This window comes from Podarcis muralis, chromosome 2 (assembly GCF_964188315.1).
Source record: "Podarcis muralis chromosome 2, rPodMur119.hap1.1, whole genome shotgun sequence".
In the NCBI taxonomy this organism is placed as follows: Eukaryota; Metazoa; Chordata; class Lepidosauria; order Squamata; family Lacertidae; genus Podarcis; species Podarcis muralis.
The window spans coordinates 111,106,074-111,246,243 of NC_135656.1; the positions used below are offsets into that span (position 1 = coordinate 111,106,074).

The window sequence follows — 140,170 nt, forward strand, 5'->3', positions numbered from 1 at the left end:
TTTCATGCAACTGCTCTATAGCTCTGTAAGGGGGGAAACATCATTTGTTGGTATTTTCTTCATCAGCTTTTGTGGGGAGCACTGGTTCCATTATGTTTTTACCACAATGCCACCTGCTTTTATATGGGCTCATATTCTATATACCCTTCTCTGAGTGCATAAGCTCCACAAAGCCTTTTGTAGGAAAAATTATTGGAGAGAAAAAACACGGGATAGGGTTCAGCTGGCTCCACCAAGTTCCCTATGCTGTCCTTGAAATCTTGCCCCTCCAACCTGTTTTATAGGATTTGATGCCACCCACATTAGATTTTGCTTCTTCCTGTCACATTCAGTTGTGTCTCGTTGATCTGGAAGATCTTCTTGCGACAGAATGGGGCATTGCTGAGAGAGTGAAGACATATCCTTTGCCAGCATTAAAAAGGTCGCTGGTCTTTGTTCATAATTTAGAGACACACAGTCAGTCTCTAGCTGCAGCTTCCACAATTGCACTGGGGGCCGGAGTGACTGACAGTTGTATCTTTGCTGAACCAAGGAAATGGCCCCGGAAATATTTTTTACCCTGTTTGGGAAGGTTTAGGGGTGGAGAGGAACACCCTGCATCAAAAATGGAATGATTCCTTTATTCTCCAATGATAAACATTCACTGTTTTATTCATGTTCAGATGTTCATGGTGTTTCCTTTCACTATGATGTCTTCATTAATACAAAACTGCAAAAACAAACACACACAAAACACACAAAACAGAAGCATTGCTGAATATCGGATTTCTCCTTCTATGGAAACAACTGCAGACTTTTTCATATATAGAACTCTGAAAACTCCACTGAGTATTAATGAAGGACAGGAAGAATGAAACTGAAACCTTCTTTCCGTGAACCTCGTTCCCCCAAACAACAGGAGGCCACGATCCAGATTTCCCCCAGGACAGACAACTTGCATGGGGGCAGGGGGAGAGAGAAAGAAGAAGAAGAAGAAGAAGAAGAAGGAGTTTGGATTTGATATCCCGCCTTTCACTCCCTTTAAGGAGTCTCAAAGCGGCTAACATTCTCCTTTCCCTTCCTCCCCCACAACAAACACTCTGTGAGGTGAGTGGGGCTGAGAGACTTCACAGAAGTATGACTGGCCCAAGGTCACCCAGCAGCTGCATGTGGAGGAGCGGGGAATCGAACCCAGTTCCCCAGATTACAAGACTACCGCTCTTAACCACTACACCACACTGGAAGAAATTGGTGGCTTCAGGGTAGCTTTTTAAAATGTTTTGCCACACATACCATAACATTATTTGGCACGGGACGCTCTCAGGCCTAAATCAGACGTGGCAGCAGTGACACAGCATGTCAGAATCCGTCCTCTACAAACTCCCCGTAAAATGGGAGGAGGGCATTTAGAATGCTGAACCCTTTCCCCTACCTACGGGACCGCCTCTCCTGGTATGCCCCGCGGAGGACCTTAAGGTCCACAAATGACAACACTTTGGAGGTCCCAGATCGCAAGGTGGTTAGATTGGTCTCAACTAGGGCCAGGGCCTTTTCAGTACTGGCCCCGACTTGGTGGAACGCTCTTTCACAAGAGACCAGGGCCCTGCGGGACTTGACATCTTTCCGCAGGGCCCGCAAGACAGAGCTGTTCCGCCTGGACTTTGGTTTGGACTCAGTCTGACCCTAAAGTTTCCCTCCCCTTATGGTTTTGATCTATGGGCTACCATTAAAATGAGGCTGCATTTTAAATTGTATTTTAACCCGTATTTTAATAAATTGGTGTTTTGTATGTGTGTGTGTTTCCCCCCATTATGTTTTTATTGTAATTTTACTGGTGTTAGCCGCCCTGAGCCTGGCTCTGGCCAAGGAGGGCGGGGTATAAATAAAATTATTATTATTATTATTATTATTATTATTATTATTATTATTATTACGCATACAACCTTCCCTACCAAAGGCACTTTTGCCAGATGTTTCCCCCCAATGTAAGAAACCTACACTGGAGGGTAAACAGCTGGGAGTTTTTTTCGGGGGCCCTTTCACCTGTCTCCCAATACTTTTGTCCTGTACAAATAAGCATGAATTCAACTTGTTGGGACAATATATTATTTAGTTCAAATTTCTTCTTTCGCCTCTTACTATATAATTCATCAGTTGGCTTGTTAATTATCAATGTCCATGAGTCATTTATTTCCTATTTCAGTTTCCCCTCCTTATGTGACGAGTAGGCTATAATTCAACCTCTAATAAAAGCTTTATATGCTTCCCGTTTATATATCCTAGCAGTCAACGTGTCAGTATATATATCAAAGAATTGTTCATTCTCGGTCTTCATTTGTTTTACAAACTGGTCACCATTAAGTACAGTGGTGCCTCGCAAGACGAAATTAATTTGTTCCGCGAGTTTTGTCGTCTTGCACTTTTTTCCGTCTTGCGAAGCACGGTGTCGGGAAAGCTTTGGAAAAGCTTCAAAAATCACCAAAGTCTTTAAAAACCTCAAAAAAGGCTACCACACCGCGTTCTATGAGTTGCTCCTCGAAGTCAAGTCGCAACTGTATTAACGGTGTTAAGAAAAAGGAAACAAACTTGCAAGACGTTTCCGTCTTGCGAAGCAAGCCCATAGGGAAAATCGTCTTGCAAAGCAGCTCAAAAAACAAAAGACCCTTTCGTCTAGCAGGTTTTTTGTCTTGCGAGGCATTCGTCTTGCGAGGTACCACTGTACAGTGATACCTTGGCTTAAGGCGGGGATCCGTTCAGAAGCCAAAAATGACGCACGCCAAAGCGTGCGCAAAGCACCAAACCTGGAAGTAACCTGTTCTGGTACTTCCGGGTTTGGTGCCGATGTTTGGCGGAACAGACTCCCACCAGAGTGGACGCCGGACGAAGTACGACTGTAATGAGACGTTAAAATACCAGTTTCTTGGTATGTTAGCTGTATTATAATACTTCCAATCCAAGCTAATTGCACTGTCATCAGATACACAACATCAATCAATCAATAATCTTTATTACAGTCACAGACCAGCATAAGAAAAACATATGAATAAAATACAGCGGTACCTTGGCTTACAGCAGGGATCCGTTCCGGAGCCCCCGCCGTAACCCAAAAATGACGCAGGCCAAAGTGTTGTGTCTGTGCATGCACGTGCGTGATTTAGTGCTTCTGCACATGCGCGAGCAGCAAACCCGGAAGTAACCCGTTCTGGTACTTCTGGGTTTGCTGCCGACGTTCCGCGGAACGGACTCAAGCTAGGGCTGACGCAGACCAAGGTATGACTGTAGAAGTTAGGATTTACACAGGTAATTGTTAAAGCAAATAAAAATAAGAAAACAAGCATAGGATAAACATGTGAATAGAATACAAGGTTAAACACAGATAATGGATGGATAAGAACTGATAATGAAAACTGTTAAGAACTAGAAGACAGCTAAAACAGCTATAAGGTGGAGCTTAAGGGAATACAGGTCTTGCAGCATACATCAGTATCACAATCTTGAATTTGATGGACGCTGATATTAAGAAAAAATCCAACCTAAAACAGGGTCAACCAAATTCAACTCTTGCATGTACTTTTTGAGAGTTTCTCTAACTAATGAAACTTTTTTCCCTGGAGGCTTGCTTCTATCCAGGTTAGGATCAATTATTTCATTGAAATCACCTCCTATTATAAGTTTATTGTAAGTACTTTGACTTAGATGACCAAAACATTGATAAAATATATCTGGAGAATCTACATCTGGCCCATATATATTAATCAACATTATTACCATTTCGGCAATTTTCACACACAAAATTAAATACCATCCATTTTCATCACTAATAAGTTGTGATATATCCACTCTCAATCCTTTTCGTATCAAGATAGCAAGGCCTCTAGCACTGGAAATAGAATTTGCAGTATATACCTTTCCTACCCAATTCTTCATTAACACTTTTTTGTCTTGATTTAACAAATGTGTCTCTTATAAATAACCAATATAAGTATTTAAAGATTTTAAGTATTGCAGAATTACTCACTGTTTTTTGGACTCTCTCAGCCCTTTTACATTTAAACTAACTTCCTATTATATTATTAACTTCCTTTTGGCCCCTCTTATCTTGGTTGTAAATCCACTATTCATTGTTACAAGGTTTCTTGTATATGCATGTACAGTGGTACCTCGGGTTACATACGCTTCAGGTTACATATGCTTCAGGTTACACACTCCGCTAACCCAGAAATAGTGCTTCAGGTTAAGAAATTTGCTTCAGGATAAGAACAGAAATCGTGCTCCAGCGGCGCAGCAGCAGCAGGAGGCCCCGTTAGCTAAAGTGGTGCTTCAGGTTAAGAACAGTTTCAGGTTAAGAATGGACCTCCGGAACGAATTAAGTACTTAACCTGAGGTACCACTGTATATAAAACCTGCCATTCATATACCTCAAATACTTCTTTCTTATCAGCTTGATTCTGACTTGTTAATATTTTTATTCAAAAGGCAGTGGTGACTTTTGCTGCTTCACTAGTCGATAAACAGGTGGTATAAAACATTCTTTTGTTGTTGGTTTTCACTGCTGACTGTTTACACTCCATTCTATTGGCCGAACGCCTAGAATGGCAAAACAATGTCTTCAACAGTGTATCCTCTTATTAATCAGTTAATGGAATCATCCAAAGCTTCACTTCCAGGGTGTCAACCGATTTTAGTGAGGAATGCCTTTGCAAAGTCTGGATGGTTGAGATTGTGAGTTTGACCAGAATACTGAATACAAGACTTTGCCAAGAACTGAATGTGGAATTCCATATTCTTTGCCCTACAAAGGCCTTTGCTTTAACAAATTTTGAGTGCGCTTGAATCACATCCTTGGAGAAGTCCAGAAAGAGAAATATCTTCACCAGGGCTTCTATGGATTTTTGGCGGAATTTGTCTTTCTTATCTTGAGGTCAGGGGAACGAAACATCTAAGGGAAAACAGTGATATGAGGAAGAAGTCAATACTCATACGTCCAAGGTAATGCTTTAGATTCAGAGTGCTTGGAAGTGTGTTCACACCAGAATCTAAAATTTAGCCATCTTATATGATCGTTTGCCCTCTTCTGTGTTGGTGTAATGTGAACAATGGGTGAAATTGCACAGTGCTTGGGCTCGTGCCTTGAGGAGCACATTTCCCACGTCTGGATGTTCTGAGATAAGGGTGCCGGGTGCCCTGCGTTGCCATAGCAACACCAGAACGGTCTAGTGTGCGACTTGTGGAGTCATTCACCCTCCCATTGGTCCAGGAAATGTGCCTACATGTAGAGACAGGAATAGTAGCCTCTAGGGCATTGCTGTCTTGTCTGTGCCCTGTCCCATTTGCTGTCAGGGTCTGACTCTGTAGGACTCAGGGAAAGAGGCCGTCGGTTTTATACAGAAGCATTAGCTAGCATGGTGATCAGTGTCAATGGATCTGCTTATACATGTCTTTACTTCAAAGACCAGAAGAACTGTGTCTTGTGTCTGGAGACATTAATCACTTGGTTACTTTGAACTGTGTGTGAGGAGTTTCCCCCTTAACAAACTCTGGAAGATGTTGTTCAATTGGGAGCAGGAAATCTCTGATGACTCCGCTTCTGTGCTCATAACACACACCAGTTGAGGTGTGGTGAACTCCCAGCTGACTTCAGCATGCCACAGGATTCCAGCATTATCATTACATTTTATGAAAACATTGAGGGGGGCGGGGTTCAGAGAAATCAGTGCCAAGTAATGAAGATTACTCAGAATTCTAAATAGAAAAAAGAACCCTCAAATGTTCAGCTTCAACTACTCTTGCTTGCTTCCCAGTCCTCCAGCTCTGAAATAGTTAGAAGACAAAGCCAGAGTTTTGAAGTAGAGTTTAGGGATGTGACAGGCTGTAAAAGGCAGTAAGTTGGATAGAGAATCAGAGTAAGATGGTTGATTCCTGCTTTGAATCCAAGACTGTGGCTATGGGAGAAACAAGACTCTCTTGGGATGTCCATGCTGTGAACCCCTCCATCGTAGACTCAGATTGTATATATGTGTAAATAAACCGTATATCCCAAAGACACCACAGTACTCTGCTGTATCTCATTTCCCAAAAGGAAATACGAAACCTGGGAAAACCGCTTGGGAGCCCTGGAATTTTGTGCTGCTTGGAGATTGAGTTGGGGTACAGTCCTGTCTTCCTTTTTTTGAGGTCCAGAGAGCACAGCACCTAAGGGGGGAGTCAAATGAGGAAAAAGTCAATACTCATACTTGGCTCCAAGGGCAATGCTTTAGATTTAGAATGTTTGCAAGTGTGTTCATGCCAAAATCTAAAATTTAGCCATAGTACTCCATCTTTTTTGAGAGTCTTTTCTTTTCTTTTCTTTTCTTGAGAGTCCCATGGACTGCAAGAAGATCAAACCTCTCCATTCTGAAGGAAATCAGCCCTGAGTGCTCACTGGAAGGACAGATCCTGAAGCTGAGGCTCCAATACTTTGGCCACCTCATGAGAAGAGAAGACTCCCTGGAAAAGACCCTGATGTTGGGAAAGATGGAGGGCACAAGGAGAAGGGGACGACAGAAGACAAGATGGTTGGACAGTGTTCTCGAAGCTACCAGCATGAGTTTGACCAAACGGCGGGAGGCAGTGGAAGACAGGAGTGCCTGGCGTGCTCTGATCCATGGGGTCACGAAGAGTGGGACACGACTAAACGACTAAACAACAACAACAACAACTCCATCTTTTGCCCTCTTCTAGCATTGGTATAAAGTGTTATGAAAACATGTTTTGGGGGGAACACTCAGAGAAGAGTTGCAATCAATGCCAAAGACTGAAAGGTCACTCAGAATTTTAAACTCACCCTCACATAGAACCCTCAAATGTCAAGATATCAGATATCTAACAGGAAATTCTACATGTGAAAATTTAAATTTCCATACACTGCTCTTTCCTTCTGGCATTCTATTCCCTGCCCCCAATCACATTAGAATCTCATGTAGGATCTTCATGTGATTTAGAGCTCCCTTCTGCCATCAGCGCCAATAATGGGGTACACTAGAGGGGGCAAAGCTTGTGCACATATCTCTGCTCTCCCTCGTGTGGTTCTAAGTGTGTAGGAGAAGTGAACAGCACAAGAGAGACACAGTCTTCCCTCCACATTTGGCTTTGATGAGTCTGAACCAACTTCAGAGCAAGCAACAGCCCACTTCAGAACTTCCTTTCAATGCAGAGCCAGTAGCTCCAGCTATTCTTGCTTCCTTCCCTGTCCTCTCATTCACCAGATTGCAGTAGGAAGTAGTATTCATCGGTTTGTCCTACTGCAGACAGGAGAAGGGAGCCAAGCGAAAGGAGGGCAGCTGCATCATTGTATAGTAGCCAGGAGAGTTAGTTCCATGTACACAGTTAGGGGGCTCTGTGCCAGACAGCTCTTGGGAGGGCCCCTTCCCCAGCTCTGATATAGTTGGAAGACAAAATCAGAGTTTTGAAGTAAAGTTTAGGGATGTGACAGGCTGTAAAAGGCAGCGAGCCGAAAAGAGGATCAGCACAATGCTTGATTCCTGTTTTGAATGCAAGACTGTGGCTATAGGAGAAACAAGACTCTCTTGGGGTGTCTCTGAACCCCTCCATCGTCGGCTCACATTGTATATATGTGTAAGTAAACCATATATCCTAAAGACACCACAGTCTCTGCTGTCTCTCATTTCCCAAAAGGAAATACGAACCCTGGAGATGCAGTTTGGGACCCCAGCAATCTTGTGCTACTGGGAGATTGAAGTGGGGAACAGTGCAAAACCCTCCCATATCTCATCTGCAAAAATTGTTTAAAAATCTGCCAAACCTGGAAATGTACCTTTCTTTCCTTGAAGTCCAGAGAATACAGCATCTGAGGGAAAAAGTGAAATGAGGAAAAAGTCAATACTCGTACTTGGCTCCAAGGGCAATGCTTTAGATTTAAAATGTTTGCAAGAGTGTTCGTGTTTAAATCTAAAATTTAGCCACAGTACTCCATCTTCCTCCCTCTTCCAGCATTAGCATTAAGTGTTATGAAAGCATGTTCAGGGTGGGGGGCACAGAGAAGAGTTGCCTCCCCCAGCTCTGAGAGAGTTAGAAGACAAAACCAGAGTTTTGGAGTAGAGTTTAGGGATGTGACAGGCTGTAAAAGGCAGCAAAACAGAAACAGAACCAGAGCACGATGGTGGGTTCCTGTTTTGAATGCAAGGCTGTGGCTATGGGAGAAACAAGACTCTCTTGGGGTGCCTGTGAACCCCTCCATCGTAGGCTCAGATTGCCTTTATGTGTAAATAAACCATATATCCTAAAGACACCACAGTCTCTGCTGTCTCTCATTTTCCAAAAGGAAATACGAACCCAGGGGAGGCAGCTTGGGAATCCAGAAACCTTGTGCTGCTTGGGGTACAGCTGTGTCTTTCTTTTCCTGAGGCCCAGAGAGCACAACCTCTAAGGGGGGAAAGCGAAATGAGGAAAAAGTCAATACTCAAACATGGCTCCAAGGGCAATGCTTTAGATTTAGAGAGCTTGGAAGTGTGTTCATGCCAAAATCTAAAATTTAACTATAGTACTTTCAAGGGACGCGGGTGGCACTGTGGGTTAAACCACAGAGCCTAGGACTTGCTGATCAGAAAGTTGGCGGAGTCTCAAAGTGGCTAACATTCTCCTTTCCCTTCCTCCCCCACAACCAACACTCTGTGAGGTGAGAGGCTGAGAGACTTCAGAGAGGTGTGACTGGCCCAAGGTCACCCAGCAGCTGCATGTGGAGGAGCGGGGAAGCGAACCCACCGCTCTTAACCACTACACCACACTGGCTCAGAGCACAAGGGCTGATTCCTGCTTTGAATGCAAGGCTGGGGCTATGGGAGAAACAAGACTCTCTTGGGGTGTCCGTGTTGTGAACCCATCCATCGTAGGCTCAGATTCTATATATGTGGGAATAAACCATATATCCTAAAGACACCACTGTCTCTGCTGTCTCTCATTTCCTGAAAGGAAATATGAACCCAGGGGACCCCAGCAATCTTGTGCTACTGGGAGATTGAAGTGCAAAACCCTCCCATATCCCATCTGCAACAATTGTTTAAAAATCTGCCAAACCTGGAAATGTACCTTTTTCGTCTTGAGGTCCAGAGAGCACAACGTCTGAGGAAAAAAAGTGAAGTGAAATAAACCATATATCCTAAAGACACCACAGTCTCTGCTGTGCCTCATTTGCCAATAGAAAACTTGAACCCTGGGGAAGCAGCCTGGGACCCTGGAATATTCATCATTTGGAAATGGGAATGGCATGCAACAATATCTATCATCTATCATCATCTATCTCACATATAAAACATCATACAATGATCTCTGTTACCTTTATATTTCTTGGTCTCCTTCTCCAAAAAAGGATGCATTTTAGAGAATTTATCTATTTGCTGTTTTAATCCAGGAGGGAAAGCTATTGCATCTATGGTTTTATTTTCATTTTCATTACACCTAGGAAGAAGAAAGTGAGGTTTATTGTGATCCATCAGGTCATTCTCAAGTCATTCTTAATTCAGTCGTCAGAATGAAGGAGAAAAGTGGGAACAGCAGGAAGATACCAAGGGCTCGTCCATGATAGGTTTATCTTTCATTCCCCCTGGTTTCCCCACGAAAGTCCCTGCTGTTTACCACTGAATCGGAACAAAGGTCAATCGGGTTTTCTGTGGGTTAACAGCGAAATAGAACCAAACATTTATCGGGATTTCTGCGGATTTATGTTTCTTCCATTTCAGTGGTAAGCAGCAGGTTTTCCCAGGAAAAGCGGTGGGACAAAATAAAAGCCTCTTTCTAGAAATCACAGGAAAAGCTGAAGTATGGATGAGCCCTGTGACAGCAGCGAATGGTATTGTCTGCCCTGTGCCCATTACAAAGATCTATGACAAACTGGGAAGTGAAGTATAATGCGGGGGGGTGGGGGTGGGAGAGTGTAAATCTACATAAACATTTTTCATATAAAATTTACATATAAAAATCAATCCATAATCTATCTTACCTCTCTTTTATTTTTTTTAAAAAATAAACTTTACCGTTAAGATGCAGAAATACTTTAAACAATCTGCCTGAAATTTTGACACACATTGCATACCGTACCATGTTTAAAAGTACAGCTAGGTCAGAAGTGCCTGATTAACTTGTGACAAAGTTGTGTTTCTACCTGGTCAGAACAGGGTATAATTCGGCCCAATTTAGTTGAGGATCCGGGTGAATCTGGAGCACAACCTTACTGAATATTTTCTCCAGCAAATTATGTTTGCACATAATGCACACAGTAACTAATAAGAGCCTCTCTTTACCCTGGCCTTTGTCATCTAGGAGATGTACTTTAGGACCCGCCCAGTTGTCTTGGATTGTAATTTGTTTTAACTATTTTTAATATTGTATTTTAATCCATAAATTGCCCTGGAACCTGACAGTGGAGGGCAAGTAAGAAATCTAATAATCCACCACCAACAACATCTCTGCTATGATATGAAGTATACAGTAGATGAAGAAATATCATCACTCCTTCCTAAAATATGCATTTTATATGCATAACACACACACCCCAAAATTCTATTCATTTTTGTATGCTGTTCTGGTATCCCCCAATACGCTTTTTGTACATTTCCCCGCACGAGATACGCAGTTTGGATAAAAAACGCATCACAACATTTGTATAAGTGTGCAATCAGATTGGTAATTGTTTTCTGATCTGCTTATTGGTCTGTAAACTGTGAATTAGATTGGTTCACATAGACCAAATCAATAATTTATCCCTTACCTCAGAGGAAGGAAATCAATACCAACCCACTATTCATAACAAAGCCACATACCTTTCCAGGATGCTTCTCATATTCTAGATGGAAGAGACAGAATGAGAGAAGTTCAGTCTTTTTTTTTAAAAAAAAAAATCATTTTTATTGATTTTCCAGTAAAAAACATCCAGTTAATATATCCAATCATAAAACTCCAATTAAAATAAAAAAACTAAAATAAAAAAGACCAAATTATAGTCCAAATTATAATTATTAATTTCTCAGGGGTCCCCACGGTCTGAGGAAATTCAGTCCTTTGCACCACACATCAGTTCACAGAGGGGACATACTGTATTTTTCTATGTATAACACAATGTTTTCTGCAGAGACAACACGCTAGTCCAGGGACCACGGGCCCCACTGGGCAAGGGAGGCATGAGAAGCTGCTCTCAGCCCTTGCCATGTTAGAGCCTTAAGGGGGAGCAGGCTGGAGTGGGGCCCCACCCATCCTCCACAGGCTTTCTCTTCCACATGCTTCCTTGCCTCCTTTAAATGCTACAGATTTCCATCTGCTTGTAAGTTACAAGGTCACGTGTAGTTTGGGCAACCTTAGTTTAAAATATTGATTTCTTTCGCCCTGAAGTACTTCGTACTCTGCCCAGTGCAACACAGGGTCCAGATTCAATTCTACTTGGTCAAAAATTAAGCTCCACCAGCACAAATGTTCCATATTATGACTCTAACTTTGTTTCTGTTTGACAGAAGTGGATGAAATTTGCAAGCCTGTTTGTCCCTCCAGAGTAGCTTAAACCTTGCAAATTAGAGGCAAATAAATGCAGGGGGCGTCCCATTGGGCAGCTTTGGCTCTCTTTATCTCTTTTTAAGGAAACCTCTATAACCTTTAATAAAAAATGGATGAAATTAGTGCCCATGGTTGCTCCTTTAGAGGGAATGAGTGATAACTGCAACAGTTCTCCCCACAAAGGTAGACTTTACAGTTCTGGAGTAGGGAAAAAAGGAATCACTTAACTTCGCTTAGTGTTTTATGGACAGTCTGAAAATAGGAAAACATGAGAGACAAGTGTAACTGGAGTAAAATAAGGAAGGAAGGAAGGGAGGGAGGGAGGGAGGGAGGGAGGGAGGGAGGGAGGGAGGAAGGAAGGAAGGGGACAAATAGGTCTGGGGGTTTGTGTTATGAGTCTTTAAAGTTGCTTTTGGGAAAGTGAAAAATAAAAGGGATTCCATTTTTTCCCTAGGATTGAGCTGTGCACACACAGACAGGTATTTTTGATTTGACAATTAGGCTGACTTTAGGTACCTGTTCGCAGGTAGAAGGGATACTATGACAGGGACTTGACACTGGCAGATGTAAGGAGACACCAACAAGATGCAACTTGAAGGGACATGAAATGGACTCATTGTTCTTGTCAAGCTTTCTTTGACCAACCCAGTTCCTTCCAGCAGTTTATTATTACTTTTCCCTTTGCTTTATATATCAACCAAATACTGAAGTGCACACACCTACTGTAAATACTTCTAAAGACCAATGAACAGAGTGTGTGGTGGTACAGCCCTTCCCCAGAGGACAACCTGGACGGTTTCATTCCACCATTGCTCACCTGCAAGAATTCAGTCACTGGCTGCTTCTGTTTCTCCTCCAGCTGCCTGATTAGGTTGTCAAGGGAGGCAATCTCCTCACAGAGTCTGGCAATATATTGATTCCTACAGTTTTTAATCCCATCGTCCAGTTGCTTCAATTGAGCCAGCACGAGGCGCTCTTGTTCTTCCAGAAACTGGTGCAATTGCTGGAAATCAGCCATGATTTTCTGCCTCTCCGTGGCCGTCTGCTTCTGCAAGGAGAGAGTCGTGGCCAGAAAAAGATGTTTAGATGTCCCCTTAATTCTATGTGCACAAGCTGACTGGCAGGGCAGCTGATGTTTACAGTCACAATGGTACAGAAGTTCAGTCACAGCTGAGGGCGGCAGGCAGGCTGGCTTAGCAGGAAATGGCCTCTTTGCTTGGCTCAGTCCTCAGTATTTTCCTGCTGCTCACCTACTGATCTATTAGCTGCTGCTGTTCTCTATTCCCTGGCATCTTCAGCCTGCCTTGGCCACCTCAGTCTGCCTAATAGTAGGGCCTGGAGGAAGTGACAAGAAGAAGGAGGACTAGTTTTGTGGCTCACTTCATTCTTTAAAATACCAGGCGCACAGCCTGGGAGTCATTTTGTGTCCAGGGCAGCTGTCTACCAGCTCCATCTGGTACGCAGGCTGAGACCCTACCTGCCCGCGAACTGTCTTGCCAGAGTGGTGTATGCTCTGGCTATCTCTTGCTTGGCCTACTGCAATGCGCTCTACGTGGGGCTACCTTTGAAGGTGACCTGGAAACTGCAACTAATCCAGAATGCGGCAGATAGACTGGTGGCTGGGAGTGGCCACCAAGACCATATAACACCAGTCCTGAAAGACCTATATTGGCTCCCAGTACATTTCTGAGCACAATTCAAAGTGTTGGTGCTGACCTTTAAAGCCCTAAATGGCCACAGCCTAGTACACCTGAAGGACCGTCTCCACCCCCATCGTTCAGCCTGGACACTGAGGTCCTCCTCCGAGGGCCTTCTGGCGGTTCCCTCACTGCGAGAAGTGAGGTTACAGGGAACCAGGCAGAAGGCCTTCTCGGTAGCGGCGCCCGCCCCGTGGAACACCCTCCCATCAGATGTCAAGGAAATAAACAACTATCTGACTTTTAGAAGACATCTGAAGGCAGCTCTGTTTAGGGAGGTTTTTAATGTTTGATGTTTTATCACTTTTTTATTATCATTAATTCTGTTGGGAGCCGCCAAGAGTGGCTGGGGAAATATTATTATTATTGTTATTGTTGTTGTTGTTGTTGTTGTTGTTGTTGTTGTTGTTGTTGTTGTTGTTATTATTATTATTATTATTATTATGCTGGCATGGCTGGCATTTTTGGACTCGAGGACTACATTCGCCCCTAGACAGCCCTACCAATTTTAGCCTGTCCTGCTGAATGTTGCCTAACCTTGCAGGCAGCTGCTCTTCAAGCTCTGAAGCGGAGACCTTTCCCAACTCTACCACCCAATATCCATTTAATTGATAATGCCAGTGATCAAACCTGGGACACTGTGCAAGCGAAGAATTAAGGCCTCACTCTGTCAAGTATAACCATCCTGGAGAGGCAAGAAGATTTGCACCTACCAGCATATTCTGGCTTTCGTTCTCCCCCTTCAGTTTAGAAGACAGAATTTCTCCTTTCTGTTTGTTCAGGAACTCCAAATGACGCATAATTTTACCCTGGGGTGGCCAAAAAGGCATTTGGGTTAGTTTGGGCAGCAAAGATATACTCATAAAATTGTAGCAGCCTCATAAAATTTTCTGCACCAAACCATGATCTTTTCCAAAGTTAAATTGGGGTATGAACCAAAGCTTGTGGCTGGTGCACAGTCCTATTCACAGCTCGCTCTTTTTCTTTTTTCTTTTAAGAAAAACAGCTTGCAGTATTCACCATGAAGTTGTTACTGTAAATGCCACACTTTTAACATTTGGGGTGGAAAGGTGCTGGTACTGCGTATCACTGAGTACTTATGCAAAGTTTATTGCAAATGGCATACTTTTCATTTCATCACATGGATGAGAAATCTAAACAGGTGTTGAATCACTCTGCCTTTCATAGCTAAAGGCCAGATGGGGAAAAAATCCAGGAAGCTGAAATATATGTCAGAAACATTGTAAAGTACATTACATATTATTGGTAATAAAGGTTGCCTGTCAACTTTTAAGTTCAAAAAATATGAACAGGAACATAACACCAGGTATACATGTTGTGTCCAAATATATTTATACCTGATTTAGACCAACTGATATTAACTGAGATTTTACAATGTATTCATCTCAATTGAAAAAAAACAAAACTTCCGTGCACTAATGTGAAGGGTGAAACTGAGATCTGGACATAGGCTAGGTCTGGTTCAAAGGCAGTGGTTTTGATCTGCAAAATGCCACACAGGTGAGAGTCACTTAGTCTTGTCCTCATGCTGTTCTTGTTAAAGTTCATAGCAGAGAATGTCTTCTCACACAAATATGTTGAGCCAAACAAGCTCAGCATTTTCTGCATGGATAGGACTGCACCTGATACTTCCCTGATGGCACAACGAAACCAGATGTTGTCTGTGTTAGAATATCTAAAGGTACCATGTGCTGGTACCTATTGCACCAAACAGCTAAGGTAAAGGTAAAGGACCCCTGACCACTAGGTCCAGTCGTGTCCGACTCTGGGGTTGCGGTGCTCATCTCGCTTTATTGGCTGAGGGAGCCGGCGTACAGATTCTGGGTCATGTGGCCAGCATGACTAAGCCGCTTTTGGCGAACCAGAGCAGCGCACACAAACGCCGTTTACCTTCCCGCCAGAGGGGTACCTATTTATCTACTTACACTTTGACGTGCTTTCGAACTGCTGGGTTGGCAGGAGCTGGAACCGAGCAACGGGAGTTCACCCCGTCGCGGGGATTCGAACCGCTGACCTTCTGATCAGCAAGTCCTAGGCTCTGTGGTTTAACCCACAACGCCACCTGCGTCCCCTACCAAACAGCTACAGCTCCCAAAATGCATATGAGAAAATAGCTAATGAACTCACATGTTTGCAAGCAATGCAACTGTAGTCTTTCAGAAATCCATGGGACTTCATGTCCAGGAAGATGGGGTTATGAAACAAAGACCCACCTATCTTTCCCAGTGTTATCCACCCACCCATCTTTCCATTTTAGTCCCACCTGTCTGCAAGGAACTCAAGGCAATCTACATGGTTCATCTCCCCTCACTTTAACTCTCACAACAGCCCTGTGAGGTGGGTTAGGCTGGGGGAAAGTGTCTTCCGGCCACAGCAGTGAGTTTTAAGTAAGAGTGGCAATTTGAAGCTGGTTCTCTCCCAGCCCTCGAACCACTACATCACAATGGCTTTCAAATTTCTGAAAGGAAGGAAGATATGAGTGTACCAGAGCATAGACAACAGTAGCTAGGCTACTCCTGTCCAGATAGGGGTGTAGCTGGGCATCAGCCAAAGCTGAAGGGAGGCACTATGTGCCACTGAGGCCACCTGAGCCTTGAGCGACAGCAAAGGATCCAGGCCAGGAGGACCTCCAAGCTACGAACCTGCATCTCCAGCTCCTGACAACCTTCCCACTGGGCAGACTGCCCTCCTAGATCACCGGGGGGGGGGCTCTTGAGCACAAACTGGTGGGCATAACATCTGTTTCCCAACATATATTCTGGGACTAAAGAAAGAGGGAGACTGCTGGGACCTGGGGACATCAAATGCTTCCACTAGGCTGGCTTATACAGAGTCAGACCTCTGGTTTGTTTTCTATACAGACTGCTTTCCAGGATTTGGGACAAAGGCTGTCTCCAGCCCTACAGAAAAACGCTAAGGAATGAAGCTGGTGCCCTCTGCTGAGCTAGGGCCCTCAGACCAGCCTTCAAGTTTTCAAGTTCTCTTGGAACTTCTTGCGAATGTTCCTGCTACTGAATGCTCAGTAGAAGATAGTGAGTCCTGCAGCTCCTAACTCGCTTCCGGCCTCTCCCCAGGCTGAAACATTCACCAGCTCCAGTTCACATCCTCCTCAAGTCTTTTTTTTTGCCTGGCTAGAATGTGTCCCTGAACTCCACTAATCCTTCCCACTTACTTAGATGGCAGACAGAGACGGCAATGAGAGCATTTGTAGGAAGTAGTCTACTGCAAAAAGGTGAAATTTGCAAGTGTTGCTCTGTCCACTTTTGCCTCGGGACCCAATAAGCAGCAGCGTTTGGGGCACAAACACCCACCCACATGCCCCGCCCTCAGGCTGAAATATTTCCCCCATACCTAGGATAAGTGAGCATCCCTTGGAAGTCTGGTCCCCAATCCTACATCTCCCTACCTGATACTCCTCAAAGGCCTCCTCCTTTGGGATCACCTTGTGGTCCCTGTGCTCCTTGGATTTGTCGCACACCACACAGATGGGGTCTTGGTCGTCTTTGCAGAAGAGCTTCAGGGGCTCCTGGTGTCTCTCACAAACCTTTCCCAGTGCTTCTGCCCCTTTTGCCATCTGAAGGCTGAATTTCTTGGCTATTTCCACAATGCTCGCCAGTTGCCGGTTGGGCCTGACATTCCTTTGCTGACGAGGTTCCCTGCACTGGGGGCAAGAAGCATCTTGGTCTGAGTTTCCCCAAGCCTGGGTGATGCAGCTTTGGCAGAAATTGTGGCCGCATTCTATGGTCACTGGATCTGTGAAATACTCCAGGCAGATGCAGCATGTTGTTTCCTCACAGAGGTTCTGGACTGGACTCTCGTCTGCCATTTCGTCTGCCTGAAACGGGAATAAAAACCTTAGTTTTGTTTTTTGCAGTTTCAAACCACAGGGCGGGCCTTTCCCTCCCTCTGGGTGACTCATAGTTTTTTTGAAAAGAAACAGCATAAGCCGGGGGAAACTGTGCAGCTTCACATCCGTACCGTGAATTCAAAGCGCATGGTGTCTGCCAAAGAATTATGGCAATGGCCGTTTACCCCAAAAAGCTACACTTCCCAGCACCCTTAACTACAGTCCCCAGGAAAATTTGAGGGAGAGCCATGTGGCCATCATGAGGCTAATAAAAGGTCAAATACTGACAGGAGCAGGAAGAAAAAGGAAGTACAGTGGAACCTTGACTTACAAACGCCTTAGGTTATAAACGCTTCAGGTTACAAACTCCACTAACCTGGAAGAATTACTTTGAGTTGAGAACGGAAAATGTGTGCTGTCGGTGCAGTGGCAGCAAGAGGCCCCATTAGAGAAAGCATCCCTCTAGTAAAGAACAGTTTCAGGTTAAGAACGGACCTCCGGAACGAATTAAGTTCATAACTAGAAGTACCACTGCAAAGCCTAAGAAAAACAATTGTTAACTTGAGAAGCAATCAGTGAGGGAAGAATTGGTTTCCTGTCTCCCACCCCCAGTTCTCAAACAGTATCTTATTGCAAACACTGTTGCTCCAGTCCCAAATGTTAACAGGATTTGGGGACAACTAACTTTGACTTTTGAATTCGCCATCCCCTCTTATGCAGCTTAGTTTCCTTCCTCACCCACCCACCCACCTTCCTCCAAACCCCACCCACCCACAACATCACCTAAGTGAAAAGTCACCTGGGACTGTTTCATGCAACTGTTCTATAGCTCTCGGGTGGGGGGGGGAATAATTCATTGGTATTTTCTTCATCAGCTTTTGTGGGGAGCACTGTTTCCATTATGTTTGTACCAGAATGCCCCCTGCTTTTATATGGGTTCAAATTCTATATACCCTTCTCTGAGTGCATAACTCCACAAACCCTTTTGTAGGGAAAACAATTGGAGAGAAAAACATGGGATAGGGTTCAGCTGGCCTATGAAATTTCAAGTTGTCCTTGAAATCTTGCCCCTCCAATCTGTTTTATAGGTATTTGGTGCCACCCACGTTCTTAGGAACTGCCCTGAGACCCCCGGGTATAGGGTGGTATAATAATAATAATAATAATAATAATAATAATAATAATAATAATAGCTTCTTCCAATCACATTCAGTTGTGTCTCGCTGATCTGGGAGATCCTCTTGTGACAGAATGGGGCATTGTTGAAAATGTGAAGGGATATCTTGTGCCAGCATTGAAAAGATTGTTGATATTTGTTCATAATTTAGAGAGACACAGACACCCTCTAGCTGAAGCTTCCGCAATTGCACTGGGGGCCGGAGTGACTGACGGTTGTATCTTTCCTTTTTTACTTTACAAGGTTGTTCTTCACCAGATCTTCAGCTAATTACAGTATTTGTAAGAATGGATTCCAAATATCATTGAATTTGTCCATGGCAAGTCTGCAGTTACTTGTATATGAAAAGTCATTCATATGTTGCGAGTTTGTATGAGTCTTCAATCCAATCGTAGAAGGGAGCTGCATTTTTATATTTGTATCTTTGCTGAACCAAGGAAATGGCCCCGGAAGTTATTGTCGCCCTGTTTGGGAAGGTTTGGGGGGGGGGGGAGGAAGTAGAGAGGAACCCCCTGCAGCCAGGTCAACTCCCCAATAAGGCTGCATTGCTCCAGTATATTTGCATCACAAATGGAATGATTCCTTTATTCTCCAATGATAAACATTTACTGTTTTATTCATGTTCGGATGTTAAAGACATAATAGTGAAAGGAAACGCCATTATTAATACAAAACTGCAAAAAGAGAGAAACACAAAATACGCCAAACAGAAGCATTGCTGAATATCGGATTTCTCCTTCTATGGAAACAATTGCAGACTTTTTCATATATAGAACTCTGGAAACTCCACTGAGTATTAATGAAGGACAGGAACAATGAAACTGAAACCTTTTTTCTGTGAACCTCAAATTTGTAAGTGGCCTCGTCTCTGTTCCTGCCGAGAATGAATAAGGTCGCACCACTTCTTGTACCTCACTATTCCAAACTAAAATGAAAAGGTTCGCTTTTTTCCCAATGAAAGGGCAATTTCCCAGTCTTTTCCATCCTTCATACTTACTTTATTGGGAACTTTAGTCTTGTATGCCATGTCCCAAATTGAATCAGGGCTTCATTTGGGTGTGTTTTTTATCGTTGAGCCCTTACCAACAACAGACTTGCACAAACTACACATCAGGGTAGCAGAGCCATAGTGTAGTTGAAATCCCATCAGCCCCAGAGAGAGCAAGAAGGGGAACAATGTTGTTCCCCAAAACAATAGGAGGCCACGATCCAGATTTGCCCCAAGACAGACAACTTGCAGGGGGGGGCAAGGGGAGAGAGAAAGAAGAAATTGGTGGGTGCACTGTAGGTTTTTTAATGTTTTGCCACACATACCATAATATTATTTGGCACGGGACACTCTCAGGCCAAAAATCATACGTGACGGCATTGGCACAGCATATCAGAATCCATCCATTATAAACTCCCCGTAAAGTGGGGGGGGGGGGAGGCACTTAGAGTGCTGAACCCTTTCCCCATCACACATACAACCTTCCCTGCCAAAGGCACTTTTGCCAGACGTTTCCCCCCAATGTAAGAAACCTACACTGGGGGGTAAACAGCTGGGAGGCTTTTTTGGGTGGGAGGGAGAGGGAAGTCTGATGAGGGTGGGAGAGAAGAGGGTTCAGTGCCTTCCTTCCTTCCTTCCTTCCTTCCTTCCTTCCTTCCTCCCTCCCTCCCTCCCTTCCTTCCACCTACCCCTCCCTTGCTCAAAAGGATTTGACCCAACCAAGTCAATTTTGCTATTCTCAGATGGATCTTGATTGCCCCCAAAAGACAACCTCATTTCATTGCCCCACACTGAGCCAGGAGCAGACCCCCTCCCCAGAGAACGCAGCATTGGTGAAAGTGAAGATGACGCTGTGAGAGTCGGCGTCAGAAAAGATCACCCATCTTTTTTTATAGTTGACACACACACAGATCCTCTTGGACTGGAACTTCTCCAACTTACAGGCTGTATTGCTAGACGCGGGCAATGCCCCCAGGGATATTCCAGGAGCCGTGGTTGGGTAATAATCACCAGCGGAAGTCCGGACGATAGCCCAGATCCCAAGACCAGCGTTCAAATTGACAATATTGCATCCCCTTAAAGTCTCGTTGGCTACCCCCACGGCCCAGAACTTTTCACCCCCCAAGTTGGCTATCCAGGAATGGGTCCCAGAGGTGATTCTCTCAACTCCCATAACATAGGAACAACAAATCAATTCATTGGGAGCTCTGTAAGAACCCCAGGGCAAGGTGGAATATGATGATAGTACTAATTTGGGCATGTCTTCACCTGCAAAAGAAAGGAAAGGATTAGGGAGGGAGGTCCCCAAAGGAGTTAGCACCTACTCAGCGGTCAGCAAACCTTTTCAGCAGGGGGCCGGTCCACTGTCCCTCAGACCTTGTGGGGGGCTGGACTATATTTTGGGGAGGAAATGAATGAATTCCTATGCCCCACAAATAACCCAGAGATGCATTTGAAATCAAAGGACACATTCTACTCATGTAAAAATACGCTGATTCACGGACCATCCGTGGGCCAGATTTAGAAGGCGATTGGGCTGGATCTGGCCCCTGGGCCTTAGTTTACCTACCCATGACCTACATCCAAGTTTTATGCAACTCTGAGCTGGGATGCGGCTTGAGAAGCCAATGTACTCCTGGGAAAGTATTCCCCCCATAAAAATAAATTCAGAAGCCGAGGGAGAACCACTTGCGTAGGGCATTTGGTTTCACAGAGTTATAGAGGTGGGAGTGACCCCAACGGACATCTAGTCCAACCCCCTGCAATGCAGGTTTGCATGCAAACAGCATGGATAGCTCAGCTGGTTAGAGCGTGGTGCTGATAATGCCAAGGTTGCAGGTTTGATCCCTGTATGGGGCAGCTGCATCTTCCTGCATTGCAGGGGTTGGAATTGAATCCTCAAAGTCCCTTCCAACTCTATGATTCTACTATCTCTGGGACGCGGGTGGTGCTGTGGGTTAAACCACAGAGCCTAGGACTTGCCGATCAGAAGGTCGGCGGTTCGAATCCCCACGACAGTGTGAGCTCCCGTTGCTCAGTCCCTGCTCCTGCCAACCTAGCAGTTTGAAAGCACGTCAAAGTGCAAGTAGATAAATAGGTTCCACTCCGGCAGGAAGGTAAATGGCGTTTCCGTGCGCTGCTCTGGTTCGCTAGAAGCGGCTTAGTCATGCTGGCCACATGACCCGGAAGCTGTACGCCAGCTCCCTCGGCCAATAAAGAGAGATGAGCGCCACAACCCCAGAGTCGGCCATGACTGGACCTAATGGTCAGGGGTCCCTTTAACTTTACTATCTCTAGGTAGGGCAAGGAAATCCCTGGAGAGCTGTTTCCAGTCACTAAGCTAGATGGGTGAAATGACTTGAGCTTGTATAAAGGCAGCTCTTGACTTCCTGTCATTAGGCGTCACAGATTATCTGCTCGAGACATCAGTCTGTGCACATGCACGGATGGAAAGGTGAGGGAAGCATGAAAGACACGCAGAGACAGATTTTTGTTTCCTGACACCAAAACACAGCTGAAAGTTTTCTCTTCAGTGCAAAAACCCTCCCATATGGGCCTCGGTCCAGTATACCTGAAGGAGCGTCTCCATCCCCATTGTTCTGCCCGGACACTGAGATCCAGTGCCGAGGGCCTTCTGGCAGTTCCCTCCCTGCAAGAAGCCAAGTTACAGGGAACCAGGCAGAGGGCCTTCTCGGTAGTGGCACCCGCCCTGTGGAACGCCCTCCCACCAGATGTCAAAGAGAAAAACAACTACCAGATTTTTAGAAGACATCTGAAGGCAGCCCTGTTTAGGGAAGCTTTTAATGTTTAATAGGTTATTGTATTTTAATATTCCGTTGGAAGCCGCCTAGAGTGGCTGGAGAAACCCAGCAGGGTGGGCGGGGTATAAATAAATTATTATTATTATTATTATTATTATTATTATTATTATTATTATTATTATTATTATTATTATTATTATCTCAGCTGCAAAAATTGTTTAAAGATCTGCCAAACCTGGTAATGTATGTTTCTTTTCTTGCGGCCCAGAGAGCACAATATCTAAGGAAGAAAAGTGTTATGAGAAACGAGTTACTGCTAATACTTGACTCCGGTACTTGACAGTGCCTGAAACTGTGATCGTGAAAAAAAGCAAGCTAACATTTAGCCAACGTATCCAACCTTTGGCTCTCTTGCATCATTACCGTTAAGTGTTATGAAGAAAAGCAAGGTAGATCTGAAACCATTGCCAAATACAGATGGTTTGCTCAGATTTTTAAAGGAAGAAAAGGTCCTGTATGCAGATCCCTCAAATGCTGAGATTTCGAGTATCTAATGGGAAATTCTAAATGTGAAAATCTTAAATTCCATGCACCAATTTTTCCATCAAGCAGTCAATTCCCACCTGCAGTTAGACTCAAAACAGGATCAGATGAGCTATACAGTGGTACCTCGGGTTACATATGCTTCAGGTTACATACGCTTCAGGTTACAGACTCCGCTAACCCAGAAATAGTACCTCGGGTTAAGAACTTTGCTTCAGGATGAGAACAGAAATCGTGCAGTGGCAGCAGGAGGCCCCATTAGCTAAAGTGGTACCTCAGGTTAAGAACAGTTTCAGGTTAAGAACAGACCTCTGGAACGAATTAAGTACTTAACCTGAGGTACCACTGTATTTTCAAACCCACTTTCCAAAAGTTAACGCAATGACCCTTCGTTACCTTTGAACTCCTTCATGGCGGTCTCCAGAAAAGGATGCATTTTAGAGAATTTCTCAATTCGCTTTTTAAATCCGGGAGGAAAAGCTACTGGATCCTCAGCTTTATTTTCATGACACCTAGGAAGAAGATAACAACTTTTATTTGCAATTCATCTCTTGGTTCTCAAGTCTCGTATCAGCAATTGGGATGAATAAGAAAAGCAGGAACAGCACAAATGCAGAGAGGGAGAGAAAGAGAAAGGAGGCAGGCAGCAGAATTATCTGCCCAATTACAAACACCTATTATACACTGAAAAATTTTCTATCATGAAATATAAGAAGAATAAAGGAGAAGAATAAAGAGTTAGCTTACATATTCTTTCCATATAAAATTTGCAGATGAGATAAAATTATGTATGTATATTTTGGTCAATAACCAGTAGAGAAGATAAGAAAACAGAGCAGATACAACACAATAATACGTTAAGTATACTATTAAATGTTGAGTTAAAAACAATGTAAAATGTTTAAAAAATGAGAAGTATAAAATAATTACATTAAAATGTAATTTTAGATTTTAACTCTTTTTTTCCTCAACCTTATTGTCAATATAAAACAATATTTTCAAACAATCTGCCTAAATTTTAGATGTAGCCATTGGTTAGCATACCCTGTTATAGCTAGGTCAGAAATGCCTAAAACTTAAGGGAAATTGATTTTTTGAATGCTGAATATTTTCCCCAAGCACAGAATGTACATTGCATCTAATAACAGTGTCATTTTGACACCTGGGATATGTATATTAGGGTTAATATCATATTTTGAGATTGTTGTAGCCTGCCCAAAAAGTGAAGGGGAAGTAAGAAATATAATAAATCACCATCACAATCTGCTATGAAATCAAGTTTACAGTAGGTGGAGGAACACCATCACTTATTCCCCTAACCTCCTTCTGCAGGGCCTGTAAGACAGAGCTATTCCGCCTGGCTTTCAATTTGAATTTAGCCTGATCTTTTATTCTCCTTCCTCCCCCCCCCCTCCCCTTTTTATGAAGATTACCCGCTCTGGGATCCCACAGCTAATTCTCCCCTCCTTGCTGGCCCAAATAGGACTAATTTAGCCAGCTAGTCCTGGTGATCATCTAATGTTTATTGGATGGATCTTCCCCTAAATTGATTTTAGAACTTTGAATTTATTGTTATCCATGCTTTTATACTGTATTTTATTTTGTTTCTTGTTGTATCACAATTAAGTGTTTTAAATTTGTTGTTAGCCTCCCTGAGCCCGGTTTTCTGAACTGGGAAGGGCGGGGCATAAATAAAAATTTATTATTAAAATAAACATTTTATGTGCATCCTCCCTTCCCCAATACAATAGTTTCCTATCAAAGGTACATCACAAAATTTCAGGAAATCTGCAATCCAATGGAGAACTGTATTCTGATTGGCATATTTGTCTGTGATCCATGAATTAGATTGGCACATGGTTTTAAGTGAGACAGGAGATTTGTGTCAGCCCACTGTGCATAACAAAGCCACATACCTTTGCAGGATGCTACTGATATCCTAGAAGGGAAGAGAGAGAATAATATTAATTCAGCCTCTTGCACCAGTCTCCTCCTACATATCAGACAGATGGAAACTTCCTATCTCATGATCCCATACTTCCCTGAACCCATATCTTCTATTATCTCCTCACTAAGCTGCAGATTCTACTGCTTATTTAAGACGGAGGGGGTGGAAGATAGAGATAGGGTTGCCATATTGCAAGAATCCAGACATTAATTGAGCTTTTGGGGGGCAATCACCCTCTGACCCCGAGCCGCCAGCACACACGCACCCCACACACATACAATTTAAAAAACTACAGAAACCCAGACATTTGCTTTCAAATTTGAAAATCCCCCTGGTTGGGCATGTAGACCCCCCCAAAAGAGGACATCTCTGTGATTTCCCAGGTGCATGGCAACTGAAAGAGACTGAAAGAGGAGCTCTCTGCCCCAGAACCTCCCCCAGTTATGCTTTTTCCTGAAATGCAGGCAGATGGCACACCTGGGATCTTCTGCCAACTGCAAGTGATCCCAGGCTATGCTCTGCTGCTGGCTCCCACCACTGGTGCCACCAGCCTGAGAGCAGATGTCAGCTTGCTACCGCTCATGATGTATATTGCTCTACACACAACAGCGAGGGCATGTTTGAATTGGGTAGAGGGAGAACTCAACTGGCCAGTGTTGCTGTTGCCATTGCCAATGCTAGCACAAAAACTCCCTGGATCCATTGTGATTTGGCAGGCTTCATCCATACTGCAGGAGCAGCTTTGCCTGCAAATTCCATCCACTTCTATCAAACCTGAATCATGCAGTTTGATGAAGCTCCAAATCACAGTTTTGAATAAAATGTGTGGCCAGTGCACATCCCTACTATGAATACTTCTATAAAGCAACAGACAGAGTGGTTGGGAGTACAACCTTTACCTGCAGAACAAACTGGACTATTTAATTGTGCCAAGTCTTACCTGCAAGAATTCAGTCACTGGCTGTTTCTGCTTCTCCTCCAGCTCCTTAATAAGGTCGTCAATAGAAGACATTTCCTCAGAGAGTTTTGCAATATGTTGGTCCCCACAGGATTTAACCCCATCGTCCAGTTCCTTCAATTGAGCCAGCAGGAGGCGCTCTTGTTCTTCCAGAAACTGGTGCGATTGCTTGAAATCGGCCACGATTTTCTGCCTCTCCGATTCCGTCCGCTTCTGTAATGAGAAAGTCAGGGCCAGTCAAATATATTTAGGTGCTTCCCTGATTTCACTTTCACTGACTGGAGCAGCAGTTCACTTCAGCACTGGCAAGGGGACAGCGCTTCTTCCACAACTGAAGAGAGCAGGCAGACTACCTTAGGGGAATCAAGGCAGACTGCATGGCTCTGTTGCACACCCATAATAATATTAGATGCGACTTCTTTCTTTCTGATAGTGCAGCCTGGCTAAAGTGGGAAGAAGGAGGAGGGGTGGCTTTGCTGCGTTCAGTTCTTTTTAAAGGATTAACGAGAGAGCTGGCCTATTTTTTTTCACTCAGAGGCAGCATTCATCCTTGGCTTAGCTTCCAAAGTTTGCATGCCAGCAGTGGGTGTGGTCAAATGTGAATGTGGCCACCCTACTCTCTCAAAGGCACATAGCCTCCTGCCAGCTGATTCCTGTCAACCAGCTAAGGTTTTTGCCTTTTCTACACGCATCCAGTCATCAACCCAATGGCTAGGGAAGCAGCATTTATATCACCATCAGGTTGCTGGGCTATAGGGACATGAGTGCCGTTGTAGTCTAAACCACTGAGCCTCTTGGGCTTGCTGATCAGGTGGTCAGCGGTTTGAATCCCCGTGATGGGGTGAGCTCCCATTGCTTGGTCCCAGCTCCTGCCAACCTAGGAGTTCGAAAGCACGCCAGTGCAAGTAGATAAATAGGTACCACTCTGACAGGAAGGTAAACGGTATTTCCGTGTGTCGGTCTGGTTTCCGTCACAGTGTTTGGTTGAGCCAGAAGTGGTTTATTCCTGGTGGCCACATGACCCAGAAAGCTGTCTGCAGATAGACGCTCGCTCCCTTGGCCTGAAAGCGAGAGAGCTATGGCAACCCCATAGCTGCCTTTGACTGGACTTAACCATCCAGGGGTCCTTTACCTTTACCTTACCTGCTGGGCTATGCTTTTCCTATTTTTATTTTTTCTCTTCTCGCTGCCCAAGCAACTTGGATGGGCAGAAAAAATTGTTGTGGGTTGGGTAGATCAGGCATTCAAACGTGGGACTAAACCCAGGACAACGTGTAAGTGAGGCACAGGCTCCACCTCCATGTGGGATATTTAAGATACAGTCAAATCCAACAATTCATGTTTTGCTAGCTAGGCACACGATGGGAGCTGTAGCTCAGAGTTTTCCTGTAAGTTTGCTAGAGAGGACTCTGTGAGAGACACTCCCACTGCCTGCCTGGGTACACTTTTTCTTCATCACCATGCCAGCAACATGAGAGTATCTGCTACATCTGAGTTCCATGTTCAGGCTCCATTTTTAAGCTAGACTTAAGTACATCTTTGTAACTGAATTACCATTTTAAGCCTGCCTGACAAACCTGCTGTATCTGTTACTCTTCAGCAAGTATTCCGAGTGTGTAAATGTTATTTGTACTTGTTATGAGACGTTGTTGTTATTTTAAGGTTTTAAAAGGGGGGAAACAGCAGGAAAATCCAGCCTGTCTTAAAGCATTCTGGATTACTTAAACTAAAAGGAGCTTATCTAAGCTTCCCTTCTAAGCTGCAAAATGATGCACTCTACTGAAACCACAAATGTGAGGAAGGAAGGGTAATATCTAATAAATATATCCAGGGCTTTTTTTTTAATCCAGAACTCACCAGAACTCAGTTCCGGGACCTCTCAGGTGGGCACCATTGCCATTACAAGGGAGGCGTCTGTGGTGAGTTCTGGCACCTCTTTTTTTCCAGAAAAATAGCTCTGGATAAATAGCATCTATTCACATCCCAGCGCTCAGAACTAAGGCCTCATCCTGGAAGTATAAACATACTGGAGCCTCTACAGTCAAGTACCTACCAGCAGCTTCTGGCTTTCAGCCTCCCCACTCAGTTTAGAAGCCAGAATTTCCTTTTTCTGTTTGTTCAGGAATTCCAAATGACCCTGGATTTTACCCTGAAAAAAGGAGGCATTTGAGTTCATTGTTGGGACAGAGATCTTTTTTTTAAAAAAGTATATGCAGTGTCAGTTCAAGGTTCAAGTATACAAAGACAGAAGAGAGCTGGGGACATTGGTGGGGAACCTCAGGCCCAGTGGCTCAAGACCTCTCTGTCTGATCCTCAGGACTCTAGGCCTCAGGCCGCCCCGACCCCTACCCCGCTGTTCATGCTATGCTTCTAAATTACCATATTTTTCACTCTATAAGATGCACTTTTCCCCTCCTAAAAAGTAATGGGAAATGTGTGTGCGTCTTATGGAGCGAATGCAGGCGGGAGGCTCTGCTCTGCGCTCCCTTTAAAGAGCTGCACACATGCTCTGCTCACTCTTTAAAGGGAGCACAGCTCTTGGGGGAGCCTTCCTCCTGCTGCCCGGGAGAGGCTCACATGGCTATCCCAGAAGCCAGAACAGCAAGAGGGATTGCTGCTTTCACTGCGCAGTGATCCCTCTTGCTGTTCTGGCTTCTGGGATTCAGAATATTTATCTTCTTGTTTCCCTCCTCCAAAAACTAGGTGCATCTTATGGTCTGGTGAGTCTTATAGAGCGAAAAATGCGGTATTTTGCTTATTTACTTATTTCATGAAATTTATACACCACCTGATTCATACCCTCCATCATTTCTCCGATAAAAATAGGGACATCCTATTCCATACCCTCCAACATTTCCCCAGTGAAAACAGAGACGTCCCCTCCAACATTTCTGTGATGAAAATAGGAACGTCCCAATTGCAGAAAACAAAACAAACCCTTTAAGCAGTTTATATTTTTTAAAAATATAAATAAATAAATCTGCTGTGGTAGCTCTCTCGGCCCTTGGGGTGGGGAAAGGAGAAGGCTGTGAAGGTTGCACATTGCAACTCTCCTTCAAACTTTGTACAGGTGTTTGGTGCTGAAGGAACCCTCTCCGTCACCCGGGGCAGTAGGCTGAGGGGTGGGGTGAACCGCGCGGCAGCCCGATCAGATGCCTGTACGGACCCCATGCGAGCAGCGCCCATACTGACTGTGCGCATGCTCTTCGTCGCTCCACAGCTGGGGGGAGGCAGCAGTCCATCTTGTCACCCCCCCTCCGGGTGGCACCCTGGGTGACCCGCCCCCTCCACCCCCCTTGGTACGCCACTGCAGGTGTCCACAATATTGAGCACATAGCATGAGCCCGTGATTGGAGGCAGCACGATTCTACTAACAGTGGCTGGAAACTGAAGGAGGGCAGATTGCGGTTCCACTCAGGTTCCTGCTCCAGGGCTTCCCATAAGCTTCTATCTGGTGGACCAGTGTAAGAAAAGGATGCAGAATTAATGGTCCCTTGGCTCCATTCGGCAGGACTCTCCTTATGTCCTTACAGCATTTGCTTGGGGTGCTCAACAAGGGTCAAGACGCTTAGGGGAAGCAGATAGATGGGTCCCCCGTTCCTCATGCCCTCCCACCTTCCATCTCCTACCTGATACGCTTCAAAGGCCTCCTCCTTCGGGATCACCTTGTGGTCCCTGTGCTCCTTGGATTTGTCGCACACCACACAGATGGGGGCTTGGTCGTCTTCGCAGAAGAGTTTCAGGGGCTCCTGGTGTCTCTCACAAACCCTTCCCAGCGCTTCCGCCCCTCTGGCCATCTGAAGGCTGAATTTCTTGGCTATTTCCACAATGCACGCCAGTTGCCAGTTGGGCCTGACATTCCTTTGCTGACAAGGTTCCCTGCACTGGGGGCAAGAAGCATCTCTGCCAGGTTCGCCCCAGGCTCGGGTGATGCATGCTTGGCAGAAATTGTGGCCGCAGTCTATGATCACTGGGTCTTTGAAGTACTCCAGGCAGATGGGGCATGTCGTTTCCTCGCAGAGGTTCTGGACTGGGTTGCCTTCTGCCATTGTGTCTCCCTGAAATGGTAACGAAGGCTTCAGTTTCCCTTTTCTCATCTCACTGGACGGGCAGTTCTCTCCCATTGAAAGAAATGTGTAGATAAACCTTTAATGTGTAGGCAGAAATTTACTTAATTTAATACTAAAAATGGGTTAGTGCTGCAAGTTGAAATGGACTGTTCTCTGAAATTCCAAATGTGATAGCAAAATGATAACAATAATAGCAGCATACGGAACCCTAAGGTAAAGGTAAAGGTAAAGGGACCCCTGACTATTAGGTCCAGTCGTGGCCGACTCTGGGGTTGTGGCGCTCATCTCGCTTTATTGGCCGAGGGAGCCGGCATACAGCTTCCGGGTCATGTGGCCAGCATGACTAAGCCGCTTCTGGCAAACCAGAGCAGTGCATGGAAACGCCGTTTACCTTCCCGCTGGAGCGGTACCTATTTATCTACTTGCACTTTGACGTGCTTTCGAACTGCTAGGTGGGCAGGAGCAGGGACCGAGCAACGGGAGCTCACCCTGTTGCAGGGATTCGAACCGCCGACCTTCTGATCAGCAAGTCCTAGGCTCTGTGGTTTAACCCACAGCGCCACCCGCGTCCCTTTTAGGGAACCCTAGACAACATTAAAATATAAGCCATGTTGGCCCCTAAGAAAAATCTCAAAAGCCCTAATAGGAGGGGTGCTTTTATCAGGCTACAAGTTTTGGAAACTCTTCATCAGGCAAGATGGTAAACAAAGTGGGAAGAGTTAATTCCCAGTGAGAAAATTAGAAATAAGTATTGAAAATAGCTTCCGAATTCGGTCCATATTCGGTTGGTTCAGTGAGCCTAGGGAGAGCAAGCAAAGAGCCAGAACCATATCAAAATGAAAGTCAACTTAAAATTTACCCGTGATTAGGCAAATGGAGAAAAATCGCAAGCATTCATTTGAAACAGTGAAAACATGATGCAGAACAAACAGCACTTCATATATAAAAGACAAGTACAGTACAATGGATTAAGCAACTGCAATGGGGCTACGACAAAACTTTGAATAGCAGAAACGTGTAACTATTTACATCAGTGGTTTAAGGCACCTAATAAAGCATGGATGTAAAATAAAATATAAGGAAGCAATTCGCCTTCCACCCGCCCCCTCCTCTAGTTCAGCTGACTTAAGAAGGAACAGTAAGTAGGTTTATATTACCCCTAGGATTGGAAGAGTTTAAGAAAAACAAAAAAAACTTCAGGGAGTAATGCCTAAATAAAATTACTGTAAATTGGGAATGTATTGATCAAAAGATCCACCAGACTTGTTGTGGTCCCCACTGATTCCTAATGGAAGATTGCCCAGGCAAAAATCACCCGTGAGGATCAGGGTGGAGGGAATCCGTCCCAATAAATAATTGTATCAGAAGTATAAATGCGTCGAGATGTATAGTTTTTAATTTTTTGATATTTGATTTTTTTCAGAAGCTATCAATGGATGTATTAGTTAATTATGTATGCATTTGTATGTTTGAAAATAAATAAAATAAAATAATAATGAATTGTATCAGAAGTAGAATGAAAAAGGAAATCTCCCCCAAAAAACACACCCCAAAAACCCACCAAACCAGCATACATTTGACATTCATGAGAGATGCCATATGTCGGGGGCAACAGTGTAGCTTAAAGGTTGGTTAAGAAGGAAACAAGAATAGGGATATAGAACAGATATGCAAGATGAAGTGCTTTGAATGAACCGAGTTGCCACCTTGCTCCTAAAACACTGGCTTTTTTTGGTAAATTTACTCACCTTCCTTCTACAAACACCATCACACACATAGACACACACCCTGCCCTTCTTTTTCTGCTCTTCCTTCTCAAATATCTGCCCCACCTACCTGAACTCTTCTTGTTCCTGTTTTCTTTTCTGGCAGCTTAGCTTTTTCCCAAAAGAACCCCCTGGAAAGTGACCCAGGGCTGCTCTGCACCAACTAATCTGTAGGTCTTTGAAATGCTACGTGCAAAGGCAAGAGTAGCCTGACCTCAACTGGGGCTTGCTTCTGAAGTGAAATGGCTGGGCTCAGACTAGAAAGCTCATCCCAGGTGCTGAGCTTGGTGATTGGGAGCAAGATCAGGTTCAGCTGTGCCTTCTGATAAGCGAGGGGGGAAAGGAGGACTGGACTTTGACTCCTCAGCAACCACAAACATCTGCAGGGGAAGATGGGGGCAGAAGCTGCCTGCTCTCCACCCCTTTGTTCATTCCCATATGGGGAGGAGGCTGATCACAGAGCGGCTGTGAGCTCCCTCTATTTCAGGAGAACAACCATATCGCTGAGTTAAAGGAGCTTCCCCACCCACAAACCCCACTGTGTATGTTGTTGCAGGGGTGCCAGCCTGAATAAAATATTGGGGGCCCAGTAAGCCCCACCCCACATAGTCAATCACATGATAGGAGTATTGTTGGCCCAGAAATGGAAACAGGAAGAATTACCGACGAAAAAAGAATGGCAGATGAAACTATGACTATGCAGAATTGGACAAGATGACAGGAAGGATTCGAAACCTGCGGGACCAGAGATTCTCGGAAGACTGGAATAAATATGTGAACTATTTAATAATTATAATTATAATAATTTATTATTTATACCCTGCCCATCTGGCTGGGTCCCCCCAACCACTCTGGGCGGCTTCCAACAAATTTTTGAAAACAAATATTTGAAAAGCAATTGTAACCAACGAATTATGCTAGTAGGACTACAAGAAGTTTTGTAAGGAGGAAAATATGAACTATTGCAAGGATGGTTACGAAGAGAGTTGTTAGTTAAGATAATTAAAAGTAATAGTGAAATTAAGAAATGTAAACTAAGTGAAAAAGATTAGAAAATTTTCAGATGTGATTGATGTAAGTCTAAAAATTGTGTAAGATATGAAATTATGTTAAATGATTGTTGAAAGTTATATATATATATATATTCACATGTTATGACACACACACACTATTTCAATGGCAATGTCCATCAAAGGGGGGGGCTGGCCCTCTCAAATATTTTATAGAGGGGTGCGAAGGTACCTCGGCCTCTAGAAGTTGGCTCCTACGTGTTGTTGTAAATATATAATTGAGGGTCAGGGCCCCCTCATGGGTTGCTAAGCAGCCTGAAAAGTCAGGGGACTACCACAACCAAGAAAAAGAAGAGCATGGCAGCTTTAAGCTGTCATCCTATTTATTCCGTTGCAGCTGGGTTCTCCGCAGGTGAGCAGCATAGAACCTGTTACAAAAGTAACTTGGAGCTTTTTATACCTTAGGTTTTGGGTGGTATAAAGTGACACAGGTTTGTCAAATTGCACGTAAAATGGGGCAGGTTTTGGTTAGATTGGAGAGGGGTGCAAAAAGTGAGCACGAGTGCAAAGCAGAGGTGCAGTGCGCAACACCGTTTACACTGGTAAGGTTACACCGGTGTGACAATCTGAAGAGGTTTGGGGAGGCAAAGCTGGTAGCCGGGTTTGGGAGAAGGTTTGGGAGCAGCGGGCAGGCTGTTCGCTGAGAGAGGGGAGGAAGATGACGGAGAGGAGGGGGACCAAGAAGCTGGGTGAAGGGAGAGGAGGTCGGTTGCCGTGAGTGGAGAATCATGGTAGAGGGCAAAGGAGAGGCAGCAGCGAAGGGGAGAAAGTGCAGGCGTCACCTGAGGAGTTTGGGCAAAAGGGATGGAGAGGAGGAGGCTGGAAAAGGGGACTGTGCTGCTTGGGGAGGGGAGAAAAAAGTGGGGAGAAGGAAAGCCTCCCAAGGTGTGATTCAGAATATATTTTTTCTTGTTTTCCTGCTCTAAAAACTAGGTGTGTCTTATGGTCAGGTGCATGTTATGGAGCGAAAAATACGGTATATTGATCTCCTGTCACCTAGATTATATCAGTTATATGATGAGATGTTTAAAGAAGGAATCAGTTTGACCTTATTCAACCAGGTTTACATTCCTGTTATTCCAAACCCCGGCAAGGACCTGACGCAATGTGCCAACTATCGCCCAATTTCTTTTATAAGCATCAATGCAAAAATCTTAACAGCAATATTGGCAAATAGACTGCAAGGAGTAATACCAACTATTACTAAAAATGACCCAACATACAAGACAAGCTGCAGATAACAGCAGGCTGATGCAATATGGTCAGTTTGAATGCTGGACATGGGATCTGGGCTATTGTCCGGACTTCTCTTGGTGATTATTACCCATCCACGGCTCCTGGAATATCCCTGGGGCCATTGCCCCAGTCCAGCAATACAACCTGTAAATTGGAGGCGTTCTGGTGCAAGAGGATCCATGTGTGTGTCAACTATAAAAACAGATCAGTGCTCTCTACTGATGCCGACTCTCACAGCATCACCTTCACTTTCACCAATGCTATGTTCTCTGGGGAGGGGGTCTGCTCCTGGCTCAGTGTGGGGCAATGAGGTGAGGCTGTCCTTGGATGCAATCAAGAGCCATCTGACAGTAGCAAAACTCACTTGGTTGGGCCAAATCCTTCAAAGCAAGGGAGGGGTAGGTGGAAGGAAAGAACGCATTGGACCCTCTTCCCACCCACCCCATTAGACTTTCTTCCCCCTCCTACCCCAAAAAATTCCCAGCTGTTTACCCTCCAGTGTAGGTTTCTTACATTGGGGGGAAATGTCTGGCAAAAGTGCCTTTGGCAGGGAAGGTTGTATGTGTGATGGGGGAAGGGCTCAGCACTCTAAGTGCTCCCTCCACTTTATGGGGAGTTTGTAACGGACGGATTCTGACATGCTGTGTCACTGCTGCCATGTGCAGCCACCAATTTCTTCTTTCTCTCTATCCTTGCCCCCCTGCAAGTTGTCTGTCTTGGGGCAAATGTGGATCATGGCCTCCTGTTGTTTTGGGGAACCACATTGTTCCCCTTCTTGCTCTCTCTGGGGCTGATGGGATGTCAACTACACTATGGCTCTGCTACCCTGATGTGTAGTTTGTGCAAGTCTGTTGTTGGTAAGGGCTCAACGATTAACAAAAAACCCAAATGAAGCCCTGATTCAATTTGGGACATGGCATACAAGACTAAACTTCCCAATAAAGTAAGTATGAAGGAGGGTAAAGACTGGCAAATTGCCCTTTCATTGGAAAAAAGCAAACCTTTTCATTTTAGTTTGGAATAGTGGGGTACAAGAAGTGGTGCGACCTTATTCATTCTCGGCAGGAACAGAGACGAGGCCGCTTACAAATTTGAGGCTCGCGGAAAGGAGGTATCAGTTTTATTGTTCCTGTTTCATTAACACTCAGTGGAGTTTCCTGAGTTCTATATATGAAAAAGTCTGCAGTTATTTCCAAAGAAGGGGAAATCCGACATTCAGCAACGCTTCTGTTTTGTGTGTTTTGTGCTGTTGTTGTTTTGCAGTTTTGTATTAATAAAGACATCATAGTGAAAGGAAACACCAGTAACATCTGAACATGAATAAAACAGTAAATGTTTACCACTGGAGAATAAAGGAATCATTCCATTTGTGATGCACATTTACTGGAGCAGTGCAGCCTTGGTCTGTCTACTTCCTTCCCCCCCCCCCCCCTTCCCAAGCATGGTGAAAAATATTTCCGGGGCCATTTCCTTGCAAAAACTATGGAAAAGAAATAAATACCATATTTTTCGCTCTATAGGGCGCACAGAACCATAGGGCGCACCTAGATTTTAGGGGGGGGAATAAAGGGGGGGAATTGGATGGATCCCGCTCGCTGTCTTGGCTTCATCTTTAGCCACGGGGCTGGGGTTGGGGCGGGGGAAGCCCGAGCTTCCCCCGACCCCAGCCCCCAGAACGGGTCCAGGAGTGGGGGCGAGGTTGCGCGCGACCTCACCTTCGCTCCCGGAGCTTGCTGTTATCCGCAAGCCTTCTGAGCCCGGCAGGAACTCCCGCCGGGCTGCGAAGGCTTGCAGATAGTTGCCTGAAGCCTGCGGTGCGCAGCGGAGTTGTCTCTGTGCTCCCTGGGCTTCAGGCTGCTATCCGCAAGCCTTCGGAGCCCGGCGGGAAGTCCCGTCGCACTCTGAAGGCTTGTGGATAGCTGCCTGAAGCCTGGAGAGCGAGAGGAGTCGGTGCGCACCGACCCCTCTCGCTCTCCTGGCTTCAGCGAAAGCCTACATTCGCTCCATAGGACGCACACCCATTTCCCCTTCATTTTTGGAGGGGGGAAAGTGCGTCCTATAGAGAGAAAAATATGGTAACAGAGATGGTAGGGATAGAGGCATATAAAAAAGTAAAATATTTAGGAATATGGATAACAGCAAAAAATATAGATATTTTAAAAGATAATTATGAAAAAATTTGGCAGGAAATTAAAAGAAATTTGGAAACATGGAAAAGGTTGAACCTCCCTTTAATGGGAAGAATTGCAACTATAAAAATGAATGTACTTCCAAGGATGTTACAGTGGTAACTTGAGTTACAGATGCTTCAGGTTACAGACTCCGCTAACCCAGAAATAGTACCTCGAGTTAAGAACTTTGCTTCAGGATAAGAACAGAAATTGTGCGGCGGCAGTGCGGCGGCAGCGGGAGGCCCCATTAGCTAAAGTGGTGCTTTGGGTTAAGAACAGTTTCAGGTTAAGAACGGACCTCCAGAACGAATTAAGTTCTTAACCTGAGGTACCACTGTATTTCTCTTCCAAACTTGTTCCAGTAATAACAGGGAATGCATGCTTTAAAGAATGGCAGAGAGAAATATCAAGATTTGTCTGGAATGGGAAAAAGCCAAGGATAAAAAATGAAATTTTAACAGATGTGAAAGAAAGAGGTAGATTCTCACTTCCAGACTTAAAATTGTATTATGAAGCTGCATCCCTAATATGGATCCGAGATTGGACCAAGTTAGACGGGAAGGAAATAACAGACTTGGAAGGACATGATAATAGATTTGGATGGCATCCCTACCTCTGGTATGGAAAAGCAAAAGTACATAAAGGATTCCACAACCATTTAATAAGAAAATCATGGTTCAAAGTATAGGAGAAATATAAAGATTTATTAGAACCGAAAACACCTTGGTGGCTATCACCTATTGAAGCACTATCACTTAAAATATTGGGGGGGGGGGGGGGGGAGGAGAGTGGCCAACATATAGAGAACTGCTTGTGGAACAAGAGTGATCCAATATGATGAAATAAAAGAACCATCTTCAAAGCTGGTTGCATCATAGACAATTACAGGATATTTTTAAGGAGGATAATAAAAAAGGCTTCTCATATTCAGTTTCCAACTTCCAAATGGAAGTGATAGAAAATACAAAATTATTTAAAAAGGCATATAATGTGGGAGACCAAAGATGAAGAAGTAAAATCAGGAATGATCAAATGGGCGCAAGATGTGGGACATAATATACAATTTGAGGACTGGATAAAATTGTGAAAAGTAAATTTGAAATTCACAGATTGCATATTATTGAGAGAAAACTATATGAAAATGATGTGCAGATGGTATTTATCACCGGTTAAATTGGCAAAAATGTATAAAAACGAAAAGAAAGAGTGTTGGAGATGTTAAACAGAAGGTACGTTTTATCATATGTTTGTAAAAAGGTAAAATCCTACTGGGAAATGATATACGATGAATTGAAGAACATATTGAAAATAACTTTTGTAAAAAATAAAACCAGAAGCCTTTTCGTTAGGTATTTTAGGTCAAGACATACCAAAAGAAACAAGGACTTTATTTATGTATGCCACTACGGCAGCAAGAATGTTGAATTGGAAGACTGGAGAAACACCAACTAAAGAACAATGGCAAGAGAAGTTGATGAACTATGCAGAACAGGCAAAATTGACAGATAGACTAAGAAAAAAAGACGACAGAGACTTTGAAAAAGATTGGGAACCATGCATATTATATTTGCAGAAACAAAGAAAGTCACTAGACTTGATGGCAGGATGTACATTATTAGCATTAGAAAATGTTTAGAAGATGGTGAAATATGATGGTGCATTTACTTTTATTTTTATGTTTTTAGGCTTGATGTTATGTTATTAATAACTTTTTCTGTTAGGAGATAGCAAAGTGGGTGAAAATAGAAACAAACCAGAAGCGGAAGTTGAGGGAAACCTGGGAGGGGAGGGAGGGAGAAATATATAGTAAATGTTAAGAATTTGAGATGAATGAAACAGAAAAATGATTTATTTATTTTTAAAGGTGCTGGGAAGTGTAGCTTTTTGGGGTAAACGTCCATTGCCGAATTTCTTTGGCAGACACCATGCACTTTGAATGCGTGGAAAGGATGTGAAAGTTGCACACTGTAAGTTTCTTCCAGTACATGCTGCTGCTTTTCAAAAACCATGAGTCACCCAGAGGGAGGGAAATGCCCACCCTGTGGTTTGAAACTAGAGAAATAAAACTAAGCCTTTTACTCCCTTTTCAGGCAGATGAAATGGCAGACGAGGGTCCAGTCCAGAACCTCTGCGAGGAAACGACATGCCTCATCTGCCTGGAGTATTTCACAGATCCGGTGATCATAGACTGCGGCCACATTTTCTGCCAAAGCTGCATCACCGAGGTTTGGGGGAAATCGGACCAAGATGCTTCTTGCCCCCAGTGCAGGGAACCTTGTCAGCAAAGGAATGTCAGGCCCAACCAGCAACTGGCGAGCATTGTGGAAATAGTCAAGAAATTCAGCCTTCAGATGGCAAAAGGGGCGGAAGCGCTGGGAAGGGTTTGTGAGAGACACCAGGAGCCCCTGAAGCTCTTCTGCGAAGACGACCAAGCCCCCATCTGTGTGGTGTGTGACAAATCCAAGGAGCACAGGGACCACAAAGTGATCCCGAAGGAGGAGGCCTTTGAGGAGTATCAGGTACGGAGCTGTAGGATTGGGGACCAGGCTACCAAGGGATGCTCAGTTATCCTAGGGATGGGGGAAATATTTCAGCCTGAGGGCTGCATTTTTCTCTAGGCGACATTCAGGTGGGGTGTGTGGGTGAGTGTTTGTGTCCCAAACGCTGCTGGTTATTGGGTCCTGAGGCAAAAGGGGACAGAGCAACACTTGAAAATCTAACCTTTTTGCAGTAGGCTCGTTCCTACAAACACTCTCATTGCCATCTCTGTTCGCCATCTAAGTAAGCGGGAAGCATTAGTGGAGTTCAGGGACACATTCTGGCCAGGCAAAAAAGACTTGAGGAGGCTGTGAACTGGAGCTGGCGAATGTTGCAGCCTGGGGAGAGGCCAGATAGTGAGGCCTGCAGCTCCTATCTTGTACAGTGGTACCTCGGTGTATTAACAGTCCTGTTAATGAACTATTTGGACAACAAACTCCACAAAACTGGAAGTAGGTGTTCCAGCTAGTGAACTTTGCCTCGGAAGACGAATGGAAGCCAAACAGTGGAAGGGCGCCAGCAGCGGGAAGCCTCAGTAGGGAAAGCACACCTCAGTTTAAGAACGCTTTGGTTTAAGATGGACTTCCGGAACGAATTAGGTTTGTAGACCGAAGTACCACTGTACTGAGCATTCAGTAGTAGGAATATCTGCAAGAAGTTCCAAGGGAACTTGAAAAATGCACATTTCAACCATCTCCCACCTTTTCCTGCCCCAGGAGCCCAGAGAACTACCAGGGCAGGAGAAGGCTGGAAGGCTGATCTGAGGGCCATAGCTCAACAGTAGAGCTTCTGCTTTGACTGAAGAAGGTCCCAGGTTCATTCCTTAGCATTATTATGTAGGGCTGGGGACAGCCTTTGCCCCAAAACAACTTTCTGTTGGTATAGAATGCAGACCAGAGGTCTGACTCTGTATGAGCCAGCCTTGTGGAAGCATTTGATGTTCCCCAGGTCCCAGCAGTTTCCCGTTTTCTCTAGTCCCAGAATTTATGTTGGGAAACAGATGTTATGCCCACCATTTCTGGGGGTACTCAGCTGTACAGGCACCTTTCCACCCCAAATGTTAAAAGTGTGGCACTTCATGGTGAATACTGCAAGCTTTTTTTTAAAAAAGAAAGAAAGAAAGAAAGAAAGAAAGAAAGAAAGAAAGAAAGAAAGAAAGAAAGAAAGAAAGAAAGAAAAGATAAAAAGAGCAAGTTCTGAATAGGGTTGTGCACCAGCCACAAACTTTGGTTCGTACCCAGTTTAATTTTAGAAAACAGCATGGTTTGGTGCAGAAAATGTGAGAGGGAACTGACTTGGCCCAGGAGCCAAATCCCATACAGATACTCTGTTTTATGCAAACCTGGTGTATGAGAAAACATTTTATCTCTTATACTGTGTCCCCATAATTTTGAGTCCCCTTGTTTCCCCCCATATTTAATCAGAATATTAAATATTAGCTATATAAATATGCATATGTGAACGCTAATTCTAATTCTACATTGAGAACGGAAGTTTCCTAGAAGCTGCATGTAGACTCTTTTCAACCTTCGTGTTCTTGGTTTCCTGAACAGACACGACTGTTACAGTTTATATCTCTGCTGCCAAAACTAACCCAAATGCCTTTTCGGCCACCCCAGGGTAAAATTCTGCATCATCTCGAGTTCCTGAACAAACAGAGAGAAGAAATTCTGTCTTCTAAACTGAATGGGGAGACCGAAAGCCAGAATCTGCTGGTAGGTACAAACCTTCTTGCCTCTCCAGGATTGTTATATTGACAGAGTGAGGCCTTAATTCTGTGGTGAAGCCTATGCTTCACTTGCTCAGCGTCCCAGGTCTGATCATTGGCATTATCAATTAAATGGATAATGGGTTGTAGAGTTGGGAAAGGTCTCTGCTTCAGACCTTGAAGAGCAGGACAGGCTAAAACTGGTAGGGCTGTCTAGGGGCGAATGTAGTCCTTGACTCCAAAAATGTCCAGCCATGCCAGCATTAATCCTTTAAGAATGAACCCCACAAAGCCAGTCTTCCTCCTTCTCGTCACTTCCTCACGGCCCTACTATTAGGCAGAGTGAGGTGGCCAAGGCAGGCTGAAGATGCCAGCAAATAGAGAGCAGCAGCAGGAGCTAATAGATCAGTAATAGGTGAGCAGCAGGAAAATACTGAGGACTGAGCCAAGCAAAGAGGCCGTGTCCTGCTAAGCCAGCCTGCCTGCCTCCCTCAGCTGTGACTGAACTTCTGAAGTAAACATCAACTTCCCTGCTTGCGCACATGGAATCAAGGGGATATCTCAATGTCTTTGTCTGGCCATGACTCTCTCCTTGCAGAAGCAGACAGACATGGAGAGGCAGAAAATCATGGCTGATTTTCAGCAGTCACACCAGTTTCTGGAAGAACAAGAGTGCCTCCTGCTGGCTCAACTGAAGGAACTGGACGATGAGATTAAATCCTGGGAGGACAAACATATTGCAAAACTCTCTGAGGAAATGTCCTCTATTGACGACCTTATTAAGGAGCTGGAGGAGAAGCAGAAACAGCCAGCAACTGAATTCTTGCAGGTAAGAGTACGACAAAATAGTCCAGGTTGTCCTTCAGGGAAGGGTTGTACCCTCAATCACTCTGTCTGTTGGTTTATAAAAGTATTCATAGTAGGGATATCACTGGCCACACATTTTGTTCAAAACTGTGATTTGGAGCTTCAACAAACTAGTCGTGATTCAGGTTGACCAATCTGAAGGCTTCCCTGTTCTGCTTCCGCGTCCTGGTCTCCTTCCTTCCCCAGCTTCAATACTTGGTAATTTTAAAACATCTCTTACTCCCCATCCTCCCATTTGATAGAAGTGGATGAAATTTGTAGGCAAAGCTGCTCCTGCAGTATGGATGAAGCCTGCCAAATTACAATGGATCCAGGGAGTTTTTGTGCTAGCACTGGCAATGGCACCAGCAACACTGGCCAGTTGAGTTCTCCCTCTACCCAGTTCTAACATACCCGCGCTGTTGTGTATAAACAGTATACATCATGAGCGGTAGCAAGTTGACATCTGCTCTCAGGCTGGTGGCACCAGTGGTGGGAGCCACCAGCAGAGCATAGCCTGGGATCACTTGCAGTTGGCAGAAGATCCCAGGTGTGCCATCTGTCTGCATTTCAGGAAGAAGCATAACCGGGGGGTGTTCTGGGGCAGAGAGCTCCCCTCTCAGTCTCAAGCTAGGATTGCCATGTTTCCTGGAAATCATGGACATGCCCTCTTTTGGGGGGCCTACATGCCCATCCAGGGGGGTTTTCAAATTTAGAAACAAATGTCTGGGCTTTTGCAGTTTTTTAATCAAGCAGCTGGAGGAGAAACAGAAGCCGCCAGTGACTGAATTCTTGCAGGTGAGCGATGGTGCAATGAAACAGTCCAGGTTGTCCTTTGAGGAAGGGCTGTTCATTGGTCTATAGAAGTCTATACAGTGGTACCTCGGGTTACATACACTTCAGGTTACAGACTCTGCTAACCCAGAAATAGTACCTCGGGTTAAGAACTTTGCTTCAGGATGAGAACAGAAATCGCGTGGCAGCAGGAGGAGGCCCCATTAGCTAAAGTGGTGCTTCAGGTTAAGAACAGTTTCAGGTTAAGAACGGACCTCTGGAACAAATTAAGTACGTAACCAGAGGTACCACTGTAGAAGTATTTACAGTAGGCATGTGCACTTCAGCATTTGGTTGATATATAAAGAAAAGGGGAAAGTAATAAACTGCTGGAGGGAACTGGTGCAAGGGACTGAATTTCTCTCGTTCTGTCTCTTCCATCTAGAATATGAGAAGCATCCTGGAAAGGTATGTGGGTTTGTTATGAATACGTATGAAAATGAATAATATTAATTTCCTTGCTCAGAGGTAAGGGATAATTTGATTTGGGCTATACTTTTATGTGAACCAATCTACTTCACAGTTTACAGACCAATAAGCAGATCAGAAAACAGTTACCAATCTGATTGCACACTTTTACAAATGTTGTGATGCATTTTTTATCCAAAACTGTGTATCTCGTGTGGTGAAATTTACAAAAAGCACATTGGGGGATGCATAGACCAGCATACAAAAATGGATAGGATTTTTTTTGGAGGGGTGCATATAAAATGCATATTTTAGAAAGAAGTGATGATATTTCTTCATCTACTGTATACTTCATATCATAGCAGAGTTGTTGGTGGTGGTGGTGGATTATTAGATTTCTTACTTGCTCTCCACTGTCAGGTTCCAGGGCAGCTTGTGAATTAAAATACAATATTAAAAATAGTTAAAACAAATTACAATCCAAGAAAACAGGGTGGGTCCTAGAATACATCTCCTAGATGACAAAGGCCAGGGTAAAGAGAGGCTCTTATTAGTTACTTGTGTGCAAACATAATTTGTTGGAGAAAATATTCATTAAGGTTGTGCTCCAGATTCAGCTGGATCCTCTACCAAATTGGGCCAATTTATACCCTGTTCTGATCAGGAAGAAGCAACGACAAATCACAACTTAGTTAACCAGGTGTTTCTGACCCAGCTGTAACTTTTAACATGGTATGGTATGCAATGTGTGTGTCAAAATTTCAGACAGATAGTTTGAAAATATTTCTGCATCTTAACTGTAAAGTTTGGTTTTTAAAAAAATAAAAGAGAGGTAAAATAGATTACGGATTGATCATTTATATGTAAATGTTATATAAAAAATGTTTATGTAAATTTACACTTTATACTCTCCACCCCCTTATACATCATTTTCTAGTTTGTAATAGGTCTTTGTAATGGTCCCAGGGCAGACAATACCATTAGTTGCTATCACAGGGCTCATCCACACTTCTGCCTTTCCTGTGATTTCTAAGCAAAGGTCTCAGAGGCTTTTATTTTGTCCCGCCGCTTTTCCTGGGAAAACCTGCTGCTTATCACAGAATTGGAAGAAACATAAATCTGCAGAAAACCCAATAAATGTTTGCTTCTATTCAGCTGTCAATCCACAGAAAACCCAACTGACCTTGGTTCTGATTCAGTGGGGACTTTCTTGGGAAAACCAGAGGGAATGAAAGACAAACCTATCATGGACGAGCCCTTGGTATCTTCCTGCTGTTTCCACTTTTCTCCTTCATTCTGATGACTGAATTAAGATTGACTTGAGAATGACCTGATGGAGCACAATAAACCTCACTTGCTTCTTCCTAGGTGTAATGAAAATGAAAATAAAAATAAAACCATGAATGCAATAGTTTTTCCTCCTGGATTAAAAGAGCAAATAGATAAATTCTCTAAAATGCATCCTTTTTTGGAGAAGACGACCAAGAAATTCAAAGGTAACAAACATTATTGTGTGGTTTTATAGATGTGGGATAGATGATGACAGATAGATAGATAGATGATAGATAGATAGATAGATAGATTGATAGATAGATGATAGATAGATAGATAGATAGATAGATAGATAGATAGATAGATATCAATATAGTTGCATGCCATGCCAATTTCCAAACGGTGAATATTCCAGGGGTCCCAGGCTGCTTCCCCCAGGTTTGAGTTTCCTATTGGCAAATGAGGCACAGCAAAGACTGTGGTGTCTTTAGGATATATGGTTTATTTACACATACAGTGGTACCTTGGGTTAAGTACTTAATACGTTCTGGAGGTCTGTTCTTAACCTGAAACTGTTCTTAACCTGAGGTACCGCTTTAGCTAATGGGGCCTCCCAGTGCTGCCGCACTGCCAGAGCACGATTTCTGTTCTCATCCTGAAGCAAAGTTCTTAACCCGAGGTACTATTTCTGGGTTAGTGGAGTCTGTAACCTGAAGCATCTGTAACCTGAAGCGTATGTAACCCAAGGTACCACTGTATATACAATCTGAGCCTACAATTGAGCGGTTCACAGCACAGACACCCCAAGACAATCTTATTTTCCCATAGCCACAGCCTTGGATTCAAAACAGGAATCAAGCATCGTGCTCTGATTCTCTCTATGGCTTGCTGGGATTCAGCCGTCGGAAACAGTCTTCAGGCAGCAATCACTGAAATGGCAATTCATGTTGAAAATGTACATTTTGGCAAATTGTTATTAAAATAGCTCAAAAAAAGGAAAAGTTCAACCATTTTCTTCAAAAAGGTCAATAACTTTTGTGTCCAGACTTTCACTTTTTGAAATATGGCAACCCTACCACAAGGAAAACCAAAGAAGTTATGTCCCAATCAAAGCAGGAAAATTTAGTTTGACATATCTGCTCAGTGCATCAGGGTCTGGTTTTAAATTTCTCCCTCTTAACTTTAAAAGAGAATGGGAACCATTTACAACATATATGAGGAGGCAACATAAAGAAATGGACTCATTGGCAGGGTTTGAGTAAACACTCACAACTCTATACAATGAAAAATAAGACTATATGTATTGAGAAAATTTGGGGAAAACAATACGCAGGGTGAACAATATGGAAATAAAACAAAACGGGAGTATGAGGGAAGTCCAGGGGAGGAGGGTCAAAATAAGAAAAATTGTTAAAGATATATTGTTAGAAGTGGTATACATGGAAAAAACAATAGAAATGATTTAAATAAATAAAATAAATAAATTTCTCCCTCTTCTTCATAACAGAGTCCCTGGAAGAAGTACAGAATAAGGGTAATATTCTGGGATTGAATGAGATGGGAGGATTTTGAAGGGAGGGGGTGCTTGGGTAAGAACAAGAAGGGTTATTTGTGCTAATGGCAAGGGTTCACATCTGACAAGCAAGCAAATATTGGTGCATTCTGCATAGCCCTTATTGAAATTCTCTTCAATATCAAGGATTCTTCTTGAAAAAAAGTTAAAGAGCCTCTTCTGCATCTCATGTTATTAACAACTTGTAGGGCAGTGACATCTAGATCAAGGGAAGTAATAGTGCCACTGTATTCTGCTCTGGTCAGACCTCACCTGGAGTACTGTGTCCAGTTCTGGGCACCACAGTTCAAGAAGGACACTGACAAACTGGAATGTGTCCAGAGGAGGGCAACCAAAATGGTCAAAGGCCTGGAAACGATGCCTTATGAGGAATGGCTAAGGGAGCTGGGCATGTTTAGCCTGGAGAAGAGGAGGTTAAGGGGTGATATGATAGCCATGTTCAAATATATAAAAGGATGTCACATAGAGGAGGGAGAAAGGTTGTTTTCTGCTGCTCCAGAGAAGCGGACACGGAGCAATGGATCCAAACTACAAGAAAGAAGATTCCACCTAAACATTAGGAAGAACTTCCTGACAGTAAGAGCTGTTCGACAGTGGAATTTGCTGCCAAGGAGTGTGGTGGAGTCTCCTTCTTTGGAGGTCTTTACGCAGAGGCTTGACAACCATATGTCAGGAGTGCTCTGATGGTGTTTCCTGCTTGGCAGGGGGTTGGACTCGATGGCCCTTGTGGTCTCTTCCAACTCTATGATTCTATGATTCTATGACTGTGCCCCAGCAGTCTTCAGAGCTAAGGCCCACATTCTCTCATTTTCAGATTGTCGTTTGTTCCAATTTATCACCAAAGAGCAGGTTTTCCCTGAGAAAGTGGGGAGGCAAAGTCAAAACCGCTCAGAGCCATGCCTAGGAAGCACAGGGCAAGCACAAAATCACCCAGATGTATCCTTTCTAGGCATGGGACAAATGGAAGTGTTGACAAGCCTTTAGTTGAGCATTTATTAAGGGCACCTCACAAGCAATCAAATTTCTTCTTGTTGCAGCTGACTCGTTGCTACTCTCCTCAAGGACAGAGAGCGTGCAACAAGATGAAGAGAGAAGTTGCTTAAGAAAACTCCAGAGGGTATCATCAGGTACATTGCTTTGTTACTTACTTATAGGGGGTTTTGTGTGTAAATGAGAGAGAGAGAGAGAGAGAGAGAGAGAGAGAGAGAGAGAGAGAGAGAGAGACTTAGTGAGGGGACATATATGTGTCTGTGGGTTGGATATACCGTATTTTTCGCCAGTGGCGTAGCGTGGGGGATGCAGGGGGGGCCGACCGCACCGGGCGCAACATCTGGGGGTTAGGGGGCGCAAATCCACGGGCTAGGGGGTGCAAATCCACGGGCTAGGGGGCGCAAATTACTTACCTTGCCCTGGGTGCTGACAACCCACGCTACGCCACTGTTTTTCGCTCTATAGGACACACTTTTTCCCCTCCAAAAATTAAGTGGAAGTGTGTGTGTGTCCTATGGAGCGAATGCAGGTCCTTGGCTTCAGCGATAGCAACGCAAAGCCTCCAAAGCACAGAGGGAGCGCTCCCTCCGCGCTCCAGAGGCTTCGCGTTGCTTTCGCTGAAGCCTGGAGAGCGAGGGGGGTCGGCGCGCACCGACCCCTCTCACTCTCCAGGCTTCAGGGATAGCTGCCTGAAGCCTCCGGAGTGCAGCGGGAATGTGGGAGAGAGAGAGAGCTGCGCAGCGCCCCTTCAGCGAAGCAGGAGGAGAAATGGAAGGGGCTCCATTTCTCCTGCCGCTTCGCTAAAGGGGCGCTGCGCAGAGAGGGGGAGAATTTTTTTGTTGTTGTTCTCCCCCTCTAAAACAAGGTGCGTCCTATGGTCGGGTGCGTCCTATAGAGCGGAAAATACGGTAGAAGGAAAATGCTAGAAAAATATATTTGCAGGTTGCTGGTAAGCAGAGGCACCAAGGTCTGCCCAACATGGGGGAGGGGGTGCCTCGTTGCATGCTCATGATGTCAGAAGTGCAACACACATGTGTGATGTCACGTAAGTCAAGAGGAGGCCCGGTGGGGCCCTCCGCCATTTTGGGGAGGCCTGGTGGGGCCTGCCAACACCACAGGGAAGCCCATCAGGGCTGCCGCCGTGGCCCAGCCTCTCAAGACTGGGAGGGTCAGCCCCATCCCCACAGATGGGGAGCTGAGGTGTCCTCATTCCCATAGAGTTGGTGCTTGCGCTGGTATGAAGCCTTGAGTCATACCTGGCATCAGAGGCATCAGAGCCAGTGCTCATGCTCCTTTTCTCCTGCCCACCCCACCACTTGTAGGCAGTGGTGGAGGAACCCCCTCTGGCACCCGGGGCGGGACGCCGAGGGGTGGGGCGAAGCGTCCGGTGGTGCACGTACGGCATCCCATACAGACACCCGTATGGATGGCGTGAGAGAGCGGCAACTCGTACTGACGCTGTGCGAGCAGCGCCCATACTGACTATGCATGCCCTCGGCCGCTCTACAGCTGGAGGGAGGCAGGGGTCATCTTGTCACACACACACCCAGAGTGACACCCGGGGCGGCCCTCTTAGAATCGTCCTACGCTCCTGTAGGACCCTGGTAGGGACACATGCCTGACTGGCATGTTCTCTCCCTCCTGGTCAGTTGTTCAGGAGCTTCGAAAGCTTTCTCCAGCCTGAACATCACAGCTACTGATACCAAGAGGCATCAGCACAGACACAATCCTGCAGAGTATTTGCAGTTCGCGTAACAGAACTCAGTAGCTCAGCATTTTGGCTAATCTACGTTTATTTACATATAATACACTCGGAGCATTCTGAAGGAGCTCCTTCCTCTTTCTCATCAGACAGCAAAGAGAGAAAGAACAAAGGACAGTAGTCCCACTCCACGGAATACAGTAATATAAACACCCTGTCTCCATCACTTCCCACTCTGTGGAGTGAAAACATACGCCGCCGTGTGATAGACAACAATCTCATGACTGCAAACACAGAGCAAGAATCCTAACAGGCCGGCCCCCTCCGCCCCCCACTTTGTACGCCCCTGCTTGTAGGACACCTGTCCTTCCCCATAGCAGCTTCTGAGGTCTCCCACAGCTGCACATGTGGTCACTTCCTGCCCTGTGCCCTGTGCCCTGTGCCCTGTGGCCACATGTGCCCTGCACATGTGGCCACTTCCTGCCCTGTGCCTTTCCTCCCACTACCCACCCCCAACCCTTCACAACACCCGACAACACTTGGCTGTTGTCAGGGCAAAATTCAGTGGGAAGAACCCTGAACTATTTTCCCCAGTATTGCTTCAGTTGGTCCCCGATCGCGTCCCTAAACCAACCAGAGCAGAACTGTTTGCGTCTTAGTTGAGCATTTCTTAAGGATGCCCCCAACCAGTTATGTTGCTTGCTGCTGCTGCTGCTGCTGCAGGTGATTCCTTCCAGCCCTCCTTGAGGTCAGCAAGCATGAGGGAAGGGGACGCCAGGACAGGGAGGCAGGGGAGCAGCTTGGGAGCACTCCGGAGAGTGTCATCAGGTATGTTGCTTTGTGACTTTTGATTTTTTGTGTTTGTGAGACAAATAAAGGGGGGAATATTTCTTTGCTTTCGCCCACCCATTTTCTTTCTTTCTAAGAAACCTTCCGTCCTGTCCCTCTGTTTCCCCGACTTTCATTTCCCTCTTCCCTCTGGTCTTCCTTCCTTTTCCCCTTCCCAGCCCAAGGGCTCTTCCCCCCTCCCATCAACAGATATGTGGGGTATGTGGTTCAACCCTATCTGGGCCTGCTCAGACGTAAGATCTCCAGAGTAGAATGTGGTTTGTTGTGGTGGTTGTTTAGTCATTTTGTTGTTCAGTCGTGTCCGAATCTTTGTGACCCCATGGACCAGAGCACGCCAGCACTCCTGTCTTCCACTGCCTCCTGCAGTTTGGTGAAACTCATGTTTGTAGCTTCGAGAACACTGTCCAACCATCTCGTCCTCTGTCGTCCCCTTCTCCTTGTGCCCTCCATCTTTCCCAACATCAGGGTCTTTTCCAGGGAGTCTTCTCTTCTCGTGAGGTGGCCAAGGTATTGGAGCCTCAGCTTCAGGATCTGTCCTTCCAGTGAGCACTCAGGGCTGATTTCCTTCAGAATGGATAGGTTTGATCTTCTTGTAGTCCATGGGACTCTCAAGAGTCTCCTCCAGCACCATAATTCAAAAGCATCAATTCTTTGGCGATCAGCCTTCTTTATGGTCCAGCTCTTACTTCCGTACAACACTACAGGGAAAACCATAGCTTTAACTATACAGACCTTTGTTGGCAAGGTGATGTCTCTGCTTTTTAAGATGCTGTCTAGGTTTATCATCGCTTTTCTCCCAAGAAGCAGGCGTCTTTTAATTTCGTGGCTGCTGTCACCATCTGCAATGATCATGGAGCCCAAGAAAGTAAAATCTCTCACTGCCTCCATGTCTTCCCCTTCTATTTGCCAGGAGGTGATGGGACCAGTGGCCATGATCTTCGTTTTTTTGATGTTGAGCTTCAGACCATATTTTGCGCTCTCCTCTTTCACCCTCATTAAAAGGTTCTTTACAAGGCTTCAATACAAAGTCCCTCTCTCTCTCTCTCTCTCTCTCTCTCTCTCTCTCTCTTGGGTGCAGTCCTTTAAGCGCAAGAAAACTTGTAAAAGGAGGACACCTGTACTTTGCTTGTGGCAATTTCCAAGGTCCTTTCCTGATGGGCATGCAGTCCACATCTTGGTCACTTCCTTGAATTTCCCGCGTTGTGCCTTGCCTCCTCACACCTTGCCTTTAACAACACTTTGCTGTTTTCAACGTAAAATTCTCTTAGGCAGGACCTCCTGGGAGGAACATCAGTGTTGCTTTGGTTGATCCCTGATCATTTCCCTCAGTCAACTGTTATGTGTCTTACTTGGCCATTTCTTAAAGATGTACCCAACTAATCATGTTCCTTGCTGCTGCAGTTGGCTCTGTCATGCCCTCCTCAACACCAGAGAGCATACAACAAGGTGAAATGTGCATCATGAGGGAGAAGAGCAACTCGGGAAGACTTGGGAAGATAGAATCAGGTACGCTGCTTGGAGACATTCCCCCCCCCCCTATTTGTGTGTGAGAGAGAATGTGTGCGGGAGATTTTGCAGTCAAATCTACAGTAATAATGCACATACTTACTAATTAGCATGTGAAGGAGTTAAGACCATAGAGCTGTCTTGCTGATAGGCCACAGACCATAGAAATGTAATTGGTAGAGAGGGCAGTGGGTGGTGTCATTTCCCCTTCTCTCCTGAGGGGGAAGAAGCCAATAAATATTTCCTGTTCCTTCTCTCTCTCTCTCTTCCTCCGACCAAGAATGGACGCAGACATGCCTCCACTTGCTCCAAATTCTGGTGCATGCCTGAAGCTGTTTTTTTTTGTTGTTGTTGTTTTTGTAAATACAAGTATTATCTTTAATGCCTGAAGCTGTTTGTTTTTTAAAAATACAAGTATTATCTTTAATGCTGTTGCTGCTAAGGATGATTATATGTTTTAAACTTACTTTTCAGTCTGTGGCCTGTTTTTTGTTGTTGTTTTTTTGTTCTTTTTTATAAACAGGGGAAGCAAAGGAGGAGATCACCCTAACGGCTAATTCCTATGATTTGAATTAAACTGCCTAAATTGGGATTTAAACTCTGCTCAGCCCCACCCTTTATAAGCAGACAATAAGCTGATTCTTTTGTTTGTTAACTCACACACATGTGTCTGTGGAGGGATAAAATATAGTTAATATATTCCCACACTTACCTAATAAAAACCCATCAGAGAGCATAAGGGAGGTTGAGCCATTCCCTCCCTCTTTTTTAAACTCTCTCCTGCTCCTTTTTCTTCTCTTCCCTCCCTCCCTCCCTCCCTCCCTCCCTCCTTCCTTCCTTCCTTCCTTCCTTCCTTCCTTCCTTCCTTCCTTCTTCACAGCTCCAGAGGCTGTTCACCCCTCCCACCAGCAGATGGAGATACACAGAGCAATCCCACCTGGGTCTGCCCAGACATAGGTTCTGTGGAGTTCAGAAGGATTCATTTCCAAGCTAGCAAGTGTAGGAATGCAGTCTCCAACTTAGATCCTTGGGCAAGTCATTGCCCTCTGAGCCTGAAAGTATATGCAAATTGTGATGTCAGCCTCCTTCGAAATTAGCAGTCCTCCGAATTTTGCAGCACAGTTCTCCAAGGATGCAATGTGTAAAAAAAGGTAAAGGACCCCTGACAGTTAAGTCCAGTCGCAAACAACTCTGGGTTGCGGCATTCATCTCACTTTACAGGCCGAGGGACAGGTTTTTTCCAGGTCATGTGGCCAGCATGACTAGGCTGCTTCTGGTGCAATGTAACACCAAAACCAGAGTACAGAAGCGCACAGAAGCGCTGTTTAACTTCCTGCCAGAGCTGTACCTATTTATCTACTTGCACTTTGGGGCATGCTTTCAAACTGCTAGGTTGGCAGGAGCTGAGACCAGGCAATGGGAGCTCACCGCGTCGTAGGAATTCAAACCGCTGAGCTTCTGATAGGGAGGCTCAAGAGGCTCAGTGGTTTAGACCACAGCGCCGCCCGCGTCCCTAGGTGTACGAACATGCAAAAAAAAAAAGTGTTAGGAGAAATTCGCACTAGCAACACAGATGGATTTTCATGAGTACTTAAAAAAAAAAAGAATTAAACTCTCTCCTGCTCCTTTTTCTTCTCATGCCTCTTCCCTCTGGTCCTCCTTCCTCCCTTCCTCCCTCCCTTCCTTCCTTCCTTCCTTCCTTCCTTCCTTCCTTCCTTCCTTCTTCACAGCTCCAGAGGCTGTTCACCCCTTCCACCAGCAGATGGAGATACACAGGACAATCCCACCTGGGTCTGCCCAGACATAGGTTCTATGGAGTTCGGAAGGATTCATTTCCAAGCTAGCAAGTGTAGGAATGCAGTCTCCAGCTTCGTTCCTTGGGCAAGTCACTGCCCTCTGAGCCTCACCACCTTAACGAAATCCATAAGCTCCACTCTGACTAAGGATGGGGAGAAATTCAGGTCAATTCACACTGAAAGGTGAATCATACCTAATTCACACTTCCTGAAAGTATATGCAAATTGCGATGTCAGCCTCCTCCAAATTTTGCAGCACGGTTCTCCAAGAATGCAACGTGTACAAACATACAAAAAAATGTGTTAGGAGAAATTCGCACTAGCAACGCGGATGGATTTTCATGAGTGCTTTAAAAATAAATCCCTTCGAAATTTGCACTCCTCCAAATTTTGCAGCGCAGTTCTCCAAGGATGTAATGTGTACAAACATGCAAAAAAAAAAAAAGTGTTAGCGTTAGCTAGCAACATAGATGGATTTTCATGAGTACTTAAAAAAAGAAAATAATTTGCAAAGCAATGTGAAAATGTGGAGAACTGAATTCAGGAGTAGAAAACATAAACCAAAAATTGGTAATTTGCCATTTCCTAGCCCTGACTCCCACCCACCCCTCCAAACTGTAGCCAGCCTATAACCCCCTCAGTAGCTTCCTAAACACAAAAAAACTATTGTTGTTGTTTAGTCATTTAGTCGTGTCTGACTCTTCGTGACCCCATTGACCAGAGCACGCCAGGCACTCCTGTCTTCCACTGCCTCCCACAGTTTGGTCAAACTCATGTTGGTAGCTTTGACAACACTGTCCAACCATCTCGTCCTCTGTCGTCCCCTTCCCCTTGTGCCCTCCATCTTTCCCAACATCAGGGTCTTTTCCAGGGAGTCTTCTCTTCTCATGAGGTGGCCAAAGTATTGGAGCCTCAGCTTCAGGATCTGTCCTTCCAGTGAGCACTCAGGGCTGATTTCCTTCAGAATGGAGAGGTTTGATCTTCTTGCAGTCCATGGGACTCTCAAGAATCTCCTCCAGCAAAAAAACCTGGAGCAGGAACCGGCAAGCCACTCCAGTATCCCTGCCAAGAAAACTCCATGGACAAAGACAACAGGCATATAAAAAAAACTATAGGGTATTCAAAAAGACACATGCACCTTGCCCTATAATTCAAACACTGACCCGGCTCCCTCTTTCTCTGTGTGTGAATCTCTCTCTCTTACAGTGAATATAGTTTTGGATCCAGAAACAGCAAATCACTACCTCATTCTCTCTGAAGATGGGAAGAGTGTGAGGTGTGGAGGGGAAAGGCAAAATCTGCCCGACAGCCGAAAGAGATTTGATCCGAAGACCTACGTGCTGGGTAGCGAGAGATTCCGTGCAGTAAGAAAATGGTGGGAGGTGGAAGTTGGGGGAGAGAAAAATGCCACGTGGGCCGTGGGGGTGGCACGCGAGTCCACCCCAAGGAAGGGACAGGTCAGGCTTCAACCCAGTGTAGGAATCTGGGCTGTCGGAAAAGCCATGGTTGGCTCATTGTATGGACTTTGGGCTTTTACTGCCCCTGAGCGGACCCCTTTGGTGTTGAATCACGAGCTCAGGAAGATCCGGGTGACCCTGGACTACGAAAAGGGTTCTGTGGGATTTTTTGATGTTGAAGGAGATGTCTTGATCTTCACTTTCCCGGAAGCGTCCTTCTTTGGGGAGGAAATCCGGCCCTTTTTCTTGGTCGGGCAAGGAGCTGAACTGAGCTGCTGAATCTCCTCACAGCCTCCTCCCCAATCACCCCCAATGCCCCGAAAAAGAGGAGTTGTTTTTGCACTTCCCGTGCAGCTGCATGAGATTGGCATGTGGGAAAAACAGTGCTTTTAACAATGGTCTGGCAGGCAGAAATCCAACAGGCTAAGCCTCTTCTAATATGAAAATACAGTTAAGGGAAAAGCTTCATCACGACTGTATTCCCTCTCATATTATATTATGGCAGCCATGTTTTGTTATGGTCCTGTGGCAGCCATTTTGTTACTGGTACCGACAGCACTCCCTCAAAACTTGAAATGTGCCCTCGTCCAAAATAAGTGGGCACCCGCTGGTCTACAATATCAATTCTGTACTGTACTGAGCGTTTTGCATCAATAAACCATCTCCTTGTTTTCAGTTGCAGTGTTTATTTTGTGGTCCTTATCCCTGACTATGTTCCACCTACTGAGGTGAAAATCTGAGCCTACAGTAGCAACCTAAAGAGAAAATGTCTGCCCTCCTAAGCAGAGAACAGAATTCATGGAGAATTAGGGTATGAATGGCTATGTATTTTCCCTGCCTGTTAGTCTGAATACCAGATGGCGGGAACAAAGAGTGCTTTTGAACCCTGGGCTTCCAGAACATGGTTGGCCAGTGTGAGAATGCAATATTGGGCCAGATGGTCTTTTGACTTGATCCACCATCCCCCCCCCACACAACGTTTTTCACACACACAAAGCTATGCCACCCCACAGAGTTGCCACTGCAGACCACCTGAATGAAGCTCATAGACCTTTGACGGTCCACAGACGCACTCTGGGAACCCTTGGTCTAGAATCCTAGAAGCCATCTCTGATTATAACAGGTGTGCAGGCTACTCCTGGTTTGGCAACATGTGTATCCTCTGTTCCACAAGGACAAAATTTATCAACTCCACAGTTATTGCACACCTGGCCTTGAGATGAGAGGTAAAGCGATGCATTTAGCATGGACAGTGCCATGTCGCTAGCTCTACTCATTCACAGCCATTCCAACATGCTTCCATGTTTAGAACAGAAATAGCTCCAATTCCTTCCTCCTCCTCCTCCAGGCACTCAAACCTACACACAGTGATCAACACAGAATTCTTCCCTTGTAGATCACCAATACATGAGCTAAAAGCAAAACAATGTGCTATTGTGAGGTTGCCCAAGGTGGGCACATGGCCTGTTCTGTAATGACTCATTGACATATGTTCTTCTTCTTTGGCGATCACTCGTAGCTGAGTAAGATTGTCTTCTATGAACACGGCCTTAACAGTGAGTCCATAATTGACCGTGGAGATCAATTCTGGATCCATACATCCTTCCACAGTGGAGACATTGGTTTCCAGGCGGGAGTTGATCACAGTGAGGGTTTGCCAAGCATGCCTTCCTCTTAGCATGTTTCTCCCTTTCATCCTGAGTTTGAGCATCTTCAAAGTCCATGACACCTTTGGTAAAGGCTGTTCTCCAATTGCAGCGCTTGCAGGCCAGTGTTTCCCAGTTGTCGGTATTTATACCACATTTTTAAAGATTTGCCTTGAGAGAGTCTTTAAACCTCTTTTGTAGACCACTAGCATTCCGCTTTCCATTTTTAAGTTCGGAATAGAGTAGTTGCTTTGGAAGACAATAATCAGGCAACTGCACAACATGACCAGTCCAACGAAGTAGATGTTGAAGAATCATTGCTTCGACACTGCTGATCTTTGCTTCTTCCAGTACACTGGTATTAGTTTGCCTGTCTTCCCAAGTGATGTGTAAAAAAAATTGGAGACCCCATTGATGGGATCTTTCAAGGAGTTGGAGTTGGACATTGACATATGTGTGATGGCCGGAATGTAATGTTCCCACATTTTCCCTTTATGTAAAAGGGTTTTGGAAGCTGGAACAGACCAAAGGTATATAGTTGCAAATTGAACGAGCAAATTGTATCAAAAATATGGGAAGCATATGACAGGGGGAGAGGGGAGAGGCTTGTCAGCACCAGCTCATTTAAGCACTTAATTAGATTTCATCATGCAGATAGCCAAATGTTTCCCTCTTCTGCAATAATGATTGCCTTTGTATGGCAGACAAGATGCACGGGTCCACAACAAATGCGCCATGAGCAGGGTAGGACTAGAACCAACTTAGATCCAACTTAGATCCTTGGGCAAGTCATTGCCCTCTGAGCCTGAAAGTATATGCAAATTGTGATGTCAGCCTCCTTCGAAATTAGCAGTCCTCCGAATTTTGCAGCACAGTTCTCCAAGGATGCAATGTGTAAAAAAAGGTAAAGGACCCCTGACAGTTAAGTCCAGTCGCAAACAACTCTGGGTTGCGGCATTCATCTCACTTTACAGGCCGAGGGACAGGTTTTTTCCAGGTCATGTGGCCAGCATGACTAGGCTGCTTCTGGTGCAATGTAACACCAAAACCAGAGTACAGAAGCGCACAGAAGCGCTGTTTAACTTCCTGCCAGAGCTGTACCTATTTATCTACTTGCACTTTGGGGCATGCTTTCAAACTGCTAGGTTGGCAGGAGCTGAGACCAGGCAATGGGAGCTCACCGCGTCGTAGGAATTCAAACCGCTGAGCTTCTGATAGGGAGGCTCAAGAGGCTCAGTGGTTTAGACCACAGCGCCGCCCGCGTCCCTAGGTGTACGAACATGCAAAAAAAAAAGTGTTAGGAGAAATTCGCACTAGCAACACAGATGGATTTTCATGAGTACTTAAAAAAAAAAAGAATTAAACTCTCTCCTGCTCCTTTTTCTTCTCATGCCTCTTCCCTCTGGTCCTCCTTCCTCCCTTCCTCCCTCCCTTCCTTCCTTCCTTCCTTCCTTCCTTCCTTCCTTCCTTCCTTCCTTCCTTCCTTCTTCACAGCTCCAGAGGCTGTTCACCCCTTCCACCAGCAGATGGAGATACACAGGACAATCCCACCTGGGTCTGCCCAGACATAGGTTCTATGGAGTTCGGAAGGATTCATTTCCAAGCTAGCAAGTGTAGGAATGCAGTCTCCAGCTTCGTTCCTTGGGCAAGTCACTGCCCTCTGAGCCTCACCACCTTAACGAAATCCATAAGCTCCACTCTGACTAAGGATGGGGAGAAATTCAGGTCAATTCACACTGAAAGGTGAATCATACCTAATTCACACTTCCTGAAAGTATATGCAAATTGCGATGTCAGCCTCCTCCAAATTTTGCAGCACGGTTCTCCAAGAATGCAACGTGTACAAACATACAAAAAAATGTGTTAGGAGAAATTCGCACTAGCAACGCGGATGGATTTTCATGAGTGCTTTAAAAATAAATCCCTTCGAAATTTGCACTCCTCCAAATTTTGCAGCGCAGTTCTCCAAGGATGTAATGTGTACAAACATGCAAAAAAAAAAAAGTGTTAGCGTTAGCTAGCAACATAGATGGATTTTCATGAGTACTTAAAAAAAGAAAATAATTTGCAAAGCAATGTGAAAATGTGGAGAACTGAATTCAGGAGTAGAAAACATAAACCAAAAATTGGTAATTTGCCATTTCCTAGCCCTGACTCCCACCCACCCCTCCAAACTGTAGCCAGCCTATAACCCCCTCAGTAGCTTCCTAAACACAAAAAAACTATTGTTGTTGTTTAGTCATTTAGTCGTGTCTGACTCTTCGTGACCCCATTGACCAGAGCACGCCAGGCACTCCTGTCTTCCACTGCCTCCCACAGTTTGGTCAAACTCATGTTGGTAGCTTTGACAACACTGTCCAACCATCTCGTCCTCTGTCGTCCCCTTCCCCTTGTGCCCTCCATCTTTCCCAACATCAGGGTCTTTTCCAGGGAGTCTTCTCTTCTCATGAGGTGGCCAAAGTATTGGAGCCTCAGCTTCAGGATCTGTCCTTCCAGTGAGCACTCAGGGCTGATTTCCTTCAGAATGGAGAGGTTTGATCTTCTTGCAGTCCATGGGACTCTCAAGAATCTCCTCCAGCAAAAAAACCTGGAGCAGGAACCGGCAAGCCACTCCAGTATCCCTGCCAAGAAAACTCCATGGACAAAGACAACAGGCATATAAAAAAAACTATAGGGTATTCAAAAAGACACATGCACCTTGCCCTATAATTCAAACACTGACCCGGCTCCCTCTTTCTCTGTGTGTGAATCTCTCTCTCTTACAGTGAATATAGTTTTGGATCCAGAAACAGCAAATCACTACCTCATTCTCTCTGAAGATGGGAAGAGTGTGAGGTGTGGAGGGGAAAGGCAAAATCTGCCCGACAGCCGAAAGAGATTTGATCCGAAGACCTACGTGCTGGGTAGCGAGAGATTCCGTGCAGTAAGAAAATGGTGGGAGGTGGAAGTTGGGGGAGAGAAAAATGCCACGTGGGCCGTGGGGGTGGCACGCGAGTCCACCCCAAGGAAGGGACAGGTCAGGCTTCAACCCAGTGTAGGAATCTGGGCTGTCGGAAAAGCCATGGTTGGCTCATTGTATGGACTTTGGGCTTTTACTGCCCCTGAGCGGACCCCTTTGGTGTTGAATCACGAGCTCAGGAAGATCCGGGTGACCCTGGACTACGAAAAGGGTTCTGTGGGATTTTTTGATGTTGAAGGAGATGTCTTGATCTTCACTTTCCCGGAAGCGTCCTTCTTTGGGGAGGAAATCCGGCCCTTTTTCTTGGTCGGGCAAGGAGCTGAACTGAGCTGCTGAATCTCCTCACAGCCTCCTCCCCAATCACCCCCAATGCCCCGAAAAAGAGGAGTTGTTTTTGCACTTCCCGTGCAGCTGCATGAGATTGGCATGTGGGAAAAACAGTGCTTTTAACAATGGTCTGGCAGGCAGAAATCCAACAGGCTAAGCCTCTTCTAATATGAAAATACAGTTAAGGGAAAAGCTTCATCACGACTGTATTCCCTCTCATATTATATTATGGCAGCCATGTTTTGTTATGGTCCTGTGGCAGCCATTTTGTTACTGGTACCGACAGCACTCCCTCAAAACTTGAAATGTGCCCTCGTCCAAAATAAGTGGGCACCCGCTGGTCTACAATATCAATTCTGTACTGTACTGAGCGTTTTGCATCAATAAACCATCTCCTTGTTTTCAGTTGCAGTGTTTATTTTGTGGTCCTTATCCCTGACTATGTTCCACCTACTGAGGTGAAAATCTGAGCCTACAGTAGCAACCTAAAGAGAAAATGTCCGCCCTCCTAAGCAGAGAACAGAATTCATGGAGAATTAGGGTATGAATGGCTATGTATTTTCCCTGCCTGTTAGTCTGAATACCAGATGGCGGGAACAAAGAGTGCTTTTGAACCCTGGGCTTCCAGAACATGGTTGGCCAGTGTGAGAATGCAATATTGGGCCAGATGGTCTTTTGACTTGATCCACCATCCCCCCCCCACACAACGTTTTTCACACACACAAAGCTATGCCACCCCACAGAGTTGCCACTGCAGACCACCTGAATGAAGCTCATAGACCTTTGACGGTCCACAGACGCACTCTGGGAACCCTTGGTCTAGAATCCTAGAAGCCATCTCTGATTATAACAGGTGTGCAGGCTACTCCTGGTTTGGCAACATGTGTATCCTCTGTTCCACAAGGACAAAATTTATCAACTCCACAGTTATTGCACACCTGGCCTTGAGATGAGAGGTAAAGCGATGCATTTAGCATGGACAGTGCCATGTCGCTAGCTCTACTCATTCACAGCCATTCCAACATGCTTCCATGTTTAGAACAGAAATAGCTCCAATTCCTTCCTCCTCCTCCTCCAGGCACTCAAACCTACACACAGTGATCAACACAGAATTCTTCCCTTGTAGATCACCAATACATGAGCTAAAAGCAAAACAATGTGCTATTGTGAGGTTGCCCAAGGTGGGCACATGGCCTGTTCTGTAATGACTCATTGACATATGTTCTTCTTCTTTGGCGATCACTCGTAGCTGAGTAAGATTGTCTTCTATGAACACGGCCTTAACAGTGAGTCCATAATTGACCGTGGAGATCAATTCTGGATCCATACATCCTTCCACAGTGGAGACATTGGTTTCCAGGCGGGAGTTGATCACAGTGAGGGTTTGCCAAGCATGCCTTCCTCTTAGCATGTTTCTCCCTTTCATCCTGAGTTTGAGCATCTTCAAAGTCCATGACACCTTTGGTAAAGGCTGTTCTCCAATTGCAGCGCTTGCAGGCCAGTGTTTCCCAGTTGTCGGTATTTATACCACATTTTTAAAGATTTGCCTTGAGAGAGTCTTTAAACCTCTTTTGTAGACCACTAGCATTCCGCTTTCCATTTTTAAGTTCGGAATAGAGTAGTTGCTTTGGAAGACAATAATCAGGCAACTGCACAACATGACCAGTCCAACGAAGTAGATGTTGAAGAATCATTGCTTCGACACTGCTGATCTTTGCTTCTTCCAGTACACTGGTATTAGTTTGCCTGTCTTCCCAAGTGATGTGTAAAAAAAATTGGAGACCCCATTGATGGGATCTTTCAAGGAGTTGGAGTTGGACATTGACATATGTGTGATGGCCGGAATGTAATGTTCCCACATTTTCCCTTTATGTAAAAGGGTTTTGGAAGCTGGAACAGACCAAAGGTATATAGTTGCAAATTGAACGAGCAAATTGTATCAAAAATATGGGAAGCATATGACAGGGGGAGAGGGGAGAGGCTTGTCAGCACCAGCTCATTTAAGCACTTAATTAGATTTCATCATGCAGATAGCCAAATGTTTCCCTCTTCTGCAATAATGATTGCCTTTGTATGGCAGACAAGATGCACGGGTCCACAACAAATGCGCCATGAGCAGGGTAGGACTAGAACCAATGGCTTTGTGATGGCCTGGGACTCAGGCTCGGACCAGAGGAGTCTCAGTCTGCACCGGATCCTTTGCCTCAGGCATCATCTGAACCAAGTCTGGGGCCTGATCCTGAAGAGTCCCAGTCTGCACAGGTGCCCCTGCAACAAGCACCAGCTGGGCCGAGTCAGGGGCCTGAGCCTGCCCTGGCTCCAGATGCGGGGATTACCTCGTTGCCTTCAGCTGGGCCATCACTTACAGCTGCTCCACTACCGGCTTGGTCAGGGGAGGCTGAGGCGGCCCCTGGGTCTAGTAACCCTCTGACGTCTCCCCAGCTGCAGAGACTCAGGTCTGAGAGAAGGAAAGGCCTGAGTACTCGCAGGAGGAGTGCTCACCTTCGGGCGAAGCAGGGAGGTGAGTCGCCGGGGGATCAGGATCGGCTGTTACCCCGACAAAGGCTCTCGGACCTCACCCTAGGTTGCGGGAGCAACATTGCTGTATGCCAGAGATCCTGTACCTGTCCTTGCCTGGTTTCCTGCCTCGTGTCCTGCCTTGGCCCTGTCAGACTGACTCCTAGCGGAACCTTCGGATTCTGAACCGGATTCTCAGGTTACCCCTGGGCCCAGCACAGGCTTCAAGTTACAAGAAAGGCAATTCTGACTGAACATCAACAGTGGAACAGACTCCCTCAGGAGGTTGTGGACTCTTCTTCCTCAGGGGTTTTTGAGCAGAGGTTGGGCGGCCATTTTGTCAGGAATGCTGGAGTCGAGATTCCTGCATTGCAGGGGGTTGGACCTGATTACCCTCGTGGTCCCCCCCCCCAAACTCTACAGTTCTATGATTCTATGAGTGAGAAAGGTGCAAAGAAGAGGCAAAGAGAAAACAAAAGGTGTGGAGAGAGAAGCAAAAGCAAGACAGGTGACACGAGGACAAAAAGTACCAGAAGGTTGAGGGGGAGGGGGAGGCACCAGCAGCGGGCAGAGAAAGAAAAGAGTTGGTGGAAGTAACTGAAAGCCAAAGGAGATGAAAAATGCAATCATTTTGGGTGCCATGGGTGCTTTCTTGATAAGAAAACACAAACATCATGGTGATAGCTTCTCGCCTCTCTGCTCAACAAAGAGCAGCCCCCCCAGAAAGTAAAAAGAAGACACAACTACTGAAAGGGTCTGAAGGTTTGACCCACAACACTTGAAACAGAGGTTCTCTTGTACAGTGGTACCTTAGGTTACAGACGCTTCAGGTTACAGACTCCGCTAACCCAGAAATAGTACCTCAGGTTAAGAACTTTTTTTCAGGATGAGAACAGAAATTGGGCGGGGGCGGCAGGAGGCCCCATTAGCTAAAGTGGTACCTCAGGTTAAAAACAGTTTCAGATTAAGAACAGACCTCCAGAACGAATTAAGTTCTTAACCCGAGGTACCACTGTACTAGAAGAATAGCAGGCCAACACCTCAGCGTGCAAAATGTGCTTAGCAAATGAAAGTTTGGAAACATAAGAACCATCAAAGTGTTTAGAAAGAAAGCACGTCGGATTGAAAAACAAACCACTTGATTGTTATCTTTCAAAAAATGGACACCCGTTCTTGGAAGAGCCCTTTGAAGAAAACCGAAACTTTGAAGAACAATTTGCTCCATCTGTAATAGGAAGGGAGAATGGCCTGGTCCAACTTGTTCACAGAGTTGCTCCAAAGGCTAGTTGGATTTGTTGCTTCTTCTACAAGAAAGTTAAAAGCAAAGCACTAGCTTCGAAACCTACGAGTGGCAGGCCTTCTGTTCTGGGACATGTGAAAACCATTAACTTTATCAAATTAAGTACTTGTGATAGAAGTTCTCTGCCAAGGATTGGGTCCTGAACACAAAACTCTGTTGATGTTGCACAAAGAGATAAGAAGATGATTGTCATGATTGTCAACATGAGTTCATACGCTTCTTCATTAAGTTTGTTCACAAAACAAACGGTTCAGTGTACACCCCAAATAGCTTTATCAACCATTTTCAAGACAGATGCTTTAAATAAAGAACTGATTACATTTCTCATCCCATCAAAGTTGGAAAGGTTTATATAACTTGCTGTTATCTGTTTGGAGTCAGAAGGTTTTGGCAATGGCTGTCATGGAAAAAGCTGGCTGAAGACTCAATGGGTGGTATATGGGAAATGATTCTTAGCACTGTTTATAACTCAACATGCATCTGGTCGGCCACTGTAAGAACAGTGGATGGGCCATTGGCCTCATCCTGCAGTCTCTTCTTATGTTCTTATGTGCAAGGGGGTCCTGTAGTGAGTTTAAGGAGTGAATCAGAGGTGGGTCTCAGGCAGAGGTACCAAATTGCACCCAACATTGGGGGAGCCTGTTGTCCACGCGTGACATCACACACGTGCCGCCCCCTCCAACCCGGCCAGGCCGACTTGGTCAACCCCACCCACCCACCCAGCTGCTGCCCACTGCTTTAACTTTGTAAGTCGCCACCTCCATGAGGCTGAGGCCGCCTCACTGAGGCCACGGCCTCCCCCTCTGCAAGGCACATCAAGGCACTTGGGCGCGAGACCATATAACACCGGCCTTGAAAGACCTACATTGGCTCCCAGTACGTTTCCGAGCACAATTCAAAGTGTTGGTGCTGACCTTTAAAGCCCTAAACGGCCTCGGTCCAGTATATCTGAAGGAGCGTCTCCTCCCCCATCGTTCTGCCTAGACACTGAGGTCCAGTGCCGAGGGCCTTCTGGCGGTTCCCTCACTGCGAGAAGCCAAGTTACAGGGAACCAGGCAGAGGGCCTTCTCGGTAGTGGCACCCGCCCTGTGGAACGCCCTCCCATCAGATGTCAAAGAGAACAACAACTAACAGACTTTTAGAAGACATCTGAAGGCAGCCCTGTTTAGGGAAGCTTTTAATGTTTGATGCATTACAGTATTTTAATATTTTGTTGGAAGCCGCCCAGAGTGGCTGGGGAAACCCAGCCAGATGGGCGAGGTATAAATAATAAATTATTATTATTATTATTATTATTATTATTATTATTATTCCTTTGAGAGGTCGGGGTGACTAAAGCTGTTTCACCGTCTAAACGTAGGTCAAAAGAGGCCTCTATAATCTGCTTCGTTCAGTACATCTGCAGATGAATATGCGTAATGCATGTGGAATATTTTCAATATTTAATAACTCTACATGAGTGTTTGATGGTATGATGCTCTTGATTTTTATGGAGAGTTGGACTATGTCTGGCTTCTGTCCCTTATATAAGATAATAATAATAATAATAATAAGTTATTTATACCCCACCCACCCAGCCACTTTGGGCGGCTCCCAACAGAATATTAATAATAATAATAATAATAATAATAATAATAATAATAATAATAATAATAATTTATTATAATTATTAATAATAATAAGCAATCAAACATTAAAAACCTATGGTGGGCTGCCTTCAGATGCCTTCTAAAAGTCAGGTAGATGTTTATCTCCTTGATACAAGGAGGGCAGGTGCCACCACCAAAAAGGCCCTCTGCCTGGTTCCCTGTAACTTGACTTCTCACAGTGAGGGAACCACCAGAAGGCCCTCAGAGCTGGACCTCAGTGTCCGGGTTGAATGATAGGGGTGGAGACGCTCCTTGAAAGTTTTGAAATACAGTGGTACCTCAGATTAAGTACTTAATTCGTTCTGGAGGTCCGTTCTTAACCTGAAATTGTTCTTAACCTGGAGCACCACTTTAGCTAATGGGGCCTCCTGCTGCCGCCGCGCCACCGGAGCACGATTTCTGTTCTCATCCTGAAGCAAAGTTCTTAACCTGAAGCACTATTTCTGGGTTAGCAGAGTCTGTAACCTGAAGCGTATGTAACCCGAGGTACCACTGTATCCTACTTACTGAGCCTCAAGTGCTTCCATTCAACCATACTCATCTTTCAAAATGTTCTTATGCATAAGGAGCATTTGCACACGCAGCCCTTTTTATACCACTTTAGGGACGTTCTGTTTAAGCAGATGTTCCAGCACATTCCAACAGTTGTTATGTGGCTGATTCCACACCCAAGGCCTCTACGTGTGTTACTTGTGTATAGGGATGGGTGACTGTCCATTCCAGTTTCTCTCAATTTCTCATCTTACTGGTCTTAAGCTTCCACATCAGTTTGCTATTATTGTTCAAGTCACCATCAGTTTTCTCCTAATAGGAACAAATTTCTCCTAATACGAACCGAATTGTACACAATTTTGCCTGGCGTGCAAATTTGTCAACAAAGCCGTTTCGCTCAATACTGTATGTTATTTTCAATAAGACATTCGCTTTTATTCACGGTTCACCTTAGCACATGAACCTTTGCAGAATATCCCTTCTGGCTCAAGATCTGCACTGCAAAATTCAGAGACGTGAAAATTTCAAAGAACGGCTGTGTTTCGCTTCCCGTGTGGTTTCAGAAAGGGCTGGTTAAGCACGGTGAACTTTAAAATGTGCACTGAATTGCATTTCTCCCCTGCCCCTACTTCCGTGTAAAGGGCAGTCACGGACACACAGGATCCTGAACTGCTCTGGGAATCTCTATGCAGAGAGAGAGGTCTCTCTGCTCCAGGGTGTTAGCTTGTCACAGCAACAGCAGAGGCAGAATCAGCCGTGTAGTGTCAACGTTTGTGCAGCCACTTAGTTTGTGTGATTTCCAGGAACCGCCTGAGAAAAGGGGGAGGCATTGAACCCTCCCACATTTTCAGACCAATCCTGGAACGCTGACACCAAGACCCTGGCATCCCAAATGCAATATAAGTCCCTCATTACGTGTTGAGGAAAGACAGAAAGACAGAAAGACAGAAAGACAGAAAGAAAGACAGAAAGAAAGAAAGAAAGAAAGAAAGAAAGAAAGAAAGAAAGAAAGAAAGAAAGAAAGCCATGGCTTCAGACTCTCTCCATGAGTTCCCTGACCAGATTTGTTCCATCTGCAAGCAATGCTTCGACGATCCTGTGACTATTGACTGCGGGCACAATTTCTGCCAAGCCTGTCTCCCCTCGCTGCCTCACTGGGGAGAGCCCAACAGAGACCCTTCCTGCCTGCTGTGTGGCGAAACCGTCCACCAAAGGAACTTCAAGCCCAACCAGCAACTGGCCAACCTTGTGCAGCTTGTCAGGAAACTTCAGGAGGGGGCAAAAAGAGATGCGGAAAGGAAGGAAGTGAGCAAGAGTCACCAAGAAACCCAGAGGCTCTCCTGCAAGGAGGTTCGAGCCCCCATCTGTACCGTGTCCAAATGCAACAAGGAGGACAAAATCCAAGATGTGGTTCCTGCAGAAGTGGCCGCTCAAGGGTCCAAGGTAGGAGGTCTCCACGAAGGAAGAGGACAGGGAAATAATTGGGTCTTCTTCCTGTAGGTTCAAGCTGAAGATCTCTCTCTCTCTCTCTCTCTCTCTCTCTCTCTCACACACACACACACACACACACACACACACACACACACACGGACAGCTCAGTTGGTAGAGCATGAGACTCTGAATCTCAAGGTTGTGGGTTCAATCCCCATGTTGGGCAAAAGATCTCTGCATCACAGGGCATTGGACTAGATGACTCCACAATTCTATGATCCCATGGTATTCCATGTACACTTTCATGAGGCCATTTGAGCTGCAGGGGGAAACTGAGACTTCTTTTTGTTACTTTGGGGGCCTGGGGGTTAAATTCGAACACCTTTTGTAGGGAGGGAATGTGGCAGTCGAGCGTGGTGGAGGTTTTCCTCTTTTGGCTAACTTCAGAACACCTTGCCATCACTTCTAGGAAAGGTTCAGCCACTGCCATTGGCCATATTTGGGGGAATAGCAGAATAATCTTGGGTACGAGACTAAATGATGGCTAAGCAACCCTTGAGCTGATTTTGAGGGCATGCAGGGGGCTGGACGGGACAAGAGAGGGAGAGGAAGCCTCACTGCATGTGCAGAAATCTGTTGCCCAAGCAGAGATGCTTTCAGCCCATTGTCAGGAACATCCCGAGGGAAAGTTGTTAAAGTCTCCTTGTGTCCAAAGTGTAGGAACTGATAAAAAGAAGTTCTGCAGGCGTGTAACTCCAGGCATGTAGGATGTTGACGTGTGTTTTAATCTGGGTTTTGGCTTATCCTTGATTCTAATTAATTTCTAAATGTTGTAAATAGCTGCTTTTATCTCTCTCCTTTTGCCACTATTATATATTTTTTTAATTTTTGTAAATGACTTTGAGGTTTTATTACAACCAAGCGGGATAGAAACCTTTTGCAATAAATATGGATAAATAACAAATGCTTAAACCAATCTATCAGCCACCATCCAACACACCCTCAAAATAAAAACAGACCAAAATCACAACATAGCTAAATGCATCGGCAAATTGGGGTCCATATTTGATCTGTTAAATCTGAAGCTTTGTTTCTGACACCAGTTACTATAATGGGGAATTTTTAAATGGCTATAATCTCTCTTCCTTTTCACATAAGTGAGTGAAATATCTGAAGGGCTGTTATGTACTAAGCTTGGATCCTAGAACAATAGGCAAGTAGGATCCTAGAATGCTACAACTGATTGGCTTGCAGGAAAAGACCAATCAGGCTCCAGGAGGGAAGCAGAATCAGCCAATCAGACAGGACTCGTTGTGTAAATAATGTACCGTATTTTTCGCTCTATAGGACGCACCCGACCATAGGACGCACCTTGTTTTAGAGGGGGAGAACAAGGAAAAAAATCCCCCCCTCTCTGCTCAGCGCCCCTTCAGCGAAGCGGAAGGAGAAACGGAGCCCCTTCCATTTCTCCTACCGCTTCGCTGAAGGGGCGCCGCGCAGCTCTCCCTCTCTGCTGAAGCCAGGAGAGTCTTGCTCTCCTGGCTTCAGCAAAAGGAACCCGAAGCCTTTGGAGCTCAGCGCGAATTCCCGCTGCGCTCCAAAGGCTTCAGGCGGCTATCCCTGAAGCTTGGAGAGCAAGAGGGATCGGTGCGCACCGACCCCTCTCGCTCTCTAGGCTTCAGCGAAAGCAACACGAAGCCTCCAGAGTGTGGAGGGAGCGCTCCCTCTGCGCTTTGGAGACTTTGCGTTGCTATCGCTGAAGCCAAGGAGCCTACATTCGCTGCATAGGATGCACACACATTTCCCCTTAATTTTTGGAGGGGGAAAAGGTGCATCCTATAGAGCGAAAAATACGGTATATAAAAGCCTGAGGTTTGGGGGGCAATTCAACCACTGTTTTACAAGCTGCAATAAAGAGCATGAAATCACTACAGGACTCTGAATATATTTCAAGGGCTATGTCACATGCAAGAGGGAGCAAGTTTGTTTTCTCCTGCTCTGGAGGGTAGGATGCAAACCAATGGCTTTAAGTTACAAGAAAGGAGATTCCGACTGAACATTCAGTCTGTTCAGCAGATTCCTACGAGAGGCGGTGGACTCTCCTTCCTTGGAGGTTTTTAAGCAGAGCTTGGATGGCCATCTGTCAGGGATGCTTCAGCTGAGATTCCTGCATTGTAGGGGGTTGGACTAGATGACCCTCAGGATCCCTTCCAATTCTATGATTGTATGAAATCTGCAGGCAAAGTTGCCCCTCCAGTGGGAGAACAATTCTTTGCCCAAGCAGAAATCCTTGTGCTGATGAAATGATTGCCTTAGTGCTATGTTGGATTCCATGCAATGTATTAGAGGACATGCAAGCCGACTCCATAGAAGTGATCTTTCTGGGCTGTTGGGAGAGGTGCTTTGTAAATTGCGGTGAACTGTGTATGTTTTTACCCGACTGCTATTTACGTTTCTCTGAATTCTGTTTTAAACTCTTTTAAGTCTCTTGGAGACCTCTGTGCAACAAGTGACTTCTTCTTCTTCTTCTTCTTATTATTATTATTCAAATAGTTATTATCCTACAGCAATTTACACTAGTGTGGTGTAGTGGTTAAGAGCGGTGGACTCATAATCTGGGGAACCGGGTTCGCGTCTCCGCTCCTCCACATGCAGCTGCTGGGTGACCTTGGGCCAGTCACACTTCTCTGAAGTCTCTCAGCCCCACTCACCTCACAAGAGTGTTTGTTGTGGGGGAAGAAGGGAAAGGAGAATGTGAGCCGCTTTGAGACTCCTTCGGGTAGTGATAAAGCGGGATATCAAATCTAAACTCTTCTAAAACATACCCATTCTGCAGGTGACTCAAGCTGCACCTCCTAACATCAATGCCACGGAGACCCCAGTTCCAGGCTCACCAACCACAAATGAGGAACAGGAAACCACTTGCTCCATCTGCAGGGAGTATCTTACAGACCCTGTGACCCTGGACTGCGGCCACAACTTCTGCCGGGGGTGCATCACCTGCTATTGTAAGATATTGGAAAATCAGGATGGGGGAGCGTTGAAGTGTCCTCTTTGCAAATCCCGGATCCAGAAGTGGAATTTTCGATCAAATGTGCAGCTGGCAGAAACAGTAGAAGGCCTCAAACTCCTTCCACTAAAATTATATAAGGTAAAGTAAGGTGTGTGTGGGGGGGGGGTCATGCTGGGATCCTCTGTTCCTATTATAGTCAGTGCTGAATTATGAAGGGTGGGGAGGAAATTACCGTATTTTTCACTCTATAAGACGCACCAGACCATAAGACACACCTAGTTTTGGGAGGAGGAAAACAAGAAAAAAATATTCTGAATCCCAGAAGCCAGAACAGCAAGAGGGATCGCTGCACAGTAAAAGGAGCAATTCCTCTTGCTGTCCTGGCTTATGGGATAACCGCGTGCAGCCTCTCCCGGGCAGCAGGAGGAAGGCTCCCCAAGAGCTGCGTTCCCTTTAAAGAGCGTGCGAAGCGTGTGTACGGCTCTTGGGGGCTTTTCCCCGAGGAGGGAAGAGGGCTGCCCTTCTCCCTCCTCGGGGAAAAGCCCCCAAGAGCCGCACACATGCTCCACGCGGCTCTTTAAAGGGAGCGCTGAGCAGAGCCTCCCGCCTGCATTTGCTCCGTAAGACGCACACACATTTCCCCTTACTTTTTAGGAGGGGAAAAGTGCATCTTATAGAGCGAAAAATATGGTACATATAGAAGACTCCCGATTCAATCCAGGGCTGGATCTACATTGATCTTCTAAACGTGATTGAATATAATGTTCTCTAACGCTTAATGGTAGTTTTCCATTGCTGGCGGCTTACTACTCTGCAGAGTCCTCTGTTAACGCATTTTAAACATTATAAATGACGAGTGTAGATCCGCCCCGGGTAATCTCAGTCTATAAAATTCTGTCTGAGAGTTTAATAATAATAATAATAATAATTTATTAATTATACCACACTTATCTGGCTGGTTTTCCCAGCCACTCTGAGCGGCTCCTAACAGAATATTAAAAGCGCAATAAAACATCAAACGTCTAGCTTCTACACCCTTTGGATCTGACATTATTTGGCACAGATAATTTGTCCGCAGCTACATTGGTCTTGACAGGGATGATGATGATGGTGATGATGATGATGATGATTTATACCCCGCCCATCTGGCTGGGTTTCCCCAGCCACTCTGAGCGGCTCCTAACAGAATATTAAAAACACGATAAAACATCAAGCATTAAAAACTTGCCTAAACAGGGTTGCCTTCAGATGTCTTCTAAAAGTCTGATAGTTGTTTATTTCCTTGTCATCTGGTGGGAGGGTGTTCCACAGGGCAGGCGCCACTACCAAGAAGGCCCTCTGCCTGGTTTCCTGTAACCTCACTTCTCGCAGGTTGTTGGCTGAATGCCGCAGATTAATGCTCAGGCTCAACAATGCATCTGCTTCGATTTGCTCCAGATGAGCCTTAGTAGTAGGAATTATTATTATTATATTATTATTATTATTATTATTATTATTATTATTATTATTATTATTATCATCATCATTATTTTATTTATATGCAGCCCATCTGATTGGTGGCTCCTGACAAAATATTAAAAGCACAATAAAATATCAACCATTAAAAACTTCAGATGTCTTCCAAAAGTCAAATAATTCTTTGACATCTGATGGGAGGGCAAACTAAGATCCCAGGTTCAGTTCAGTGAAATAATTCTATCTAATATCCTACAAACCTGAAGGCAGCTTTTTGCTAGAGGGACAAATAGTTTGATTCAGAATCAGACTGGCTCATATAATTTTGTTGTTGTTTAGTCATGTCCGACTCTTTGTGACCCCACGGACCAGAGCACGCCAGGCACTCCTGTCTTCCAAGGCTCATATAATATGTATCTAAAATACTCAGAAAAGGGGTGGAGTAGGGGGATATGGCAGGCATCCCCAACCTTTGGCCCTCCAGATGTTTTGGACTACAACTCCCATCATCCCTGACCACTGGTCCTGTTGGCTAGGGATCATGGGCGTTGTAGTCCCAAAACATCTGGAGGGCCGCAGGATTGGGGATGCCTGGGATATGGTCTTTATTTTCCAAGGAAGGAGTAGGAAGAAACCTCTGCAAATTACTAGATCTTCATGCTTAGATGAGACATAAGCCCTTTTGGGTCTGCTGCGTAGTACACTCCTCCATGTTCTGAAGAGACGCATTCTGGAGACGCATTCTAAGACATGGGGAAGATGAAGTGTCACCACAGCAGTGGCCTCTGCCCTCTTAGCTACCCGTGATCATGTCAATGTTTCAGACACACCTACTTAAGGAATCCTACAGGGTGGCCCAAAAACATTTTTTTCTGAAAGAATGGAATGACTTGATAGGGTGAACGTTTTCTAAGGAGATCTGTGTTTGGCATCACATGGGCTGCCCTCCTGCCAGAACCAAATTATCGTTATGAGTTTGTCAGTGCCAGACCTCTGTAATCCCAGGATCCAGCAAGTGTTAGAATTCAATCAAGGCTTGGAGAGTTATGCTGTGTGCCAGACCCCTCTAATCCCAGGATCCAGCAAGTGTTAAAACAGGTATCAGCAACCTTTTTCAGCCGTGGGCCAGTCCACCGTCCCTCAGACCATGTGGTGGGCCAGACTATATTTGGGGGGAGGGATGAACAAATTCCTATGCTCCACAAATAACCCAGAGATGCATTTTAAATAAAAGCACACATTCTACTCATGTAAAAACACCAGGCAGGCCCCACAAATAACCCAGAGATGCTTTTTAAATAAAAGGACACATTCTACTCATGAAAAACACGCTGATTCTTGGACCATCCATGGGCCAAATGGAGATGGAGATTGGGCCACATCCGGCCCCCAGGCCTTAGGTTGCCTACCTGTGTTAAACTCTAACCAAGGTTTCTAATTTTTGTAATAGCCATGAGAGTCTCCGGGGGGAGGTGTAAGGAGAACAAAGGAAGGGGAGATGGCAAATGCCCCTCCCTCAATTCACAGATAGTTGTATATATGTGTAAACAAACCACATATCATAAAGGCACCACAGTCTCTGCTGTGCCTTATTCCCAAAAGGAAGCACGACCCCTGATGAGAAAGCGCCCGGAACCCCGGGAATCTCTCGCCGCTCGGAGACTGGGGTGGCACACAATGTTATTTTCAATCTGTGCAGGAAAGAACCCAGAGCCAGCTGAAGTCTTTGGAGAAAGAAAAGCAAAACCTTGTCAATCAGAAACAGACCGAAGAAGAGGAAAAGGAGAAATGTCTGGTAGGTTTTTTTCATTCAAGATCTTTGCACGCCAAGGTTGTGCGTCGACGACAGACTCGCAGCCAAGGCAGGGATCGTGGAGCATACCAGAACCCCAGAAAGCCTGTCGCTTTAAAACTGCCTCGCACTTGGCCAGACTAACCCGAGGCTATTCCACAAAGCCCTCTAAATCATGTGCATAAAAGGTGAAGGTAAAGGACCCCTAAGGAACGCGGGTGGTGCTGTGGGTTAAACCACAAAGCCTAGGACTTGTAGATCAGAAGGTCGGCGGTTCGAATCCCCGCGATGGGGTGAGCTCCCGTTGCTCGGTCCCTGCTCCTGCCAACCTAGCAGTTCGAAAGCACGTCAAAGTACAAGTAGATAAATACGTACCACTCCGGCAGGAAGGTAAATGGCGTTTCCGTGCGCTGCTCTGGTTCGCCAGAAGCGGCTTAGTCATGCTGGCCACATGACCCGGAAGCTGTACGCCGGGTCCCTCGGCCAGTAAAGCGAGATGAGCGCTGCAACCCCAGAGTCGGCCACAACTGGACCTAATGGTCAGGGGTCCCTTTACCTTCAAAGGACCCCTGACAGTTAAGTCCAGTTGCGAACGACTCTGGGGTTGCAGCGCTCATCTCACTATACAGGCCAAGGGAGCCGACGTTTGTCCGCAGACAGTTTTCTCATGTCATGTGGCTAGCATGACTAAGCCGCTTCTGGCGAAACCAAAGCAGCCCACGGAAATGCCGTTTACCTTCCCGCCAGAGTGGTACCTATTTATCTACTTGCGCTTGCTTTCGAATTGCTAGCATAGCATCCTTTAAACCCACAGACTGGTATGGCAGGAAAGGCTAGAACTTTCCTACTTCCTACTTTCCCAAAGTTCCGGAACTAATCGCTTCTTTCCTTAGCCATTCCTTGCCCTGTGTGCAGCCTGAAAGTAGCTGCATGTGTGTGCAGTCGTGGGTCAGCTGGATGTGTGTAAATGGGGGATTGCCTGTACTGGATGTGTGTTGTGTTGTGTTGCCTGTGCATGCTGCACGTCCGATATGTGGAGCGGATTTCTGTGTATGTGTGGAGGACAGAGGGTGGGGTTTCTATGTTTGTTCCAGGTGCATTTGTGACACCAGTGTGGACGTTCTTTCCTCAGAAACAGTTAAACAAAGAAAAGCAGAAAATCAAAGATGCCTTTGAGAAGATGCAAAATTCTCTGGAGGAAAAAGAGAGTTCCTCGCTGGCCCGCCTGAGAAACCTAGAAAAGGAGATTAAGAAGAAGGTGGCGGAAAATGGCAACAGACTCTCGGAGGACATTTCTTACCTCACGAAATTGATCACTGAGCTGGAGGAGAAGTGTGAGCAGCCTCCACAGCTGTTCCTTCAGGTGAGATGGAGTCAATGTCGCCTGAAAGTGACATTTGGTTTTCCACAGAGAAAACAGGGCAAATCAGTCCTCCTGGTAACACAAATATGAGACAGACTTCTCTGTATCTTTCTCTTTCAGGACATCGAAAGTACCTTGCTCAGGTATGCAGCTTCTTCTCCTGCCATTACTGACTCTTAAAAATAAATAAATCCCTGCTTATTCCCCAGAAAGTCTTGATGCAGCTAACAGTAGCAAAAGCAGAATAAACAAACATTATAATGTCCATAGGCTGCAGGGCAAGGTGAGCAATAACTGGCTTTTCTTCTTCCTTTCTGTTACACAGTTTTTAGTCTAGCTTCTACACCCTTTGGATCTGACATTATTTGGCACAGATAATTTGTCCACAGCTACATTTGTCTTGACAGGGATGATGATTTATACCCCTCCCATCTGGCTGGGTTCCCCCAGCCACCCTGGGCGGCTCCCAAAAGAATATTAAAAGCACTATAAAACATCAAACATTAAAAACTTCCCAAAACAGGGCTGCCTCCAGATGTCTTCTAAAAGCCAGATAGTTGTTTATTTCCTTGACATCTGATGGGAGGGCGTTCCACAGGGCAGGCGCCACCACCGAGAAGGCCCTCTGCCTGCTTCCCTGTAGCTTCACTATTCGCAGGAAGGGAACCACCAGAAGGCCCTCGGAGCTGGACCTCAGTGTCCGCGCAGAACGATGGAGGAGGAGATGCTCCTTCGGGTATACTGGGCCGAGGCCGTTTAGGGCTTCAAAGTTCAGCACCAACACTTTGAATTGTGCTTGGAAACATACTGGGAGCCAATGTAGGTCTTTCAGGACCAGTGTTATATGGTCTCGGCGGCCAGTCTAGCTGCCACATTCTGGATTAGTTGTAGTTTCCGGGTCACCTTCAAAGGGATGAAGCACATTCTTGTGTGAGCCCAAGAAGCCCCTCTGTATAGAACTGCTAAGTTGTGGGTGAACATATCAGAGGACACAGCGATTCTTCAAACAGCTCTTGTTTATTCACAGGCCAGGACAGAACTGAACTGAAGGGTTCAGTCAGCCTGCTTATATAGAGCTCCAGTACAATGTAACTGTAACAATTTTCTAAAACTATCCAATCACTGAATGTCATTTTCAATCCCTTATTTGCATAACTATCTACAGTATCCCCCTGCTGGCCCAGGGTGAGAACTTGAGTACATAACAAGAACCAGGCTGTAGTCCCCTCCAGTCCTCTCTCTCTACTTCCCCCAAAAGTGCTGGCTACTTAAAAACCTTTTCAAACGACAGGTGCCACGCATTGAATCTATAAAGCATTAGAGGAATTACCATTCTTTAACCTTTCTTTTCGCAAAACCATGTTTCCGTCCTGGTTACAGGGAGAAACGAGCGGAGCATTCAGCAGACCTTTCCACCTGGTTGGAGGAGAGACTCAAGATCTGTTGTCAGAAAAATTCAACGCTAGTAAACGCTATGGTGAAATGTGCAGGTATTTGGGGCAGCTTGGGAGTCGGGTGGGGAGAGGGAGGGAGAGAGGTTGAGCTCTCAAATATATTCCTGTGGAGGAAAGCGATCTAGGGCCCGGGATGGAATGTGCAACGGAAACATCCACCCGTCTGTGAAAAGGCAAAATTCCTTGCCAGTGAAAGGCATAGAAACAAAAACATTGTGATGCCTTTCTGCAAATCGATGGTGCAAACCTGGGAGGTTCTGGAGAGGCTTAGCAACTGCATTTTGGAAGATTGCTGTAGAGCTGGAAACATTGCAGTAAATATGATAGCCATGTTCAAATATATAAAAGGATGTCATATAGAGGAGGGAGAAAGGTTGTTTTCTGCTGCTCCAGAGAAGCGGACACGGAGCAATGGATCCAAACTACAAGAAAGAAGATTCCACCTAAACATTAGGAAGAACTTCCTGACAGTAAGAGCTGTTCGACAGTGGAATTTGCTGCCAAGGAGTGTGGTGGAGTCTCCTTCTTTGGAGGTCTTTAAGCAGAGGCTTGACAACCATATGTCAGGAGTGCTCTGATGGTGTTTCCTGCTTGGCAGGGGGTTGGACTCGATGGCCCTTGTGGTCTATTCCAACTCTATGATTCTATGATTCTATGAATTTTATTTTCAAAAAAATGAAATCTACATATATTTATTACATATTGATGAGCTCTTTGAGCGAATTTGTCATTTTTAAACCTAATGTTTCCTTCCTTCTCCCACCTCCTCAAACAGATTCTCTGGAGGAAGCACTGAAGAAAGGTAATTTTGGGGGGACAGAATACCAAGGGATATTTTGATGGGATAAGTTGCCAGTAGGTCCGTCTGCTGACCACAGAAAGCCACCCACTTTAAAACTGTAGCACATCTAATGTAATTCTAATTTATGTGATGATCTTAATCGAGGTCAAGTTGACATATTGATATTTTGTACATTGCTGCTGCTTCTTGCTTGCTGGTGAGTCACACAAAGCAATAATCAACCTAAAAAAGCAAAACAACCCATGAAATACAGTACCTCATTTTTATATTTCAGAAGGTTTGAATAAATTTCTCACTCACACTACAGTGCCTCTGGAGCAAAAACTGGAGAAAGGTAATATTATGGAACTAAATGAGAACTAAATCTTGGTGGGAGATGGTGCTTGGAAAAGAGTCAAAGAGCAGAACTGGTTTTATTCTGGGAATAAATTCAGTAAATTGAGTAAATAATAATTGTTTCTTAACTGTGCCTGACATGCCATCCAAAAGTTAATTCATTCAGCATAGCCCTATATTTAAATGCCGATCTTAATCAGGGAAGTACTGTAACAGGGCTTTTTTTAAAAGAAGCAACCGCTGAAACATGTATGATTATTGTTTTATTCTATTGCTTCTTAAACGAGAACTGAATAAAAGTAAGTTCTAGAAGAATTAGATGGAAACACAAGCCCCCCAATGAAAATAAGGACACCCAATGACACATAAAACATTAACCATAGTCGCTGAGAGCATGTCATTCAAATAAAAACTACCAAGTCTAACAAATGAGTAATTATTATTATTATTATTATTATTATTAGTTGTTGTTGTTGTTGTTGTTGTTGTTGTTGTTGTTGTTGTTGTTGTTGTTGTTAATTGAATTTATATACCGCCCTATACCTGGAGGTCTCAGGGCGGTTCACAAAAAAGATCACAATATATAAAATCAAAATAAAAAGAATAACCCAATAATGCCCCACCCCAAAAAAGAGCTACATTTTAAAAGGGCATAGGATGTTGATGAAGTCAACCAAAGGCCTAGTTAAAAAGGAACATTTTTGCCTGGCACCTAAATGTGCATAATGAAGGCACCAGGCGGACTTCCCTGGGGAGAGCATTCCACAGATGGGGAGCCACTGCAGAAAAGGCCCCGTTCTCGTGTGATCCCCCTCCAAACCTCTTGAAGAGGAGGCACACGAAGGAGGGTCTCAGAAGATGATCTCAGGGTCTGGGTAGGTTCTTATGGAAAGAGGCGGTCCTTGAGGTATTGCGGTCCTGAGCCATTTAAAGCTTTATAGGTCAAAACCAGCACTTTGAAATGGGCCTGGAAACTAATTGGTAGCCAGTGCAGTCGGACCAGGATCGGTGTAATATGCTCAGACCGTCTTGCTCCGGTGAGCAACCTGGCCGCTGAATTCTGCACTATCTGAAGTTTCCAAACCGTCTTCAAAGGCATCTCTGCGTATAAGTATGTAAATCATAGCTGTCAACCGTCCCTTATTTGGCGGGAAACTCCCTTATCCCAGTGCCGTGTCTTGCTGCTGTCCCTTATTGATGATGTCCCTTAAATTTCCTGGGTTTCATGCTCACCTGGCTCGGGAGGGAAGCAGCGGCTCGGGGTCCTCCGCCACAAGAGAGCACGCACGCTGGCACCGTCATCCTGGTGCAAGGAGTTCCATCGGCCCTTCCCCGCTGGAGAGAGGGGGGGAGGGAGAGAGACTCTCACCCACACCGCCCACAAGCCCAGAGGCAGTAGTGGTGGCGGCAGCTGAGGAGGCGGCCTGAGGGAGGATGGGGAGGGGATGGGGAGGGACGCAGAAGGGTGGCGCCGCAACAGCCTCATGCCGGATTGACAGCATCTGTCAATCCTACCAATGTATGTAACTCTTTACAACAGCAAAATCCCTTATTTTGGCTGCTGATCCCTTATTTTCGAGGCTGCTGGTCCCTTCTTTTCAAATCTGTAAGTTGACAGCTATGATGTAAATATGTCTCTGATTGGAAATGGGTAGAAACCACAGCTAAAGGTGGTGTTCCCAGGTGTAGCGGATGCGAAGGGATCGTTCCTTCTCACCTGCTTAGGGAGTGTACACTTGCTGGCCGGGAGATTTAAGCCCACGTTTATTTTCTCTTTCTCTGTGTGCCCTTCAGTGAGCGTGACTCTGGATCCTCTCACGGCACACCCTCTGCTCGCGCTGTCTGCCGATCTGAAGAGCGTGAAGGTTGGGGACGTGCCTGATGACCAGGCAGAGGACACGGACGAATTGCTCTCCATACCCTACGTGCTGGGCCGCGAGAAGTTCACGTCCGGGAGACATTGGTGGGAAGCCGAGCTGGATTTAAATGAAGAAGACAAGGAATACATGGATCAGGAGTGCTTGTGGATCGTAGGGGCGGCAAGAGAGTCCTTCCAGGGAAATAAAGGTTTCGACCTCAGCCCTAAAGCTGGGGTCTGGGCTGTGGGGGTGAGCCCCTTTTCCAAAAAGCTCACTGCTTTCATTTCCCGCAAGCCAAGCCATTCGCACTTGGCGCATCAGGTGAGGAAGATCCGAGTATCCCTGGATTACAAAGCACGCCAGGTGGAGTTTTTTGATGCCGATACAGATGCCTCCATTTTCACTTTTTCGGCAGCTTCGTTCGCTGGGGAGGCCATTCGTCCCTTTTTTTGTCTGGGGGGAGAAGGACTTGAATTGAAGTGTGGGAACTGAGCAGAATATTCACCAGTCCTGGTCTTTCCCTGAAAACAGATAGCTAGCGGAAGCTTTCCTTCTGGTGCAAATAGCAGCTGTGGGGGTGTATTAGGGCTGTGCTAATGGAAGCTTTCCTTCTGGTGCAAATAGCAGCTTGGGGGTGTATTAGGGCTGTATTCGTGGAAGCTTTCCTTCTGGTGCAAATATCAGCTGTGGGGGTGTATCAGGGCTGTGCTAATGGAAGCTTTCCTTCTGGTGCAAATAGCAGCTGTGGGGGTTTATTAGGGCTGTATTCGTGGAAGCTTCCCTTCTGGTGCAAATAGCAACTGTGGAAGTGTGTATTAGGGTTCTGCTGAGACCCCACTGATCTGCCTCGTGGCCCCAGTTTGCGGTCCCTGGGTCTGCACATCACCCACGTGCAGACAGGGATGTCCCACCCTCTGACAGCCCTGGATTGCTCTGGGCTTTGCAACCCAATCCAGGGCTATTTGAACCTGACTCGGTTGATGCCCAGATTCTCCCCCCTTTTCCCCAAATCAGCCTGATTCAGTTTGGGACTCAGCCAAACGCGCTCTGCAGCCATAGTAGGTACAGGAGGAGAAATTAGGTTTGATTTTCATGCTAATGCAAAAATACCAAATTTACACTCCCCATAACAATGTGTGAACCAAAGCCTAGCTATCCTTCAAAATCCACACTTCTCAGAATTTTGCTATGCAGAATTTAGTAGTCTTCTAGGCAGATAATATGTGCATTAGGGGGAATTGTGCTTAAAATTGCATATATTAGCGACTATAGAATACAAACATGCATTATGTCTAGCGAAACTACTTGCAAAAATGGGTATATTAGCCAAAATTGCATAAGGAGAAATGCATACTAAAATTTCTATGCTGAGCTTATCCACCTGGATTTTTAAAAATTCCAATCATATTCCTTAATCTAATCAAGAAACAAGCTTTTTTTCTGATCCTATGCACTATTCTACATATGCATATGCACTCTAGAATTCCTAAAGTAACCAGTATAATCCAGCATGCTTGAGTAATTAGTGTGTGAAGAGGTTAAAACCATAGAGTAAGCTGTCCTGCCAGGCTTTGTCTATTTTACTTCCCCCTCACCTTGGGAGGAAATGGGTAACCAAGCCCTTTGGATTTCTGTATGGAAGGATCTCTGAACTGGTCACTCCAGCCAGCAGCATAGCTTTAACCTGCCTCCTTTGTTTCAGACCAGAATGGAGTTCTGAAACTAGCATTTTTCTATACCAATAGTTTAGATACTTTTGCATTCATGTAGTTGAGCAACGATTTTGACTGACTCCGTATCTTTTCTGTCTGCTGTATGGAAAAGCACATGAATAGTTTTGTAAGGAAACCATTTTATGTGGTCTATCTCTGTGACGCGGGACGCGGGTGGCGCTGTGGGTAAAACCACAGTGCCTAGGACTTGCTGATCGCATGGTCGGCGGTTCGAATCCCCGCGGCGGGGTGAGCAAGTAGATAAATAGGTACCGCGTTATAGCGGGAAGGTAAATGGCGTTCCGTGTGCTGCGCTGGTGCAGGCTCGCCAGAGCAGCGATGTCACACTGGCCACGTGACCCGGAAGTGTCTGCGGATGGCGCTGGCTCCCGGCCTCTAGAGTGAGATGAGCGCACAACCCTAGAGTCTGTCAAGACTGGCCCGTATGGGCAGGGGTACCTTTACCTTTACCTTTTATCTCTGTGCTGGGGAATCAATATAGCTTGGAAAGAGCTTTTTAAAAAGGGTTTACAGCCTATATTTCCATGTGTTTCTTTGCTGCATGTTTTGCGATGTTACGTAAATCTCTGCTGGGGTTTTCTCACCAAAGGGTACTTGCCCCAAACTTGGAACCTAGACTTCTAGTATGCCAACAACCAGCACATAAGCAGATACATTTAACAATGCACATCGCTGTATATTTAACACTATGTATCAATAAACTTATAAAGTTACTCTGCAGAAATGTACCGCAGTGTGTTGTTTTACTCTTTTATACTTATTATACATATACCATACTTTTTGAGGAAAGTGTATCATTATACATGAGTGGAGCACCATTATCTTCCCACTGAAAAAAACTCAAATTTATCTCTGCACATCTAGGAACAGGTGAAGAGATGCCATATAAGAAGAAGGGTCAAGTATGATTTTCTGACAAGATTTCCATACCTCTCGTTTAGAAAGTAAGCCATAACACAAGGACATATGTTTTTGAATTCATCTGTTCATCTTTCCACATCCATTAGCCAAAAAAAAAATCAAACACACACATACACATTTTTAAAACAGGAGGAACGCTTGCTTAGAAGTTGCATGTGGTTTTTCTCCCCACAAAAAATAAATTTAATTTTTCATGACCCAAAACACTTCCTTCTCTAGATTGAAAGAGCAAGGTACAGTGGTACCTCGGGTTAAGTACTTAATTCGTTCCAGAGGTCCATTCTTAACCTGAAGCACCACTTTAGCTAATGTGGCCTCCTGCTGCTGCCGTGCCGCTGGAGCACGATTTCTGTTCTCATCCTGAAGCAAAGTTCTTAACCTGAAGCACTATTTCTGGGTTAGCGGAGTCTGTAACCTGAAGCGTATGCAACCTGAGGTACCACTGTATTCAAACTGAGGCTACCAAGGAACCAATGGCTTCTGTAAGCAGATAACACACTGCTCATTCCCTATGTAGTTCCTGGGAGGAAAGAAGTTTTTGAAGGAGAAAGAAAGGTACAGTCCCTAAACACCCACGTGCTCTATAGACCTGGTCAACATTATGTCTGAACAGGAAATTCCAACACAAATAGTGTATGCTATGCTTCAATGGGCCTGCTTCAATGTCCCCACATATTCCTCACACCCCATCCTGCCCTGCACATATTGAGCACAAGCCAATGTCTTCTTCTTCCAAAGCAACTACTCTATTCCGAACTTAAAAATCGAAAGCGCAATGCTGGTGGTCAACAAAAGAGGCTGAAAGACTCCCTCAAGGCAAATCTTTAAAAATGTAGTATAAACACTGACAACTGGGAAACACTGGCCTGTGAGCGCTCCAATTGGAGAACAGCCTTTACCAAAGGTGTCATGAGTTTTGAAGACACTCGAACTCAGGACGCAAGGGAGAAACGAGTTCAGAGGAAGGTGTTAAGTTGTGGGTGAACATATCAGACAACACAGCGATTCTTCAAACAGCTCTTGTTTATTCACAGGCCAGAACAGAACTGAACTGAAGGGTTCAGCCAGCCTGCTTATATAGAACTCCACTAGAACGCAACAGTTACCATTTTCTGTAACTATCCAATCACTGAACGTCACTTTCAATCCCTTATTTGCATATGTGGACCTGAACTATCTACAGTATCCCCCTGCTGGCCCAGGGTGAGAACTTCAGTACATAACAGAAGGCACGCTTGGCAAACCCTCACCGTGATCAACTCCCATTTGGAAACCTATGTCCCCACTGTGGAAGGACATGTGGGTCCAGAATTGGCCTCCACAGTCACTTACGGAGTCATTGTTAAGACTGTGTTCATGGAAGATCATCTTACTTGCCTACGAGTGATCGCCAAAGAAGAAGAAGAAACCATTAGCATTCCTTACACAATCAGTGTATAAACCTTATTAAATAAATAAGTAAACAAGTTACGTAATTTTGCCACAGCAGACAGCGAGATGAGTAACTTAGCTCAAAAACTTTTCATGTTCTGAATTCACACGCCTTCTTCCATTCCCTGCTTGGAAGTAAGTCCCATTGAACTCAATGGGGTTTGTTTCTGAGTAGACCTGTACAAGGGCTCTTCCGCATTTGATTTTCTGCTGCACTTTCTAAGCACAGACCCAAGATTTATTGGACCATGTCTGAGCGGTTGGGGGGGGTGTCCCACCACTTTCCCCAGGAAAACCTGCTGTACACCACTGAATTGGAACAAATGGCAATCTGCAGAAAACCCTATTGCTGTCCATTCCGATTCAGCAGTAAACAGTTTTCTGAAGGGAAGCAGCGAGGGGGGGGGTTGACACTTCCGGACACAGACCAACAAATTTCAGACCAGTTGCTAGGAAGTGCGGCATCTCGCTTTACTGGCCGAGGGAGCCAGCGTACAGCTTCCGGGTCATGTGGCCAGCATGACTAAGCCGCTTCTGGCGAACCAGAGTAGCGCACGGAAACGCCGTTTACCTTCCCGCCGGACTGGTACCTATTTATCTACTTGCACTTTGACATGCTTTCGAACTGCTAGGTTGGCAGGAGCAGGGACCAAGCAATGGGAGCTCACCCCGTAGCGGGGATTCGAACCGCCAACCTTCTGATCAGCAAGTCCTAGGCTCTGTGGTTTAACCCACAGCGCCACCCGCGTCCCTTTCAAGCACTTAATGGGGTTTTATTATGCAGATAGATCAACAGACTCCATTCTGGAAAAATGAAAGAGTAGTTAATTTATCTCATTCACTCAGCCAGGAGTCCAGGACAACTGAACTAAGAAAGAGAGAGAAAATTACTAGGATGATGTGTGGGTAACAATGGGCAAGGGCTGGTTTAAATAAGCATAGCAACAAAGCAACAAACAAACAGGAAAACAGTAACCACATAAACATTGTGGAAAATTTTAAAACATCCTTTTTCAAAACGATCACTAGACAAGGTGCTACCAGAGAGAAGGCCCTTTCTGACACCCAGCTCCCTTAACGTCAACTAGCAGACACCCAATTTCTTCAATATAGCGCTGTTTAATATACGTAGCAAAAAATTAGAGATGTGAAGGCCCAGGGGGAAGAAAAAAAGAAAAGGAGGGGGAACCCAGTCCCCCCCCCCATATATTTCTCAGGGGCAGAGGGGTTGACTTTAGTTTCCAAAAATGGTGGGAGGACCTGGGGTGGATTTCCCCAAACTTTCTGCTGTCTCCCCCTGGGCTTTACATCTGTACACAAGCTCTGCTTCCCACACCACTCTCAGCCACAAGCCTCTGAGGGCAGAGATGCCGTTTCCTACCTCAACCACTCAGAGGGTTTCCTTCCAAAACCTAACAAACACCTTCAGGGCATAGCTGTCAACTTAGATTTGAAAATAAGGGACCAGCAGCCAAAATAAGGGATTTTCCAAGGTATGTTCAACTTCTGAGCCCCTCCGAGCCAAAGGCAGAAAGCCCAGCCAGCAGCCAAACGAAGCCTCAAGTGGTGGTTCCCACACCACAGCAACCTGGCAAAGGGGATGCAGCAAGGAAAGCCACCGTCACCTCTCCGCTGGGAAGCGCTGAGCAAAGGTGAGTCCCCAGGCAACACAGCCGATTTGATCGGCACAAGGCATGCAAGCTCCACCCCCCAGTCGTTCTTAGACTCCTTTTTTTTTTTTTTTGCTTCATAATTTTTATTGATTTGCATATTAAAAAGATATAAAACATAAAAGCTACATTCTCATTTTCACAGATTGTTTGGTACGACTTCCTTCAACCTTTCCACAAATCATCCATAATATCCTTATAAGAATCCGCATTTCTTAATTTGTATTGTCATTATCCATCCTGGTTCTTCTCTTTCTCTTTGACAGTACCCTTTTCTTTTTACAGAGCTCCTTTAAAACCCACTAGTGTTATCTGTCCTTCACTCAAGTTTTCCAGATAATTCGTAAAGTTTTCCCACTCCTTAATGAACCTCTGGTCTTTGGAATATCTAATTTTCCCTGTCATCTTATCCATCTCCGTGTAATCTAACAGTTTTGCTCTCCATTCTTCGATTGTCGGCAAATTCTCAGATTTCCAATTTTGAGCTAATAAGATTCTTGCAGCCGATGTTGCATACTGGAAAAACTTATAATCTTTCTTTTTTATCTCCCTTCCTACCAATCCCAACAAAAAAGCCTCAGGTTTTTTAACAAAAGTATATCTTAAAATCTTTTTCATTTCGTTATACACCCCCTCCCAGAACCCTTTAACTTTTTGACACTCCCACCACATGTGAAAAAAGGACCCCTCCCTTTCTCTACACTTCCAACATTTGTTACAGGTCCCGTACATTTTGGCTAATTTTACAGGAGTTAAATACCAACGGTAAAACATTTTCATTAGATTCTCCTTTAGTGTCACACAAGCTGTAAACTTAAGGTGTGTTTTCCAGAGTTTCTCCCACTCTTCAGCATATATATTATGGCCGATGTCTCTCGCCCAATGTATCGCTACCGATTTTACTTCTTCATCTATTAAATTCCAGTCTAGTAGCTGGTTATACATTTTAGACAAAATTCTATAGTTGTTGTTCAATATTTCAGTCTGGAATCTAGAGTCTTTGTCGGCGTATCCTTTATCTGTAATATCTTTCTTAAACATTCCATTTAACTGAAAGTAATGCAGCCAGTCATATACTTTCTCCTTAATCTGATCGTACGGCTTTAATTTCCACTTCCCTTCTTCTTTCGTTAACAGTTGCTCGTATGTGGGCCAGTTATCTCTCGTATTTATCTTTTTGACACTCATCACTTCTAGCGGCGATAGACTCGTTCTTAGACTCCTTATTGGGTGAGCAACGCAGCCAAGCGTTGGAGCCTCCCTCCTCCCTGGCCGGCAGGGAAGGAGGGAGGGAGAGGAGCTGCTTCCTTTGAAACTCGGGGAATTTAAGGGACATCATCAATAAGGGACAGCAGCGGGACACAGCGCTGGGATAAGGGACTCTCCCGCCAAATAAGGGACGGTTGACAGCTATGCTTTAGGGATGCTACCACAGGCAAGCCCAAGCGAAGCCTCCCACACAACATGCAAGTTTCTCCTTCATTCTTGGGGCGCTGGGGTGAGGTGGGGTGAAGTTTACTGGCCCTCCTGAAGCCTGGCCAAAATGAGGTTTGGGGGAGTTGTGGTCCGGCAGCCGAGAAACTGGTCCTTTTCCTTGACCCATGCAATTCTCTCTCTCTCTGCCCTGCACAGTGAATGTGACTTTGTACCCAGACACGGCGCACCCCAACCTCATCCTGTCCGAGGATCTGAAGTACGTCCAATGGGGAGACAGGCGCCAGGACCTGCCCGACAACCCCGAGAGATTCGACAAGGAGATGTTTGTCCTGGGCCGCGAGAGATTCACTTCTGGGCGGCATTGGTGGGACGTGGAGGTCGGAGGGGAATGGGCCGAGTGGGCGGTTGGTGTGGCGCGAGAGTCTGTCAGGAGGAAGGGGGACGTCACCCTTAACCCTAGCGAGGGGTTCTGGGCTCTGCAGAAGACCATGGTGGACACTTTTGGGTCCTTCTCCGATTGGCAGCTCTCAGCTTCGACTTCCCCTAAGCTGACCGTCGTGTACGCCAGAAGCGAGCTCAGGAAGATCCGAGTATCCCTACACTACGAAGAGGGCCTCGTGGAGTTTTTCGACGGCGACACCAACAACTCAATCTTCGCTTTCCCCTCAGCTTCCTTCTCTGGGGAGAGGATCTGCCCGTTTTTCCACCTGAAGTGGGGAGGCAAGCTGAAATGTTGACTCTCGAGGATCCATTTCCGCAACTCTTGAAAATGAGGGCGCTTTCTTCTCTAGGCCTAGGCAAGGAGGCGCAGCCTGATAAATTTTTAGCACTTCCAGTTCTCAGCCCTGCAGATTTTAGTCAGGCGAGTCGTGGTAATTAAGGATGCTATTGGCCTTTGGCTGTTATTTACTAAAAAAAATAAGCCAGCATGTGGACGTCAAATCCTGACTGGAGCTTCGGCTGGGGCAAAGCAACACATAGCACTTTTTCCAGTTTGGATAGCCCCCGTCACATTTAGTAAACAAAAGTCAAGCACACAAGGAGATAACCACATGCTTATTTGGCCCTTAGTATATTTCATCAGTGGGGCCAAAGTGGAAGTATACACCCATAGCATTAAAAAAATGAGTAAAATGAGATTAGAGCCTCCTTTCTCATTGCTATATTTTGAATTGTCTTGCCCTCTCTTCATTATTTTATTACTGTCCTTTTAACCCAGGATCTGTGGCCCTTCATATGTCATTGGACTCTACCTCCCATCAACCCCAGCTAACATGGCCAATTATCAGGGGTGATGGGAGCAGTAGTCCAGCAAAATCTGGAGATCCACAGGCTTCTCATTGACTTTTCAAAACCTGCAAGGCAAGAAAACCAAGCAGCAGCTCAGATTTTCATTGCGTGTGGTGCAATTATGCATTGAATTGCATTCCCGCAGCTATCAAATTGTGGCTAATAGGAAGCTTTTAGTCATAGAAACCCTGATAGAAAGAGGAACTCTTACACACAAGATTCATCCTTTCCTTTTTTATATATTTTTGTTGAAGAGGCTATTTGAAAGCACTGAACTGAAATAAAAACCTTTAAAACGAAGTCTGTTTGGCATGCTACAATCGTTGCGTTTATTTCCACCATTCTTCAGATGGGTATAATCATTAGAGCTGCAGTCAGGAAGTGGTAGCTGTGTGCCTTAATCCCTTTTAAAATACAGTGGTACCTCGGGTTACATACACTTCAGGTTACATACGCTTCAGGTTACAGACTCCGCTAACCCAGAAATAGTGCTTCAGGTTAAGAACAGTTTCAGGTTAAGTACGGACCTCCAGAATGAATTAAGTACTTAACCTGAGGTACCACTGTAAGCAACTATCCTACTTTTAAGACATCTGAAGGCAGCCCTGTTTAGGGAAGTTTTTAATGTTTAATGATGTACAGTGAGAGAGGAGGAGGCCTGGGCTTGGAGTCAGGGGTGTTGCTATGGAGCTGGAGTACAAAACCAGGATTTCTGAATAGTGGAAAATGGGGTGCTTTTACAGTGGTACCTCGGGTTACAGACACTTCAGGTTACAGGCTTGGCTAACCCAGAAATAGTACCTCGGATTAAGAACTTTGCTTCAGGATGAGAACAGAAATCGTGCAGCGGCAGCAGCAGGAGGCCCCATTAGCTAATGTGGTGCTTCAGGTTAAGAACAGTTTCAGGTTAAGAACGGACCTTCAGAATGAATTAAGTACTTAACCTGAGGTACCACTGTAGGTATTTCCTTGGAACGCCCCCTGTGGGAGAGGAAATTAGTTGAAGAAGAAAACACTTTGTCGAAAAGTAGCCAGGAAATGAAAGAATGTGACAAGAGGCTGGAAGCAGATCAGGCCATCAAAAGGAATGGGCAGGAATTCCCCATGTGTGAAATCAGAACAGCTCCGATTTCTTTTATCTCTGAAGAACTTGTTAAGGAAAGATGAAGATCCAGTGTTTCCCAAACTTGGGCCTCCAGCTGTTTTTGGACTACAACTCCCATCATCCCTGGCTAGCAGGGACAGTGGTCAAGGATGATGGGAATTGTAGTTCAAAAACAGCAGGAGGCCCAAACCCTGGATTAGACCTTCCTCCCTGGAAAGATGTTCTCTCTGCATCTATAGAAGCATATAATGATCATTAAGCTTACTGTTAATGACACAAAACCCTCCGATATAAAGCCTCTGGAAACCTTTCCCCTCCAGTCTCTGTGTACGTGTAAAAAATATATATATATTCCATCAAGCAGCAGCACAGAAAGTGAGGATCATCTGGTAGTGGGTTTCAGGCAGGGATTCCTTCCACCTGGTGATACCGAATTAAGGAACTTAATTAAGGAACTTCTCCGTGCAAAGTATGCAAAATTATTCCTCTGAACTGCAGCCTCTCCCTGTATGTCTTCTCCTGGGGCATTTTGATCACTGGTAGTTTATTTATCCACTCAATACATGCCTTTTTCTTTGCAATTAAATTTCAAGCCCACCTTTCTTCCCAAAGGAGTATGACACATGCACTCACACACCAATTTCTGTTGTTAAACGTTTCCAGGCTTGCTTACTATTATGGGCTGTCTACTTAAGAACCTGTGCTGGCATTCAGCTGTAACAGAATTTTATGGAATTCTGGGTGATGTGGAAAAACTGGAAAGACACCAAAGAGATTGTATAAATGCTATAACTTCAATCATCCAATGGTGCCATATAGGGGACAATTCAGAAGAGAGAAGTGGGATTCTCAGAGTTGTGGCAACGGGCAGTGGCTTAGATGGGTTTTTCTTCTTAGAAAGTCAATCAGTCCAATCCATGGAACAATCTATCAATGATCCTAGGCACAATGGCTTTATGCCATCTGCAGAATGAGAGGCCTGATGCAGAATAACTGGTCATCAGCCACTGTGAAACAGGATACAGTGGTACCTTGGTTCTCAAACGCCTTGGTTCCCAAATGCCAAAAACCTGGAAGTGTTCCCGTTTTTAAACGTTTTTCGGAAGCCGAATGCCCAATGTGGCTGTCTGCTATTGTTCCCGGGGCGCCTGCACCAATCAGAAGCTGCACCTTGGTTTTCAAACATTTCGGAAGTCAAACAGACTTCTGGAACTGATTAAGCTTGGCGCTCTTTTTTTTGCTCTTTATTTTGAGTTTTTGCTTTTGAGGCTTTTTCGGTTAATTTGTGTGCCTGCAGAAATGGATAAAAGCCCCCCAGCGAAACAATGACGATCATCAATGCAGGTCAGGAAAAATAATAATTCTAATTTTTATTATCTACAATAGTGTCTTATTTATTTTATAGTGGGGTACATTGATTATTGCTTTCATTTCATGGCTCAATGGTCTCGTTAGATAGTAAAATTCATGTTAAATGGCTGTTTTAGGGGTAGTTTTTGAAAGTCTGGAACGGATTAATCCATGACTTTCTGTGAGAAAGCGCGCCTTGGTTTTGGAACGCTTTGGTTTTGGAACGGACTTCTGGAACGGATTAAGTTTGAGAACCAAGGTACCACTGTACTAGATTAGATGAGCCTTTAAACTATTTATTTATATACATGGAGGGCTCTTTCCATGCCCATGGGTCTCAGGGGGGAGCTGCTACTACCAGCCCAGCATAAAATGCCCCCCTCTGCCCCCAACTCAGACATAAAGACACTTGACCATCCCACTCTGGGTTTCAAGATCGCTGAGAGGCAGAAAAACTATTAGATAAAGCAAACTTTATTAACAGAGACCCTGTCTTGGCCCCAACACAAGAGGAGCAGCCGTCTTCGGCAACAGCAGAAACAGCAGGCTTTTCACTCCCAGGAAATCTCCATGTCCAAACCCTCACTCCTGACTCTCCTGAGGAATTCGTCATAGTCTGCCCTGAAGATGCGTGAGCAAGCCGGCACATCGATGAAGCTCAGCTGGTTTTCCGAGGACAACAGCAGGTGGATGGTGCTTCCGGACACCCTGGTTTCCATCAAGGAGAGCTTCTGGAGGTGAGTCAGGGCTGTGGCCGGCGGCTCCAGCACCTGCTCAAACACGCTGTCCAGGGAGAAAGGCAGGCAAGCCAGCAGCAAGCTTTCGAGTTGCGGCGAATGTCTCAGCAGGGACACAAGGCATGCTCTGAACACGGCTTTGTGCTGGGAAGGAAGGGGGCCTTCTGAGTCAGGGTACATCAGGAAAATGTACCGGAGGTGGGGGAATTGATGAGGCGCGGGGCTGAAATTTTCCTCCAAGTCTTCAATCATTTCCTCGTCGTCATCGTCGTCATTGTCATCAGGGGCACACACTGCTGGAGGAGGGAGGTTAGCCACCAATTTCCGGAGGTTCAGGCAGTGGCCCAGGAAGGTCCAGAAGGAAGAGGCATCTTCGCAGAGAAAGCCACTCAATGAAAGAGAGTGGAGCTGTGGTCCGAGGGCGGCTGCCATCGGCAGAAGATCAGCAACATCGCACTGGCTGTCGTTGTCAAGGGTCAGGCAGGAGATGTGGCGCCACGGTGCAAAGTCCTGGCCAAAGCCCCCAGGGTTGCCTTCGAGAATCAGAGTCACGTCGGCCAAGTGCGGGCACACGGCTAAAACGGCGGGCAGGCAGCTCAGTGCCACATCGTCCAATTCTGTGAGGGTCAGCGTGAGCCCGTGGCCGCTATGGGCGGACATCCTGCGTCTCGCCAGCTCCTCCAGCGAGGGGAACTCGGGGGCGACTGGGACGTTGTTGAACTGCCGCCTGTAGATCGCGCACACAGCCTCCAGAACGAAAGGGTGGTCCAAGATCTTCAGGCTCCGCAAGGCCAGGAGCAGAAAGACCAAGTGCTGAACCATGCATTGGAGGAGAGGTCTACCCATCAGGTATCTGGCTCTGAGCACCTTCAAGGCCGGCGAGCGGAGCGAGCCCGTGGCAGGGTCGTAGGCCAAGTGGAGGAGGCACTCTGGAGAAAGCCTGCTGCAATCGACAACATCCAGTTCAAGTAGCTGCCGGCAGTGGGAGCCCACGGCAGCAAGCACCTGGGCATTGCACTGGGTGTCCGACAGGTTGAGTTGGGCGAGGCTCGGCAAAGCTTTCACCAGGTCGACGAGGGAGTCTGCGGGGATCCGGCAGCAGCCTCTGATATCCAGGGAGGACAGGTTCTGCCATGTCAGGGAAAGAGAAAGGGAAAGGTTTGTTTTTGCTCACGTGCAACAGCGTTTGCAGACCTCCAGATTCGCCGGACTACAAATCCCATCAGCCGCAGCCAGCACAGAGGCGTATGGGGCAGCACCAAGTTGGCAGAAGTCGTTGTAAATAATAATAATACTAAATAATAATAATAATAATAAATAAATAAAAAAATAAATAAATAAATAAATAATAATAATAATAATAATAATAATAATAATAATAATAATAATAATAATAATAATTTATTATGTATACCTCGCCCATCTGGCTGAGTTTCTCCAGCCACTCTGGGCGGCTCCCAATCAAGTATTAAAAACTTTACAGCGTTAAATATTAAAAACTTCCCTGAACAGGGCTGCCTTCAGATGTATTTTAAAGATAGGATAGCTACTTATTTCCTTCACATCTGAAGGCAGGGTATTCCACAGGGTGGGCACCACTACCGAGAAGGCCCTCTGTCTGGTTCCCTGTAACCTCACTTCTCGCAATGAGGGAACCGCCAGAAGGCCCTCGGAGCTGGATCTCAGTGTCCGGGCTGAACGATGGGGGTGGAGACACTCCTTCAGGTATACAGGACCGAGGCTGTTTGGGGCTTTTAAGGTCAGCACCAACACTTTGAATTGTGCTCAGAAATGTACTGGGAGCCAATGCAGGTCTCTCAAGACCGGAGTTACATGGTCTCAGCGGCTGCTCCCAGTCACCAGTCTAGCTGCCGCATTCTGGCTTAGTTGTCGTTTCTGGGTCACCTTTAAAGGTAGCCCCACATAGAGCGCATTGCAGTATCCAAGCGGGAGATAACTAGAGCATGCACCACTCTGGCGAGACAATCCGTGGGCAGGTAGGGTCTCAGCTTGCCTACCAGATGGAGCTGGTAAACAGCTGCCCTGGACACAGACTTGACCTGCGCCTCCGTGGGCAGCTGCAAGTCCAAAATGACTCCCAGGCTGCGCACCTGGTCTTTCAGGAGCACAGTTGCCCCATTCAGGACCAGAGTTTCCCCTCACCTGCCCACCCCCTGTCCCCCCAAAAAACAGTACTTCTGTCTTGTCAGGATTCAACCTCAATCTGTTAACCGCCACCCATCCTCAAACCACTTCCAAACACTCACACAAAATAGAGAGAACTAATTGACAAATAGTGGAAACCAGGCCGCTTGGAAAGGGTGCTTCATCCTTCGGCAAGAACTTGAACTGAGTCGATTGCTGTGTTGTTACCTGTTTTGACTTTCTTAAAAAGGAGTGAAGTTGAGACCAGGCCAACCATGGAAAGAGGACATCCCCAAATTTCTCTTTCACTGCAGGGACCAGTAAGGAACTCTGCATATCAAGTTTCCGCAAACCATTGTTTCTTAGAGTGCCATTCCTCCACGTTAAGAGCCCTGTGCTTGTTGTAAACATGGGATAAAGGAAGGCGTATCAAGTGAGCTAAGCCGCCAGCAGCAAAGCGCAGGTGCAGGTGCGAGCAAGACTCCCGCAGGGCAGATCCACAGGTGTCTCAAGCACACAACTCAAGCTAAGAATCCAGGAGGAGCCCTGCACAGACAGGCCAGGAGGCGACAAGAGAGGAGTCCCCATTTTAGAGGAAGGAGCTCCCCCCAGGAACCAAGTCAGAGCACAAAGCATGCACACCCCTTACCTTGCAACGCACTGCGATGATGTCGGCAACGGCCTTGATGACCAGCCTCGGGCACACGTTCAAGCTCAGCACCGTCAGCTGCGGCACCAGGAGGAAGCGCAGGACCGGTCGGTTCAAGCGATTGCCTTCCTCCATTAACTTGAACAGCTTCTGGACAAGGGAGTCAGCTGGGTGGGGAGGAAATACCCAGATATAAACACAAAGCTTTGCACAACAATTAGACACATGCTTTCCTCAGGTGATTAGGAGCTAGAAGCAAACCAGAAGGTGCAGAGGGTAACAGGGAAAGTTCCCCTGGCTATAGGGAACCAGGCAGAGGGCCTTCTCGGTAGTGGCACCCGCCCTGTGGAACGCCCTCCCACCAGATGTCAAGGAAACAAACAACTATCCGATTTTTAGAAGACATTTGAAGGCAGCTCTGTTTAGGGAAGTTTGTAATGACTAATGTTTTAACGTATTTTTAATATTTGGTTGGAAGCCGCCCAGAGTGGCTGGGGAAACCCAGCCAGATGGGCAGGGTATAAATAAATAAATAAATAAATAAATAAATAAATAAATAATAATAATAATAATATCATTTATACCCCGCCCATCTGGCTGGGTTTCCCCACCCACTCTGGGCAGCTTCCAACAAAATGTTAAAATACAATAGTCCGTCAAACATTAAAGGCTTCCCTAAACAGGGCTGCCTTCAGATGTCTTTTAAAGATAAGATAGCTGCTTATTTCCTTCACATCTGATGGGAGGGCATTCCACAGGGCGGGCACCTCTGGCTGGTTTCCTGCAACCTCACTTCTCACAAGGAGGGAACCACCAGAAGGCCCTGGACCTCAGTGTCTGGGCTGAATGATGAGGGTGGAGACGCTCCTTCAGGTATACTGGACTGAGGCCGTTTAGGGCTTTTAATGTCAGCACCAACACTTTGAATTGTGCTTGGAAACATACTGGGAGCCAATGCAGGTCTTTCAAGACTGGTGTTATGTGGTCTCAGTGGCCACTCACAGTCACCAGTCTAGCTGCTGCAATCTGGATTAGTTGTAGTTTCCGGTTTACCTTCAAAGGTAGCCTCACATAGAGCGCATTGCAGTAGTCCAAGCGAGAGATAACCAGAGCATGCACCACTCTGGCGAGACAGTCCGCGGGCAGGTAGGGTCTCAGCCTGCGTACCAAAAGGAGCTGGTAGACAGCTGCCCTGGACACAGAATTGACCTGCCCCTCCATGAGCAGCTGTGGGTCCAAAATGACTCCCAGGCTGCACACCTGGTCCTTCAGGGGCACAGTTACCCCATTCCGGATCAGGGAGTGCTCCACACCTGCGCGCCTCCTGGGGAACTTTGCTCTGGACCACAACTCCCATCATCTCTGACTACAGGCCGTGCTGGCTGGGGCCCATGGGAATTGGAGTCCAACAGCAGCTGGACGGCCACCAGCTCCCCAGCTCTGCCTTAAGAGATGGAGCCTTCCTACCTAGGCAGCTTTTCTAGCCAGGTGAGCTTGAGAACCAGTTTTTACAGGACCACCTGCATAAGATGCTACAAGGCTCAGAGATGCAAATTGCAGGAGGCTACAAGACGCCCGCCCCCCGAAATAATTCGCCCGATTGCCTTTTTGAAATGCAATCTGTGGCTTGGCCATGGGGTCTTTGTGGCCGGTCTCTCCTTTGCCTCCCATGTGCCGTGTCCCTCTTACGCAGGCAGATGTAGGGCTCTGCAACAGAGCGAACGAGGTGTCCATCCTGGTGGTTTTCTGCACAAACTTTGGCCCAGATGCGCTGGATATTTTTAGCCACATTCTCCAGGCACAGCCATTCCAGTGAGCGGACCGTTCTCCTCTTGGGCATGGAGCTGCTGGAGACAGAAGCATGAGAGAAGGGTGAGAGGGGAAAGCTAGGCCTTTGCAAGGTAGGTTTTCAAGTCAAAACTGTAAACACCACGACTGATCTGTTAAGATCCTGCCAAGGACTCTTTGCTTTCTTGATTACAGTGGTACAGTGGTGCCCCGCAAGACGAACGCCTCGCAAGACGGAAAACCCGCTAGACGAAAGGGTTTTCTGTTTTGGAGGCGCTTCGCAAAACGAATTTCCCTATGGGCTTCCTTCGCAAGACGAAAGCCCATAGGGAAATCTCCGGGACAGCGGGGAAGCGCAGCGCATCTTCCCCACTGTCCTCGGACCTCCTCCGAAGGCTGGCGGCGGGCGGAGAGACCTCCTCCCGCCGCCAGCCTTCGTTTCTCCGCTATCCCGGACGGCTTTTGAAGGCAGGCGGGGGGGGAGCAAAGACTTTCGCCCCCCGCCGGCCTTCAGAAGAGGTCCAAGACCTCTTCTGAAGGCCGGCGGGGGGCAAAAGTCTTTGCTCCCCCCTGCCTGCCTTCCTGGGGGCTTTTAAATCGCCCCGGGACAGCGGAGAAGTACTCCGCTGTCCCGGGGTTTTTTAAAATGCTGGCGGGCGGCAGCGGAGGCTTCGCTGCCGCCCGCCAGCATTTTAAGATCGCCCCGGGACAGCGGAGAAGTCTCCGTCCCGGGGTTTTTTAAAATGCTGGGGGTGGGAAGAAAAGCCCTTGTCCCCCCCCCCCCCCAGCCTTCAGAAGAGGTCAGGGGACAGACTGTCCCCGGACCTGGTCTGAAGGCGGTTTCCATAGGAACGCATTGATTGATTTTCAATGCATTCCTATGGGAAACCGTGCTTCGTAAGACGAAAAACTCGCAAGAAGAAAAAACTTGCGGAACGAATTAATTTTGTCTTGCGAGGCACCACTGTACCTGTAATCCCAGGAACTACATAGGGAATGAGCAGTGTGTTATCTGCTTACAGAAGCCATTGGTTCCTTAGTAGCCTCAGTTTGAATACAGTGGTACCTCAGGTTACAGACGCTTCAGGTTACAGACTCCGCTAACACAGAAATAGTACCTCGGGTTAAGAACTTTACCTCAGGATGAGAACAGAAATCACACGGCAGCGGCGCGGTGGCAGTCAGAAGCCCCATTAGCTAAAGTTCTCAGGTTAAGAACACTTTCAGGTTAAGAACAGACCTTAACCCGAGGTACCACTGTATTGTGTCAGGTATGCACAAGGTATTTCCTGGCACCCCACAAATCTCAGGTAGGCTCCCCTGGTACTGATGTCCTTTCAGAGGCAGGTGAACTGGTGTATCTAATTTTAACCGAATGATTTTCAATGAAAACAAAACCAGACGTTGTTTTCATTCAGTTTCTGAAAGTTTCCCTGTTAGGAGAAGTACCAATTTATAAAATGATTTCTAACTCAACTTTGTATTTCATATTCTTTGGTGCTGAATCCTCATCAGCCTTGCTAAAATCTGTGTCAGCCAGCCCAAAATTAGCCAAGTATTCCAAAAGTGGGCAAAAACGTTAAGTCAGTACTTGCTGGCTGGTCACTGGGTGTAACGAAGTAGATCAGTTAACGTAGGAGTCAGCAAACTTTTCCAGCAGGGGGCTGGTCCACTGTCCCTCAGACCTTGTGGGGGGCCGGACTATATTGGGGTGGGGGGATGGACAAATTCCTATGCCCCACACCCGGGGTTGGTGCATATCGGAAATCTAACGGGGGAGGGGGCGAGCATGCTGGCTACAGACCCGTCAAGGACACACTCCGGAATAGAGACGCGGAGGGAAAGTCGGAAGAAACAGCCCGCGGCTGTTGGGACTGGCCACTTCGCGTTTGCGTTTTGGAAATCAAACAGAATTCCTGGCCCAAATTAAGACGCGCCCCGGGGTTAGGAAACCCACGAGGCGGTAGCGGGGGGCTCACGAGCTGGGGCCAAGGCCGGGGGAGCAGGGGAAGCCACCGCGCCCATGCTGCCTCCCAGGAAGGCACGACAGGCGCCTCCGCCCCAGAATAACGCCGGGGAAAGCGGAGCAAAAAAGCGCACTTTGGGGAGGCGCCCGAGAGACGCGCCCCGTCCCGGGCCACCTGCGTACTCTACTGAAGCGGGGGGGGGGGGGGAGAGAGAGAGAAACGGGGGCGGAGGGCACCCCCCCAAAAAAATGCACCCTGGCCGCCCCCCTTTGACAACCGTCTGGGGGCAGGAGTGGATCTGCCCACCAGAAAGCTCCGATGGTTCCCACATTTCCTCTCCCGTCTCCAGGCTTCGCTTGCAGGCAGCAGACGCCCACCTGCGCAGATACCGCCCGCTTCTCCCGCGCTTACTGCAGCGCCCAGGACGCCCACCGCCCTCTCCTCCCCACTGCCTTGGCGGGGTGGGGGGTGGGAAGGCAAAGAAGCCCTGTCCCGCTCCTTCCTTCCCTTCCGCCGCGGAGCTCTTGCCTTGCCTCTGCGGGCGCGCCGTCGAAAAAACAGGAGCGAAGACGCACGTGGCGAGCAGGAACCAAACTAAGACTCGCGGCGGGGGCGGGGCCTCTTCAAGGTTCGGCCGGGTAAACCACGCCCCCTCACCGAAGGCGACGTTTTCCTAGGCAGGGTTGGGTCCCAGCTGTGTGTTGCACCTGCGCAGTGCCGTCGGAGCCCGGCAGGTGTAAGCGCGCCCTTGATGGGCGAAGGCGGCCTTGGGAGCGTCTGGCAGCTTAGAGACCGGGCTCGTGGCTGGCGGGGCGCGCTGCGATTGGTTGGCTCCGGGAGCGAGGCTTGAGCGTGGGGGAAATCCTGCCGGCAAAGTTGCCTTGAGGGAGACCTTGAAAAGGCTGCAGCCCAAGAGTTGTTACAGGGTTGATTTTCATGCCAGGGACGCTTCTGGGATTTTTATTTCTCAATACATCAGTGTTTCCCAGACTTAGCTCTCCAGCTGATTTTGGTGGATGCAGGGACACCCAAAAGGTGCTCTGCTCCCTGCCAGGCTGAGGCATAGCTGTCAACCTTCATATTTGAAAATAAGGGATCAGCAGTCTTGAAAATAAGAGATCAGCAGCTTCACCTGTCCCGGGGACAGTCTACGGGATATCTAACAATCTGGGATAGCAGTGGGAAGCAGCGGAAAACAGCACTGGAATAAGGGAATCTCCCGCAAAAAAAGGGAAGGTTGACAGCTATGGGCTGAGGAGCTGTGGGGTCTCCTTCTCACAGTGGAGTGGCCCCCTCCTGTTCCTTTTCTCAACGCCACAAGCAGGCAGAAACTCCGCCCGGCTCCACCTGCAGACGCAGCTACAGGCGTCGCCCACTAGTCCCTGAATGCTCTGCAGGCCCCATCCTCAGGTCCCCTGCAATACAGTGGTACCTCAGGTTAAGTACTTAATTCGTTCCGGAGGTCTGTTCTTAACCTGAAATTGTTCTTAACCTGAAGCACCACTTTAGCCAATGGGGCCTCCTGCTGCCGCTGCGCTGCCGGAGCACGATTCCTGTTCTCATCCTGAAGCAAAGTTCTTAACCTGAAGCACTATTTCTGGGTTAGCGGAGTCTGTAACCTGAAGCGTATGTAACCTGAAGCATATGTAACCTGAAGCGTATGTAACCCGAGGTACCACTGTATTAGCAACAGAAGCAGCAACCAGCTTCTTTCTTTCTTTTTAATATTTTTTATTCAAAATTAAAACAAAACATATTATCCAAAAATATATCACCCTTATTCCCCCCCCCTCCCGTTTTTCATCCCTCCCCCCACCCTCCCACACAAAACCCACCCACCCCCACCTTCCCTCAGTTCCAGTCTTTGGTTTCTCTGAGAATGCTGTTTCCTGCATGTTACAAAGTTGTATAGATCCTCAAACTATTTAGCTGATTATTATCAATAAAAGGTTTGTGTATGTTTATTCAAAGTATCAACCAGCTTCTTTCGACGCCGGACCCTGATCTGCAGATGCTCTGGTGGGCCCCTGCCATCGAGGGCGCCGCCTGTAAATCACCAGGTGGGGAGAGATGCTATTTCTTATTTAATAATACTTCTTGTATTTTTTATTCTTTTGCACCCTCTCAACAGCTCAACACCCTATTCTGCTCTAAATCCAGAGCTGGCCCAGCATCTCTGTGTAAGGTTGGGAGACGGTGGCATAACGTAGGTTGCCAGTGCCCGGGGCAGGCAAGCCACCAACACCACTGAAGCACCCCACCCCAGGGATTCCCGCTGCCCCTGCCCCCTTTTACCCATTAATATGGGCTTCCTCAAGCCTCATTCATTTAGGTTCAAAACTCCATTCATAAAGTACCTCTTTGCTCAGATCCCTGACAGCCACGCAACAGCGGCCCTCAGGGTCAAGAGGAAAATGACACCAACATATCTGCAAAGGCATTGCATCTGCCTGGGGAGGCCAGCTCAGTTTGCAGAAGGAGCCTGCGACTCCGGGACAACACAGGAAATCATTGAATATGGCAAACATAGTGATTCACTGAATCTACATATTGGCTCAATGTTATTCTATGAGAAAACTTTAGAAGCGCATAAGATATCACTCGGCGTATCAGTCTTCTCTGTTCCAATGGCATTTAGGACCCAGGGAAGTGAGGTTTCAGGAGAGGGGTTAGCAAGCCCACTCCAGTTTGCCATAATCCCCGAGATGTAGAGTTTTGGATTTGATATCCCGCTTTATCACTACCCGAAGGAGTCTCAAAGCGGCTCACATTCTCCTTTCCCTTCCTCCCCCACAACAAACACTCTATGAGGTGAGTGGGGCTGAGAGACTTCAGAGAAGTGTGACTGGCCCAAGGTCACCCAGCAGCTGCATGTGGAGGAGCGGAGACGCGAACCCGGTTCCCCAGATTATGAATCTACCGCTCTTAACCACTACACCACAATCAGATCTGCAGAAGCTTTCCAAGGAGTCATAACCGGTGATATCCTGCCAGGCGGTTAACCATCTCATTCACAATGCTTACTCACCCCATAGTGGAATTAAACCCTAACAAGACAACGGGGTGTATCTGACATGACTCAGGAAGTAAGGAATTGTACTTTCTATTGTACTGTAATGGAGTAAGCAAAAAAACCAAAACACCTATACTTGATTGAGAGGGGTGTGCCTGGATCTCAGATTTCTGCCTGACACCATACCTTTTCTGTGATATATCTATGATGTTTTGAGGATGCATCTAGAAATGTATTACGCCAGAGTTTCTCAAACTTGGGCCTCCAGCTGTTTTTGGACTACAACTCCCATCATCCCTAGCTAGCAGGACCAGTGGTCAGGGATGGTGGGAGTTGTAGACCAAAAACAGCTGGAGGCCATGGGCATAGCCAGGGTTTTTGTTGGGGGCCAGGACTTGATGGGGGGCAGAACTGACGTGATTGGTCAGTTAGTTCAGTATTTCTGTTGTTTTACTTGATCTGGGGAGGGGCAGCAGCTGGCCCCCTCCTCCCCCCTTGGCTAAGCCCATGCTGGAGGTCCAAGGCTGAGAAACACTATACAGGATTATGGGAAACTCTGAAAACTTTCAAAACCTGAAGTAACCATTTTTCCTGGTTTCTGGCTGCTTCATCTTTGGAGCTGGAAGTCTTGTTGCGACAATAAATATCTGGCCTCCTGGCTGCTGTTTTGCTTCTGAAGCCTTTCGCTTGTGACCCCCGATCTGAACCCATGAGATTTGGGACTACAGTGGCACCTCGGGTTACAGACGCTTCAGGTTACAGTCTTTGCTAACCCAGAAAAAGTACCTCTGGTTAAGAACTTTGCTTCAGGATGACAACAGAAATTGCACAGTGGCAGCAGTGGGAGGCCCCATTAGCTAAAGTGGTACCTCAGGTTAAGAACAGTTTCAGGTTAAGAATGGACCTCCAAAACGAATTAAGTTCTTAACCCGAGGTACCACTGTAGTTGGCTCCGAAGAGCGCCCCTCCCCCGCTGGTTCCCTGCCACGGAAAGGAGCCCAAAGATAATCTCTAGCCTAACCTCCTGCCATGCAGTTATCTCAACTAAAGCATCCATGACCGTCCAACAACATCTGCTTAAAAACCTCCAAGGAAGGAGAGGCCAAGAACTCCCCCCTACCACTATTGCCCCTCCTATTTGCCCCAGCTACACCCCCCTCCCGTTACCCACACACACACACCGCCCCACAGCCTTAGAGGCAGATCAGCCTCCCTTGCCTACAGATCACAACTTGCAGCCTCCACCGAAACCACGTGGCGGCCGAGAACCAAAACAATGCAGCGGCTGCGGAGGAGGAGGCGAGGTGGGCGGGGCCCTTCCCATGCTCTGCACCTCCAAGCCACGCCCCTCATTGACCACGCCCCTTTCGCTCGCTCACAAAAACAAGGCTGGCTGAAGATGCACATCAAAGCTTACAGTTCTTGTGAGCTCCAACATCAGCAGAAGTCAGGCACGGTGTGCACGCTGTGCCTTAAGGGGTGTGTTTGTGTGTGCGATGTTCTGGTTTTCTTATCTATATCCAATCAAGTTCTGCCCCCCCCTCATGAGAACTTTTGTTATTATTATTTAAGCAACTAATCAGGGCCATCTTAAGCATATCCGGCGCCGTGGTGCAAAGATCCCACCGGTGGCGCCCCCCCCCAATTTCCCAGAGTTGTTGACCTTTTTAAGGGGGGGACCCCAAAGTTGTTGACCTTTTGTAGGAAAGGCTCCCCAGAGTTGTTGACCTGAAATTGGGAATTCCACAGATTTCACTACAGGGAAGGAGAGGCAAGATCTGGGGGTGAGGGGAACCTACAACCCTTCCTTTACTGGATGAAAAGAGAGAGATAAAGTGGGACAGAGGAAAGCAGAAAGGAGAGGGCATTTATATATATATATATATATATATATATATATATATATATATGTGTGTGTGTGTCTGTGTGTGTGTGTGTGTGTGTGTGTGTGTGTGTGTGTTTTAACATACCATTTTCAACAGTAATTAAACATACTTTTACATCTTATTCAATTTTTTTGACTTCCATCAGTCCTGTCTGAAAATTTCCCAATCTAATCTCTCAGTATGCATTTCTTAGCTTCCCTATTACATTTCAAACTCATAACCAATATCTCTATCTTTTTCTACTTTGTAACGCTTTGTATATTTCTCCTTACAAAACTTTTTGTAGTCCCACTAGCGTAATTTGTTGATTACAGTTGCTCTTCAAATAATTCATATACTTCTTCCAATCTTCTGTAAATCTCTGGTCCTGCAGGTTTCGAATCCTTCCTGTCATCATGGGAGCTGGGCATGTTTAGCCTGGAGAAGAGGAGGTTAAGGGGTGATATGATTCCACCTAAACATTAGGAAGAACTTCCTGACAGTAAGAGCTGTTTGACAGTGGAATTTGCTGCCAAGGAGTGTGGTGGAGTCTCCTTCTTTGGAGGTCTTTAAGCAGAGGTTTGACAACCATATGTCAGGAGTGCTCTGATGGTGTTTCCTGCTTGGCAGGGGGTTGGACTCGATGGCCCTTGTGGTCTATTCCAACTCTATGATACTGGTACCTCGGGGGTTTTTAACACAAACACACACGCCAACCCCGGTTGCTCCCTGATCCCCTCAAAGTGAGTGGGTGTGGTGGGACAGCAGCAGATTGTCCTCGCCCACAACCACACATGCAGGTGTGCATGTGCAGTCCACTGCATTTCGCAACGCTACATAAGGGAGAAATAAAAATGCACTTGGGAAGCCGCCGCTCTGAAAAGGAAGAGACGGGGTCCTTGCTTGCTGGTGGGGAGCTCTGACAGGGAGCTGCTGAGAGAGACTCCAGCATCCTCTTCGAAACCATTCTTTGGGGCTCCCCTCCCGTGCTCCTGCCATGCACAGGAGGCGTGGGAAGCAAGCTGGACACCGGGGCGTGCAGGGAAAGGGGAGGCCACCGGCAAAGCTGCGCAGCTCCCCCACTCGCTGGGGCGCCCCTGAGATGTCTGTGCCGTGGCACAACGCGCCACTAAGCCCTGTGGGAAAGGCGGCTCTGCAACTAATGTGGAAATGTAGAGAACTGAGTTTAAGGCTGGAAAAATGACAACGTGAACTCAAAAAGGACAAATTGGCTCACCCTTAAGAACCAAGCAACACCTGCATTTAGAGCACAGTGGCCCTTGATTCTCTCACCGCTGCTGTTTTGTTGTTCTTGTCCTTCTGTTTAGCTAATACAGTGGTACCTCGGGTTAAGAACATATTTCGTTCTTAACCTGAAACTGTTCTTAACCTGAGATACCACTTTAGCTAATGGGGCCTCCCCCGCCGCTGTGCGATTTCTGTTCTCATCCTGAGGTAAAGTTCTTAACCAATGGTACTATTTCTGGGTTATTGGAGTCTGTAACCTGAAACATCTGTAACCTGAAACGTCTGTAACCCGAGGTACCAATATAAAACTAAATTGAAAGGGTTTTTTTTAAATATATATATATATATACAGAGAAGGGGAGCACCACTTCCCTCTTTCTTGAGACAGGGGTCTGACGCTTTTGTTAAGGAAGTAAGAAAGGGATTGTGAGAAACTCTCTCAACTCCTCAGCAGCGGCGGGGAAGGACAGAGTTGTTTATCCGTTAAAAGGAGGAAGGAGAAGGAACATAACAGAAACCAAAAGGAGCTATTGCCTCTCCCCAATTCATTATTAAAAATAGATGTGGAGAGCACAATAAGGGCAAGGCTTAATCCATTGTTATCCTCAGTGGGGCTCTTGTATGCCCCAGAGCTTGCCCTCCCTTGAAGTAGAAGCAGGAGAGTAAACACCTTGGCAGTAACAGGAATCAGAAAACGAAACCAAGGCTGTCGTTTCGCCCAGGGAGAGGCAGACATGGCAGCAGGAATGCCTGAGAAGCAGCTTCTCGAAGAAGTGACTTGCTCCATCTGCCTGGACTATTTCGAAGATCCAGTGACTACAAACTGTGGGCACAATTTCTGCCGAGCCTGCCTGAGAGATGGGCTGGAGAAGAACCCTTTTTGCCCTCAGTGCAGAGCAGCCTTGAAGCCACGGCAATTCAAGCCCAACAGGAAACTGGCAAACATGGTCGAAATAATCAGGAAAATTGAGGAGGGGAAAAACGCTAACCTGTGTAAGGGGGACCAGGAACCCTGCAAACTCTTCTGCAAGGATGACCAGGTCCTCATATGCGTGATCTGCAACCTATCCAAGGAGCACCGAGATCATCAGGTCGTCCCTGTGCAGGAGGCTGCCCAGGAGTATAAGGTAGGGAATTGCCACTGTTTGGGGGTCCAGATGGATAGAGCAGGAGGAGACACAATAGATGAGTCTGAAATGGTACATGGTGTGGAGAGCACTGCTGTTCTTTTATTTAAGCCAGCACTAGGCAGAAGGTGGGACGCGGGTGGCGCTGTGGGTTAAACCACAGAGCCTAGGACTTGCCGATCAGAATGTCGGGGGTGAGCTCCCATTGCTTGATCCCTGCTCCTGCCAACCTAGCAGTTCGAAAGCACGTCAAAGTGCAAGTAGATAAATAGGTACCACTCCGGCGGGAAGGTAAACAGCGTTTCCGTGCGCTGCTCTGGTTTGCCAGAAGCGGCTTAGTCACGCTGGACACATGACCCGGAAGCTGTACGCTGGCTCCCTCGGCCAGTAAAGCGTGAGCGCCGCAACCCCAGAGTCGGCCACAACTGGACCTAATGGTCAGGGGTCCCTTTACCTTTACAGGCAGAAGGTAGTTTGGGATCTGCTGGTGGAACTGTAGGTGATTTGCAATAGGTTAGAAAGGCCTCTTGATTCCCAAATGTTTAATAATAATAGCACAATTGTAGTTAAGCGGCATATAAAGTGTTTAAGTGTTTAAATAAACGAAAGACCTACAATCTAAGTATGCAAAATAGAGGTGGGGTCATGTAGCGAATCACAAGAGGATTGTGTCGGTGGTGGTGTTGTCGTTGTTGTCGCCCCGGCAGCCAAAACCAGGAAGCTTTGAAATTAAGAGCTGGGCCTCATCTACAGTCCATCGGATCAGACTTGGCTTTATAAGGAACTCAGTTGGGGGAAACTGGACTGGCTGACTAAGCAAAAGTCTTTTTTTTCTGTTTGTGCAGGGGAAAATCGTGGCCCAGCTCCAAGCCCTGGAGAAAAAGAGAGAAAACATTTTGCACCGGGAACAGGCTGAAGATGAGAAGAAGCAGAAATATTTAGTAGGTGTTTGTTCCTCCAGCTCCAGTACTGGGGATGAACATTTTGGAAGTCGAACGGACTTCTGGAACAGATTCCGTTCAACTTCCAAGGGATGACCGTACTACCAATTTCACACAAGCTCATTCTTGTCATTGTAGACACATGCAAAGCAGATGCTCCCCCAGACATTTCCAAATGACGGAATTATTCAAAATGCAATTTAAAACAAGCAATTTAAACTATCCTCAATGCACATTTTGAACCGACATAGCCAGCGGCGGAGAACGGGCGGGGCGGTGCAGGCGGTCTGCCCCAGGTGTCATCCCTGAGGGGGGGTGACAACCCCCCCCCCGGGTGGATCACCGCCACGCCAATAGGGATGCCCATAGGGACGGGACAGGACATGCGGTGCCAGTAGAGACAGGGTGCACCGTGGGGCCTCAGCTGATCTACAACTGGGGGGAGGCAGTGGGCGGACAGTGGCTGTGCCATGCAGTCCCATCCTGTCCCCCGTGCGCACCACGTCCCTATGGGCGGTTCGCCTTGCCCCTATGGGCAGTTTGCCCCGTCCCTTGGCATGCCGCCCCAGGTGCCCAAGAGGCTTCCTCCGCCGCTGGACGTAGCAGGCTGTTGAGGTATAAGGTGCCCAGAAAACCTTTTAAGAGAATACATGGGTACGGGTCTTGTGGAGACCGTCAGTACTTGCCAGAGGAAGGGAAGCATCATGATGTCAAAACGATCAACAATTATCTGACATTCAGAAGACATCTTAAGGTAGCCCTGTTCAGGGAAGTTTTTAATGTGTGATTTTAGTTTATTTTTGGTCTCTGTGGAAGCTGCCCAGAGTGGCTGGGGAAACCCAGCCAGATGGGTGGGGTACAAATAATAAATTATTATTATTATTATTATTATTATTATTATTATTATTATTATTATTACTATGTGCCAAATTACAGTGGTACCTCGAGTTACATACGCTTCAGGTTACAGACGCTTCAGGTTACAGACTCTGCTAACCCAGAAATATTGCTTCACGTTAAGAACTTTGCTTCAGGATGAGAACAGAAATTGTGCTCCGGTGGCGCGGCAGCAGTGGGAGGCCCCATTAGCTAAAGGTTAAGAACGGACCTCCAGAACGAATTAAGTACTTAACCCGAGGTGCCACTGTAATTCGTTGCTACAGGCACATACTGTTGCTTAATTTGGAGGGGTTGTATGTCCTCCCCGCTCACCCCCCTAAAAATCTGCTCTGGACGTTCCCCTATCCCCCTGGAGCAGATTTGAGGTCGCCTGGGGATTGTAGAAAAGGAAAGGGGAATTCTGTTGTGTGAACAGAAGTGTGTTGTGCAAGTGGGACAACAGCGTCGGATACAACCCAGTCTCCTATTCGCCTGTTTGCCACCTTTCCTTATGTCTCTCTTCCCCCTTGCCCCTCTAGTCACAGGTGGGATTGGAGAAACTCAATATCAGGTGTGTTTTCAAGCAAATGCAGAAGTTCCTTAAGGAAAACGAGCGCCGTTGGCTGGCCCAGCTAGGAGATCTGGAGAGAGAGGTTGAGAAGACATGGAAAGAAAATGTTGCCAGCCTCTCCGATGAGTCTTTCCGCCTCAACACGCTTATGAGCGACATGGAGAGGAAGAGGCAGCAGCCAGACAGCAAATTCTTGCAGGTGAGATTTGAGACGGAGATGGATCCCACTCTCTTGTTATGAAAAAACGCGCCTAGACTTTCCATTGTTGCACCCATAACCTAGGTTTAAGGTGACATTTACCTCCTATCTTTCATATCTCAGCTTCTAACACTGTACAGTGGTACCTCAGGTTACATACGCTTCAGGTTACAGACTCCGCTAACACAGAAATAGTACCTTGGGTTAAGAACTTTGCTTCAGGATGAGAACAGAAATCGTGCTCCAGCGGTGCGGCAGGAGGCTCCATTAGCTAAAGTGGTGCTTCAGGTTAAGAACAGTTTCAGATTAAGAACGGACCTCCAAAATGAATTAAGTACTTAACCTGAGGTACCACTGTACAGTCATACCTCGGGTTACAGCCGTGTCAGGTTGCATTTTTTTGGGTTACGGACCGCCGAAACCCAGAAGTACCGGAACGGGTTAGTTCCGGGTTTTGGCAGTTGCACATGCTCAGAAGAACTAAATCGCACTTTGCACATGCGCAGAAGTGCTGAATTTCAACCCGCGCATGTGCAGATGCGCAGGCGCAGGTTAGGAATGCTGTGGGTTGCGAACATGCCTTCCACATGGATCACGTTCGCAACCTGAGCGTCCACTGTATAAGAATTATTAAATAAGTCTGAAACAAGGCAACTGACACAGGCATCCTTCAAAATTTGCACGTCTCTTAATTTTGCCGCGCACGTCTCCAGCAAAACACTGGGTACAAAAACGCGTATAATGAGGTAAAAATGTATACGCCCATGAAAATAGCATCAAAATGCATTGTATTAAGGGAAATGGATGTACAAAAATGTGTATATTTGAGGGAGAAATGCATAGAAAAATGCACATTTATTAGGAGACTGATGAATTTCCATGAAGGACTTCCATCGCAAATAGTTTTGGAAATGTCGAGAGCTGCATTTAGGGCTGCCAAAATCAGAAGCTGCAGGAAAGTGGAATTAACAGATTCACCTGTCCCAACCTGAGACCCATTTCTCTCTCTCTTTCAGGACATCAAAAATACCCTGAGCAGGTATGTGACTCTTCCTCTCTCTGCTTGCTGTTCTTTCTGGTTTTGATGGTCTCTTGCAGCAAAAGCAACAAAGGATATTGCGGCACCTTTAAAGACAAATGGATTTATTCGGGTGTGTAAGCTTCCGTGGATGACTGTTCCCTTGATCGGATACCTGATGTTGTTACCATGAGTTTCAGGAACATAGCTACATAGTTGGAGAGGGAGGGGCAGTATCGTAAACAGTGAGGTCAAAAGGAAGTGAAGGTTTTGAGCAGCGGACTCCTCTCTCTTTCGCTTTCACTTTGTCTCGCTCTCTAACACTCACTCACCAATTACAGCGGTACCTCGGTTTACGAATGTAATCCATTCTGGAAGACCATTTGAGTTCTGAAACGTTCAAAAACCGAAAACAGTCGACAATTAGGCTTCAGGATCTTGCACACAGCAGAAGCTGCGTGGCATATTCAACTTCCGAGATGTGTTCGGAAACCGAAGCATTTGCTTCTGGGTTTACGGCGTTCATAAACTGAAATGTTCGACAATGGAGACGTTCGAAAACCGAGGTATTGCTGAAGGAACCTTGTCACGAGTAAATAAGATATCCGGTCTGCCGCTTCATGCTACAACGGGATAAGGTTCTTCTGGTGCTGCTGAACTACAGCTCCCATCATGCCTGACCATTGCCCATGCTGGCTGGGGCTGATGGGAGTTGTAGTCTAACAATATCTGTAGGGTCATGGATTCCTTGTGATTCAGGCCTGCAGGAGGAGACAGTGCTTTCAAACCATTCTTTTAACTGGCTCTCAACTTCTTTCCAGGTATCAGGAGGGGCAACTGAGGCAGGTGGTGGAGCTTTCTCCAGGGCCTGAGGAAGGACTCAGAAGTTACTCTCATAAAAGTCTGGTTCTCAAAAAGGTCATGGAAGAAATTGAAGGTATTGGGGGACAGCTCTAGGAGGCGGGCGGGTTTTCCAGACTGGGTGCATGCAAAGCGAGGGGCTGGCTTTCTCTGCAATGTCCCAGGTGTCTGACAGGTGAGGCTGTGTCACACCTCTTCCCGTTTCCTAAAATGGGGCTCAGGGTGTCTTCCGTAAAAGGATGCTCCTCATCAAAGGTCACCTCTGCACCAAACATTTGAAGCACTGTTATTATATCACTTTAACAGTCATGGCTTCCCACCCCCTGGGAATGGTAACTTGTCCTGGGAATCCTGGGAATGGTAACTTGTCAAGAGTGCAGAGAAATCTTCTCACTTCACAAAACTACAATGCTGGGAGTAGTTTAATAATCAGATCCTTCTGAGAACTGTAGCTCTGTAAGAGGAATGAGGGTCTCCCAGAGTTTGGAGACCCACAGACCACATTATACTGGCTTATCAGGAATGTCACAAAACAATGCCACCACAAACTGGCTTATAAGTATAAAACCAAATTTACTAGAATAATAACTAGAATAGAGATAGACTTGTAACCATTCAAACAACAAACATACTAAGGTGCCATGTGCAAGACAAAGCCTGGAGATACTGTAAACATGGAGTGGATAAATGTACAACTCTATCTTAACAAGTTACACGTGCAGTAAACGTTATAGTAAAGGTAAAGAGACCCTTGACCATTAGGTCCAGTCGTGACCGACTCTGGGGTTGCGGTGCTCATCTTGCTTTATTGGCCGACGGGGCCGGCGTCTCCTGTTTCTTCTCTTCCCTTGGTTTTCGTTGCCAAAGCAAGTGTGGTGGCAGCAGGGTTTTCTCTCCATCTCTCTGTCATCAACAAATGTGCACTCCAAAAAAGGAACCAAAAGAGTCTGAAGCAGAGACCAGAGGAAGATCCTGCGCTGCCGAATCCAGGGCGCCCCAAACGGCGGAATTTATGCCATTGTAAAGTGGCCCCTTAGGGAAAGTATTCCTGTATTGTAGTCAATGTCATGCCTACTCAAAGTAAACTTATTGAAATTAATGGCCATGGGCATGTTAGGTCCAGTAATTTCAATGGGTCTACTCTGAGTATGAGACATACAGCTGCTGGGTGACCTTGGGCTAGTCACACTTCTCTGAAGTCTCTCAGCCCCACTCACCTCACAGAGTGTTTGTTGTGAGGGAGGAAGGGAAAGGAGAATGTTAGCCGCTTTGAGACTCCTTTGGGTAGTGAGAAAGCGGGATATCAAATCCAAACTCTTCTTCTTCTTCTTCTTCTTCTTCTTCTTCTTCTTCTTCTTCTTCTTCTTCTTCTTCTTCTTCTTCTCCTCCTCCTCCTCCTTCGATTCTTCCTCTCCATCAAGTTGCTTCCCTTTACACATAAAGCAGTTTTCAAATTTTTAAAGAAGAAGCATAGATTTCTTCACTAGAGTTATTTAAATGCTGGTCGTACAAAGTTATTTTGTGATTGACTCATGTTGCTATGTGCCTCACCTGAAGTAAATTTGTCCTCCTTTCCTTCCCATAACAGAGTCTTTGGAAGAAGCACTGCGCAAAGGTAATTTTGTGGTAGTTTTATGGGAAGCAAAACTCTGGAGAGGGGAGACGATGGGAGGAGTCCCACTTTTAAATGAGAGATGGGGAGAGGAAAGTGTTTGCATTGCACCAGGTGAAAGGTGGAGAGGAAATGATGCAGTTTGGGGTTTTGGCGAGGTTTCCTGGAGGACTCCTAAGGAGAGGGGAAAGGGGAGAGGAGGCTGAGGGAACCCTCCACAAGGGAGGGTGTTCAAAAAGGGGTAAGAGGCTGCCAGCGCTGCAGGCAAGGGGTGACATAACTGAGCTCCAGAGGGAAGCTGCAGAAAAAATGTACAGTGGTACCTCAGGTTAAGAACTAAATTCGTTCTGGAGGTCCATTCTTAACCTGAAACTGTTCTTAACCTGAGGTACCACTTTAGCTAATGGGGCCTCCCACTGCCTCCGCATGATTTCTGTTTTCATCCTGAGGTAAAGTTCTTAACCCAAGGTACTATTTCTGCGTTAGCTGAGTCTGTAACCTGAAGCGTCTATAACCCAAGGTGCCACTGTAGTTGCTCAAGGGAGCCGTGGACTCCAAAAGGTCGAAAACCTCTGGTGTAGACAATACTAAATTAGATTGCAGGGGGTTGGACTACCATGCCCTTTGGGGTCCCTTCCAATTCTGCGATTCTGTGATTATAACACTCAGCCTTGTTATATGGCTTCCTAGGTTTCTAATTAAAATGCTCATCTCAGTTTTCTGTGTTTCTTTCATCGTTCTTTTTTTTTTCATGAAACGACATACTTGCTATATGTATTATTATCTCGCTTTACGTTTCTCCACATTTTATTCCCCAAAAACAGAGCCGGCAAAGGAAACAATGAGCAAAGGTAAATATTAGCAGGAAAATGCAGCAGATGGGGGGACTCTTGATGGGTGAAGAAGGCTTAAATATCTATAATGAGGTTGCATCTGGCAGGTGGTTCCACACACCTTTCTTTCAGAAATGTCAAAGAACCTGACTGATAGAGGCAGACCAGAGTAGTGGCTCACAGAGATTGCAGATGTGGATTATTATTATTATTATTATTATTATTATTATTATTAAATGCCTATATTGACGTTCCTTCCAGTGGAACATAGGGAGGCAAACACCAAAGTAAAATTAAACACCAACCACCACCACCACCAAATTAAAAAGAAAATAAAAACTATTTTAAAAAATAAGAAGAACATGAAAAAAAAACATTTTTGATGTTAAGATCAATTAAAACATTTTTAAAAATTGCCAGCAGCCAGTCATTGCTCTTCTGCTTTAAATTGCCAATATAATCGCAGTTCTTCCAGACTTAATAGATTCCAAACAACTTTCTGCAACCTTGTGAGCAGAATCTTCTCTTTCCATCTCCAGATGTTGTGAAGCGGGAAGTTTTCAATGGGACCATAATGTGAGGGGCAGTATCAAATTCTCCCTCCCCCTTTACTGCACGCTCAGCTATGATTCATCCTCCTCAGTCGCAATTGATGGGGTGGGGAGAAATTGGCTCAGCTGTGATGCTATTGAAAAGGGAAGGGTTAAAGTGATAGAGCTGATTTATAGGGAGGAGAGACAGACCTTAGATTCTCCATAAAAAAGTGACTTAACTAAGGGCTTATCCACATTTATCTTTTGCCCCATGCTTCCTAGGCACAGGTTCTGCACTTAAAAGCTCTGCATCCGAGTATTTGTTTGTTTTGCCCTAGCGCTTTCCTCCTGAAAACCTGCTCTTTAGCGCTCAATCAGAGCAAACATCAATCAAACATCAATTCAAGTTTTCCCGCAGATTGCCATTTGCTCCGATTCAGCTTCAAAGAGCAGGTATTTGTGGGGAAATCTCTGGGGCCGAAGAAAGGGTGCCTGGAAAAAGTGGGATGGGGAGGCAAGTGTGGACAAGCCCTCAGTGTGACTGTTTTGCTTTAAATTCCCAGTGTGGAAGCTGAGGGAGGGTGTGAGCTGACCCCGTGATGTCCTCTGTTTTTTGTTGGTTGTTATGGGCATGCATTTTTGTGCTTTTATATTGTGAACCGCCCTGTTATCTTCAGACAAAGGGTATAAGAATCAGCGAGAATGCTGACTGCTAAAAATTGGAAGGGAGAGAAAACCGCTACGAAGGAAGAATGGCAAATTAAATTGTGTGAATACTTAGAACTAGCAAAAATGACAAAGGTAATCAGGAACCAATCAACCCAAAAATTGTTACAGATTGTATTTAGAAAAACACTGTTCCCAAACAAAATCCTTAATATGCTTTGACTACTACGCGGGTGGCACTGTGGTCTAAACCACAGAGCCCAGGGCTTGCCGATCAGAAGGTCGGCGGTTCGAATCCCCGCGACAGGGTGAGCACCTGTTGCTCGGTCCCTGCTCCTGCCCACCTAGCAGTTTGAAAGCACGTCAAGTGCAAGTAGATAAATAGGTACCACTCTGGTGGGAAGGTAAACGGCATTTCCGTGTGCTGTTCTGGCTTCGCCAGAAGCGGCTTAGTCATGCTGGCCACATGACCCAGAAGCTGTCTGCAGACAAACGGCGGCTCCCTCGGCCAGTAAAGCGAGATGAGCGCCGCAACCCCAGAGTCGTCCGCTACTGAACCCAATGGTCAGGGGACCCTTTACCTTTACTTTTCTCAAAATAGATAACAATAGATAATGCATATTATGTACAATCAATGAATTAAAAGAAGAAAAGGGACAAAGTTAAAATGTAAAGAAGAAGTAAGGAGCCGCAATGAGGTGTAGGGAAGTCACTCTTAAAGATTTTAAGACTTAATGTAGCAGTATTATTTGATGTTGAATTACTTTGGTTTTTTGTGTGTAGCTTATTACGTCTTGAATAACGAATGGAATAACTGTACTAATAAGCAAACTCAATAAAGGATATATCCAGAATATCCAGAATTTTGGGGCGAAGGGTTTTCCCTGGGGAGGAAGTGGGCCAAGCGGAAAACTGCTTTGACCCACGCTTTCTAGGTACGGGAACAGCGGAAGTGTGGGCGAGCCCCAAAAGGAGGGAGGAAAGGAACAAGTTCAGAAGCAGGCAGGGGAAGTGGAGGAGACGGCTCTGCGGGACTTGACATCTTTCCGCAGGGCCTGCAAGACAGAGCTGTTCCACCAGGCCTTTGGCCAGGGCACAGCCTGACCCCCTCCTTTGGCAATCCTTGTAGAACTCTGGCCCAGTGGTTGCCATTTGATTTTATAATATTGATTTTAGAATGCTGTGTTACTTTTATTGCTGTTAGCTGCTCTGAGCCTGGCTCCGGCTGGGGAGGGCGGGATATAAATAAAAATTTATTATTATTATTAATTATTAGTATTATTATGGGGAGGCCCTAGTCACTCGGCAGCCACCAAGTTCAACCTTTTCTTTTTCTCTCTCTTTTTAACTCCGCTCACCTTCTTTCCTTTCTCTCTCTTTCCCCCTTCAGTGAACGTGATTCTGGATCCCGACACAGCACACCCTTTCCTGGTTCTCTCGGAGGACCTGACCAGCGTGAGATGGGAAGACGGATATCGGGGCCTGCCCGAGAACCCCAGGAGATTTGACAGGGAATTCTGCGTGCTGGGCTGCGAGAGATTTGTGTCGGGAAAACACTGGTGGGAGGTCGGGGTGGAAGAGGAGGAAGGGGCGATGTGGGCCTTAGGGGTGGCGCGAGTTTCCCTCAGGAGGAAGGGGTGTTTCAGCTTCAGTCCGAAGGAAGGCATCTGGGCTGTGGGGAAGAGACCGCACGGCCTGCCTTGGCCTTGCCAGCTGTTTGCTTTAACTTCCCCTGAGTGGACTCCTTTGGCCTTGAGCCATGGGCCCAGGAAGATCCGGGTGTCCCTGGACTATGAAGCGGGCCAGGTCCACTTTTTTGATGCCGATTCAGATGGCTTGATCTTTGCTTTCTCTTCAGCCTCCTTCTCTGGGGAGAGGATCCTGCCCTTTTTCCAGGTGGTCTCAGGGGTCACAATGAATTGCTGAATCTTGAGGGGAATCCTCATTTACACCACACACAACACCATTAATGGAGGCCCTTTTGACTCCGATCATTGGGGTGGGGAATCTGAGGCCCCTCCAGATGCTCCCATCATCCCTCATGCTGGCTAGGGGCTGGTGGGAACGATGACCAACATCTGCAGGGCCACAGGTTCCCCACCTCAGATCTATGCTGAAATATACTCGGAGTCGAGAGTGGATTTCATGCTCTTTATTCAACTCATAGTGGTGAGGAGGAATGGAAGTTCCCCCAGAATGTCTGCTTTATATACATTATTTACACAATGGGCCCCATGTGATTGGCTAATTCCGGGATTCACCTGTAGGCCAATTAGGTTGCGGATTCACTTCCATCTGGAGCTGGATTGGGTGGCTCCTGTGGACCAATCAGACTGCTGCATTCTGAATCCTATTGTTCTAGGACCAATCAGACTGCTGTATTCTGAATCCTATTGTTCTAGGACCAATCAGACTGCTGCCTTTTGGACCCTATTCAACTCAGTACATAACATATGCTCAGAGCCAAGCAAGAGGCTACAGTCTGAGCCCCTCAGGGCAACACATTTATCGAGCATTCACCCTCATTTGCTTACATGAAGGTTTGGCTTTATCTAGTCTTTCCCGAATATTCCTCCCGCTTTGCTGGTGTGGCAGTTACACAGCGACAGACAGACGTTTGTTCTGCGTTCATCCACATCCTGGTTGGATGGGGTACAAAACCCCTTCATTGATTATTCGGATGAACACTTTAGTCTTAACCGATTGATATTTGCTGTATTTTTTGTCTTTAAACCTTTCACAAGTCGCTTTGTGGCTCTTTTGTTTCAAAAGGCGATGGATAAATAAATAAATAAATCTCCTTACTTGCTTTCAGAGTGTATGCGTGCCTCCCTGTTATTAAGTCAGCCCACACTTTTTCATGCATTTCTTAGACACTTTCCAAACTGCAGGAAGTCAGGTTATTTTTTTCGTTAAGTGGGTTTGTTGCGTTGGGATAGGTGACCAGCTCCACTTTAAATGCTCAGGGGTAAGCAACCTAAGGCCCAGGCGCCAGATGCGGCCCAATCGCCTTCTCAATCCGGCCCACAGACGGTCCAGGAATCAGCGTGTTTTTACATGAGTAGAATGTGTGCTTTTATTTAAAATGCATCTCTGGGTTATTGGTGGGGCATAGGAATTCGTTCATTCCCCCCCCCCCCCCCAAAAAAAAAATATAGTCTGGCCCACCACATGATCTGAGGGACGGTGGACTGGCCCATGGCTGAAAAAGGTTGCTGCCCCCTGCTTTAAATGTTCAAACCTAAATTTCTGGTGCAAACTTACCACAAAATAGTGACTGTCTGGAGGCGCTTTTAGCCACTTCTGGGTATTTATTCATTTTATTTATTTCATAAAAGTTATACACCATGTGATTCTTTAAAAAGAGATCTTAGAATGGTTTACAAAAAGATTGAAACATAAAATATTGGTAAACACAGTTAAAAGCAGCAATTTAAAGAAACAAGATAAGGAAACAAGATAAATAAAGAGTTGTGTAAACTAATCATGGTCAATGTAACAATTTCCTTCTAACTTCCTCCAGCCCATCTAGTCATAAAACAATTTGAAAACAAGTTTCCTAACATGTTCTAACTTCTATGTAACTTAGCATCCTAATATTTTGAAATAAAATGCACACTGTATAAACGTAAATAAATTAAAAATACTTTCCAGCTATCAACAGGTTAGAAGATAGGGACAAAACAAGAGGGCAAGAAAAACATACATTTAAAGAAGATTGGAAAACATTTATTGAGTATATGGGAAATAACTGTACAGCTGAAAACACTGGCAGCATTAAGATAAACTCAACAGAGTAAATAATTCTTGATGGATGTAAAAGTGGAAAATTGATTTGAATGGTTATAGTAAAATATGCAGGGATTTGGATATGTAAAATGAACCATGGAAAGAAAAGAAGGGAAGTCACTGGATATTTTGAAGTTTGTAAAATGTTTATTAAATTATAAAGCAGAAAATTTAATAAAAGTTATTATATAAAAGAAGAAGAAGATAGGGACAAAACTAGAATTAATGGGCTGTATGCCTTTCATTGCCTCTGACTCCATCATGTTACTTGGAACCTTGCGCTATTAATCTATAGTGTTTGATTTTGGTATGGAAATTTGTTCTAATGTGTTTAGTTCTGGCTATTCCATTTTACTTTTGTTTTAAGAACATAAGAAGAGACTCTCAGGCTAATGGCCCATCTAGTCCAGCATCCTGTTCTCACAGTAGTAGTAAATAATAATAATAATAATAATAATAATAATAATAATAATAATTTATTTATACCCCGCCCATCTCTGGGTGGCTCCCAACAGAATATTAAAAACACTATGAAACATCAAACATTAAAAATTTCCCTAAACAGGGCTGCTTTCAGATGTCTTCTAAAAGTCTGATACTTGTTTATTTCCTTGACATCTGGTGGGAGGGCGTTCCACAGGGAGGGTGCCACCACCGAGAAGGCCCTCTGCCTGGTTCCCTGTAACTTTGCTTCTCACAGTGGGGGAACCGCCAGAAGGACCTCAGAGCTGGACCTCATTGTCCAGGCAGAACGATGGGGGTGGAGACGCTCCTTCAAGTATACAGGACTGAGGCCATTTAGGGCTTTAAAGGTCAACACCAACACTTTGAATTATGCTTGGAAACTTTATACAGTGGTACATCGGGTTACATACACTTCAGGTTACATACGCTTCAGGTTACAGACTCTTCTAACCCAAAAATAGTGCTTCAGGTTAAGAACTTTGTTTCAGGATGAGAACAGAACCCGTGCTCCGGCAGCGCAGCTGCAGCAGGAGGCCCCATGAGCTAAAGTGGGGCTTCAGGTTAAGAACAGTTTCAGGTTAAGAACGGATCTCCGGAACGAATTAAGTGCTTAACCCGAGGTACCACTGTAAAGTTCTCTCATGCTGCCTCTTGAGTGCCTTTCAACTAAAAAGTCCCAAACATTGCCGCCTTTCTTATTTTATTTATTTATTACACCACCTTAGCCTTCCAAGGATCAAAAGGTGGTGTACATGGTTCTCTTCCTCCCCATTTCATCTTCACAACAACCCTGTGAGGTAGGCTAGGCTAAGAGATGGCGACTGACCAGTGATCCCCTTGATCATTTTGATGGTCCTTTTCTGAACTTTTTCCCCCTTTCCTTTGACCTCAGTTATTATACGACGTTTATTATAAATAAATATATGAAAAAACCCTACTCTATTTATATATATATATATATACACACACACACACATACATATTATATTATATTATATTGTTATATTATATTATTATACTATATTATTATATTATATTATATTATATTATAATTGTTAAATATTTATATATATATATATATATATATATATATATATATATATATATATGCAGGTTTTGGTGTCCTCGGGTATCTTCCCGTGTAAAAGTTGGGGTGTCTAGGCGACGTTTCGACGAGGTCTCACTCGTCATCTTCAGGCTGGTGCTTTCGGCTTCTTGTTACTGTTCCAGTAACAAGAAGCCGAAAGCACCAGCCTGAAGATGACGAGTGAGACCTCGTCGAAACGTCGCCTAGACACCCCAACTTTTACACGGGAAGATACCCGAGGACACCAAAACCTGCATTCCTGTACCCGTGAAAATCTACGAAAGCATATATATATATATATATATATATATATATATATATATATATATATATAACATTTTAGAATATTCATGTAAACAACCTTAAAATATCAATGTAATGAATTGGAAAAAAATGTTTAAAAGCACTTTTCAAAAACAAGCAAACTTCGAGTCCTTTTTGTTGGGGATAGTTCAGATGGAAATTCCCAGGTGTCGTTTAGCCCAAAAATGGAAAACGAGCAAGGTCCCAACTAAAGAAGAATGGCAACTTAAGCTGATGGAATACGTGCAGCTTGCAGATTTAATGTATAGAATAAGAGAACAAGAAGAACATACGTTTAAAGAAGATTGGAAAATGTTTACTGGATATATGGAGGAAAATTGTGTTTATTTGAAAACGTGGGCAGCTTTAAGATAAATTCAACAGTGTAAATAAGTTTTGATGGATGAAATAATGGAATGCTGAATGGTTCAGTTTAGTTAAGTAAAATATGCAGGGATTTAGGTTATGCAAAATGAAACATGTATAGAGGAGAAGGGAAGTCATTGATATTTTAAGGCTCTCTCTATTTATTTTTAAGCTGCTTCTGCTCTGAAAGCGGCTCCTCCAGCTTCCACCGCGCGGTTTATTCTCGCAGGATCCTCCTCTGCTTTCCCCAGGGATCAACCCGCAAGGAAACGCCCAGGCAGCCTCGGAAGGGAGAAACGAAACTTAAAAAGAGGGTGTCTCTTAGGACTCTCCAGGGAGACGCAGCGATGGCGGCCGTGCAAGGGCTCTGCGATGAAGTGACGTGCTCCGTCTGCCAGGACTACTTCAGAGACCCGGTGACTCTGGACTGCGGGCACAACTTTTGCCGCGCCTGCCTGGCGGGTCTCTGGGAAGGATCCGGCCCCGACTCTCCCTCCTGCTGCCCGGAGTGCAAAGAAGCCGTGCAGCCCAGGAACTTCAAGCCCAACCGGCAACTAGCCAACGTCGCGGAGCTGCTCAAGAAACTCCAGGAGGGAGAAGGGGGAGGAAGGCGCGCATCAGGCGCGGGGCAGGGGCGCATGTGCCAAGCGCACCAGGAGCCGCTGAAGCTCTTCTGCAAGGACGACGAAGCGCCCATCTGCGTGGTGTGCGACAGGTCCAAGGAGCACCGAGAGCACCGCGTGTGTCCCATGGAAGAGGCTTCCCAAGAGTACAAGGTAGGGAAGTCACGGCGGTTGGGTGGGTATCTGCCGGGACCAGCGCCACGCGCTTTTACGCGCTGCGCAACGAGGCTCACTACTTGCGCGCACTGTTGTTGTTTAGTCATTTAGTCGTGTCCGACTCTTCGTGACCCCATGGACCAGAGCACACCAGGCATTCCTGTCTTCCACTGCCTCCCACAGTTTGGTCAAACTCATGCTGGTAGCTTTGAGAACACTGTCCAACCATCTCGTCCTCTGTCGTCCCCTTCTCCTTGTGCCCTCCATCTTTCCCAACACCAGGGTCTTTTCCAGGGAGTCTTCTCTTCTCATGAGGTGGCCAAAGTATTGGAGCCTCAGCTTCAGGATCTGTCCTTCCAGTGAGCACTCAGGGCTGATTTCCTTAAGAATGGAGAGGTTTGATCTTCTTGCAGTCCATGGGACTCTCAAGAGTCTCCTCCAGCACCATAATTCAAAAGCATTAATTCTTCGGCGATCAGCCTTCTTTATGGTCCAGCTCTCACTTCCATACATCACTACTGGGAAAACCAGAGCTTTAACTATACGGACCTTTGTTGGCAAGGTGATGTCTCTGCTTTTTAAGATGCTGTCTAGGTTTGTCATTCCTTTCCTCCCAAGAAGCAGGCGTCTTTTAATTTCGGGACTGCTGTCACCATCTGCAGTGATCATGGAGCCCAAGAAAGTAAAATCTCTCACTGCCTCCATTTCTTCCCCTTCTATTTGCCAGGAGGTGATGGGCCCAGTGGCCTTGATCTTTGTTTTTTTGATGTTGAGCTTCAGACCATATTTTGCGCTCTCGTCTTTCATCCTCATTAAAAGGTTCTTTAATTCCTCCTCACTTTCTGCCATCAAGGTTGTGTCATCCGCATATCTGAGGTTGTTGATATTCCTTAAACTATTGCCGTGAAAAATCGAACGTGGACAATAAAAAGAAAGCATTGCCAGAAACATACAAGATGCAACCCAAACAATCGCTGTCAAACGGCGTGCCTCTGAGCTGTGCGCCAGATATATGGGATCAAGCGCATGGGGTGGGGGACAGTGTGAAAGCTCGGATGGAGGGCACCTTCTCTTGTTTTCTTTTTTGGGTAGGGTTGCACCCCAGGAAGGTCGTCCGTGCTGCAAACGCAGCAAAAACAACGCGGGAGGCAGCGGACCGCTGTGAGTCACTGGTCTCTGTAGCTGCAGCAGGCATTGTGACTGATTCTCCAGGCATGCTCCGTTGTCTCTCCAGGCAGACAAATGTATGGGTTTCCTAAGCTGTCTGTTGGCACCCGCGGCCCACAGGGCCCTGTGCCTCCTGATTTTTTAAAAATGTCTTTTTAAAATGGCAGGATGCCCTGTAGCACTGACTTCCAGCTGCCAAGCCTTTAAATTCCCCTTCTCCGAAATAACCTGGGCAGAGGGGGCCTTCCAAGGAAGAGGGCAGGGCCGTTGGAGATTTGCTTTCTGGCTGCTTACTAAAAGACTCTTTTTCTAAGGGGGGGTGAGAAAGGGGATTCCAGTGATGCTTGGAGGGGTGGGGGGGACAGGGGAAGGGCAACCAGAGAGACCAGTGGTTGTGGCGTGGTTGTGGTGTGCGGCTATGGGTGGGCCAAATGACGTGAATCATTCAAAGGTTCTGCTTTTGAAGACTGGGGTGTGACTATTTTTGAGTTGGAAATTGGTTTCGATTTGACCTCCCCCCCCCCCCTTTAGCTATGCAGAATGCCAGAATAGGAACCCAGCTCCAGTTTAGGATTATGTTGTTGTTGTTGTTGTTTAGTCATGTCCGACTCTTCGTGACCCCATGGACCAGAGCACGCCAGGCACACCTGTCTTCCACTGCAAATTTCCAGGATTTCACACATCAGCAAAAGTAGCAAGCATCTTCACAAAGGGGAAGGTCTCCATGTGTTTCTGAATTGAAGATTTCTTTAAAGATGAACATGGAAATAACTTTCAAATGTCTCCACATATATTGCATCATTATATCTGTGCTAATCTTGGGAAGTGTGAATTAGGAAGTGTGAATGCAAACCAGATCAAACTCAAAAAACACCAGAACTAGAAAGCATGTTGTTGTTGTTTAGTCGTTTAGTCGTGTCCGACTCTTCGTGACCCCATGGACCAGAGCACGCCAGGCACTCCTGTCTTCCACTGCCTCCCGCAGTTTGGTCAAACTCATGCTGGTAGCTTCGAGAACACTGTCCAACCATCTCGTCCTCTGTCGTCCCCTTCTCCTTGTGCCCTCCATCTTTCCCGACATCAGAGTCTTTTCCAGGGAGTCTTCTCTTCTCATGAGGTGGCCAAAGTATTGGAGCCTCAGCTTCAGGATCTGTCCTTCCAGTGAGCACTCAGGGCTGATTTCCTTCAGAATGGAGAGGTTTGATCTTCTTGCAGTCCATGGGACTCTCAGGGAGCAAAGACAAAAAAAATCCTCTGCACCCCGTTCTATGGACCTGATTTGAGCCAAGATCCCTGGGATGCCAATTTGTGGGTCAAACTAGCACTCATGAAGATGGTGAGGGGACTCCCCAAAAACCTTAAGAGCTGCTTTGGGGAGGAATGGGGCGGGCATAAATGGGAAGGGGAGGATGGGTAAAATTGGGAGCTAAGGTTTGCAGAAGAAATGGCAGTTTCCAGAAAGGCAGAACCACCTGTGTGGTGTGTTGGTTTAGAGTGTTGGAGCAGGGCCAGGGTTCAAATTCCCACTCGCTTGTGAAACTCACTGGGTGACCTTGGGCCGGTCACTGCCTCTCAGCCTAGCCTGAGGTATCACAGGGCTGTTATTGGGATTAAATGAGGAGGATGGGGAGAACCACGTATGCCAGCCAGAGCTTCTTTGGAAAAGAAGGTGGAATATAAATGCAATAAATAATAAATACATTAACCATTATTATTATTATTATTAATTAATTAAATTTATATACCGACCTTCACCCAAAGATCTCAGGGCAGTTCAAAATATAAAAAACACAGAATAAAAGCACAAAATAAATAGCTGGAAGCAAAACAAAAAAACACCTCCCCCACAAACAGATTTAAATGGCCATAAATAAAAAAGCCATAAAATCATAAATCATAAAAGGCCAGTGTCAGGGGCTCAGGAGCAGAGGCACAGGGGAGAGAGGAAATGGAGAGCGAAGGGGAAGAATCTGAGGGCAGCGGAGGGCAGAATGACAGTGACCCGAGAGATTCCATAAGCCTCTCCAGTGAATCAGAAGATTCCCAGAAGGGGGCGCCGATGGCCAGGGCAAGGGGGGTCCCGGGGGGGACACACCAGAAGCAGGGGGCCAGCGGAGACTCCCAGAGCAGTAGCTGGAAATCAGGACCAGCTTCCCCACCAGAGCGTAGTGGGGGGGAAGAGCCCCATAGGTCAGAGTCAGGGTCTCCTCCGGAAGGCAGGGAGGAGGAGTCAGACCCAGCTAGCATCCCCGAAGAGGGAAGCAGCGACAGGAGCAGTATAACGGTCAGGAGGAAGGTGGCAGGCTGGGCGCGCGCGCCAAGTTCAAATGTACAGGCGCACGGGACAGCAGAAAGCACGGATTGGGAACCAGGTCCTAAAGCCCGCCGGAGGGAGGGGGAAGACTCAGGGGATTCAGCGTCAGAAGAGTCTAGGAAGGGCAAGACCTCGGCGGACAAGCGGACCCAGAGGAGGAGGGAGCAGAGGAAGAGGTGGAGCAAGGCTAGGGTCTTAAACTGGTGTCTGGGGGGAGGAGACTCAGACGGAGCTTCGGCGGTCTAGGGTTTAAGACGTAGAGCTGCGCGCCGTGGCTGTAAAAGAGAAACTGAACTTCAATAAAGACTATTTTATATAACAACGGACTGGCGTTGGTTCTCTGTGAGCTGGGACCTGAGGCAGCTCTGACAGCCAGGTTTTGCTAATGTAATATCTTCCAGATGTTGTCAGACTCCCAAGGCTGTGTGTACACACCATAGGCTTAAATCACACCACTTCACCCAAAGGATCCTGGGAACCGTGCAGGGGGTTGGACTAGATGATCTTCACGGTTCCTCCCAACTCTACAATTCTATGATGCTATGATTCTCCCCTAGCCCATCGTTCTCTGATCAGACGTGTATTTTTTTTCCTGGGCTTCAGGTGGACTGACCTCTGAATAATTGAAATTGAAATACTTTATTGTCACTTGTACAACTTGTATACAGTGAGATTACACGAGCACCTCCACCCCACTCAGCTCTCTTAGTCAAAATTCCCCTCGTTTACTGACGCACACCCACCAAACCCGAAAGTCAGCTGCCCTGTTGTGATCTTTTCATTCAGCAGCCTAACAGCCCACGGATAGAAGCTGTTCTTTACCCTGTTGGTGCGACAAATCATGCTTCTATATCTTCTGCCTGAGGGCAGGAGATCAAGAAAGTGCCGGCCAGGGTGTGAATCGTCCCTGAGAATTTCCCTCACTCTCCTGAGGCAACGCTCTTCCGCTATTTCATCCAGCGGATTCACGGGACAGCCCATAATATCTTCTGCTGTATTCACCACCCTCTGTAGGAGGGTGAATGTCGCAAAACTCTTTTATATTTTTTAAGGAACAAATCAAGGCCCGCCTAGAGTCTCTGAAGGATGAGAGAGAGAAACTTGTGGAGCAGAAATCAGCCGAAGAGTTGAGGAGGCAGGAGTGTGTGGTAGGTATTTGTTCTTGCAAATCATGTGTTAGGACTCCTCAGGCCACCCTGTCACTAAGAGAAATATCTTCCTATATGTTGGCCGGTATTGGTGTTGTTCTGTGGAGGCTATGGACTCCTTAGACTAGGATGTACAGGGTGAAGCCATTTGATTGCTTCCCAAAATGCCCAGCTGAGCTGCTTCTTGTCGCTTTTCAAGAACACGGACAGGAAACAGATTTGTCACATACGCATCCCTGTTTACACACACATTCAAATCACCTGTGTGTTTGCTCCCCAAAGTGGCAGCTTGTTCGTCCCCCAGAACACAGTTGCCATTGGAGTACTGATGAGCAGAATGAACCGGAGGATGAGTAATAAACTTCCACAGGGGATGGTACCTGTTTGTACCTGTTAGAATGTGTTTAGAAATCTGGGCGGGACGCGGGTGGTGCTGTGGTCTAAACCACTGAGCCTCTTGGGCTTGCCGATCAGAAGGTCGGCAGTTCAAATCCCTGCGATGGGGTAAGCTCCCGTTGCTCTGTCCCAGCTTCTGGCATACTAGCAGTTCTAAAGCACACCAGTGCAAGTAGATAAATGGGTACCGCTGTGGCGGAAAAGTAAACGGCGTTTCCGTGCGCTCTGGTTTCCGTCACAGTGTCCCGTTGCGCTAGAAGTGGTTTAGTCATGCTGGCCACATGCTGTCTGTGGACAAACACTGGCTCCCTCAGCCTGCAAGCAAGATGAGTGCCGCAACCCCATAGTCGCCTTTGACTGGACTTAACCGTCCAGGGCTCCTTTACCTTTTTACCTTAGATTAGTTGGGCAAAATGCCCCATTACCTTAATCTATAGCAGTGTTTCCCAGACTGGGATCTTTAGCTGTTTTCAGACTACAATTCCCATCACCCTGACCCCTGGTCTTGCTAGTGAGGGATGATGGGAGTCGTAGTCCGAAAACAGCTGGACTACGTTTGGGAAACGCTGATCTACAGCTTACGAAAGAGCATTATTATGAACAGTCAGCATCCTTTGACTGAAGCTCCTCGTCTCCCTTTGCCCTTTTCCAAATTTCTTTGTATTTCCCCCACTCCGCCCACTTCCCTCCCATAGGCGGGGTTAGAAATGGAGAAGCAGAAGATCAGAATTGCCTTTGAGAAGATGCAGGAGTTCCTTGAGGAGAAACTGAACCTGTGGCTCGGCCAGCTGGAAGATGTGGAGAGAGAGATGGGGAGGTGGCAGGAAGAGAACCTCTCCAGACTCTCTGAGGAGATTTCGCAACTCAGTGAGCTGATTGTGGAGATGGAGGAGAAGAGCCTGCAGCCTGCGAGTGAATTCCTGCAGGTGAGACTCAGCACAAAGGTGCCAGGTGGGCAGAAAGAAGGCACAAGCCTTTTGTTTTATGCAGTCAAGGAATAGAAAGGGCGAAGGAATTTCCTTGGCACGAAAAGGAACCCAGTGCTTGTTTTGTCTTGTGCAACTGACACCTCTTCCCCCCTCTCTCTATTTCAGGACATCAGAAGTGCTTTGAGCAGGTATGTGGCTGTGGCAATCACACAGGGTTCCCGGATGTTTAACAGTCTATTGATCCCTGTGTCACCACTGTGCTCGCTTCCCCGCTGCCACCAACCAGTTTGTTGTTGTCGCCGTTTAGTTGTTTAGTCGTGTCCGACTCTTCGTGACCCCATGGACCAGAGCACGCCAGGCACTCCTGTCTTCCACTGCCTCCCGCAGTTTGGTCAAACTCATGCTGGTAGCTTCGAGAACGCTGTCCACCCATCTTGTCCTCTGTCGTCCCCTTCTCCTTGTGCCCTCCATCTTTCCCAACATCAGGGTCTTTTCCAGGGAGTCTTCTCTTCTCATGAGGTGGCCAAAGTATTGGAGCCTCAGCTTCAGGATCTGTCCTTCCAGTGAGCACTCAGGGCTCATTTCCTTCAGAATGGATAGGTTTGATCTTCTTGCAGTCCATGGGAGTCTCAAGAGTGTCCTCCAGCACCGTAATTCAAAAGCACCAATTCTTCGGCGATCAGCCTTCTTTATGGTCCAGATCTCACTTCCATACATCACTACTGGGAAAACCATAGCTTTAACTATATGGACCTTTGTTGGCAAGGTGATGCCTCTGCTTTTTAAGATGCTGTCTAGGTTTGTCATTGCTTTTCTTCCAAGAAGCAGGCGTCTTTTAATTTTGTGACTGCTGTTACCATCTGCAGTGATCATGGAGCCCAAGAAAGTTAATCTCTGGTAAAACACTGAGTCCAGTCAGTTGTTAAAAGTGAACCAAAAAACAAGTTTATTTTAGAAACATTAACAAGTTTATGGTTTCTCAGATAATATTCCTGTCAGTATCTTAACTTTCATACCTCCCTAATACCTTCTGACTGATTATCTCAACTGTTTAACCCACAGACTTCTCTTCTCTATCTCTTTTAACTCCAGACTGTCTTCTCAACAACTCTAACTCTCTAAAAACCTCTGTGCTGAAAACTTATACACCATTAACTCCGCCCCCTGGGTTCCCATTGGTTAGTCATTTTACAATGAGTTAACCCTTTCCCTATGAACCCTGTATGATGTCACACACATAGGAGGTCAAACGCCACAGTGGCTCTTCCATCGCATCCTTTTCTGCTTCCCCTGCTTTTCAGGTGGTAGAGTCTCAGCCCCATAGGAGTGCATGAGAAAGCTAGTGCTATTTATGAACTTTGGGGGGGGGGTCCCCTTTCTCTTTCAGCTTCTGCCCCAGATATCTGAGAAATAGGGTTAGAAAGTCTGCTCCGTACAGTCAACTGTTCATTAAATAGATCCATGTCCTGTGCTTTTTTCCTGGAGGTAGCAGGGGGATGCATGCCCCTAAACATTTTGAGAATCTAAGTTTGGCCTCACTGAGGGGCAGTATTTCAATATGAGTAGGGAAATGAGAGTATAGTGGAACCTCGGGTTGCAAATGTGATCCGTGTGGGAGGCACGTTCGCAGCCTGCAGTGCCACGTCTGCGCATGCGCGGCTCACGATTCTGTGCTTCTGCGCATGCGCAAAGCGCAATTTCGGCGAGCGCCGAAACCCAGAAGTAACCCGTTCCGGTACTTCTGGGTTCAGCATGGTGCGCAACCGGAAAATGCATAACCTGAAGCGTCTGTAACCCGAGATACCACTGTACCCCTAAACATTTTGGGGGGGGGAAGCACTGTATATATCTATACAGTGGTACCTAGAGTTACATATGCTTCAGCTTACAGACTCCGCTAACCCAGAAATATTACCTTGGGTTAAGAACTTTGCTTCAGGATGAGAACAGAAATCGTGCGGCGGCGGCACAGCGGCAGCAGGAGGCCCCGTTAGCTAAAGTGGTGCTTCAGGTTAAGAACAGTTTCAGGTTAAGAACAGACCTCCAGAACGAATCTATATCTCTTCCTTATTCCCTGACCATATTCCCTTCCAGGAATGAGAAGAACTCAGTAGGGCACATGACGGACCTTTCTCCAAAGATGGAAGAGGCGCTCAGGTTTGCGTCACAGAAAAACTCTGCTTTAGAAAAGGCTTTGGAGAGCTCTCAAGGTAATTTGGGTACCTTAAGGAGGGAAATGGAGGTCTCAGAGTATGCACCAGTTCCAGGCTGGGTTCGAGGAAAGTAAGAAACCTTATCCTGTCCCTTCCCTATTGGTAGTTCTTGGTGGTTCTTTTAAGACGCAGGAATGCTGCTGCTGGGCTTTGCTTCTCCATGGCTTCAATTTTTCTCTCTATCAGTACGGATCTTTTACTCCCCTTCAGTCTGAACAAGGGTAGTGTTGAAGGGGGTGGTGCTTGACTGAAGCAGCTCAGCAAGCACTGAACAAAGGTGGCCAGTATTCATCCTCACAACAGCCTTGTGATGTAGGCTAGGCTATGAGACAATGACTGGCCCAAGGTCGCCCAGTGAGCCTCATGGCTGAATGGGGATTCGAACCCTTGTCTCCCAGATCCCAGACCTACAATCTAACCATTATATCTACACTGGCTCCCAGTACGTTTCCGAGCACAATTCAAAGTGTTGGTGCTGACCTTTAAAGCCCTAAACGGCCTCGGTCCTGTATACCTGAAGGAGCGTCTCCACCCCCATCGTTCAGCCCAGACACTGAGGTCCTCTGGCAGTTCCCTTGCTGTGAGAAGTCAAGTTACAGGGAACCAGGCAGAGGGCCTTCTCAGTAGTGGCACCCACCCTGTGGAACGCCCTCCCACCAGATGTCAAAGAGAACAACAACTACCAAACTTTTAGAAGACATCTGAAGGCAGCCCTGTTTAGCAAAGCTTTTAATGTTTAATAGGTTATTGTATTTTAGTGTTCTGTTGGAAGCCGCCCAGAGTGGCTGGAGAAACCCAGCCAGATGGGCAGGGTATAAATAAATTATTATTATTATTATTATTATTATTATTATTATTATTATTATTATTATTATTATTATTATTATACCACACTAGGTGCCTCTAGACCAGGCATCCCCAAACTCGGCCATCCAGATGTTTTTGGCCTACAACTCCCATCATCCCTAGCTAACAGGACCAGTGGTCAGGGATGATGGGAACTGTAGTCCCAAAACAGCTGGAGGGCTGAGTTTGGGGATGCCTGCTCTAGACTGTCAATCACAAAGCAGAATTTTTGGTTTTTGCATCAAGAGTCCTCCAGATGTCTTATGAATCAAACATTCCTCCTAATTTTCATGAACAAAGCTTCCACAGAGGTTAGATTGCATCTGATCTTTATTGAGCCTTTGTTCAGATTTTTTTTTTTTAATGAGGGTGGTTAAATGACTGCAAGCTGTTATCCTGATTTGTTTGTGTAGTGCAATCTGCTGTAAATGGGCTAACCTAAACTTCTGGTATGCAGTGGAATTGCTTTGCAATATACTGACGCCTTTGCAGAGGATTCAAGTGCTCTGTTGTTCTGGTGTAAGAAACCCACTTAAAAACAACTGTCATTGCTTAGTTAGTAGAGAATGAGACTCTTAATCTCAGGGTTGTGGGTTTGAGTCCCATGTTGGGCAAAAGATTCCTGCATTGCAGGGGGTTGGACTAGATGACCACTGAGGTCTCTTCCAACTCTACAATTCTATAACTTTTTGCAGTTTAGAAAGTGGTAGTTGCAGAATGAATGACTGACGAATGGGAAGGCTTCTATACACCCCAAAAGCCATGAAAGACGGATGTTCATTGCCACTCCCAGTAAAAACTAGGGGTAGTCTAACAAGCGTTTGGATTTGATATCCCGCCTATCACTCCCTTTAAGGAGTCTCAAAGTGGCTAACAATCTCCTTTCCCTTCCTCCCCCACAACAAACACTCTGTGAGGTGAGTGGGGCTGAGAGACTTCAGAGAAGTGTGACTGGCCCAAGGTCACCCAGCAGCTGCATGTGGAGGAGCGGAGACGCGAACCTGGTTCCCCAGATTACGAGACTACCGCTCTTAACCACTACACCACACTGGCTCTGCATAAGCTTTCTGCAAGCAAAACAGGACAATTGCTGAATAAATAGTTACTCTGAGGGGAAACCCTCCAGCAATCCCCGCAAAGTTCCACTTGGTTTGAGAGGGTTGTGGTTTTTCCCCAGTGGTGATATTTAAATTTGTTACTCTTTCTTCTTCTTAACAGATTCTCTGATGCAAGCCCTGAACAAAGGTAAATTATCTTTAACGCGTGTGCCCCACATTGATATGGGAAACTTTTGAGGGGATTGGGCTGTTACGATTATTATCAACAACAACAACAACATCCTTTATTGAATTTATAGACCACCCTATACCTGGAGGTCTCAGGGCAGTACACAGAATAAAAAATCAAAATACAGTGGTACCTCGGGTTACATACGCTTCAGGTTACATACGCTTCAGGTTACAGACTCTGCTAACCCAGAAATAGTGCTTCAGGTTAAGAACTTTACTTCAGGATGAGAACAGAAATCGCATGGCGGCAGTGGGAGGCCCCATTAGCTAAAGTGGTGCTCCAGGTTAAGAACAGTTTCAGGTTAAGAACGGACCTCCAGAACGAATTAAGTACTTAACCCGAGGTACCACTGTACAAAACCACAAAATACATCATCAAAATAAGAAGGACAACATGGGATGTGGACAAAAGCCCCTTGTTCAACGATGTGATGATCAGATGACATTTTGCAACTGACTGGGCCAACCTTTTGGGAAATTCAGTCAGAAGTATCTAGGCTGGGGGCTGGTTAGGGTTGATCTGGGGGGAGTGTAGAAGGGTTGGCATGTTCATGAAGACAGGAGTGGGGTAGAGCCTAAGATTGTGAGGTGTGAACTCAACTCAGCCGCCATTTCAAATCAGCAGACGGGCTCTTAACCTTATGAAATATACCAGGAGTCGAGGGTGGATTTCATGCTCTTTATTCAGCTCATAGTGGTGAGGAGGAATGGATGTTCCCCCAGAATGTCTGCTTTATATACATTATTTACACAATGGGCCCCACGTGATTGGCTAATTCCGGGATTCTCCTGTAGGCCAATCAGGTTGCGGATTCACTTCCACCTGGAGCTGGATTGGGTGGCTCCTGTGAACCAATGAGACTGCTGCATTCTGGACCCTATTGTTCTAGGACCAATCAGACTGCTGCAATCTGGATCCTATTGTTCTAGGACCAATCAGACTGCTGTGTTCTGAATCCTATTGTTCTAGGACCAATCAGACTGCTGCATTTTGGATCCTATTGTTCTAGGACCAATCAGACTGCTGCATTCTGGATCCTATTGTTCTAGGACCAACCAGACTGTTGCATTTTGGATCCTATTCAACTCAGTACAAAACACCTTACCTGTTTATTCACCTGTGAAACATCTTGAGGTGACTGAAAATAACCTCAACAATCAAAACGATTCCGCATGTCAAATAAATCAGATTCAACGCAGATCAGACTGGCATGGGGTCTACCATCATCCATCCTCTCTCTCTCTTTCTCTCTCTCTCTCTCTGTCTCTCTTTCCCTCTGTCTGTCACGCAGTGAGTGTGACCCTGGATCCGGAAACTGCGTCCCCAAAGCTCCTCGTCTCTGAGGACCTGAAGAGTGTGAGAAGAGCAGAAAAGAAGCAGGATCTGCCCGACAACCCGGAGAGATTTGACTGGATGCCCTTTGTGCTGGGCCGCGAGGGATTCACCTCAGGAAGGCCTTGCTGGGAGGTAGAGATTGAGACAGTAGACCAAGCCATGTGGGCTCTGGGTGTTGCCAAAGACTCTGTCAGGAGGAAGGGTCCGTTTAGGCTTAATCCGAATGAGGGGGTTTGGGCTCTGAAGAAGCAGTTTGGCGAGTCCTCGCCTTTTCAGCTCGTGGCTTTGAGCTGCCCCGAGCCGGTCTCCGTGACCGTAAGGCAACTGCCCAGGAAGATCCGGATTTCCCTGGATTACGAAGCGGGTCTGGTGGAATTTTTTGATGCCGACGCCAAAGAATGTCTCTTCACTTTCTTTGCAGGGTCATTCTTGGGGGAGAAGATCCGCCCCTTCTTCCTCTTGGGTTTGGGAGTCACTCTAAAGTGTTGAATTTTTTTGTGGGGGGTGTGTGTGATGAGCAGGGAAACCCCCCCAACAAAACCCACCACCCTAAGTTGTTGAATGGTTTCTTTAAATGTAAAGGTTCATCATTGTTCCACCCGATGTGTATGTCTTTAAGGGGCCAGAGCAAGGGCCAGAGCAAGATAACGAGACCCAGCTTTACAGCTGTGAAACATAGCAGGTGCTGCTGAGTTGTATTTGATTAAGGTGTGTCAGCATTTGGGTGTAGTATATAAGGAGCAGCACCTAGCTCTCCCATTACCCTGGGGGATGGGTTGGTGGTTGGGTCTGGTTTGTTGATGTATTAGTGTAAAAGGAGTTTTTGTTTTTCTTATTAAAACCTTGTTTAAGTTATTTTTGAGTCCTTTTCATTTTTAATGCATGGTCTCCCCAGCAAGCTCTCTGCAGCGCTACCAAACTGCAAAAAGCCAACATAAGTAGGCGGCATTCTGGAACCTTCTCAGTGGTTGCTGTTATAAGAATTTTAAGGTCTCAAAAATAGAATAAATACTCATAAATGCACACATATCTAAATATATGAACCATGTGTTTGAAATAGTACAGGAGAGCAATCCTGAAGCCATTTTGACTCTTCCAGTGACCTCAAATATTCCTCTGCAGTAAGGAGGAAGATGGGGAAAGCCTTCCCTTTGTGTTTTTGCTTACAAATCCTGTCTTAAAGGGCATATTTGTGTATGAATAGGGTGAGCCTGTGAGCTGGAGTCAGGAACTAAAGCATTAACCATCAGAAAAGAATGGCCAGATTGCCCAGGTAATACAATCAGTGACCTTTATCAGGTATCCTGACAAGCAGGATTTCTGCTGGAGACCACTTCCTTCTGTGATGTATGTGATGTTTTGGGGGTGTTTTGGGCTACAGGGTGGGTAATTTCAAAAGGCTATATACTGGTTTGCGCACCATTGTTTGGTGTTCTCCCCCCTCCTGCGTGTGGTGAGTGGGGACCCTTTTGCAATAGTTTAATAAAGATCAGGCTTACTAGCTGCTTTGCTTCTCAATATACTCTGGTTGGCCCCTCTTTTCTCCTACCGATAGGGAATCTTAGAAGGACTCTATATGGGCTCCTGGATACCTCATAAAGGAAAGAGGAACAGTTTTTCTTTTAACATTGTGTAACTAAGATCATGGCCACTGGGCCCATCACCTCCTGGCAAATAGAAGGGGAAGAAATGGAGGCAGTGAGAGATTTTACTTTCTTGGGCTCCATGATCACTGCAGGTGGTGACAGCAGTCACAAAATTAAAAGATGCCTGCTTCTTGGGAGAAAAGAAATGACAAACCTAGACAGCATCTTAAAAAGCAGAGACATCACCTTGCTGACAAAGGTCCATATAGTTAAAGCTATGGTTTTCCCAGTAGTGATATATGGAAGTGAGAGCTGGACCATAAAGAAGGCTGATCGCCGAAGAATTGATGCTTTTTAATTATGGTGTTGGAGGAGACTCTTGAGAGTCTCATGAACTGCAAGAAGATCAAACCTCTCCATTCTGAAGGAATTCAGCCCTGAGTGCTCACTGGAAGGACAGATCCTGAAGCTGAGGCTCCAGTACTTTGGCCACCTCATGAGAAGAGATGACTCCCTGGAGAAGACACTGATGCTGGGAAAGATGGAGGGCACAAGGAGAAGGGGGCGACAGAGGACGAGATGGTTGGATAGTGTTTTCGAGGTTACCAGCATGAGTTTGACCAAACTGCGGGAAGTAGTGGAGGACAGAGGTGCCTGGCGTGCTCTGGTCCATGGGGTCACGAAGAGTCGGACACGACTAAACGACTAAACAACAACAACAGGGGCTAAACATGGCCTAAACAGCTTTCAGGCAGGACTTCCAGTTCCCAAGGTTTTAGGACCCTTCATTGGCAAAAGCAAACAAACAAACAAAAAATTGCAGAGTTCAAGGATTCCTTTGGTGGCTGTGCTTTGAAATACCCGTATTTTTCGCTCTATAAGACGCACCAGACCACAAGACGCACCTAGTTTTTGGAGGAGGAAAACAAGAAAGAAAAAATTCTGGATCTCAGAAGCCAGAACAGCAAGAAGGATCGCTACACAGTGAAAGCAGCAATCCCTCTTGCTGTTCTGGCTTCTGTGATAGCTGCGCAGCCTGCATTCGCTCCATAAGACGCACACACATTTCCCCTTACTTTTTAGAAGGGAAAAAGTGAGTCTTATAGAGCAAAAAATACGGTAAATATAATATCTTAAATTTCTTAAGGGCTGTCACAAGGAAGTTGGAGCAAGCTTGTTTTGTCCTGCTCCAGAAGGTAGGACCCAAACCAGTGGATTCAAGTTATAGGAAAGGTGATTGGCAGTTCCCCAAAATATTAAAAAGAAGCTAATACATTGATGTAGTGCCAGAGGTGAGAGGAGAGGAAATGAAGGGATCTAGACATTGTCACTACTTCATCTCAATCTTTTGACCCTAAACAGAGGAAAGCCACCCTTATCTTGCTTCTTTGTTTAAAAGTTTTGAGGGAAGAAGACAGGATTATGTTGAAGCAAAAGGAAGCATCTAGCGCAGTTTCCTTGCACTGGTTATGATATGTAGGAAGGAATCTGTTGCTCCCTTCACACATTAGACCTAGACCCAGCACTGAACCACTGCCTTCTCTTAATAGCTGCAAAAGTATAGCTGCAGGCTGCTCACAGGTGGAAAGGCATTCCAAGAAATAGGGACCACTGTGCAATTGGGGTTGGTCCTATTTGCACAGAGTGCCACTCTCTTGGGGGCCCCCCAAAAATTTAAAGGGTGAAAAACTGGGTGTACATTTCCAAAATATAAGATAAAAAACACATAAAATGGAACCTACATACAGCAACAGTGTTTTGTGTTGTGTAGGCTCCTATGATGTACATATTTTGTTATGTGCAGATGGCTTTAGATACCTGTTAGGTCCATAAATTACCATATAGCATATATTCAACACAAAAAACAGCAACAATTTGTTGTTGACAAAGGACATGTGGACATAGAAAGGGCCCCATTACCTTCAGTAGCTTAGGGCCTCCTCAAACCTAAATCCGGTCCTGTTCCTAGTTCACACTTCCCAAGATTAGCACAGATACAATGATGCAATATATGTGGAGACGTTTGAAAGCTATTTCCATGTTCATCTTTAAAGAAATCTTCAATTCAGAAACACACGGAGACTTTCCCCTTTGTGAAGAATCTTGCTACTTCTGCTGATGTGTGAAATCCTGAACGTTATTTGTTTGCTTCCCATGACAGCCATGGGGAAAATAAAGTTTGTCTTCTGATTTGTTGTCTTCTACAAGAGCATCACCTGCCAAGGCCACCTCTATGAATATCTTCTTTTCAGGATTGGGCTCTGATGGGGGATAAAGTTTATTTATTTACATAAGGGTGTGTTTTTCCCCTCCCCTCTCCCTGCCGCCTCATTCTGCCTCTTAAAATAATCCAGTGCTGGTTTCTCAAGATCACTCACAAATCAGGGAGTTTGACTAGGAAGTTCATGCTGCGGGGGGTGGGGGGGGGAGATAGAAATTGAATTCCATTTGCTTTTAAAGGCAGGGCTACATAATTCAAACTTTCTGATAAAAAACGTAAGCAACCATGCTTGGAAACGGCCATTTCTCCAGATTTTGTGACAGATTGTGTTCTCCAACCAAGTTATGTGTACAGAACATGCCTCTACTAGGGCAAAGTGTGCAGAGGGAGATTTATTACAATAGGAATGGAAGTCAAGAACTGGGGTTTTGAAATACTGGTTTACAATAAAACAGTTAGAGAACAGGCCACTAAAGCAGCAGTCAGGCCTTCAGAGCAAAACTACGCCTGCATGAAATATGTGCAGTAGCACCGCCTAGTGGTTAAAGGTAAAGGGACATTAGGTCCAGTCGTGACCGACTCTGGGGTTGCGGTGCTCATCTCACTTTATTGGCCAAGGGAGCCGGCGTACAGCTTCCAGATCTTGTGGCCAGCATGACTAAGCCGCTTCTGGCGAACCAGAGCAGCACACAGAAACGCCGTTCACCTTCCTGTCAGAGTGGTACCTATTTATCTACTTGCACTTTTGGGCGTGCTTTCGAACTGCTAGGTTGGCAGGAGCAGGGACCGAGCAACGGGAGCTCACCCCGTTGTGCCCTTGGGTTACGCCCATGGCCTCACATGGCTTCTTCAGTCTGCGTTGTCTCTCCCTTGAGAGAACGACTTTGAGCCAAAGCAGACGGGATGCATTTTTTAAACACATGCTTGCTAATCTGCCTATAAAGGAAGTGATTTTGAGCCAGCCAGATTAACACACCCGCCCGTGTGTTCTGTTGTTTTAAGGCTGCTTTCCACAGCAGGCTTCACTTCTGCCCTCATTGCTGGGGGGAGTGGAGGGTGGGAGAGAGAGACAAAAAACAGTCGTTTAGTCGTGTCCGCCTCTTTGTGACCTCATGGACCAGAGCATGCCAGGCACTCCTGTCTTCCACTGCCTCCATCAGTTTAACCAACTCATGTTTGTAGCTTCGAGAACACTGTCCCACCATCCCGTCCTCTGTCGTCCCCTTCTTCTTGTGCCCTCCATCTTTCCCAACATCAGGGTCTTTTCCAGGGAGTCTTCTCTTCTCATGAGGTGGCCAAAGTATTGGAGTCTCAGCTTCAGGATCTGTCCTTCCAGTGAGCACTCAGGGCTGATTTCCTTAAGAATGAATAGGTTTGATCTTCTTGCAGTCCATGGGACTCTCAAGAGTCTCCTCCAGCACCAAAATTCAAAAGCATCAATTATTTGGCGATCAGCCTTCTTTATGGACCAGCTCTCACTTCCATACATCACTACTGGGAAAACCATAGCTTTAACTATACGGACCTTTGTTGGCAAGGTGATGTCTCTGCTTTTTAAGATGCTGTCTAGGTTTGTCATTGCTTTTCTCCCAAGAAGCAGGCATCTTTTAATTTCGTAACTGCTGTCACCATCTGCAGTGATCATGGAGCCCAAGAAAGTAAAATCTCTCACTGCCTCCATTTCTTCCCCTTCTGTTTGCCAGGAGGTGATGGGTCCAGTGGCCATGATCTTCATTATTTTGATGTTGAGCTTCAGACCATGTTTTGCGCTCTCCTCTTTCACCCTCATTAAAAGGTTCTTTAATTCCTCCTCACTTCCTGCCATCAAGGTTGTGTCCCAATCTTAAGGACACCTAAAAACCCCAGGCTTTGTTTGTGGGGGGGACGGGACGGGACACATCAAAGATAGCATTCAAACCACCCCCACCCCACAAGCTGCACATGAAAACCTTTTTATATAAGGCATGGGACTTCGGGTTTAACGCAGAGAAATGGATGGACCAAAATCGCCTGGATGGAGGAGAAGAAAGGAGAAGGAAGCTGCCATGAATGATGCCGCTCAGCTGTCCGATTCATAGGCAGACAAAGGCAGAGATGGAACCTGCCACTTGGGATCCGGGACTCAGTATAGAGCTGGAAGGGACCCCAAGGGTCATCTAGCCCAATCCGCGGCAATGCACTTAGGCTACAGGAAATCTACTGGGATGTGCATGTATGGGAGAAGGTCACTTTCCAAGATTAAGAGAGTGGGGGAGGGGGAGCGGGCAACTAGACGCGCCATTTCGTAAAATCGGATTATTAAATCGGCGGCAATGATATTATCCTTGCAGAAATGAATGATGCTTGTGTATGATAAACAAATGGAATAAATATTTCAGAGAATTATGTAGAAAAAGCTACATAACAAACTGTGCGATAGAATTAAGACAACAGAAAAAGTACAATGAGGATGATTGGAAGTTTCTTACAGAAAATTTTATTGGATAAGATATGTTATAACTGATATTCTTTACTTACTGTTAATTATTATTATTATTATTATTATTATTATTATTATTATTATTATTATCTTTTTTCTTTTTCATTTCCATGTTTAGCTCTGTTGTAATCATTTGCAATATATTTGTAAGATGGTATTTTAAATCAATAAAGACGATTTTTAAAAAAACCGGCGACAAGTTTCTGAGTCACTTCTTAGCTTGCAAAATTTTAAAAAAAACCGGCGACAAGTTTCTGAGTCACTTCTTAGCTTGCAAAATACTTGGGGACTGGACTAATAACTTTCACATGCATCCAGTTCTCTCCCCACGTTCCAGCTCTTGCAGCTGAGCTCCGCTGGATCCGCCCCTGCCGGAGGCATTTCCAGGAAAGGAAACACCCTTTCCCCAAAGTCCTAAAATTGTTCAAAGGCTGGAAGGGAGGAGGAGGCGGCAGCAGCAGCAGCAGCAGCAGCAGCAGCCATGGCGTCCGGAGATCCCTTGCAAGGGCTCCGCGAGGAAGCGACTTGCTCCATCTGCCTGGATTACTTCGCGAGCCCGGCGACCATCGACTGCGGCCACAGCTTCTGCCGAGCCTGCCTCGTCCAGTACTGGGCAGAGTCCGGCGCGGGCCCCTGCTGCCCTCAGTGCAGGGAAGCCACCCAGCAGAGGATCCTCCGGCCCAACTTGCAGCTGGCCAATTTAGTGCAGCTGGTCAGGCAGCTCAAGGCGGACGCGGGAGAGGACTCGGGAGAAGCCAGCCCGGCCTCCTGCAAAGACGACCCGGCCCTACTCTTGGGGGCGGAGAGCGACCCGTCCAAGGGGGATCCGGCCCCCCACGACTCCTCTCCCGCAGAAGAGGCTTCCCTGCAGTATAAGGTTGGAAACTTCAAGGGAAAGAGATTTGCTTGTTTGTTTGCTGCATTCCTGCAATGCAACTCCTGCATGGCGTTGCTGCATCGCAGGGGGTGGGCCTCGATGGCCTTTGGGGTCCCCTCCAACGCTGCAATTCTGTGATTTCCTATTCTAGGGTCATCTGGTCCATAGGTAGGCAAGCTAAGGCCCAGGGGCCGGATGCGGCCCAATCGCCTTCTCAATCTGGTCCGGGAACCAGCGTGTTTTTACATGAGTAGAATGTGTCCTTTTATTTAAAATGCACCTCTGGGTTATTTGTGGGGCTTAGGAATGCGTTCATTTCCCCCCAAAAAATATAGTCCGGCCCACCACAAGGTCTGAGGGACAGGGGACCGGCCCCCTGCTGAAAAAGTTTGCTGACCCCTGATCTAGTCCAATCCCCTGCTCAGCTAATGCATCCAATCTCAGCTTAAAAATTTCAAAGGAAGGAGAATACACAATCTCCTGAGGGAGACCATCTCACTGTTGAACAGCTCTTACTGTTTCATATACAGTGGTACCTCAGGTTAAGTACTTAATTCGTTCTGGAGGTCCGTACTTAACCTGAAACTGTTCTTAACCTGAAGCACCACTTTAGCTAATGGGGCCTCTTGCTGCTGCCACGCCACCGGAGCACTGTACCTCGGGTTACATACGCTTCAGGTTACAGACTCGGCTAACCCAGAAATAGTACCTCGGGTTAAGAACTTTACCTCAGGATGAGAACAGAAATCACTCGGCGGCAGCGGGAGGCCCCATTAGCTAAAGTGGTACCTCAGGTTAAGAGCAGTTTCAGGTTAAGAACAGACCTCCAGAACGAATTAAGTTCTTAACCCGAGGTACCACTGTACGTACCACTTACTGATTTCTATACCAACTTTCTTTTCCAAGCAGTATTATTCTTCACATCTTTTGCCGCTTTATATTTCAAAGGGGGGGGGGGGGTCTCAACGCAGTTTACAACAGAATTTTACAGAGCAAAACACATTCAGGCTTCAAGGGAAATATTTTTAGATCCTTCTCTAAGTGACACTTCGCTTTCTGCATATATTGTTTGCCTACTTGATCTATACAGAAGAAGGCTGGGAAGACAGTGTGGTGTCGTGGTTAGAGTGTGCCGGTCTGGGACCTAGGAGATCAGGGTTCAAGTCCCCATTTGGTCATGAAGCTCACGGGGTGAGTCACTTGCCTCTTAACCTACCTCACAGGCTTGTTGTCGGGATAAAATGAACCATGTACTCTTTGGTGAAATGCAATAAGTAAGCTCTTCTGCTTAAGAAAGCTAGAGACGCCACCCAGAGGGAGATGTCAGATGACAACCAGGCATCCCAAGATCTTCATGTGGTCAAAATTGGAGTTGCAAAACGCAACTGGCACCTTGGGAATTTCTAAAGCTGCTTCCAAGGAGCTCAAGTTGGTGTTCCTGGTTCTCCTCTCTCCCCCCCCCCCCCAATTTCATTCTCACAACAACCCTGTGAGGTAGGTTAGTCTAAGACAGGCATAGACAAACTTGGCCCTCCAGATGTTTTGGGATAATAATAATAATAATAATAATAATAATAATAATAATAATAATAATATAATATTATTTATACCCTGCCCATCTGGCTGGGATTCCCCAGCCACTCTGGGCGGCTTCCAAAAAAATATTAAAATACTGTAATACATCAAACATTAAAAGCTTCCCTAAACAGGGCTGCCTTCAGATGTCTTCTAAAAGTCTGGTAGTTGTTGTTCTCTTTGACATCTGGTGGGAGGCTGTTCCACAGGGAGGGCGCCACTACAGTACTTAATTCATTCCGGAGGTCCATTCTTTACCTGAAACTGTTCTTAACCTGAAGCACCACTTTAGCTAATGGGGCCTCCGGCTGCTGCCGCCCCGCCGGAGCACGATTTCTATTCTCATCCTGAAGCAAAGTTCTTAACCTGAAGCAATATTTCTGGGTTAGCGGAGTCTGTAACCCGAAGCGTATGTAACCCAAGGTACCACTGTACCGAGAAGGCCCTCTGCCTGGTTCCCTGTAACTTAGCTTCTCCCATCATCCCTAGCTAACAGGACCAGTGGTCCAGGATGATGGGAGTTGTAGTCCCAAAACATCTGGAGTTTGCCTATGCCTGGTGTAAGAGATGGAGACTGGCCCAAGGTCACCAAGCAAACTTCATGGCTCAGCATGGATTCGAACCCTGCTCTCCCAGTTTCCTGGCTTTCTCCCCATCCCTCCTTCCACAGAAGCAGTGGCTTCTCGCTACAGTTTTATAAATACCATTTTTGGTCAAGATCATAACTGGGAGGTGGCTTTCAATCTGCCGTTCTGTACATACTGACTTTGGAGTAAGTCCCACTGAACTCACTGGGGCCTACTTCCAAGTAGAGACACGCAAGTCTTGCTTTAACACATATTTGTTGCTTTGGTGCCTCTGTTTTTAATTATCTTCTGTGTCAATTCGCCTCGAGGCAGTGGTTTAGAAGGGGATAAATACTTTGGTGATGATGATGGCATAATGGAGGGAAACTAAAAATAGATGCATTAGAAAGAAACCACCAGTGAGTCAGTGTGTGCGATCCGACATGAATTGAACTCCTGACAGAGAAAAAAACGCTTTCCTGATTCTGCAGAGGAAAATCAAGTCGCACCTGACATTTCTGAAGAAGGAGAGAGAAAAGCTGGTGAACCTGAAACTTGCTGAAGAGATGGGGAGGCAGGAGTGTCTGGTAGGTTTGTGTTTCTTATGGGTCATGTTATGGGGCTGTGTGTTGTCAGGTGGACTCTCCATGGCCTTCTGGAAATTTAAAATTTCTGGGAATTTTGAAGCCATGGGGGGGGGGGACGTTCCCCCCTCGCCTGGGGAATGGAGGCACAATTTAATATTGTGGTTAAAAAATAGACAATATTTATGTTTTTAAAAGGAAGTTTTACAGATCAAAAGCCACTTTGTTACTTTAGAAGCATAAAACATACACTAGTGGCCAAAATTGTGGAAACCTTTTGGGGAAAGTGTATTTCCGAGGTTTGGTGGCTCATAATACCATTTTTTGGGGAGTAACACCATAAAATTAGGTACCGATAGAAAGATAATTTAATGAAGAATGTGATGCGGCAAAGGGGCGAAAGTGGCCCTTTTTCTGTACCCACAAGTTTTGTGAACAACCATGCCATTTGTTGACGAAGTCACAGGCTTCCAAAGAACCTCATCATTGCACCCCTGCCCCCTCGCCCAATTTCTTTGTGTTTCCCACCCCCCTGCCCAGACGTTGTTTGAAACGGAGAAGAAGAAAGCCCGGTCTTCCTTTGAGCGAATGCACCAATTCCTTGTGGAGAAACAGCACCTC

General features: G+C 46.1%; 9 protein-coding genes, 1 non-coding gene and 1 pseudogene across 11 annotated transcripts in view; 8 read left to right on the top strand and 3 right to left on the bottom strand.

Annotated features, from left to right (window-relative positions):
* Positions 1-2,876: 2,876 nt before the first annotated feature.
* LOC114592025 (zinc finger protein RFP-like) lies at positions 2,877-17,189 on the bottom strand. Its single transcript, XM_077923089.1, has 9 exons — positions 16,642-17,189; positions 13,928-14,023; positions 12,335-12,565; positions 10,794-10,816; positions 9,311-9,432; positions 8,311-8,400; positions 7,781-7,825; positions 6,071-6,171; positions 2,877-4,918 (listed from the first exon to the last, which is right to left on the bottom strand). The coding sequence occupies exons 1-9, from the start codon at positions 17,176-17,178 to the stop codon at positions 4,862-4,864; spliced, it is 1,302 nt and encodes a 433-aa protein (XP_077779215.1). The 5' UTR covers positions 17,179-17,189; the 3' UTR covers positions 2,877-4,861.
* Positions 17,190-18,813: 1,624 nt separating this feature from the next.
* Positions 18,814-31,635, bottom strand: LOC114590964 (zinc finger protein RFP-like; annotated as a pseudogene). Its single transcript, XR_013391618.1, has 8 exons — positions 31,365-31,635; positions 29,088-29,516; positions 27,512-27,607; positions 25,441-25,671; positions 24,469-24,491; positions 22,949-23,064; positions 22,240-22,289; positions 18,814-20,571 (listed from the first exon to the last, which is right to left on the bottom strand). The product of XR_013391618.1 is annotated as a zinc finger protein RFP-like (transcript).
* A 6,220-nt stretch (positions 31,636-37,855) lies between these two features.
* On the top strand, positions 37,856-53,925 carry LOC114592045 (zinc finger protein RFP-like). Its single transcript, XM_077921854.1, has 10 exons — positions 37,856-38,290; positions 39,929-40,024; positions 40,616-40,846; positions 42,083-42,105; positions 43,474-43,601; positions 44,885-44,911; positions 45,988-46,077; positions 48,366-48,470; positions 49,893-49,997; positions 53,000-53,925. The coding sequence occupies exons 1-10, from the start codon at positions 37,871-37,873 to the stop codon at positions 53,527-53,529; spliced, it is 1,755 nt and encodes a 584-aa protein (XP_077777980.1). The 5' UTR covers positions 37,856-37,870; the 3' UTR covers positions 53,530-53,925.
* Positions 53,926-55,631: 1,706 nt separating this feature from the next.
* LOC144326761 (butyrophilin subfamily 1 member A1-like) lies at positions 55,632-58,587 on the top strand. Its single transcript, XM_077923544.1, has 2 exons — positions 55,632-55,640; positions 57,571-58,587. Exons 1-2 carry the CDS (start codon positions 55,632-55,634, stop codon positions 58,189-58,191), a joined length of 630 nt encoding a protein of 209 aa, XP_077779670.1. The 3' UTR covers positions 58,192-58,587.
* A 6,506-nt stretch (positions 58,588-65,093) lies between these two features.
* Positions 65,094-80,086, top strand: LOC114590968 (tripartite motif-containing protein 10-like). Its single transcript, XM_077921813.1, has 9 exons — positions 65,094-65,583; positions 68,408-68,722; positions 71,739-71,834; positions 72,964-73,194; positions 73,315-73,337; positions 74,575-74,684; positions 75,424-75,450; positions 75,725-75,784; positions 77,581-80,086. Exons 1-9 carry the CDS (start codon positions 65,167-65,169, stop codon positions 78,135-78,137), a joined length of 1,836 nt encoding a protein of 611 aa, XP_077777939.1. The 5' UTR covers positions 65,094-65,166; the 3' UTR covers positions 78,138-80,086.
* TRNAQ-CUG (transfer RNA glutamine (anticodon CUG)) lies at positions 65,725-65,797 on the top strand. The gene has a single exon. It is a non-coding gene; the product is annotated as a tRNA-Gln (tRNA).
* Positions 80,087-84,268: 4,182 nt separating the features above from the next.
* On the top strand, positions 84,269-85,643 carry LOC114590969 (butyrophilin subfamily 1 member A1-like). The gene is made up of 2 exons (XM_077923546.1): positions 84,269-84,284; positions 85,033-85,643. The coding sequence occupies exons 1-2, from the start codon at positions 84,269-84,271 to the stop codon at positions 85,572-85,574; spliced, it is 558 nt and encodes a 185-aa protein (XP_077779672.1). The 3' UTR covers positions 85,575-85,643.
* Positions 85,644-89,105: 3,462 nt separating this feature from the next.
* LOC114592044 (uncharacterized) lies at positions 89,106-93,953 on the bottom strand. The gene is made up of 3 exons (XM_077923547.1): positions 93,803-93,953; positions 92,114-92,280; positions 89,106-90,447 (listed from the first exon to the last, which is right to left on the bottom strand). Exons 1-3 carry the CDS (start codon positions 93,951-93,953, stop codon positions 89,134-89,136), a joined length of 1,632 nt encoding a protein of 543 aa, XP_077779673.1. The 3' UTR covers positions 89,106-89,133.
* An 8,514-nt stretch (positions 93,954-102,467) lies between these two features.
* Positions 102,468-114,053, top strand: LOC114592021 (E3 ubiquitin-protein ligase TRIM7-like). The gene is made up of 8 exons (XM_028719832.2): positions 102,468-103,121; positions 103,967-104,062; positions 105,481-105,711; positions 106,728-106,750; positions 107,551-107,666; positions 109,179-109,205; positions 110,027-110,053; positions 112,625-114,053. Exons 1-8 carry the CDS (start codon positions 102,729-102,731, stop codon positions 113,158-113,160), a joined length of 1,449 nt encoding a protein of 482 aa, XP_028575665.2. The 5' UTR covers positions 102,468-102,728; the 3' UTR covers positions 113,161-114,053.
* A 3,448-nt stretch (positions 114,054-117,501) lies between these two features.
* Positions 117,502-130,197, top strand: LOC114592020 (E3 ubiquitin-protein ligase TRIM7-like). Its single transcript, XM_028719830.2, has 7 exons — positions 117,502-118,020; positions 122,557-122,652; positions 123,744-123,974; positions 124,143-124,165; positions 126,072-126,187; positions 128,255-128,281; positions 129,618-130,197. The coding sequence occupies exons 1-7, from the start codon at positions 117,592-117,594 to the stop codon at positions 130,148-130,150; spliced, it is 1,455 nt and encodes a 484-aa protein (XP_028575663.2). The 5' UTR covers positions 117,502-117,591; the 3' UTR covers positions 130,151-130,197.
* A 6,169-nt stretch (positions 130,198-136,366) lies between these two features.
* The window catches only part of LOC114592022 (zinc finger protein RFP-like), an 11,906-nt gene continuing 8,102 nt past the window's right edge, over positions 136,367-140,170 (top strand). The window contains exons 1-3 of the mRNA XM_028719833.2: positions 136,367-136,824; positions 139,457-139,552; positions 140,090-140,170. The exon at positions 140,090-140,170 is cut by the window's right edge and continues 150 nt beyond it. Of these exons, the coding sequence (XP_028575666.2) occupies positions 136,429-136,824; positions 139,457-139,552; positions 140,090-140,170 (573 nt within the window). The 5' untranslated portion in view covers positions 136,367-136,428. The remainder of the gene's footprint in view (positions 136,825-139,456; positions 139,553-140,089) is intronic.

What these genes read in the sequence shown, in the direction of transcription:
- LOC114592021 (XM_028719832.2), top strand. Translation starts at nt 102,729, where the DNA reads ATGGCAGCAGGAATGCCTGAGAAGCAGCTTCTCGAAGAAGTGACTTGC. An exon ending in AGGCTGCCCAGGAGTATAAG is followed by an intron (nt 103,122 to 103,966) that starts GTAGGGAATTGC and finishes CTGTTTGTGCAG; the next exon opens with GGGAAAATCGTGGCCCAGCT. An exon ending in CAGACAGCAAATTCTTGCAG is followed by an intron (nt 105,712 to 106,727) that starts GTGAGATTTGAG and finishes TCTCTCTTTCAG; the next exon opens with GACATCAAAAATACCCTGAG.
- LOC114592020 (XM_028719830.2), top strand. Translation starts at nt 117,592, where the DNA reads ATGGCGGCCGTGCAAGGGCTCTGCGATGAAGTGACGTGCTCCGTCTGC. An exon ending in CTGCGAGTGAATTCCTGCAG is followed by an intron (nt 123,975 to 124,142) that starts GTGAGACTCAGC and finishes TCTCTATTTCAG; the next exon opens with GACATCAGAAGTGCTTTGAG. An exon ending in ATCAGAAGTGCTTTGAGCAG is followed by an intron (nt 124,166 to 126,071) that starts GTATGTGGCTGT and finishes ATTCCCTTCCAG; the next exon opens with GAATGAGAAGAACTCAGTAG.
- LOC114592025 (XM_077923089.1), bottom strand. Translation starts at nt 17,178, where the DNA reads ATGCTGTTTCTTTTCAAAAAAACTATGAGTCACCCAGAGGGAGGGAAA. An exon ending in ATGAGAAGCATCCTGGAAAG is followed by an intron (nt 9,433 to 10,793) that starts GTATGTGGCTTT and finishes TCTTCTTCCTAG; the next exon opens with GTGTAATGAAAATGAAAATA. An exon ending in TCCCAAGCTGCCTCCCCTGG is followed by an intron (nt 7,826 to 8,310) that starts GTTCGTATTTCC and finishes TTTTTCCCTCAG; the next exon opens with ATGCTGTATTCTCTGGACTT.
- LOC114592045 (XM_077921854.1), top strand. Translation starts at nt 37,871, where the DNA reads ATGGCAGACGAGGGTCCAGTCCAGAACCTCTGCGAGGAAACGACATGC. An exon ending in GACGACCAAGAAATTCAAAG is followed by an intron (nt 43,602 to 44,884) that starts GTAACAAACATT and finishes TCTTCATAACAG; the next exon opens with AGTCCCTGGAAGAAGTACAG. An exon ending in GGAAGAAGTACAGAATAAGG is followed by an intron (nt 44,912 to 45,987) that starts GTAATATTCTGG and finishes TTCTTGTTGCAG; the next exon opens with CTGACTCGTTGCTACTCTCC.
- LOC114590968 (XM_077921813.1), top strand. Translation starts at nt 65,167, where the DNA reads ATGGCTTCAGACTCTCTCCATGAGTTCCCTGACCAGATTTGTTCCATC. An exon ending in TGGCCGCTCAAGGGTCCAAG is followed by an intron (nt 65,584 to 68,407) that starts GTAGGAGGTCTC and finishes CCCATTCTGCAG; the next exon opens with GTGACTCAAGCTGCACCTCC. An exon ending in GGAGGAAGCACTGAAGAAAG is followed by an intron (nt 75,451 to 75,724) that starts GTAATTTTGGGG and finishes TTTATATTTCAG; the next exon opens with AAGGTTTGAATAAATTTCTC.
- LOC114592044 (XM_077923547.1), bottom strand. Translation starts at nt 93,953, where the DNA reads ATGCCCAAGAGGAGAACGGTCCGCTCACTGGAATGGCTGTGCCTGGAG. An exon ending in AGAGCCCTACATCTGCCTGC is followed by an intron (nt 92,281 to 93,802) that starts GTAAGAGGGACA and finishes CTCCCCACCCAG; the next exon opens with CTGACTCCCTTGTCCAGAAG. An exon ending in TCATCGCAGTGCGTTGCAAG is followed by an intron (nt 90,448 to 92,113) that starts GTAAGGGGTGTG and finishes CTGACATGGCAG; the next exon opens with AACCTGTCCTCCCTGGATAT.